General features: G+C 38.1%; 6 protein-coding genes and 6 long non-coding RNA genes across 31 annotated transcripts in view; 5 read left to right on the top strand and 7 right to left on the bottom strand.

Moving 5' to 3' along the window:
* Positions 1-33,379: 33,379 nt before the first annotated feature.
* Positions 33,380-40,884, top strand: LOC136242171 (uncharacterized). Of its 3 annotated transcripts, none has more exons than XM_066033590.1 (7): positions 33,380-33,497; positions 37,443-37,889; positions 38,032-38,684; positions 39,018-39,073; positions 39,544-39,651; positions 39,700-40,040; positions 40,122-40,884. In XM_066033590.1, exons 2-7 carry the CDS (start codon positions 37,449-37,451, stop codon positions 40,545-40,547), a joined length of 2,025 nt encoding a protein of 674 aa, XP_065889662.1. In that variant the 5' UTR covers positions 33,380-33,497; positions 37,443-37,448; the 3' UTR covers positions 40,548-40,884. The 3 variants fall into 3 exon arrangements, with proteins under 3 accessions (XP_065889662.1, XP_065889663.1, XP_065889661.1); XM_066033591.1 differs by lacking the exon at positions 33,380-33,497 and adding an exon at positions 35,546-35,600; XM_066033589.1 differs by lacking the exon at positions 33,380-33,497 and adding an exon at positions 36,097-36,620.
* On the bottom strand, positions 38,919-51,057 carry LOC136242172 (uncharacterized). Its single transcript, XR_010694496.1, has 3 exons — positions 50,901-51,057; positions 48,622-48,671; positions 38,919-39,071 (listed from the first exon to the last, which is right to left on the bottom strand). It is a non-coding gene; the product is annotated as an uncharacterized lncRNA (long non-coding RNA).
* Positions 51,058-51,563: 506 nt separating this feature from the next.
* LOC136242347 (uncharacterized) lies at positions 51,564-54,506 on the top strand. Its single transcript, XR_010694518.1, has 3 exons — positions 51,564-51,684; positions 53,934-53,983; positions 54,039-54,506. It is a non-coding gene; the product is annotated as an uncharacterized lncRNA (long non-coding RNA).
* LOC136242350 (uncharacterized) lies at positions 53,989-57,544 on the bottom strand. The gene is made up of 3 exons (XR_010694527.1): positions 57,419-57,544; positions 56,892-56,998; positions 53,989-54,250 (listed from the first exon to the last, which is right to left on the bottom strand). It is a non-coding gene; the product is annotated as an uncharacterized lncRNA (long non-coding RNA).
* Positions 57,545-57,669: 125 nt separating this feature from the next.
* LOC136242348 (uncharacterized) lies at positions 57,670-60,887 on the top strand. 8 transcript variants are annotated; one of them, XR_010694525.1, is made up of 8 exons: positions 57,672-57,880; positions 58,438-58,516; positions 58,564-58,780; positions 58,833-59,025; positions 59,076-59,461; positions 59,539-59,582; positions 60,662-60,709; positions 60,757-60,887. It is a non-coding gene; the product is annotated as an uncharacterized lncRNA (long non-coding RNA). The 8 variants fall into 8 exon arrangements; XR_010694524.1 differs by lacking the exon at positions 59,539-59,582 and having other exon boundaries at positions 57,675-57,880; XR_010694520.1 differs by having other exon boundaries at positions 57,675-57,880; positions 60,662-60,887.
* A 355-nt stretch (positions 60,888-61,242) lies between these two features.
* On the bottom strand, positions 61,243-63,032 carry LOC136242352 (uncharacterized). Its single transcript, XR_010694529.1, has 3 exons — positions 62,886-63,032; positions 61,557-61,657; positions 61,243-61,510 (listed from the first exon to the last, which is right to left on the bottom strand). It is a non-coding gene; the product is annotated as an uncharacterized lncRNA (long non-coding RNA).
* Positions 63,033-63,949: 917 nt separating this feature from the next.
* LOC136242351 (uncharacterized) lies at positions 63,950-70,951 on the bottom strand. The gene is made up of 3 exons (XR_010694528.1): positions 70,705-70,951; positions 66,167-66,364; positions 63,950-64,524 (listed from the first exon to the last, which is right to left on the bottom strand). It is a non-coding gene; the product is annotated as an uncharacterized lncRNA (long non-coding RNA).
* A 91-nt stretch (positions 70,952-71,042) lies between these two features.
* LOC136242676 (uncharacterized) lies at positions 71,043-78,316 on the top strand. Of its 2 annotated transcripts, XM_066034120.1 has the most exons (8): positions 71,043-71,283; positions 73,008-73,510; positions 74,803-75,314; positions 75,804-75,859; positions 76,114-76,215; positions 76,552-76,892; positions 77,735-77,968; positions 78,059-78,316. In XM_066034120.1, the coding sequence occupies exons 2-8, from the start codon at positions 73,013-73,015 to the stop codon at positions 78,146-78,148; spliced, it is 1,833 nt and encodes a 610-aa protein (XP_065890192.1). In that variant the 5' UTR covers positions 71,043-71,283; positions 73,008-73,012; the 3' UTR covers positions 78,149-78,316. The 2 variants fall into 2 exon arrangements, with proteins under 2 accessions (XP_065890192.1, XP_065890191.1); XM_066034119.1 differs by having other exon boundaries at positions 71,047-71,283; positions 77,735-78,316.
* Positions 78,317-80,666: 2,350 nt separating this feature from the next.
* On the bottom strand, positions 80,667-96,842 carry LOC136243566 (uncharacterized). 3 transcript variants are annotated; one of them, XM_066035088.1, is made up of 7 exons: positions 96,541-96,837; positions 87,989-88,601; positions 84,264-84,766; positions 84,158-84,213; positions 83,985-84,101; positions 83,583-83,920; positions 80,667-81,172 (listed from the first exon to the last, which is right to left on the bottom strand). In XM_066035088.1, exons 2-7 carry the CDS (start codon positions 88,580-88,582, stop codon positions 80,783-80,785), a joined length of 1,998 nt encoding a protein of 665 aa, XP_065891160.1. In that variant the 5' UTR covers positions 88,583-88,601; positions 96,541-96,837; the 3' UTR covers positions 80,667-80,782. The 3 variants fall into 3 exon arrangements, with proteins under 3 accessions (XP_065891160.1, XP_065891159.1, XP_065891161.1); XM_066035087.1 differs by having other exon boundaries at positions 87,989-88,587; positions 96,541-96,836; XM_066035089.1 differs by lacking the exon at positions 80,667-81,172 and having other exon boundaries at positions 83,591-83,842; positions 83,893-83,920; positions 87,989-88,587; positions 96,541-96,842.
* A 13,853-nt stretch (positions 96,843-110,695) lies between these two features.
* LOC136243380 (uncharacterized) lies at positions 110,696-118,805 on the top strand. The gene is made up of 7 exons (XM_066034897.1): positions 110,696-110,858; positions 114,044-114,579; positions 115,094-115,606; positions 116,124-116,178; positions 116,426-116,527; positions 116,875-117,215; positions 118,034-118,805. Exons 2-7 carry the CDS (start codon positions 114,049-114,051, stop codon positions 118,157-118,159), a joined length of 1,668 nt encoding a protein of 555 aa, XP_065890969.1. The 5' UTR covers positions 110,696-110,858; positions 114,044-114,048; the 3' UTR covers positions 118,160-118,805.
* A 2,232-nt stretch (positions 118,806-121,037) lies between these two features.
* LOC136243564 (uncharacterized) lies at positions 121,038-131,221 on the bottom strand. Of its 5 annotated transcripts, none has more exons than XM_066035082.1 (7): positions 130,681-131,195; positions 126,151-126,722; positions 122,913-123,421; positions 122,807-122,862; positions 122,452-122,749; positions 122,231-122,405; positions 121,038-121,627 (listed from the first exon to the last, which is right to left on the bottom strand). In XM_066035082.1, the coding sequence occupies exons 1-7, from the start codon at positions 130,727-130,729 to the stop codon at positions 121,238-121,240; spliced, it is 2,049 nt and encodes a 682-aa protein (XP_065891154.1). In that variant the 5' UTR covers positions 130,730-131,195; the 3' UTR covers positions 121,038-121,237. The 5 variants fall into 5 exon arrangements, with proteins under 5 accessions (XP_065891154.1, XP_065891157.1, XP_065891156.1 ...); XM_066035085.1 differs by lacking the exon at positions 130,681-131,195 and adding an exon at positions 130,159-130,630 and having other exon boundaries at positions 121,039-121,627; XM_066035084.1 differs by lacking the exon at positions 130,681-131,195 and adding an exon at positions 130,164-130,630 and having other exon boundaries at positions 121,039-121,627.
* A 381-nt stretch (positions 131,222-131,602) lies between these two features.
* The window catches only part of LOC136243561 (uncharacterized), a 25,921-nt gene continuing 20,854 nt past the window's right edge, over positions 131,603-136,669 (bottom strand). For all 4 annotated transcript variants that reach the window (XM_066035076.1, XM_066035078.1, XM_066035077.1 and 1 more), the window contains exons 6-7: positions 136,664-136,669; positions 131,603-132,113 (exon numbers count right to left, since the gene is read on the bottom strand). The exon at positions 136,664-136,669 is cut by the window's right edge and continues 332 nt beyond it. In XM_066035076.1, coding sequence (XP_065891148.1) covers positions 131,724-132,113; positions 136,664-136,669 — 396 coding nt within the window. In that variant the 3' untranslated portion in view covers positions 131,603-131,723. The remainder of the gene's footprint in view (positions 132,114-136,663) is intronic.

Genomic DNA, 136,669 nt, shown 5'->3' with positions numbered 1-136,669 from the left:
ATATAAGATCATAAAGTGCCAGGTTGATATAAATGCTGACAATCTCCTTATTCCTAACCCTGAAATCTATCACACCAGAGGACACAATAAAAGATTTATGATACCAATGACAAGGATTGACTCTTACAAATTTTCTTTTTTTTCCGTCCACTATTAAAATTTGAAATTCCTTACCCCAACACGTGATCAACTCAACAAAGGTTGAACAATTCAAGCACAACCTAGCTGGTCTAGAGACTATTTAATTAAATTATGTATGATTGTAATTGTACTATTGTTTCTTTTGTGCACCACACTCTTCTTGAGGTCTGCACAATACTACAAATAATAATATATAATAATAAAGAACTAACTGAAATATGCCATTCTCTTCTTATTAGCTAACTGTGTTACTATTTTTCCACTGATCTACAGGAAAATCTGTTCACCTTTTGGGATAAAAACCGCATAGTATTCCTTCCTCTATGCCCATGACCTATATATGTATATGCACGAATTGCAATGATAACATCCAGGTTGAGTTGGTTCTTGTAGGTTCACTTTGCCTTTGAGTAGTCATTGATTGGTCTGAGTAGCAAAGCAATAGTTGTGGCAATGAAACCGAGCCTTAATTATAGCGAACCCCACCATATGAGAATAGCTGTGATGGATGCAGTATGTTCGTGGAATGTAGAATGGAATGGAATGGTGATATGCTCCTTTGTTAAAAGATTTTGACCAATAAATTGGCTGTCTGCCTAAACATATTCATAAGGTCTATAGAAGGATTATCTGTTTTTAAAAGTTGTCTTCATTCACTAAATTGACTATATAACAGGTGACAGTGCACTCTAGAATCTGTGCAAAGGACTCTGAACAACTATATTCATCATATGAGAGTGTTATCAGCTACCTATATAAGGGGAAGGGGCAACTGGAGCAATTTTCCCCATCCCAGCGGCTGGGATAGGGCTCCAACAGACTGGGACCCAGCCTGTTGGACCCCAGTAAAAATGCATTTGGTGTGCTTCTCCATACTGTAAGGACTCCACTTATCACAGGCAGGGGGGCCATGGCCCTCCATTACCAAGTTTGGATGTACATAAGGTTACGGTAAAAAAGGAATAAATAATGTATTAGCTACAAACATATGGGAATGCAAATTTAAGGCAACATAGTACAGCAGTGAAAAGACTGCTGCTGTTAGGTAACATCAAAAGTTATCAACTATTTATTACTATATGATTTAGTATCAGAAAACCAGGAAAATATTGGTGTTAACATCTGGTAATTTCACTATTTTATAATATTGCATTTTCTAATACATTTGTACGTATTTAAAAATGCAATGTTTGTAAAATACTGCAATTGCCAGGTGATAACACCAATATTTTCCTGGTTTTCTTGTTAAATCATATAGTAGTAGATAGTTGATAACTTTTGACGTAACCTATAGTATGTACGCGTTGAGCTGAATCCTCAAAAAATTTAATACGTAACTATGGATGCAATTACACACGATCTTGAAATTTGGCTCATTTGTAGTACTGCTTGACCTGCTAAAAATATTTCTAAATCTTTTTGTTCAAATGTCTGACATGAAAATTTACAGCCAATCAAAATTTTCACAATACATTTTCTATGGGGAAGTCATATAAATACAGTGTCCATTACAGCCTTTTCCCAAACTTGTAATGAAGCCAAACCGTACGTGTCTGTTGTTGACACCTTTGCTGAAATATTAACTTTGTGGAGAAAATTTTTTTTTAAACTTTTTTTTGAGAAAAAATTCTCTTTTAATTTTTAGCTGTTTTTCAGGATTCAGCTCAACTATGTTGCCTTAAATTTTATTATTATTATTATTATTGAAAACATTACATCATGTACATACATGAGGGGGGTAAATAGTTATCTGAATCTATACCATAGTTCAGATTATTGATGGTACTCTGTCAAAAATCTTCGAGTAATATGGCAGGAACTTAAAATAACACTCTTCTGTAACTTCAGTATTAGTCCTTTGTAATGAATGTTCAAGGTTTTCAAATGTTTCTCCAGGCACAAAGGGACTGATCCGAGAGCACCCAGGACAAGTGGGAGAATGACAACCCGCATGTACAACCTGCATGTTCCACATTTTCTGGGGTTCAATCTTCAAATCTGTGTTACTGTGTACCATTGGTGTTTCTCTACAACTTTCTCTGTAACTCTAGTGTCACCTGGAATAGCCACATCAATTAAATAAATTATCTTGGTTAGGTAATCTACACATACAACATCTGGTCGATTGTGTGGTCAGTATATGTCTATCACATTGGATTGTGAAACCCCATAGTAGTTTCATGGAGGTATTCTCCATCACAGGAAGTGGTTGGTGAGTCCACCACTTATCATCAATGGCAAATCCTCCTTGTTTGGAAAGTTCCCAGTGTATGATTCTTGCTACCTTATCATTATTATTATTTCAATACACACAGAAGTAAAACAAATACATAATTCTGGTACATAATTACAACATCGAAACCTAACAAAGGTTTAAAGATGAATTTTTATTATTATTTAATATTGTTATTAATTGTATGGATATACATACAGTACAAACAAATTATGTAGAGTTAGGCTGTCAGCCTTTGTTCATATCCATATCCTGAACTAGACCAATAGTTGCCTTAAATTTACATTCCCACATGTCCGTAATTTTTTTTCTTTTTTTATCATAACCCTATGTCCATCCAAAGTACAGACAAAGTTGGTAATACCCACTTTTATGGAACAATGTTTGTAAGAAAAGATCGAGATACTCTAATAGAACAGTCAGGATCTAGATACTCTAATAGAGCAGTCACAATATTCTGAGAAACATGCAGTGTGGCAAGCTACTTTGCTACATGTGTGTAGTTATAAATAAGGAGATATAGTTGGTGGACAGCAGCTACTGTCAGCAAGTAGTTACTGCCTTTTTTGGTGGGGGGGAGGGGGTCTTCAGCTTACAACTGGCCTGGCCCCTCACTCTTTGGCCTGCTCCACTGCCTCTGCCATTTATATTATAATAGAAGAAATGATCTGATAAAATAAATATGCCTAGTTGACTCCCACCTTATACAGTAGCACAAACCACACTGGCAAAAAGTAGGGCCCTTACAGTATGGGAAAGTACACCAAAATTCATTTTTACCAAGGCCCCAAACAGGCTGGGACAAGAAAAATGCTCCAGTTTTCCACCCCCTTTTTAGGTGACCCTACACACTGGTAGCACTCTCATATGGTGAGTAGTTGTTCAAAGCAAACGCGCATAGCAGGTGTTCTTTTCCCAGATTCTAGAGTGCATTGTCGCTTGCATAGTAGCCCAAGGACACAAAGTACATAGTCAATTTAGTGACTGGACACTTTTAAGAACAGATAGTCCTTCTATAGACCTTATATATGATTAAGCCGACAGCCAATTATTAGTCAAAATCTTTTATAAAAGGAACATACTACCATTCCATTTCATATTCCATACCATCCATATGCATGTTTTAAGAAATCCCAGGATAAAGGCTCCTTTATAAGGGCTATCAACATGTAGACCAAACATTTCAACCAATAACCCTCCTAAGTGCAATATTTATTTGGCTCTCACAACCACTAAACTATCTAATTATAAGTGCTAACCATGTACATACAAACCATGTACATACAAACCATAATACTGCTAGTGCTAATACCTAGTGCTAATACCTATGCACTGTACATGTAACTCTGGCCTGCCAACCTTGATTTTGTGAGATACTGGCTAGTATGCAACATTTTATTTACTAGTATTATTATTATTTATTAGTTTTACAACCACACCGTACATGTACAAATATGGTTAATTACAAGACTGACAATGATGATTGGTGATTAGAATAGGATGGCCGATAGCTAAAAGTACAAACTTCCAGGAGCTAATTACAAATAATAACCAACTAATTAAAATATACTTAGTTATACATATAGAGTAAAAAGGGGTGGTGTGTGTTGTTTGTACAGAAAGAACAGGGACAGCAAAAATGAGACATACAAGTATTATTGGAGTTAAAATTGTTTAAAAAGTGATGCCATAAATTTGGGTGAGTTGCTTTTTTATTGTAACATAAGGTAGATTCAGGTCAATCGAGGGTAGAGAGTTCTATAATCTTGGTAGCCGGCAAAAATAAAAATGACGGTTCGAATTGGTTGTGGAAATATGATGGGCTAACTTGCCTGATGATGATGATCTTGTGGATACTGATGCTTTCATTGATATGTAGTTGATAATGTCGAAGTGGGGGTAGGGAGCTTTGTAGAATTTTATGAAAAAGTAAATCACTTGGTTTGTATGGTACATTAAAGGGAGTACATCGAGTTGTATTAGTCTAGTTTTGTAGGGTGAGTGGTAGTCATTTAATATTTGCTTCATTGTAGCCCCCTTTGAACTCTTTCCAGGATAGAGATGTCTTTTAGTAAGTAAGATCTCCATAATTGGCTACTTGTCTATTATTCAAACTTCAGCCAGTACTGGGTTAGGTAATCTGGCCAAAGGCTGTAGCACAAGTTGCTGTCAGACCTCACTGTAAAGTAATACAGCGTGCTCTTGTGTGTTGATATACATTTGATATACCCAAAATCTGTCACTAGCTATGCATGTGATCAGCTCTTTAATTATATATTATTCCTATTTAATGCCCTTTGACATACAATGGCAGTACTAAATAAGTCATCACTATAATTAATATACACATCACTAGCGAATATTTAATCCCTAATTCAATCATAATATTGACTGAAGCAGGGATTAAATGTCCACTAGTATGTATATCTGCAGGCGTAGGCGACCTCCCTTGTTTCCCTACTTTTTTCTTGCAGCAAACTACAGGGTGGATCCAAGGTTTGACACCATGACCAGGGTAGTAGATAGGTAGCTATACAAAGCAGGGAGTCTGGGAACAAAGCCCCTAGAAACTATAGGTATTTTACATTTTTGAGGACTAATTTTTTTATATGTAGCTAGTGTAGTTTTTTGTACAAAATACAGTATCTAAATCATACTTATAAACCATACTTTTCTAAGTGGTCTACATTGATTAAGGGCATGCAGTGACAGTCATGAGTTCAGCCAGCTATGAGCCTAAAGTAAGCTGTCAAAATACAGTATGACATACAAAAGGACCAATTTGCAAAACATTCCTGGCAGGCTACATAGCTAAGTGTACCCACAGGTTGGTGCTGCAGATGCATGTTTTCATACTCAGTGGAGCCGCGGAGGGGAAACATTTAATTGAGAAGGTGCAAAGGTGTGCTATACTAAATTTATACTCTCAGATTATTCTTCAGACTACAGGACTAGCAATTCCGTATGTTGCCATTAATAAAATAGCTGACATCCTGTTTTTCATCAAATCCCTTAAAACTCCAACAGATAAGTTTAACATCTTAAATCGTGCCATCTTCACTACTGGTTCTACTAGATCTTCTGACACTAAACTACACCACAAGACAGCCCATACCAATGCAGCTATATACTCCTATTTTTTCACCTACCTAGAGTATAGAACTCTCTGCCAATAATCGATCATACACAATCACTAGCTGTAATAAAACAGAGACTGAAGAATTTTTATGGAATCATTTCTTAGCAAACTTTGACAATTCTCCTTGTTGTTTTCATTACCTTTGTCCCTGTTCCCGTTGTTCCAAGAATCCTGCATCTAACAATTTTAGCTAGTTAGTAGTGTACTTATTATTTTATGTATGTTAGGCTATCAGTGTAGGTCACTGGTAGACCCTCAGAATTATACTTCTGTAAAGCATTTTATTATTAAATTCTTAATAGTGTTACATACAGTGACTGCTCTATTAGAGCATTTGACTGACTGCTCTATTAGTGTATCTCGATCTTGAGTAGAGAGATTTTTGGGGGAGGAGCGCATGCCCCCTCTGGATCCGCCACTATACTATATGCCTATAATTTACAGATCAAAGCTGTAAACTGCAATGTACAGTAGCTCAATTGCAAAGAAACAACACACCAATTATAGACTATATAGTGTTAAGTTTGGTATTAAACTTTGCTTGAGTGAATAATGATGATGATTATTTGATTACTGAAAAGCTAGCTACATGCAACTTGATGATGGACAAGTTTATTACTTTGTAACATCAGGCTTCAGGCACCTTTGTTTTGTAATCATTGTCATGTTGTACACAATTTCCCATGCATATTTATCCATAAATTAATGGATTCAAAAACGATAGCACTTGTAAAGCGCAGATACTCTCCCACAATTTGTAGTCTAGTGTAGCATGTATGAAAAGTGAGTCTGAAGTAGGAATGCGCCAATTGAGCTGGTATAAATTTTATGATACGTGGGTAAAAGAATGAGTAAAATGCTAGCACAATAGGTGGCAAAATGCATAACAACTTGCACTAAACCAGTTTCTTGTATAGTAAGTGCAACTAACTATAGGGTCAAGATTCTTTTATTGGAACTGCATGTCAGTGTGTTATGAAATATTTCAACAGAATAGTCACTGTATTATGAAAATTATTATGCTAGTTAACAAATAGATGTGAGCTTGAGACTCTACTATTATATTTAATAATGCTCAACAATAGCACTTGCATGTACTATGGCTTTATAGGTATGTGTTGTGCCCTTAACCAAGTTGAGATATGTGACTCATTGTTTACTTATTATGACACGGAAACAGAAACTGTTGTTTCCGACTATTAATCCTGTGGTTAATGTTTCACACTCCCAAAAGCAGAAAGGCACTGCTAATTGTGGTTTGTTTACTATTGCAAATGCCACTGCTATAGTGTATAGTAAAAACCCCAGCAAGTTACAGTTTAAGCAAGAAGTTATGAGAGCACATTTAATTTTAACCACAAACAGATGTCTTGTAAATTTTTAAATTTAAAAGACATCTTTTAAATTTCAATGTAACATATTCTCATCAATTGGGTTAACAACGAAAAATTATTAAAGTGTAACTAGCAAAAGTTCGAGCAGAACCCAGTGAATGATGTCAAGTGGAAAGCTGAATTATTATGGATGCTCACATAAAGAGATGGCAGCTTCGTCTGTACCACAACTTAAAATGCTAGCAGGTCTGTATGTTGAATCCGTGATTTGACATTGTAAAGCAATAGCTACTGGTTTGCTAGCTGAACCCAAGCTGATGATACAAAGCTAGTTACTGTGCTGAAGAATTGTAATGAAACTAACTGTTACAGTAATGTCGTGCATGTCTTATTCAAATAAATCACCTTTTGGGTGGCACAATACAAGGTGATTTATTTGCATGGGACATGCGCAACATTACTGTAACAGTTAGCCTGTAAACCACCAGTCCTGTTGTCAGTGGAATTGTGATGTACATAATACAAAAGATTTAAGTTGAATAACATAATGATGCAGACAGAAGGAATCCTGCCTTATTCACTCTTCCAAACTCAAGCTGTTCCTTCACTACCTGAAGAACTTTACAGACATGAGGATCACAGCAATTTATGTCAGCATCACTGCTGTACAATTCCATTTCCTGCCTAGCCATAAGCACTCAACGTCTACACAGCATTTAATGCGTAAGACTGTTGCAACAACATAAGACAGCAACAAACTACAACTGCTGTTGTGCATAAAAAGACAAACCAGACACAGTAATTCTAGCTAAATATTCTGGCTTATACAGTCACTTAGCCAACAATTCTGAATAGATAAACTTTGCATTACAACATTCTTTGTAATGGCACAACTCCAAAACATTCTTCTCCATAGAAAAGCACTAGCTAAAGTGTGACTGAGTAACATTTCAGCAGTTAAATGCAAAAGAGTATTAGATACACTACTTTAACAACTTCACTCATGTCTTTAGGCATTTTCTGAAATTATTTGAAGGGATTCAACCTGAGCCTCCATGCATTATAATCGGGGAATACCTTAATGCATTAAATGCATTAATAAATTAACAACTCAACATAGGATAACCATGTAATCACATTTGTAAACTGAAACTGTGTAAACTGAAACAGAACCACATCGATTGAATTTCAGCATATGCATGTGGTTTCACTATACAACAACAAAAGCCATTAAATCATAACAATGTATCTATATAACTTCATTATTTATATTACTGGTATATTATTTGATTAGCAGAGCCCACCTGGGGCATAATGCTAATTTACAAGTACAAATATAATTACACTAGAGGAATAAACAATTGAAAAAGTCACGAAACAAGAAGGGATCGCTCACTGTTGTGGTAATGTAACCTATTTTGACTCTCTGTCATTACATTTGCGGTTTATATTATCACCCCAGCAATCCCTTCATGTTTCATGGCTTTTTTCAGCGATTCCTATTTCCCTTTTAAAATTTTCAATTTTTTATTCATCTAGTTTATGTACTTTTTATTAATCCAGTAATGGATTTCTTTTATTGATAATGATGACTGTTGTAGATAGAGCAATTTACATTAGTGTCTTTAATAGCTGTCAAGTTCAGTGCAGACACACTTCACTGCATTAATAGAGTATTTACGGCTCTTGGCTGTACACGAGACTATATATTACACATTCCTAATATTGAGCAGCTGTTGTCATACTACATGTGTAGTTGTAGTCTCAAGACTCTTAGTTATTGTTGTCACATTAGCATCCTCATGCAGTGCTCACGGTATGCCAAAAGGCACCTGTCAGGCTGAGAACAGTGATGAAATGAAGGACATAGTCTTTGCCATTATCTAGTTATGCTTGTCTGAAGGCATCAGTCAGGCAGTCAGGCAGTCATGATCAGTAGAAAATTCCACTAAATTTTTAAAAAATTGTATCAACTTTTTGAAGGTCATATTACTGTAGGCACTTTTGGCTAGGTGATACCTAGCCAATACTGCCAAGGCGCCATGAAGGTATTGTGAGGCTGATTATAAGGTTATATTTTTGGTCAGAAAAGCCCACACCTTCATGATCTCACCTTCCCAAAAAAGCCCACACCTCACACACCTTCCCTGTCCACACCTGCCCACACCTCACACACACTTCCCAGAAAAAGCCCACACCTCACCTTCCCACAAAAAGCCCACAGTCAGAATAGCCCACACCTTCCCACAAACAATATGTAGCACACACAAATAAATTATTTCACACACCACATCATAATACAGCTACAGACTGTAGAGTAGCTAATCTTGCATGCACACACATCATTCACAGCAACAAAGTCAGATGCAATAGATCCTTATCCACAATTATGTCACATCACAAAAATGGCAACAAGAGTGGGGGTGCTGTGTATAGGGAGCCATTGGAAGGGATATAGCATTTCAAAATGTTTCTTGTGAAGAAAGTAGGAGAAAATTACTGTAAGACATATTAACTATCTCCTAATGTAGGGGCACGCATTTTCGTGATTTTCAAAAAGTCCTCGTCTGGTTTAGAAAACAATACCAGACTTAGGACTTTTCAAAAAGTGTGAAAACATGTGCCCCTACATAGGAAGATAGTTAATATGTCTCATTAGAGTTTTCTCGTGCTTTCCTCATGAGGAACATCTCAAAACACTATTCCTTCCAACGGCTCTCTGTGCTCCCACACTTGTCGTCATTTTTGCATTGTGATGTAGTTGCGGATAAGGCTCATTGGAATCCATGGAAGCCATGTTGTTTGTTTACAAAATGGTTTACAAAAACTATATTCATAACAATGAATAATCTCTAGTACCTGCACTATCACTTCGTTATGTCTCTGCGAGAGAGAATTTGGTCACTTGTAGCACGCACTTACAGGAAGTACTCACCATGCACCATGCAGAGATGCTATGTACGATCTTTTAAGTGTAAGAAGTGCTGCTACAGCCTTGAGTACCTTAACTAACACTATAACAAAGCCCAAAGGAACTCACACAATGGAATCCTGTAATTTTATTAACAGGTCATCCAATAGTGTAATAGTGAAGAGAACTTAGAAATTTATCAAGGTGTAGGGTGGTTAGCAATCTGTCGAATAAGGGTTTATTAATGGATCATAGACATGTGGAAGGACTCTGTAAGCATGGCTATATAGTTTTTAGCATGAAAAAGTGGATAACGTTTGTTGTGCATGAGTGAAACAAAATAATAATCATCTTCTATATAAAGTTGTCTGACTGTCTGTTACATTCCTTTGGTTTCCGACAATTATCCTGCTATACCACTGCACACATCAGTGTGGATTTTGCATCAAACAAAGTGCTCGTTCTCTAAGAATTGTCTCATTTTAAATGAAGCTTCTAACTGCCATCATTCATCACTTGTGTTAAATGCAAGGGCGTAGAGCAAAACTCGCTCAAATTCTTTCTATAAACCGCATGCAAACCACAAGTAAGCATTCACTTAAGCATGCCTTTATAAACAACTTTTAAAATGCTCTATATAACCACAAGTCACATTTAGTCCATGTGATAGAGCATGAAACTTGAAACCTCTATGGTGCGAGATTGAATCCCAGTTGTATTGCTGTCTTTTCATTTTTAGCCAAACCTTTTGGTTACAATTATTTTTTCTTTCAACGATCTTTTTTTTGTTACAACTTTTTTTCCATTTTGCAGCCTTTTGGTAACAGCTTTTTCTGTTATGTGTTCTTTTCATGCTATTTTTTCTCATTATATAACTTTCCATGCCGTACTTTCATTCTCTCACTTGGTACCTGTTTCAACATTGTTTTTTTTTTGTTTGTTGTTTTTTAAATGCATTTTTTCTTACCACATTATTAGCTCTTGGTAGTAATAACTTTACTGTACGAAGGTGATGACAATAGGTGGTAATAGTCACTTTACTGTATAAAGGTGATGAAAATAGGTATAGGTTGTAGTGTAGTAAAGGGAACAGGAGGGAGTGTAGTATTGTTAACATATAAAACTCAGCCTGCACCGTAGGCAGGTATTGCATGATGTTATACATCCTACATTATGTAGTACAATTTCATTTCTTTTTGTTGTCATGTAGAATCTATTACATGAATGGCCTACATGACAGGTACTATACTAACACCACATAATATAGTTTGCTCCTGTGTGGTAGACATATAGGTATGCAGAATGGTACAATATCACAGTTGTCTTTGCTTATGTAGCTACACACAACTCTGCTGTTAAAAATTACATGTACATGCTCACATCATTTCAGTGTACTTGCAGGATGGCAGCCTCGTGTTTTTTAAAAGTGACATTCATATACATAAATGCATGCAACATAGCGACACAAATTTTAATCCTTGGTTTCCATTACATTATGTAGAGATGGTCCTGCACATAGCGTTTAGTGCACAACATATATGGCAAGTTCTGCATTGTAGGGTAGGTACCAATACTACAGTATTAAAGTGCAAGTTATTGTCTTTTGTTGTCAATATAAGTTAAATGTTATCAAATAATGCTTATAGCCTGCATAATAGGACAGGTACTACTAGAACCATGCACATCGTTTACACGTGTGGTAAACATATAAGCATACACATTAATGCAGTTGTCTTGCCTTAGCTACTGCAATTCTGCAAGGTTCAGGAACACCTGCATGCTTCCAATATACTTTGCAGGATGTGGTATATACAAGGCTCATGCACTTTAAAAGTGATATCACCATGCATGCTGCAAGGCATGAATGGCACTGATGTTTAATGCTTGGTTGTAATTATAATGTGGTCCCTGCACATAGGGAAGGTACCAATGCTAGTATGAATACAAAATGGAAAATTTCAGTTTTGTCACTAATACACATACTGGTTCCTTTTCACTTGATACTTACCTGGATCAATAGTCATTACAAAAAACCACCAGAGAGTTGGAGGATGCTTTCCAAGATGATTGAGGCATACGTTCTATTAGAGTTTTTGCAAAATAGTTGGGCAATCCCCATTGTGATCCCACTATCACAGTTCATATTATAATATTTTGACAAACACATAGAGCTAACTCATCCCAAACTGACACAGAATACTGAGTTGTATAGTACAAAGAACCAAGAATTATACTAGAGTATTTATGAGTGTGGATCTGCACTCAGACAGATTCACAAGGTGAGTCTATCATTGATGGAACAAGTACACAGAAAAATTTGGAATTTTCAACTAGAGTAGGGACCATTAACACATCGATAAAAAGTACTGAAACAAGCTGAAATAGTGCACGATATTAATTCACAGTAAAACAATAAGAAGTGTTATATCCCTACTGTGCTCAAGATACCATTATGGAAATTCACAGTAGGGATATAACACTTCTTATTGTTTTACTGTGAATTAATATCGTGCACTATTCCAGCTTGTTTCAGTACTTTTTATCGATGTGTTAATGGTCCCTACTCTAGTTGAAAATTCCAAATTTTTCTGTGTACTTGTTTGTTAACTTTTTTTGTAAATAATAATTATGATGGGCGAACCCACACATACCACATCTGAAATGGTGCCGCGTGCCCCAATTATCATCTGAAAAGTGAAGTATCCATTACGCTTCATTGTCAGTTATGTTCAACCCATTACGCAGCATTTCGAATCAAAAACTGTTCGAAAAGCACCTCTGCAATACATGCATACTGAAAGAAAGAAATGGTGCCGCACACCCCAGTTATATCAATTATCATCTGAAAAGTGAAGTATCCATTACGCTTCATTGTCGGCTATGTTCAACCCATTACACAGCAGTATGAATCAAGAACTGTTTGAAAAGTACCTCTGATATCAAAATAGCCACTATGACAAATATGGACAATTTCCGTTATGAAGGGAAGCCATCACATGCTATTGTCAAATCGATACTTTTCGCTGTCAGCAAAGATGAATAGGACACAAAGGAGGACACTGGTAAGTCCATGAAGAATGCATTGTACGTACTGCGGTATGCCAAAAGGCACCTCTCGGGCCGAAGCGACGTCAAACAGTGAAAAAATCAAGCCCATAGCCTTAGCTTTTATCGAGTTACGCTTGTCTGAAGGCATCAGTCAGTTACTTACTTACTTACTCAGTCAGTAGAAAATTCCGTTAAATAATTTTTTTAAATTCCGTAGCAACTTGTTGAAAGCGTTTCGGGTTGATCTGAAAGCTTTTTTTGGGCTTAGTTTCACCTAGCCAATACTGCCTGATCGTCGTTAGGAGAAATTGAGGCTGTCTTTTGAATGATATTATTTTGTGGACCACGCCTACTCCTTGGTGGTCCCTACTATACACTACTATCGTAGTGTATGATACTATCGTAGTGTATGATTATTATTGTCAACTAGTATAAAGACACCTCCACAAACGATGTTTCTGTCTTTTCGATAGACTTGGTAAGGCCACTCCAATTAGTAATTATGTTTCTGGTCCACCGCCCGCATCCTTTTTGGAGAATGTGAAATATGGGTAAAATGCCTGCATCAGCTTTTTGAAAAACCTGGATTTCAGAAACAAATATTGGGCTGCAACAGGTATGGTAAATCTAACTATATAAGTCTCATAATTTGTATTTTATCAGTGAAAACATGCAAGAAGTGGGCAGAGTACATTTTACAGATCAATATACTCTAATAGAACAGTCAGTAAATCACAAAAAGTATTCTAATTGATCAGTCACTTCAATGTTGCTTTGTTGCTGAATTCCGTCCGCCCGCACCTAAAACTGATTTTCAAAGGACCAGAAACATAATTACCTATTGGAGTGGCCTAATGACTACATAAAATATTTCAGAGTTTGATATTGAGTCATCTAGATGGCATTCTGTATACCTAATATGATGTTCATATTGTGTGTTGCCAGGAAGCTTGTAGTTCAGCTTACTAATTCTTAACACTACAAAAATTAGCTACTGAAAGGCAGAGGGACAAGGTCCATTGAGTTAAGGGGTTTATTGGGATAGGCTGCACTATTATGGTTGCTGGGGTACGATGCTTGTAAATTATTAGAATCTAGAATCAATGTGGGGTACTGGAGCAATATTCAGCTGTTGAGATTTATCATCAGGAAGACTGGATGGCATTACCAGCATCAGAATCTGGGGATCCTGTATTCTTACTAGAGCAGAGTTGTCTATAACTGTTACATTACCATTATGAATGACCAGACCAGTTTCACCTTTGGCGCATCTCTGTCGTAGTTCTTCAACTACTTTTTGGCATTTAGTATACTTGAGTTTTGCTCTATCTGGATTTTGCTACACTGGTTGTGGCACCATAAGAAGTGTGAGTGAGAAAGTAAATAAGTTTTGTAATCTTTGTCTTCAAAAATTAAAGAAGCAGTTTGTGCTTATTGGCATTCTTCAGACCTAGCTAGCGTTACAAATATTGGTATTAAGCTTAAAAACAGTGGTGCATAAAGCCTGGAAGCTTCAATACGATCTGCACTCTAGGAAATTCTATATGTTAAATTTTCAAGTGTGAAATCCCTTCCATGTATTTGACCTCACTATGACCAGCAGCTATGGACTGGACCCTTGGTTGCACATTCCCTGTATTTACAGTGTGTTGTCCACTTAACAGGTAGCTGCCATATTACACACCATTGGCAACAAGTCACCAAAATTTCCAGAGTCTCCCATGATAACTGTTGATCTCTAAATGAGTTACAATAGTTATAGTACATGGAGCACAGTTTTACATCATGATTAAGATGTTGCATTGAACTGGGATCATAGTATGGTCATGAAATTTTTAAATTCCATATTAATGTATCTTTTGTAGCATAGCATACTGAACACACATGTCAATGTGTGCTAAATATACATCTCATGAGTATAGGTATGCTATTATGAGAAGTCAAGTGATACTATGGACAGCTATGAAGACTCACATGAGGATCCTGGGAGTTGGTTGAGCAGAGAGTTACAAAAAGTTGCAGCTTGACTCAACCAGAAGTTTATAGCTGAACAGTTTACTTTTAGGATCGCAGATAAGAACTCGAATGCCTTTGATTTATATTGTTGAATAGTAAATCTTTCAATACACTCTGTGTGTTCTGGAGGTTCGCACAGCTCAACTGGGAACTTGGGCTTGGGTTCCTACAACTTTGGAGGTCCTACTGAGATCCTAAAGAAGTAGATTGGAGTGTGGAGAAGCTATGGGCATCTGTGTAACATACAAGAAGGAAGTTACAGACAAAGACAAGACCATGGCATGTGGCCTTTGCGACAAATGGGTACATGTAGGTTGTTTAAAGTGTAATGATAAAGTGAGTGATGAATTGTATGGCGCACTGGTTGGGTGTCGTTCTAAGGCTGTATTGTATGTGTGTTCAACTTGTCAAAAGAAGGGCACAATAGCAAGTCAGTTGCATGTTTCAGAGCTCAAACTTTCACATCAACAAGAAATGAGACACAAAGAGTGGCTGGCCAGCACGGTACATGTTGACAAGCTCAATGCAGTAGTACACTAGCTATGTGAAGAGAAGATATTACCAGACAGGGGCGAGATAAAGGCCCTCACTAAGCAATTGGTGTCACTACATGGAAATGTCAAGACACCTGCTGAGGTTACAGAGACAGGGTCAAGGTCAGTACAACAGACTGAAGGTACAAGTGTAGTACCATTGTCACAGACAAGGGATACCCACCATAATGATGGTAGTGGTTCTAGCAGTGATAACTATGCTATATAGTGATAGCAGTTCATCTCAACAGAGCGTTCAATTACCTGGTAGACAGAGCAGGAAGTGTGATCCTCTTCATCCTGGATTTCATTTTCATACTAGCAGAGTTGACAAATTTAGTGGCAAACGAGGCGATGATGACTTTGAGGTTTGGCTATTAGATTTACTGAAGTGATGATTGTGGGTGGAGTAACCAACAACGTGCTCGGTAGTTTTCATGGTTTCTAACCAGTCCTGTCAAAGCAACTTGGCAACATACATACTGTGAAGGAATTAGCACAGTGAAACCCTTGATTATTCGAACGTACACCAATTAACAGAACGCTCATGCAAAATTGACCACTTAATTAGAGTATTTTGTCAGCAATTGTACATGCTTTATTAGAGTGGTTGAGCAAAGTTCTGTATATAACACGTATGGATGTTCGGTTTTATGTACTGTTTGATTAAAAGCGCCCTTTCCCCCAGTTAGTTCAGATTATCGAGGTTCCACTATAGACTATAATTCCATTACAGATCATTTTAAAAACACTACAACTACTGTATACTAGTAAAGTGCTGTTTTTTTTAAGGTAATTAAACTAATATTAATAGCTTTATAGTACCACTACTAGAACTAAACTAAACTTTTAGTACTAGTGCATATCTTGTATCGTATTTCAATGGCGGATCCAGGATGGGGCATTTGGGGCAAATCCCCCCTTCAAGAAATTGCATACAAGATCGAGATACTCTAAGAGAGCAGTCAATTACTCTAATAAAGCAGTCACAATGTTCATGAGGCAGTGCAGCTTACTTATGAAGCTATAAATAGGATTTTATTTATGTGATATAATATATTTGGTAAAGGATAACTAGCTATTATTGTTGTGACCTCTTTTTTTTTTTTTTTTTGCTCTTCAACTTTTTTCAGCAAGGTGCCCCCCCTCTTTCCAGACTCTGGATCCGCCCCTGTATTTGGTGAGTGAATTAGTATGGATACAAAGACTGTTTACCTCTAGTATTAAGTTGAAAGCTTGTTGTAGGTCTGTGAGCTGAGGCATTTAAAATTATACAGATCACGTGATTTATGGTGAGAATTGCCTAACTGCAGTTAATTAAGGCATTTATTACTCACTAATGCAGGGGCGGATCCAGGAGTTGGCAAGGGGAGGGGCACAAACAGGCTAAGTTGTAGCTAAGTGGTTGGGGAGCAGGGGCGGATCCAGGGGGGGGGGGGGCTTTGGGGGCTGAAACCCCCCCCCCCTTCATATTTAGGCTTTACTTGATCAATATGCTGAGTATTATAATGAAATTTTGTTTTAGCATAATTATATGATCACTAATAATACAAATACTCTTAAAACTACCTTATAAACATCTTTTCAAGGTATCATCAGTAGATTTATGCTAAAGTTTATGCATCAAGGACCCGGATCAACAGTGGAGGTGTACAAGATCGAGATACTCTAATAGAGCAGTCAGCTAACTATTCTAATAGAACATTCACTGGAAACATGTAGTTGGTTCTGTTATGGAATTTTTCCAAATCTGCCTGTACTTATACATACAATGAAGTGCATTGGTCTGTTTAAAGGACTTCATTCATGCATCTACTTGTGTAGTTAATATGTATGGCAATACTTAATTCAGATACACAATTTCCATTTCAGATTCAATCTTGTATTGTTCAAATTTCAAAATTTTCCACTTTCAACATTCTTATTCTAACATGAACCTATTCAGTGTTTTGCTATTGTGAAAGGGGTGCATCATGTACTTGGTTGTCTGTACCTACCCAAACTTTTCCATTAGCAAAATGCTTCAGAGAGCCATACCTATAATCTAAAGGCAGTATATAACATATCTACAGGTATGAATTTTATGTGGAAATGTCTCCAAATTGCAGTATTTTAGCATCTATTTTTCAAAATTTTCCTGGGGGGGGGGGGGGGGGGGGGGGGCATGCCCCCCAGACCCCCTAGTTCCAGCATGCTTCGCACACCTCTACCTAAGAGATTAGTACCTTGAGTTAGCCCCCCCCCCTTTTATAAATCCTAGATCCGCCCCTGGGGAGAGCCAGATTCCGCTCTAGTTCAGTGCTGCATTTTTGAAGTAGCAAATAATCACCTCTTAGTAGTGTCTCACTGTTGATTTTTGCCATTTTGGCCTTTTCAGATGGTTGTAAAGTCTTAAAAGCTGTTTTAAAGGCCCTGAATGTCTTAAACAACTGCAACACGATAATTATTTTTAGAGGCGCTAAGCTAGTTTGACTTTGGTTCGCTTTTGTTTCAGGTGAATTTGTAATAAATGCTAGTAAAATGTACATATTTTCATGAGTTTCTTGGCCTGACAAAGTTTAGTAGCTATTTTAATCAAAAGTATGGCTAGCTCCTCCACAACGAGCTCCACAAGGTTAGGGAGGGGGGATTTTCCCCAAATGCCCCATCCTGGATCCGCCATTGTAATAGGTAGTGCTAAAAGCCGGAACGGAACGAGGCGCGCGCCAAATTAATAAATCGTTTTTGCAGATTGTACACCGTTTATTACCATTACATAGTGACTTGAATTGTGCTGAAGTTAGTTTTCTTCTACTTGTAGGCATACTAGAAATCGCTCGCTCGAAGTTTCTATTTAATGCCCACTGCACGAAAGCGTTTTGCAATTACCGTATATGACCGTATAGAAGCCCGGGCGTTTATTTCCTATAAACCATTTTTGACCCGGCGTTTAAACGAGACCGGCGTTAATTTGGACCCGGGCGTTTATTTCTTACTAGCCACTCGCTGAGAATGATAGGTGCCAGTACAAGTACCTACGAAATACGAAATCCATAGCCCATCACGTACATAAACCCATTTGGACTCCTCTGCTGGGTGAAACATTGGAAGTCGGGCGGAAAGATGACAATAACCACGATAAATACGCTATGGCCATCACCAGAAGAGAAGGCATAGTCGAACAAGACAAGACATCATAAGACTGGTGACGAGACATCACTGTATAGCTAGTTAGCAGCTGACACGAGTTTAGAACCCCTTTCAGTGCATATCATTAGCACCCCGGCGTTTAAATGAGTCCCGGCGTTTAGTATGACAGTCCACTAGCTGTACCCGGCGTATATTTGAGCCCCTGCGTGTATTTGAGCCCAGCTTTAATACGGTCATATACGGTACCTACGCTGAAAAACTATCATTTAACCTGCTAAACTATTATTTTGTAAGCAATGTAAGCATATGATTCACAGCCACTAACATACACTGGTTAACTCTAGTAAATCATTGCCCATGCTGGCAGACTTCAGAAAACCATCCTCGCTGTTACTAAAGAGTTGGACACGACTATAACATGAAAATACTACAGTAGTTTACCTTTAGAATGATAAGGAAGCAATTCTACATCAGGATTAAACAGAATTTGATGGATTGGTAAGAGTACAACATGCGGACATTAAATAGAAATTTCTAGAGCGCAATTTTTAGCTTGCATGCAAGTAGAAGGAACTGAACTCTAGCACAATTTTAGTAACTGTGTGGCAGTTGGAAACGATGCAAAATCCGTCTCAAACGATTCTTCTACTTGGCGCGCGCCCCAATTGGTTCCGTTCCAGCTTTTAGCACTACCCCTCACTAATTTTGTATATTAATTTTAGCTCAACTTTTGCCTCAAGGGAATGACTAATTACTTGTACTTACACCAATAAGGCTAATAAAATCTATGCATTTATTTTAATAGATTGAGTTTTCTAATTGTGTTAGTAGACTATAAATCATATATTGTTATACTTTTCTTTTGGTGGAGAGGTGACAACGGGGAAACGAAATCACCTGACTGTTATCTTACATAGGAACAAGAAGTATATTGGTAGTACCTTAGTATGTAGTACGCAGGAATTTTTAAAATCTTTGATTTGGTTAGAACTATTTTCTCATGATACTAGTGCACTTACAGTAGTTAGTAATCAATTCCAGTGCTATGTAAAAGCAATGAATAATTGCAACAAAGTATATTCTCAGCACCAGTACTATAACTGAATTAATTGCAGGTACTATAATATTTCTGAATACTAGAACTGATACAAACTATAATTCAAGGATACTAGAGTTAATACTAACTAATATTATTTCTGGCAACTGAACTAGAATTAGAACTGTACTAAAACAATATGTCTGGACTTGAAAAACACTAATATTGGTATTAATTATTGCAATGATAACATCCATTCTCAAGCAAATTTGCTTCTTGTAGGCTCACTTTGCCTAGTCTCGTGTGGCCAGACCCTACTCTCCATGCAGTGCTTATCAATATAAGCGCCTAGCTGAAGATTTACACCCTGAGCTTTCTCAGGGTGATAATGAAACACCTGGTTGACTTTCATCATGCCACATCATGTTGTGGGCAGTTAACGAATTCCTTTCTCTATTGACAGTAAGCCACCAACCTGCAATGACCTGTCATGATGAAATTTAACCAGGTGTTTCATTATCACCCTGAAAAAGCTCAGGGCATCAGAACAACTTTGATATTTGAATTATACCAGACCCTCTCGCAGCTAGGTGCTTATAATTTTTAATCAATAAGCACTACACAAAGAGTATGGTCTGATTATACGAGACTACACTTTGCCATTGGTCTGAAAAAGGAAAACCTTATTTGCTCCACAAGGAAACCCCTATGTGTTAATATATGTTAATAAGTGGTTCATTTAGAAACTTTATATAGTTACCTATATTATAACCACAGTATATTAAGTCTAGCAATGTTGTTACTGGCTACTTGACTTATTGTGATCACAGAGCTACACATGCATGAGTGCATATATACCAGAAGCCATACACACATACACATTGCTGACCACATGCAGTATGCCATACACTGCCTACAGTATAGTAGAAGACAAAGTACACTCAACAGCAAGGAAACAATACACTGGGGTTGTTAAATTTGGTTTGCACTAAATACTAAACTTAGTGATTAGCTTGATATATATAATACAAGTATAAGAGGGATTAAATCTCCACTAGTACTTTTTATTTCTGTGATCCCTAATCAAACTCTTCATTTTTCCTTATACTTGTTTGTTACTCATTATTATAACTTGTGAACCCACGCATATGTAATAGAATAGAAAGAATGGTACCAGGCTTACTATTTTTGCCTGAAAACGCACCCCAAATATCAATTATTAAAATAGCTCAGTGGCCATTACACTTTGTTTTCAGCTATATTCAGTCCGTTATGCAGTGTTACAAACAAAGAAACACTAGGAGAAGGACCTCTGCAGTCAATCAGTCACAACAGAAAAATTTGGACAATTCCGTCAAATGTAGGGAAGCCATCATGTGGCACTACCACAAATTGAAACCTTGCACTGTCAGCTAAGATAAATGGGACACAAAGGAGGACACATGAAGCATACATTGTAAGTACTGTGGTATTCCAAAAGGCACCAGTCAGCATCAAACAGAGAAAAAATCAAGCCCATGGCCTTAGCTGTTATCGAGTTACATTTGGCTGAAAGTCAGTCAATAGAAAATTCCACAAAATTTAAATTTCATAGCTACTTTTTGGAAGTGTTTCAGGTTATACTGAAGGCACTTTGGGCTTGGTTATACCTAACCAATACTGCCAAAATTTCATGAAGGTATTGTGAGGCTGGTTTTAGGGTGATATATTTGGCCAGAAAAGCCCAAACCTTCATGATCCCTAACATACAGTACTATCGTACTACATGATTATGTGAAACATCAAGCACTGCCAGCACTTATTGTTTTATATCATAATAACGTTATCCATAAATGGATTTATAAAAACTACACAAACTAGTGTAAGAATAATTAAAACCAGTATAAGAAAAAATTAGAAATTTCAAACTAGAGTAGGGATCAACTAGAATATAGTACACCAACAAAAAGTACTGAAACAAGCTTGAGTTGGTATATTATGATAGCAAATTACTGTAACACAAAAAGAAGTGAATATCCATACTGCGCTTTTCAACTCCACAGCACAGTATGGATATTCACTTCTTTCTGTGTTACAGTGATTTGCTGTCATAATATACCAACTCAAGCTTGTTTCAGTACTTTTTATTGGTGCACTATATTACTCTAGTTTAAAATTCCTATTTTTTTCTTTATACTTGTTTTGTTCTTTTTATAGAACTGGTGATCAATCTACGTATAACTATATAGTTTGTTTCATGAAGATGATTTGATGTAGCTATGGGAAGTCAATCAAAGAAGACTCCATAAATTTTTTTGTTGAACATAAACTGTAATTTTGCACATAGACTGGTGTATTGATGATATTCTACAACAATTGATTTAATTGATTGACTTATACATCTTATATGGTTTAAGACAAGTGTACATAAATAAATGACCTAGATGCAGGGTACCAAACTTTAAAGCAGCTGGAGCCCTGGCAAGGCAAACACACGCACACAGAAAAAACAAAGCACACACATACATCAGTTAAATTAATTAAATCTGACAGATCCCATAGATCTGAGGAGCAAGCACTGAAAATTCTGTCAGTATGAGCAAGATATTGCAATTCTGGCAGCTTGATCAAACAATGGCTTGCATGCATGAGATAGGTTGATCAGCGTCGCATGCGTTTCTCATTAACAAACTGCTTTGCTGCCCGTGTAAGTAGTACTAAGGTGTTCATTCTATGAACACTGGTAATTGTTTGTTTCTAGTGTGTTTGAGTTCAACTGACTGTTCCAGACGATGGGTGGATAATAACTCTTTCTTAGCAAAGTAGAACAGTAATGTGCTGATTAGTTTCATGTGTCTGAGTTCAACTATCTGTTCCAGACAATGCCAGGGTGGATAAAAACTTGTTCTTAGCAAAGTAGAACAGAGACGTGCTGATTAGTTGCACCGTTTCGTGCTGCTTTACTGCGCAAGTTCTTTGTCCTAAGCTATTTCATTCTATGAGCACTGATGTACTGGCCTGTATGCCCAGCTTGTTACAATTGAGATTGGTTGCTCAGGGCATACACCAGCAATTAAACTGTGCCAACGAATCAGCACGTACCTGTTCTACTTTGCTAAAAATGAGTTCTTATCCTCCACCCATCTGTGTAAGTTCTTTGTGCTAAGGTATTTCATTCTGTGAACACTGTTAATTGTTTGTTTCTCGTGTGTTTGTGTTCACTGCTACGGATGACAGCAAAGCAGTGCATTAAGAAACACAAGCAATTAAACCGTGCCAACTAATCAGCACGTGCTTGTTCTACTTAGCTAAGAGTGAGTTCTTATCCTCCACCCGTCGTCTGGAACAATCATTTGAACTTAAACACACGAGAAACAAACATACTGGCCAAGAAAGTCCAGCACTGCGTACTAAATAAATTATTAGCACTAATGCGCTATCGCAAATAAATGATCACTTTGCATTGTCAGCAAAAAGACCTAGGTACAAAGGAAAGTCCATGATGCATGCATTGTACATACTGTGGTTAGTGAAAAGGCACATCTCAGGACAAAGTGACATCAAACAGTGAAGAAATCAAGCCCGTAGCTATATCCATTGTTGAGTTATGCTTGGCTGAAGGCATCAGTTAGTTAGAATAGAACTGTGTTAAATAGAATTTTTTAAATTCCATAGAAACTTTTTGGAAGGGTTTGGGGTTAACCTGAAGACATTTTTGGGCTTGGCTGTGCCTAACCAATACCACCAAGTAGTCATGAAGGGAAATTGAGGGTGGTTTTAGGGTGATATTTTGGGCTGGAAAAGCCCAGTTCTGCACGATCCCTACTATACAGTACTACCATATTGTATGATATGGGGAATAGAGATCGCTGAAAAGGCAAAAGAAACTAGAGTCAAATAAGTCAGCATGTTAAGGAGTACAATGGAGCATGTCAGACACTTCAAAGCCTAACCCTTGAAATTGTCACACACACAGATCTCTATTCGGACTCAATGGATATGGTAGACACTAAGGGAAAAAAATAGTTTCCATATATCAGGAGCAGATAAGTAGCTACTGAAAATGTTTCTGTATGGCTACCATGAAATGTATATACCAATTGTAATTTTAGCAGCTAGCTAGCTACATGTATTATTCTTAACAAGAACATGCATGGAGTTGCGTAGCAGCAATTTCAGCATACTCTTCAAGCTTTTCCTATTATTTAATAATATATGTATCACTATCAATTATCAATGGTATCTACCATATCCATTGAGTCTGAATAGATTTGTGTGTGTGACAATTCCAAGGATTAGGCTTAAATTGTCTGACATCTTAGAGCAGTTTAATATGCTGACTTGTTTGACTCTAGCTTCTTTCGTTTTTCAGCAAACCCTATTACCCATGTTTTAATTTTTTTACACTAGCATATATTGAGTATACTTATCCATGAAAAAAGCTAAGCATTAAACTTCTACAAAAGTGCCTGTATAGCACTGAAATAATGAGCCTATATAAAGTGCTAATATATACTCCCAATACTACCCTACAACCTACAACTGTACCTATTCAGTTTGTTGATTGTAACTATTAAAGCACTGAGAAAATGTTGCTATTTAGGAAGATATATAGTAAAAGAAAAACTTATATAATAACATGAAAAATGTCAACATACATGGCTAACAGTAAAAAAAAGTTGCACCAAAAAGATTTAGAATATAAGGAAAAGTATATATGAACAATGAACAAGTACATAGAACAGAAAAAGTTATCACCAAAAATTACCAAAATGAAAAGAAAGTTTTATCATTGGGTAACGGAACCCATTACCTCACAAGCAAAAAGCATTCACTCTAATCATACATCACATCTGGCTGAGAGGTTAGTAAAAAGGCATGAATGAGTTGGAAAGCACAGGAATTTACTTGCAGCGGGAGTGAGTTGAATGGCACAGGTGCAGGGCTGCCGACAGGGGGGAGGGGGCAACTGGAGTATTTTGCCCTGGGCCCCACTTTGCAAGGGGCCCAAAGGGGACCTCCAGGGTCCTCATAGGTGCACAATAGCTATATCCACACATACAATAAAACTGAACAAAACACACAGCAGTGTAAATCTTCCTGTAGGCTCAAACACACAGGAAGCCTCAGTAAAAGATACCTTCTATTAGCCAGCAAGTTCAATAAGATCCATAGCAATGGGAATTTCCAGGGGCAGCAAACCATTACTCGTAATATATCTTATAAGGTGCCTATATAGAGCACTGTGACACTATGACTTTTTTTTCATCAATATCAAGATACTCTAATAAAACCGTCACCCAAATACCAGCAGTCAAGAAAATATTCAGTTTCAGTAGCTACTCTAACAAACTGTAAAATCAGTCTCACATTATTTCAGAGGGTACACTGTTAAAATTTCTTAGGTGGTATGTATTTGGCAGAAAGCTTACTATAAAATTCAAGCTCAAAATACCCTAATAGAGCAGTCACGCTAGCTAATACAACAGTTAAATAAACATTAATAACTATACTGCAATAAACTACTGAAATCACCCTCATATTTAATCTCAGAGGGTCTAATTTTCAAAAAATGCATTGCATACTAAAGGTTTTACCTAGCTAGCTAGCTGTATCGGTTTAGGGGGCCCCACATTCTAAATTTGCCCTGGGCCCCTGCATAGGTGTATGTTTACTTGCAGTTGCATGTGGTTTACAGAAAGAATTCCAGTAAGATTTTCTCTACACCTTTGCATTCAAATGCACTGTAAAGGACAAGCAACAACAGACAGAAAATTCTTTAACTGCTGCTTTACTCTTAGATGATAAGCGCTTTGTTTGGCACCAATACGTTCAACATGGTCGCTTTGACACATTCAGTAGCTAGTGAAAAGAATGCATGAACTCAAATGGAATGTAGACAGACAGACAGATTGTATTTAGGTATTGTATACATATACAGATTACCTGAACCCCTGGTGACTACCTATAGCTAGTGCTATAGCTTGGGTTTATATAAATGAAATCAGGTGCAGCGTAACAGACCAAAGAGCCCACTTTGACAGTGAAAGTGGTACAAATGCCATCTAGGGGGCATTCCCAAGAAAACTTTCGGATTTTGGAAGTTCTAAGACAGCACTTTAGCCATTTTAACTGTAAAAATTAAGATATGACTGTTCTCCAAAACTACGTCACTGCTTAGCAACACCTTTCCGACATTTTGATTGGGGCCATTATCAATAATCACGATTACGCTACATAGAAATACGGTGGTGCAAACAGCTCGAGCAGAGAAGTATTGTTGAAGGACAGGCCACGGAAGTCTTTGAGGTTGCAAATTAGTGTTCTGGTTAGAGGCAGGTGGTTATCAGAGCTGAACAAGGTGCGAAACATCGACAACACTAATTTTCTTGTCTGCCCCGGCGTACAAGAAGCTGTTAAATAGCGTGTTGGAGGTCAGCCGCTGTTACAGCCACCATCTTTAATACAGTAATAATGATCACCCAGACTAAAATGCTATATAGTAGCTTCTTGTACGGGCAGGCAAGGAAATTGGTGTTGTCGATGTTTCGCACCTTGTTCAGCTCTGATAACCACCTGCCTCTAACCAGAACACTAATTTGCAACCTCGAAAACTTCCGTGGCTTATCCTTCAACAATACTTCTCTGCTCGAGCTGTTTTCACCACCGTATTTCTGTATAGCGGCGCAATCGTGATTATAGCCCAATCAAAATGTCGGAAAGGTGTTGCTAAGCAGTGACGTATTTTTGGAAAGTCTATTACAGTGAATGACTGAGTATCTCTCGATATTTGGTAATAAATATTGACCAATGAAAGTTGGGAGCCATGATGCCCTAGCCAGCTTCCCTGTTTCCACCAATCAAGTTTTTGAGTTTGACTGTAAACTAAATGACAGTGTAATCTATTCACCACCTCTATAAAACAATAAACTGCTCTTATAGAGCAATCACTTTGCCAGATAGAACTGGTATTTTATGTGATGCTTTACTTGACTAGCTATTTGTGACACTGCAAAAATCCGCCTAGTTCTCACAACTTCCAAATTTCTTTTACTTTATCAGCATTATCTTCATTGTCCAAGGAATGGATCACCAAAGTTTGTGGTGAGTAGTGTTGGAATTATAGTGCTAGACAGTAGGAAATTGATTAATCGATTTGTACAGCCACTTTGACTATGCTGAAAATAAAGTACATTTGCAGCTTTGAATTAGTCTATAGCATTGGGATTTGGCATAACATGTTCACCATACATGGATCAGCAAACCAACAAAGGTATGGTTTTAACCTGCATTCACTTGCACATATACGTATGAAGGCAGTTTGAAGAAATGATGACAATTTTGTTTACATCCACCACATCATAAACAAACGCACATGACACGCATATGATTAGGGCTATAGAAAGATTTTTGAACTCTCCATGAGTAGGCGAATACAATGGTGTATAGGTTTAATTGATTTGAGACTGGCTTCCCTGAGATAGTGACTCAGTAAAACATGTGTAATTTTTCTTAATTTCACCAATATTTTTAAAACATATATGCTTGTGCAAACTGGGCAGGCTTTTGCTGAAACGGTCACATTTTAGACACGAGTCAGTAAGTTTCACAAACTCATAGGCCATACACACAGCAGCATAAGAGTAATTATTACACATACATTACTGAATTATTTGTATTAGTAAGGCAAAAGATACGCAAGATAAATAGTATTAATCTTTGCAGGCAACTGTTAGAGAGCCAGATAGGTAAACATGTTATTGAGTCTGGTCCTGCAGTAGATTACCTCCGATAGCAAATGAATGGATTTCAAATGTTATTTAGACTAGTACTAAGTAGTACTTTGGACACGTCACTTCACTTTTTGCATCAGCTCTACTGCATGCAACAAAAAATGACAAGCTAAATAATCAAGGTACAATGGTTATGAAATGTCTAACTTTTACAACCTAAGGCCTAGGGTTTCCACTCAAAATAGGAAGGTGCTTCATTTTGTTGTTTCTGGAGATTTTCACACAGATTTACCTTTAAGATAAAGTAAACAAGTGCTAATTTGTTATTGGATTGTTTGCAGCATTCGATATCAGCACAATTTTAACATAAGTAAATATCCAAAACGTGGTCACGTGACCAAAATCTCTTCATAAAATTATTGGATTTCCACTGCAAAATAAGATGATGCCTCAGCCTTTTTCATTGTTTCTGATGATTTTCATGCAGACTGACCTTAAAATAAAACAAACAAGTGGTAATATATTATTAAACTGTCTAGCTATTACTTTCAATATCAGTGCAGTTAACAGTAAATGCCCAAAAAGTGGTCACGTGCCCAACAAACTTATTGACAGCTAGCTATACAGGATGTGTATAGCACTGCAAGACGTAGAAGTTTTCACTCTATAAGGCAAGAAAATACACTAATTGTGACTTAGATCACCCTAAATACAATGGTTTTCGAATAAGCGGCCCAATTTAACTATTATGGTGTTTTTGATCACGTGACCACTTTTTGTATGTGTTTGTGTGTTAAACTTATGCTGATACCCAATGGTACAAGCAATCCAATAATAAATTAGCATTTGTTTGCTTTATCTTAAAGGTCAGTTCGTATGAAACACCAGAAACACCAAAAGGAAGTACCGGCCTTCCTATTTTGAGTTAGAAACCCTACCTAAGTAGTTAATAGTTTGCATGAATAGCTGTAATGAAGAAACAACATTCTTTGTAGTTAAATATGACCTCTGCCAGTCACGTGGTTAGCAGTTCTTTTAAATTTGTGTATAAAAGTATAGGGTTTCTCCTCGGGTTTCTCTTGGCCGGCTGGCAGAGCGCCTCGAACGAAATTTTTGCTATTCACCGACCCAACCGCAGAAAACCAGCCTCCAGGTTGACAGGTAAAGTTTTACTCACTTCTATGCATGGTTTGGTAGGCCAACAACACTTGAAATCTCACTCAAAATCTGGACGTCTCCTTTGGAGCGCACGAAATCCGTTTACGTGAGATATTAAAATCCGATAGTTGGGGATTTGCAGCTTCTTTTTTTCACCTTTGTGGTTGCAATTATAATAATATGGTATATCATCTATGATTGACTACCCTCAGGCTTCTGGCAGTCGGGCTCTGGGTAGCTAAATGACCAGACTGGGGTGACACTCTCACATGAGCAATAGGATTATTAGATAGCTAATCTTCTTTGGAAGGGCCAATCAGTGTAGACAATATGACCCAATAGAAATCTTTATTTAGTACATGACAATTAGCTAGAGATGTTGTCATGTGATGAACTTACCATGGAAAAACTACTGACTGAAATGCTGGACTGACACGGAATTGTAACTAGTACTAGTCAGTGTCAGGAGCTGTGAGATGAAAGGGCTTATGGGTAGAATGCGATTATGACAAAGACCGGCACCATGCATGTGATTGTGGTCATTTTTCATTACTCATTGAACTGAGCAACAGCAGGCAAACTATTGTCTAGGATCTAGAGCCTATTAGCTACAGTTACTGACTTTGTTGAGCAGCCAGCTGAGTAGCTAAGTGGCTGCAAACAATAGTTAGTAACCTTTTCAGCATCAAAATATATGCACACTAGCGCTACAGTGAATTTTGAGGAAGTGCATAGGGTGAAAAGTGTGGGAACTAGATAAAATAAATCAATTCTGAGATATATATTTACCATGCTTATGTATATATATATGATTCCAGAAAGAGTAAGAAGTATTAGGAAAATGAATTGGATACCGAGGAAGATTGATAACATTTTACAAGTTGTGCATTGGGAGGTTAGTTGGCTATTTCACCAATAATGTGCGAGTATACAAGCTTGTTTTCCCTAATTATTAAAAATAGCTACACTGTGATATTGTCCACAGCAAGCTAGGGTACACAAGAAAGGAAAAGCAAACAATTGAAATGAAGGGTCTACCATAGTAAAGTATGTGTTATAAGCGCTGAAACAAAATCTACTGAGATTTTGTAATGCCAGTAGATTTTAAAGATTGTGTAATTTCACTTGATTACAAAACCATTTCATCACACACACAACTCATGCAATATTGGTGACATGTTTGCTTGAGGTGTGCACTTTGTGTTTTCTTGGCCTCATGGGTCGGCCGTGGCCCACTACTTGATGTGCTCTACCTGACACAGCTAAGCTAGCAAACTTCAAGGGACTCAGGCCATAAGAACTATACAGTTTACACCATATCTCCCACTCCATCATGACCAACTATAGCAAGATGATGTTATATGTATAACTACATGCCATAGTTGGTGTATATAATATACCTACCAGTATACACATGTTAGTTGCATATTTACCAATTTTATATTGTTCAGCTATATATTTAAGTAAAATAACACATTTATTTTCTTTATTTATCATATAGTTACAGGCAGAAAACCAGAGCCTGTTATATTGTAATCATGGTCATCCAAATGAAGTCTCAGGCCCGTAGCCAGGGGGGGTTCTGAAGAACCGCCCTCTTGGAAAAAAGGTCCACAATTTCAGTAAAAAGGTCCACAATTTTAGTATACAAGTCCAAATTTTCAGGAGCAAAAGTCCATTAGTTACAGTTTACTAGATACCACTAATGCAAAATTAATTGCTTCGAGTAACTCATTCAGTGCTTGTATTAAATGCAATACAAGATAGAGATACTCTAATAATGCAGTCAATTACTCTAATAGAGCAATCACTCTAATAGAACAGTCACAATTACATTCTCTTCAAAAGCTACATGTAGATTGTCTAAACCGAACTTTCATTAAAATATAAAATTTTGGTGGACATGCCCCCTCCATGCAGAGTCCACGAACAGCATCCATGCTTCAACTCCATGCAATGTGTAAATTTCATTGTTTAGGACACCCTTTGTTCTGCTCCACTGCCCCTGTTGATCATGGCAGAGTGCTCAATCTTTCCCATTCTTATTCACTGTGACATTCCAATATATTATTATTTAGACACATGCATGTGCAAATGGTATATAATTACAGTAGCAGTAGAGATATTTTTCCAGATATCATCCATATAATTATATATACAGCTGGTCTTTAGCTTACCTAAAAAAATTGCTATTTTATTGACTGAAATGCCACTAAATTCAACGTTTTATTATATATTTCAAAAAATTTCCTGGGGAGCATGCCCCCAGACCCCTCTAGTTTCAGCATGCACACACACCATAATATAATCTGAATCACGTCATATAAAAGGTCCACTTTTCTTCTAAAAGAACCTACCCAGACAAAAGTCTGGCTACAGCCCTGAGTCTACACTATATTGCTTATCCTTATATGCGCATTATGTAGTATCTCAAGAGCACTGAGGTCACTGCATGGTGTTGTATGTTGAATAGATGGTATAGCTATACACCACAATTTAACCATGCACAGATGGTCTCTAATTGGGTGTGTAAAGCCAGCACATGTTATGCTTATATAGCACATGTTGTGCATGTTCATGCCTATTAGCCACTAATATTATTGGGTTACTATACCTTATCACTAATGTTGCACCTTACTGCATGTTGTGATGGCATCAGCCATGGAGCAAACACATGCCTGCCCAGAAAAAACTATTGCCTCCTTTATAAAATCAGAGTCCCTATGACATTGCTGTTATAGAAGTAGATCTATTCTGTGCCCATGTATAATTTACATACCACCCAAATAATGGTTCTCATGTGTCAATTTACCTATTTGGATACACATAGCCATCATAAACATGCTATAGCTATCGCATAGCCTTCATTACTGAACAGACACAAGCATCAGTAATATATTTTTCCCACTCCCTTTAATCTGTTTCAAAATTTGTAGTGGGCTGACATCAATTATTATTGATGATCTGTCTCTGATTAAAATGTATAGGTAGCTAGTATAGTATAGTTATAGCACAGTAGATTTTAAAGATTGTGATTGATTGTAATCACATAAAAAACTCACATGCAATATTGGTGGCATCTTTGCTTGAGGGTGTGTGCTTTGTGTTTTCTTGGCCTTGTGGGTCAGTCATGACCCACTACTGCATGTGAGTCCTGATTTGCTCTTATTTAGTGACCACAGCTTAGCTACAAGGGACTCATGCAGGCCATAAGAACAGCAAAGTCTTTACTTCACTACTTTTTATCTCTATGATCGATCACTAATTGAACTTATATTTCCTAATTTTTAAACCAGGCATGTGCCCACAGCCGGCTGAAGGCTGGCTGTGGGTGCGCATCTGGTTTACTGAAATTATTATTATTGTTTTCATAAAAACGTGTGTGTGTGTATCTACCTATCTATCTACCTATCTATTCATGGTTAAGTGGCTATAACACCATAGTTGGTTCTGTCCTTGTGAACAATATGCATACGGTGCTACGTAACTGTACATGTGTACCAGCAAAGGAGTTAAATATGTATTTACATGAAGCTAAAATTTTCTTTCAAGATAATTAAATCAAATGAGCTAACTTGGGGAAAGTATCAATAGACAATATGTCCCAACAGAAATTTAGTGGTGCAATTAAATTATTTGGTGGGATTTTGTAATGCCAGCAAAGTTTAAAGATATAGCGCATGTAATTTTCTAAGTGATCGAAAAATGATTCCATCACATAAACAACTCACATACAGTATTGGTGACATCTTTAGTTGAGGGGTGTGCACTTTTGTTTTCTTGGCCTTCTGGGTCGGTGGTGACCCACTACTGTGAGCCTTGATTTTCTCTTATTTAGTGACCACAGCTGAGTTAACAAACTTCAAGGGACTCAGACCATAGGAGCTGTGGAGTCTTTACACTATATACCCCACAGCAAGACATGCACTACACTCCATCATGGCTAACCATTGCAAAAAAAATTATATGTACAGCTAGCTATGGAACTACTTGATTCCATGCAATGTCACATGTATGCAATGGGCTAGCTTGCATACACTATGGCAAATATCACTTTGCTGTGCTATATAGTAGTTGTTTGAACATATCATATGTATGTGGTTGTGCTCTGTGTGTGTGTGCGTGCATGCGTCAGTGTGTGAGTGCCTGTACATGATGTTGTGTGCACGTGCATTTATGAAGTCTACGCGCCAATCTTAGTCACTTATTGAGCAAATTAATGTGATTATATTCAAAAGACAGGTCTTAATTGCACTAAAATACAATTAGGAATAATACAGCCCCAACCTGGAGACATTAATAAGTGGGAACTATACTGGTGTGTGTACCATGATAGCCTAAACATTTCAACAAGGAAAATGTAATAAGATTTGCAAACAATCCAGTATTGGTGAGATATTTTTGAAGAATAAATTCATCCCAAAGCCTTGACAATCAGCAAAACAAAATTCCCCTAGAAATATTCAAGGCTATATATGGTAGCCACAGGTGAAAGTCAGGTTCAATCAGTCAATGAAGGAAAGACAGGATAATTAGTCATCTGTAGGTACAAGGATATGTGGAATACATGTAGTCACATGTTCACAAGACTGATTCCCATGTAGCTATAGTTGGGCAATTGATGATATCAATTTCATGCAACGTTTGACATCACAGCCCGGCAAGCTTTCTAAAGATGATATTGAGCTAGCTAATAGGCTCAGATGTCATGTTTAGCCATACTGAACCATATACCAATACATTCTCAAATGACTAGCTGTTGTATATAACACAGGTGCCTTTACGTGGTAACCCTAAAGCTGCCAGCCAGCCTGGGTGAGTCACTGCACGTAAAGGCAATGTTTAACTGGCTGCTATCACTCTTGTCTTAATGAGTAACAATCAGTGCTGGTGTTTGTTTTCAGTTCAGTGTACTGATTCGTACGCGTTTACTAACAGTGTACAAACTAAGAAGCTCAAAAGCTAGGGATCCGTTTATTATCGTAATCTTAACAATTATGTAATGTACTTATTTCATTAAAAAACGCATATCATTAAAAAACGCATATCTAGGTGAAGAGAAAGTTAGTTTTGTCTGAAATCCTACCGAGTCTTCTTTGCTGAGAACGTGAGTGTATTATTTAAATGTTATGCTTTTTGTTCGTATTACAAGTATTAGTGTCTTTGTAGCGTACGTGATTTAAACTGATCACTGTAGTGTTAATTGTAATTTCCAATGGTCGTCAGATGTGTGTGAAATACTTCTCACCATCAGTGATAGGCTTGGTACGCTTAGTGACTGTTGTGTAACATTTATTTCGTTATGAAATACTGCTTGATCCAATTCGACTGTACAATTTGTCAGGACGAAAAGCCGACTGACTTGTGTACGTTGTTAATATATCCTCGGTGCCGAGTGAACTGGATCTTTTCATGCGATCTGGTGGACGTTCAAAGACGTAGGCAACGCTGGTATTCAGGCTATGCCGTATATTGTGTTTAATGGGCCTGTCACCTTCGACATGTAAGGTAAAGCTCTGCCCTAGTTGTTGTAGGATTGTCCAGTTTGCGGTAACGACTGCACGACGAATGGCTAGACATAGATACCACGCGTAGTGATGCGTTCTGCTTGTACAGTTATACAAACTATGAATTTTGTGTATGAGCGTGACTACACGTGTTCAATGCTAGGAATGTGGTATACAGGTGAGCTGTGTGATAAAAATTTTCATCCAGATTGTTTTTAATGGCCAGTCGATCAACTGATGGTTTGTAGTAGCACATATGGTGCGTGTGTGAAGATCATTTGATCAGGACCAAATTGTTAAAAGAGGTCTTACATCAAGATATAATAGCATGCACTTTTAAAAATGTTCACACGCAAAAATGTAGGTATATTTTTGATTATATTTCCATCCTGTTGAAAACTCTCCTCAATAGTTAACATTAACAGTGTAAATAGAGGTGATAGTAGGATTCAATTTACTCCTTCCAAGGTTTGTAGCCATACAAGGTGGATCAGTGGAAGGAGACACTCTCATTAAAGAGCAGCCATCCATGCTCACCACCTGTTTACTATTGGATGGTAGCTAGTAGTTGTAGTTGTTAGTAAATTTCAGGGCCTAGTGGATCAAAAGATGTTGAGTATGACATCAATAAGTGTGTTGTTTTGATGTGTTCTACCAAGTGTTGACCTCAGTGATGATGTTATTCCACATCACAAGTCGTCACTATAATAACTGTGTGGGTTTGATGGGTTACTTCCTGGTTTTGTGTGGTGCATATACAATAGTGTAGATATTATAACTTAAAGGAATTTCTACAATAATAGAAGATATGCATACAACAGTGAATGAATGTATTGTGGCTTATGGCGGATCGGTACTGCTCGTTCTATTATATGTACAGTAAATCAGTTACAAGTGATCCTTCCATGGTGACAGATACCTCAATCTGGTAAGCAGAGAGGTCTTAGCTTATCTACTGTAACGAGAGCCCTGCAAATAGCCGTAGTGGCAAGGAGCAGTCCTATTAGTATTTGCTTCCTGTTGTGTTGCATGGGATTAGCAGTAATCTTTCTAAACTAAGGATTTTTTTGTTCAATATAGTATAAGGGGGCATATTTAAGGAAGAAAATCCATCCCTCCTGGAGGAATACTGAGTGTGGCCCCGACTAGACATTGGGTGACCTGCAGTTCGAATCCTGGGGTTGGAGGGATTTTTTTCCTTACTTTGGCCCCTTTTCTGTTACACCTTATCAGTCAGTAAGTCAAGTCACTATGTCTAAGTCCTTGAATTTAGCGTTAATAATAATATTCTCTGCCATGTGTTCCTAATATGATTTACAATCTGTTATGTGTGTAGGCAGGATACCATACACAAAGCCTTATGTGTATTGTTTTCAAAATTTTGTCTTGGCCTGTTAAATGTTATAAACAAGTCCCACATTCCTTCTTAGCACTTTGGCTTTGTGCTTGTTAACACCATGGTATGTGAATGTGAGGATTGCTTCACACTTAGAAGTGTTTCTTCTCTCTCTTTCTCTCTCTCTCTCTCTCCTTGTGTGTTATAGTACTGTATAGTAGGGATTATAAAAGTGTTGCAGTTTCCTGTAGCGTTCCATTTTATTCAAGACCACTTATTTCTCGTTGACTATAGGTAAGTAATAAGTACCTCTATTTACTAAAGGAAAATTGATGACAGTGCCCAGTCTGTTTGATGATCCAATTAGGTGAAGTGCTGGAGTTGATATTGGTGTGGAGAGAATCATGTTCTCCTTTAGTCAGCACTGCTAAGTATAGCTGATGTAATTTTGGTTACATCATTTATTACATTAGTGAATCAGCAGCTGGTGTTGGAATATTATTACCTGCTTACCTCAGCTGTTTACCAACACTTGAAAATACAGTGAAGTTTGAGCTGACATAGGATTAATGACTGTTGCTATGGTGTCATTGCTTGTTGTTAACATGTCATTTGTATGTTACCTTGGTGTCATTTTACCACCTGGATAATATTATATCAGTTGATGATCTCAGGTTTCAGTAACTTCAACCATAGTCTTGTTTTACAATAAGAGTAGACATCACTTGCAGTATATGCTATTTATGATCTTATAGCACAAGTTTCATTCATAGCATTTTCGATACACACCCACCACACTGAAGGTAATTTGCTGCTTGGGTTTTCTTCCGAATTAGATTGCAGTAGTAATATTGGGTTAATAGAGTGTGTGGGTAGTAGTATGTTATGTACAAGGAAAGAAATCTTGTTATGTTAAAATGAAGGCAGAAGCGCAAACTAGTATAACATATTTTGTTCTATATCACCACTGTACATGTATGGTGGGTAGGAAGTATTTTATCTGCTTACAGTATGTCTTAGATCATAGATGGTATATTGGATGTGGTACCACTTAAAGTGTTTGTTGTTGTATATGATTCTGTTGCTACATGTAATTTATTTGCTGTATAGGAGTCTGTGAAAGATGTAGTAGGCTGATTAGTAGTGATTAAAGTTTGTTAATTTGTTCTGGTTGGATTTAAAGGCAGTATTGAGGTTTAATGAAGCGACCAGTCTGTGTTGATATGTGGTGTAGAGGGCACACATGTGGTTACTGTGTTTTGTTATGATGTCATACACTGTCTGCCTAAAGTGACCAGTGTCATGGCTAGTTTAACTTCCTTTGATGTTTGTTTTTGGTGGAATTGTGGTGGTGTTTGGTGTTAATGCTGACTCCACAGCTGACAGTGTAGGTGTAGCCATTGTGGGTACCATTGTGTGGTCTCAGTGTAACATTGTCTTGCTAGATAACTTGTTTGTTTTCAATTCATTGCCAGGCACACCAGAACAGAAAGCCCATCCCATTATTGCTGACAATGAATTTTTAAAATGTACTGTCTATCTTGAGCATTTGTTCACTGATGGCCTATTGCATTTTCAGATTCTATTCTTGTGAAGCTTGTCATATTGGGTATAACGGATCATATGACCTTGCATGTGATTTTATTGGCCTCTTAAGTTTTAATAGCTCTGTAATTACTTTATACACACATTACTTGATTAAGACTATTAGTTCAGACTAGAATGACTTGAGCTAGTCATGAAGAAACCAGTCAATGGTGCCTTGTTGACTAACAGTCAAAGTAGTGAAATTGAATGTAAAATATTATGTGAAGACATCCAAGATGCCTTGAAGCCTGGATCTAATATATTTTGAAGGTAGTGGTTTAAGTATTTACGCATGGAATTTTCTCATAATATTTATTTTCTTTGAAAGGAAGTAAACATAATTTATGTGCTACACAGTACATCACATGTCCTCTGTGAACACAAATACACCAGAACTACCTACACAGAATGTTTTCCGGTGCCTTTTGTTTCCTTGTGGGTAATTATTTATGGACTGGTGTATGTGATCAGTCTTAATGCATTTCTCTTCTTTTACGGTGCTAACTGGTCGTGTAAAGGATGTTTTGTTTACTAAATGGTACAACGATTTGGCTATATACATGTTACTTGTATGTGGTATGTGTGTTGTATTTGATACCTAATTGTGTACTTGCTATCCTAGGTTACAATGGTGGACAGTAGCCATAGCAATACTGAGCACGAGCTATCACTGGGTAGTAGTAGCAGTGTTGGTGTTACCATCGACGGTGAAAAGGTGGTATACACAGAAGAAGAGGTCGAGAAGAAACGATCCCTTGCTCGTGAGAAAGCAGAAAGGATTTCAGGAATTCACAACCCACTGACTACAACAGATGGTGGCGATGAAAAAGAAGAAAAATCAGAGAAGTCGGTAGAAAATGGAAAGGTTCCTAAAGATAAACAGAACTTCCGATTTGAAAACCTTGATGATAAACCTTTTGAGAAATATTTGAAATACTTCTACTTGGGAATAGCTATTGTCATGGTGATTGTCGTTTTTTTGCTTCCACTAATATTCTATTACACTGACCAGCCAGATGACTTCTCCATCATTGATATTCCAATAAACCTGGATACATGCAGTGCCTCTGTAAGTATGCAGTAATTGTTAAATATTAAACATTTTGCAAATTGCAAGCCAATATCTGTCACCTTGTAAAATTGTAGAAGTCTGCGTATATAATTCCTTGTACAGTTGTATGTTGTGTTTACATTGTTTTTGTTTTATTTAGTTTTCAACGCCGTCACCTACAGCGTGTGTTGATCGGCCTAATAGTGGCTGCAGTATCTATCCAGATTGTTATATTTGCAAACATTCTTTGTCTGAAAGAGCACTTGCAGCTAATGTCAGTGAAGTCCCTATTGTTCTTGACAATCCTATAGTGGATGGATTAAAGGATGGTTTGTTTCGTGAAACTGCAAAGTCCTTAAGGACCAGTCTGACATCAGATGAATGTAGAGACAAACTGATGTCATTTATGTGTGCATTTTTTAACACTCCTTGCAATGTGAACAGTTCCGAGGCAAGGTTGGTTAGTCCTACTGGTGACGAATGCAGGGAGGTCCGGGATGAGTTGTGTGTTCTTGAATGGCAGTTACTGGAACGATCTATTAGTCAAGTACCTGGCGCTGAGCAATTTAATATTAGACTACCAAATTGCAGTGAGTTTGATGGTGAAATAGAAAATGAGACAGCTATAGTACAGTGTGCAGACCAGTTCGGAAAATTTTGTGGCTTTTTTTGTCTACCATTGTGTGAAGAGTTTTCTCAGAACAGTGATGGAAGTATTCTACTGCAAGACATTCTGTTTATCTTTGCGGCCGTCAGCAGCTTAATCGGTGGAACAATTGTCATCATTATTTCAATATACAGAAGAACTAGCATGTAAGCCTCTTCTGACGTTACAACTGTTGCACAGACGCATATTCTGCTGTGTGGTAAACTGGTTAACACAACTAACATAACTTAATTGGTCATGATTTGTGATCTACATGTGTGTGTCTTGAGTTGTTTAGTACAGAGCAATCAAGCATAGCTATAATATTATTGAGAGTGGGTGTGTGTGTTTCTTGGGATGGACCTTGTACAATATAGAATAAGCCCTGACAAAAAAAATAGTAAGGGAAGTATTTTTCCAATGAGACACTAAAAGAAAACGGTAAATATTTTGGGTATGTTTACATTGAATGAGATTATTATTGTCTTTGTCTTATCTAGGCTCCATTTTCCATCCATTCTGATTGTCTACCAGACTGTCTGTGTGATGACCATCTGTAAGAAGACATATATGTGCTAATAAGGCAATTAGTAGTAGAGTAACATTGTGTAGGAGTTGTAAGGCTAGTAATTAGTGTTGTTTGGTGGGTCTCATCAATGTAACTGGCTTACCCTATTCCACACTTCATTGCTTTAGATGTCCTAGGTGGACTAACAGTTAATTTATTGGCATGCATAATGTTAGTAAGAGTATATTACCATGTATTAAGTGGCTAGCCATATGCTCTCATTTAGAAGCGTGCGATAATTTCCTTAAATGGTAAATAAGGAAGATATTTTACAATGTTACTGTGTTACCTTGCTTTCCATGTATGAGAAAATTATGATATCATTTGATAAGAACTTTGGTTTAAAATGCTTAAAAGTGTACAAATGGTATTAGTGTATGTTGTGTAACAGGATATATGTGTGTGATCTGTAGCCAATGTTAGTTAAGTAGTTTAATAGTTTGTTGTCTCTTTTATAGCATTTTTCCTCTTGCTCCCATTCCCTGCTGGTCGTGACAACCTGTTTTGTTCAGAGAGGTCTTTAATTGACGCATACAAGAGCCCTACTGCTTACTGCCAAGCGTCAGGTTTGTATCTGATGAAAATGCCATTAATTTTATTATTCTTTTTTTTAGGATTTGTTGTTCATGCTGCGGTGCTCTTGATGCATTTTTTCTGGATCATGCATTTACTTCACATGTTCACAAGACTAGCGTTTCCAATGAAGGCAAGAAATTTTGACCAGTCCAGTTACCGCCACTGGTTCCATATTGTTGAGGTTGGGGGTGCCATGCTAGTGGCCATTATTCCACCAATAGCTGTCGTTTCTGCATCAGAGTACAACGTTCCTTCATTCCCGGCAAACTATTGTGTCCCTGAGCCACGCGTGGCTTACTATACTGAACTATTACCCATTAATGTCATATTAGGAGCTGGTGTGTGTTTGATTGTTACAATCTTCTGGATGCTCCATCAGGTAAGCTCTCTTTTTCAATGTTACAATGTACTCACATATTTCTGCTAGATGTTTAACTATAAAGTGGTATTTATTTTGTAGCGTGATGGGATTTTTAAAGCGTCTACTGCTGACAGAAAAGGAAAGTGCAACATTTTAGAACTAACCACGCCAGAGTTCAAGTTGCTGTTGCTGTTTTCATATTATGTTTTATTTGGTGTCTTGTTTTTGACTACGTCTACTTTGATTGTACGAAACTACGACAGCATTTACAGAACCATGGAAGATTATGCTGTTTGTCAATCCAAGGGAGCAGATCCTAAATGTGACGACATACGTGACGAGTTGGACGGTCTGAATTATCCTGGATTACTCAATACCTGTTATATTCTGATGGCGGTTTTGAACGTCACCAACCTCATTTTTGTGTTACAATTTAGAGACATTAAGTATCAAGTAAAGAAACTGTCTGTAGTGGCCAGACGTTACACAATAGATAGGCTTGGCAGTACCAGTGTTAGTAATTAATGTACCATGACAAACTCTTTGACACAATTGGTGATGTTTGATTATGCATGTAAATATTTGATTGCACATGTAAACTTTTTCCTCTCACTTCTTTTAAATGTTATAATCACGTGTGGTCAGTGTTGTATTTACTTAATCTGAAAATGTGTACAGTGCACTTCGTATTCATGCAGTTCTCAACAGTAGTTTTTTTTCTGTGTGTGTGTGTAGTTAATTTTTTTTCTGTGTATGTGGCAGTTTAATACTGCTGTTACCAATTACCTTATAATTTACTTGACTGTATTATGGTATTTGTATCTAATACTTTTATGCAGTTATCAACTTGCAAAAAAATTCATATATTTTATGCTGAAAGTGGTATATCATATGTGTTATCGTGCAGAACGGAATTGGTTCCTAATGGATATTAAATACTCCAAAGCTTCAGTTCTATACTGGTAGTAACTGGTGTGATTTGTCTATTGAGAACTTCCGTTTTGGTGGCTTTAAGTAATCTGATAGTCTAGGCTTATTGTGTTAGACAACACCATTAGTAGAGTAAGTCTGCACCAAATAAAGTGGGTAAACAGGACGGCTGGTGCCTTATTAGACAGTTTGTGACATCAACTTGTGATCACCCAATGCCAGAATACATGCAGTTTATAGAAAATACATATACTCTCAAATGATTTCATGGGGACCAACACTTGGCTTTAATATCACTATAGTGGGATAAGAATTATGAAATGATGTAGTCAGGGACACAACTATAGGCTCCCATGCATTCGGTTTAGTTTTTGAGTGGATCTCGTATAATGTTATTTCAAGAAGTGGTGGAGTGATTCAGCTATCCTGTAAAAATATATGGGACCATCATTTTGGTACACTACCAGCTCCTATAATTGGTCAGTAATGATGGCCTGGCATGTTTGAAATGACACTTCATCATTATGATTCTAAAAACACAATAGTCTTGTATAACCATACAAACAATTAACAGTAAAAATTAATGTCTTAAAAGAAGAATTAATTAGTGTCCAAAGCATAAACTACATCAGATGGGAGAGCGTTCCAGTCATCAATACTATTGGTAAAAAAGTTCAGTCTAGTACTTGGAGTTAGCCAGCTCCTTGTATAGCTGTAATGGTAAAAAGATCTAGTGCTACACACACATTTCCTAAACCCCTGATAATTTTGTGAGTGGTTTTATCATGTCCATTCGTTTAGGGAGGGTAAGTTTAAAGGTTGCAATCTTTCCTCACAAGTCATCCTATAATTTGTAGTATATCTCTGCAGTGCTTTCAATAGGCTTATTGTCTATTTGGGCTTGATTAAAAAAATTATGGTGACAGCTATATTAACTTCATTTTTTAGTTATAAATTTTTTTCCATCTGCTAAAAGCGTCAGTTGGTTGGGTCCGTGAAACTACTAATCAAGTTGACATGACCTTAACAAACAAGGGTTAGCATTTTCACTTCCAACATCATATATTATATAGTCTAGACCTGTACCACCAGTAACAAGCTCTGAGCAAGAGCCTTCATTGTATTCTTTCCAGTATGTATACGTAATGCTATGGTTGCAAACAAACTATGGCATTTCATCAAGACCATGCATGCCCCCTTATTTGCTTTTTATTATTTCTGGACCCCTTTGCTAATACATGTTACTATTTTGCTGACCTACCTACCCTATGCTCTTAAGATTTCTGTCTGTGAAATACACAGAACTGATGTAGCTGTCTGACTGTACAGATCATACTCTGGTATTGATTGGACTGTCCCTGGAGTACATCAGGAGAAATTATATTAATTTAAGGTGTGCTCTCCCACTGAGTTCTTAGCTTGATCAAGTGCAATTTCATTTAAGCATATTGACAATTAAGAGTATATACTTATAAGGAGTATTAAATAAGTACGTATACGCTTAAATTGACGAAATACTCAAATAGGCTATATACTCTAATAGTACACTCAACTACTCTTAGAACATCCAAAATTCATTCTAGGAAAAAACTAGCTGCAAATTGAACCTCTTCATAGAACAATACTTTTGTGTAATAAACTGCCATATTGGATACTGAAAACAAATTGTTTTTGACTAAATAAATTCAGTGGCTGCAGAAGGTGGGGGCTAGCCCCCTCAACCTTCACATGAGAGGGGCAAAGCTCCTCCAATAATTACTTTGTGTGACATCATATGTAATTAAATATTGTTGTGGTTTCAAACTGGCATGATCATAAATAGCTAGGATTCATTGTACTTGAATGATAATAATTTTGCGGCAGATTCAATCTCATAGCACCTATTTTTCAAAAAATGTTCTGGGGGAGTATGCCCCCAGACCCGACCATGCTTTGCATACTGAATGTGCTTCGCACACTTTTATAATCACTGCAACCATGAACAAGCCTCCAGCTTCCATAAAGTGTCAGCTCAAATTTTTTCAACTTCCTCCACCTCTGAATAAAATATTATGATGGGCATTATTTTAGCTACAAATTTGATGCTTGAGTTGACTAATTTGTATAGTGAATTTAAAATTAATAGATAGGGTTTGTGTCCGCTACCCTAATATCTACACTCACTCACACACACACACGCACTCGCACACACACGCACACACACACACACACACACACACACACACACACACACACACACACACACACACTTGCACATTCCTACAAAAATACGACTGATGTACAATATTTACAACTTCAGTACTGAAGACCACCACCACTTTTCATGAGATTACACTTAGTTATTCAGTCTTTTGACACATATTCCTTTACTGTGCACATCCAATATACCAATGTTACAACACATTAAGCTCCAGTAAGTCTACTGGTTCCTTGAAAAGGCATTGCTGAAGTGCAAAAGGCCAGTTGATTGGGTAGAGGCTGAATTTGGTGACATTCATTTCAGTCATTAAAAGTGACAAAATTATTATTTATTATTTGTGGACCTATTTTCAAGAAGGGGTTAGTTCTTCTGGCCCCTTCCTCCCCCTGCCTATGGAACTGGCTGCCAAGTGCCTAAAAGAAATATTTGAAGGTGAGCTAACATATATGCCATTATTAAAAATTGGACATTTGGAAATTTTGCAACAGAGCTACCAGCAATTTACATTCAGTACAAAATAAGACACTGTGCACTGGAAACACATCTTCACCTGAAACAAGTTTTAAGATGAGCTATGTAAGTAACCTCTGGTAACTTGATGATGCTGCCTATGGACTCAGTTCATGGCACAAATAGGTATTAGATTCACAACCCTTCTGAGTGAAGCCGGATTGTATTTATTTATTTATTAAGGCTTTACAGCACAAATACCGAAGTGAAAGATTTAGGGTGGGTGAAGGGGGCTCTTGACTCCCACCTCCAAAATGTTTTAGTACATATGACAGTTGTGCTCTATATGTCATGAAAATCTCATCCAGTGAAGTTTTATCTTTCTATTTGTGACTCTTAGCTGCATAAATAACTGTCACCAGTCTCTACCATACTCCCAAGACTCCTAGCGGCCAACCTACATGCTAATCGAACCCAAAATTAAATATATTGAGTGTTGTATGAAAGTACACATACAGCCAGCTGTGCATTGATAAGTGGCATTGTAGCTATAATCAAATAAAATTTCTTTAACACAAACAATAACTTTCCTTTGATTGTTGTCCAACCAAATAGCTATATAGCTGCACACACCAAAATTTGTTAAATGTATAAACCTTTGGCAATACTCAGAGTTTGTCAGCATTTTCAAGGGAGCTGCATTGAGTGCATTCTAAAATTCTGTCTAGAGACTACTTGTACTGTGCAGAGCTGCTGTACAGGCTATACTAAAATAGTTCAGCAGGAGGGTAGCTGGAAACCCTGGCTCATCCACCATACTATCAGGATCGAGATACCCTAATAGAGCAGTCACCTCTAATACAACAGTCGAATAAAATTATCGTGACAAAACCATGCTGAAATCACTCTCAGATTCCATCTCAGAGGGTCTATGCCCCTTTATAGGTTGGCATGTTTCGCAGGTGTGCCTTCCCTGTAGTGTTATTTCATTTTCACCCCCAGTCTGGATCAGTCCGCCCCTGGAGTCTGTAGCTAGGATATCTGGTCCTACACTCCCTTTTAAAAGATGTTAGCTATAAATTAATATGTTTGAAAAGTCGCAGAAACATGAGGAGAAAAAAATCCATGACTGGACCTGGGCAGCCTTGATCCTGTAGCCATCTGATTTACACTGGAGGATCTGCTACGAAATTGGTGTAGGTGTGAAGGCATACAACATGTTAATTTTTACAAAAATTCAGTTTCCTGGGGAGGTGGGAGCACATAATGCAGCGTGCATGCTTGATGCCCTGATGTAAACCTTCATCACAATTCACAAAAAGTTCATTTTTTTCATCTAAAGAACCTACTACATATAACTGTTATGAATCGTACGCGTATTTTGCCCCATACACGTATGGGGCAGATCACTTGCCCCATACGCATATGGGGCGCCCATACAGTCGATTGCATGTGCATTTGAACACTGCGTATGGCATCCTGTGAAGTTCACTGGTGAAACAGAAGATTTATGGAACACTTTTTCTTTTTTCTTTTGGGCATTTGCACTACGCAATGTTCAAACGCACATGCGATCGACTGTACAGCGGATTTCTCTTGTGTTTGAATCTTCGTATTCCGTGTTGCGCATGTGCCTTCACTTTCAAAGCCTGGCAAGTGTACAATACGGGCTACGCAAAATTCTAATGCAAGAGAAATCCGCTGTATGCGTATGGGGCCCCCGTACACGTATGGGCAGCCAATACTGCGCGTATGGGACAGCTCTCCTCTCTATAGAGCGTATTCACGTGATGTCACAAATGCGGCATTTATTTAAGACACTTGCGGCATTTAATTGAGACGTGTGGATAAAGCCTCAATGGTGCAATAGAAAATAATTGCGTCTTCGTTCTTTCTAACACAAGGGGGTGACACACAGGCACTCACTGTAGGTAGATCTGTGACCGCAGTCAAAGTCTAAGTCAAAGGTCAAGGCCACCAAAATCGAAATTACACTCATATCCTTGTAGTACTTTTAGCCATGCAATGGAGAATACTTGACTTCATTTTGTTTCCAATACCTAAGTGGATCCTCCTCTTGTGCCACTTGCTATTATACTACTCAACTTCAAAGGGAAGGTAAATGCTGTTGAATCCATAAGTGTCAACATGCAAGCTATGCACAACTGATGTCACACTCTTAATGGTCAAATAGTCATTTGATTTTATAATCTTATTTCAATAAAAGTATTTGAAGTAATTGCAGGAATTAAGAAAGAACTTAAATCCATTTCCAAACTTTAATTCCTTTCATCAAACTAATGTGTAGGTTTAGCCTCTGATTATTCAAAAGAAAAGAAAACTGAGGTGCTACAGTGTACAAATGCTTAATTTCTGCAATGGGTTTGCTGATGCACACCTCTATTAAAACTAAGTCAGATTCAGGTACCTTCCCTCAGGTAATTGAAAGTTAAAGTACAATATGGTAACACATAAGGCATTATCCCCCACTTAGAATTGAAACTGGGGAGTTGCTATATATAAGCTGGTTGACTTATTCTTTGCGTGTCCACTTAGTACAATCTACCATCCTCTCAGATTTGATTTAATGTATGTACAAAATTTCTGTAGGAAAAAGAAAGCACAATGCAACCCTTAAAACAGCACAGGTGGGCTGTACATACAACTTTAGATAAAACTTAGGGGTATGTACACCATCTCACCAATACCATTAATTTTGGCACCACCATAAAGCACACCATGAATAATAAAAGCATATTTAAAGTATAATGAAGCAAACTCGCGTAGGCTTAGCTTAGAGCTATACTCAGTTCACCTTCTTTAAAAGTGACATCACCATGCATGCTACATAGTTACATGAATGGCACTGATGTTTAATGCTCGGTTCCCATTGCTTAGTTAATACAGAGATGGCTCTGCACATTTAGCACATAAAATACACAGCAAGGCAAGTACTGCACTGTGAAGCAGGTACTACAACAGTATGTACAAATTCATGTCTTTGTCATCAGCATTTTAAACATCATTAATGATTTTACATAAGCGTGCATAATAGGACAGGTACTACTACTAGCACCATTTGTACCTGTAGGGTAAACACTATAGGTAAACACAATACACTATAGTTTGATTCTGAACATTATTGGTGCAACATTTTCTGAATATGTGCCTTGAAGCATAATCATGTTAAACTAAGTTAAAGTATAGACAAGTGATGTTTTATACTTGGGTTTCCAATACTGTATAGGAATTTTTGTCACTAGACAGCTACAAGATTAAACTTAGTGTAAAGTGCATGACATTGCAAGCAGTCCTGCACCGTAGGGCAGGTACCAGTGCTAGTATGTGTATATGTGAATATATATAAAATACTTTGTTCAGTGTGTCCACATCATGTACATAGGATACACTGCACATACTGTACACACAGAGTAGTCACTCACACACACACACACGCACGCACGCACGCACGCACGCACGCACGCACGCACACACACACACACACACACACACACTGTGAGCTACTCAAATCTTCGTGGGCAGGACTAGTAACCTGTAGGAGACTATACCGTGTCTCACAGATTAAGGTGTGGACGCCTGAAGTCCCACACCCATTGTGCGAGACATGGACATTTGGCATTTGCTTCCCCTGTTTACATCAGGTCACCAGGTTCCTACTTAAACAGCTGGGTATACTGAAGCAATGTGAGTAAAACGTATTACTCAGCAACACCAATTTGGCATAACCTAGAATCAAAGCTGCAACCATTCCCAACACCCTAACCACTTGGCTATGCTGCCTCACATAACACACACACACACGCACGCGCACGCATGCACACAAATATCAGACATGGGTCCAAGTACATGTACATGAGTACTTATACTGAAGTCCACTTTAGTACATATTTGAAAGTACTTGAATTTTATTTAAACACTTGCTCAACTTTCCTAACGTACACCCCATGTTACATACTTGAGTAATTAAAGTATTTTAAGTACTTTTAAGTATCATGTATTCTTAATGTAAATACAGACTGTACTTTAACGAAATAAGATTAGTAATTTCTATTGAGGCTCTACACTACACACGAGAATGGTTTGATTTTGGGTTCTCCCATCAGGATCACACTGTAATAATGAAAATGCTACAGTAGCATGTTTAAGAAAATAAGTGCCTGCTGGTCAACAAAAATTATTCCGTAGGTTTCGAATGTGTTCAAGCATCACTTGAAGGTTCTAGTCAAGTATTTAACTTGATATTGTCAGAAAAGATTATAGATAGATACATAAGAATAGTGTAGAATATTTGAACAAGTAGCTAACCTCTTATTTACTATATGGTCCTATGAACTAAAACATAGATTTTTGTCTGCTTTTTACTAACAAATAACACTTAGGTACTGTAATATGTTGATACAGTAAAAAGTACTTGCACTTGACTTAAGTGCTAAGAGTGCTTTACCCTTGATTTCAACTAGAGCATACCTGTAATTGAAAAATACTTTACTTGGATAACTTTTTGGTCCCAGGTCACAGAATTCAAGTTCCACAACCCCAACACCACTAGTAAGACAAGGATACACATGCATGCACGCACGCACGCACACACACACACCCACACACGCACGCACGCACGCATGCACGCACACACACACACACACTTTTACATCTTGATATCATCATGTCTGCCCCTACCCTTCATGGAAAGTACATACGCTCAACCGGGGGATGCTAAATAACTCATTTACAACCCAGGTCAGGAGAGAGGACTCACCTAGTCAGGGGATGTTAATTAACCTATTTTGAAATTTACAACAGGTGAGAGGATGTGGATAGGCCATACACAATAGCGACCCGGGACAGAGACTTGGTCTACCTCGTACAAAACATGGTGTATGTATGATGCAAAGCCTTCCTCTTGTATGCGTGCACAAACCCATACTTAACTATTTAAATTCTAAATACTTTTTTGCTAATCACACATAATACACTTAGTGTCCAACATATATTTTTTACCTTGACAGTCACTCTGCATCTACAGTATGTGTGTAGGGTATTCCAACAGGCTGTAATTAAAAGACACACAGAATATAACTTGTACACTTATATATGCAATGAAAGCAAGCAATCATAATTTATGTGCACACATATGGTTTACATTGCATATAGACCGCAAGTGGGGGAGGGGGGTGGGGCTTGAAGGGACACTTTATTACATTGGTATGTCATCATTACGCTATTCATGCATCAGGTTCTACCAGCCATACAGTGTAGTATCTGACTTCAAATAATTACAAAATTGAAACTCTAACATAGCCTTAACAGAAGTCTACTAAGGACGCTACACATCAATGACATTTTGAATCGATTGATTAAATAGCTGCTACTGAATACCACTTTGGATAGAAGTACAGCACACATTCCTAAAACAATGATCTGCAAAATTGCAGTTAACTATTTTACTCGAGTACATATGTGCATACAATTGCACTTGCATTTTAGTTATCAACATGATTCAGAATCCTGTAAGCCCACTACGCAGCATTAGACATGTTATTCTAACAAAAACTCTACAGACAAGCAAACTCTGCAGCCAGCTTTGGGTATGCACCCCTAATTAAATGAGCTAGGTTGCTTTAATCCAGTCATTAACACCTTGGCACTAAAATATAGTCTTTCAATCATTGTGATCTATCTGTGGCCGAATGTGTAAAAACACAATAGTGTGCACGGACGCTGACCAATCAGAACAGTGAACACCTTCGCATATTACCAGGTATGTATATACTATGCAAAATAAAAGGTAGAGTTGTAATGGTGGGTGTTTGATGTACAGGGCCCAGTTAGAAACTTATATAGACAAATTTTTCATGGTACAAAATTACTGGGTGAATGAATACACAAAGGATTTAGTGCTACGTGCTTAAATCACATAAAAGGCTGCTTAGCTTGATCATGAAACAGCTAAGTCACTCCTCCTTGTATAATCATGACTGTTTGGTATTCATGTTTGTTAGAAAACCCTCAGACTTCATAGCCCATGAGCCAGGCCTAAAAAGTAGCTGATACAAAAAAAATCTTAAGTGAATTCTATTTCCCAAGCGGTTATTGTGGAGGGGAAAGAAGGGCCAAACTGACTCTGGATTACTTGATGAGGCCATTGTTATTGCTGCGGAGCAGAAAGTTTGACCAAATTTGGTTCCTTTGGTACTCCTAGCTGCTGACACCACTTAGACGGTGCAACTACTGTAACTACCTCACGTACTTTATATAGTGCAAAAGTTTAATGGGAAAATTTTGATGATTTCTACTACCTGCCTATTCCAGTCACCTCAAAATCGTGCTTGGTGTTCTAACTGGCATGTAGTCTTGATATGTGTACACTGATGCACTTGGGATTATGAAAAATTACTGTAACTTAATGCACCTATCAATGTATTGCCCCACTACCCCCCCTCGGGTATATATGGGGCTATAGTGGGGATTTGACACAGCCGAACGTCAAATGCCCCATAGTAGGGCAAACCTATCGTGTCAAATCCCCACTGTTGGCCCCAGTTGCAACGCGGGATTTACTCGGGATTTGACATAGCAAAGGAAGTTACAACGAAAAATATTTGGGCACTTACTGAACGATCGTCAAATGCCCCATAGTGGGGCAGCAGTTTTGTGTCAATTCCCCCACTTATGCCCGAGGGGGGGTGGTGGGGCAATGCATTGATAGGTGCATAAAGGTTACAAGGGGGTGGCACTCCAATATACCCGTACTCCGATCTTCGTCCTCGGTCAAAATAGAAAAATAAGCCTTGACTTACACTAAAATCCACACTTGATCTTCACCAAATTCTTGCAAAATTATAACTCTTAAAGTATCAATTGTGGTTATACACTTTACAAATGAAGCTTGTTTTTTGACTTACTGCACATATGTCTTGTTCGACTTTTGTTTTGACCGAGGACAAAGATCAGAGTACAGGATACACTGGAGTACCACCCCCTTGGATTATCAAAGTGTCCACATTTTAGGGTGTGCTTTTTGAGGGCTTCTTCTGTATATTTTTTTTTAGTGAGGCTTCAGTAGAATTTCTGCAGGTCCCTACTTAGTGGGATAAATAATTACGCAATTTGGTCCTATAGCTTGTCAAATCGCTCCTCGTCTCGCTCTTTCAGTAGGAGGGCGGGCACACACAAAAGGACAAGGCCTGATGCAGGAACGTGTTACCTTCCGGCCCTTGGTGTGCTTACAATAACCCCTATCACTTACAAAACCAAGTACACAACACGTAGCTACTCACACGAGAAGAAATCAGCCGGGCCCCCATATCTCTCGAGATCTAGGTAGACTGCAGGCTACGGTGCGCTGATAAACACAAGGCAAAGCTTAGTATACCGGTACCCAACTATTCCGTATCCCCCTACCGTACACTACCTAAGGTATTCTAGCGTTCGTATGGACCGTTAGTCCATACTAACGCAACATGTACCTTTGGACTATACATCCATATAGCTTAAGATAATAGGTTTCATAATCCATGGATTTTTAGTCTGAACATAGAAGTATGGTCTGAATCCCGATATGCGACGGGAAGCAGGCGCTTGTAACCATATGTATATAATTAAGTAACTTGTCGTATTTAAATTGTACATACTTATATAGTTAAGTAACTAATGGAAATTGTACACACATGTAATTGCACATCAGCATTATACCCCTGGAGGGTCCTGCTGATTAACAATAAATAAACCATGGTAACCATGCGATAAAGCAATGACGCGTACAAGAAGCCATAGCAAATAAACATGACGTAACATATCATATAGACTACTACGCAATTTGTGGTAAATCAGGCGGGGGCTAATTCGGCGCTACACCATAATAACCCTAAACGGGTTTCGTTACTTTCACATCGTTTGATGCCCTACGTAAAATTACGTAACAACACTGCGCTATAGGCGCTTTTATAAAATAATAATTATTAAGCACACTGACACGCTTTATTACCTCGATTCTGGGGAGAGGTGACAGCAGCCAGTGGCCTGTGATGACGTGCTACTAAGGGGTCTGCCAGGATAACAGAAGTGAGTTATGTATGCATGAGTATGTATCACATCACCACCAAGATCACCACTGTTTGCCCGGCACCCCATATAATGCTATGAACAGAATTCTTAACATAGACATGGTGATAATTCCTTTAGTCCAGATATATTTCAACTTGCCTTGGTCAATTATAGTAGAGGGGCAGAGGCTTACATGCAGTTGCAGTGGTGTTGATGGTTTTGCAGTGTTGGTAGTTGAACTAGACCTACAGAATCGCCCCCCCCCCCCCTTCCCCTTAGAATTTCTTGTGAGCATAACTACGTAGCTAATGGATAATACTATAGTACAATTTCTGAAACAATATTAACTGTAAATTTACAACAGGAAAATTTTTACAAAAGGAAAATTTGACAAATTGGTTAATTTGTCCAATAAACACCTCAAAAGTCAGTGTTTAGACCTGTTATTTTTGCTTTTCGTCAAAGCTGATTAATAATATTGTAAATTCTTCAAATTTTTCTTTCGTCAGTACTTCCTGTTGTATCTGTAAAACTTTGTTAAATATCTGCATACCTAATCATCCGTGCAGCACTGTCTGCCTTTCATTTGTGACAGTTAGCTATAGTGTGTGGGTCATGCCATTCTACAGGTGTATGTTATGTATTACTCCACCATTACTGAAGCTCAAAGCAGCCACTGAAATCAATTTATTGTCATGCACAGTGCTGTATAGGTTGAGTAGCTGTATTGCTTGATTAAACACCTTAAATTAATTTTTAATATTTCATTGAATTAGTTAATACAGAAATATTGGCATTAAATTACATTTGCAATCTTTGCTGATAGTACAGTCTCGTGCAAGGTTTTGTACCCTGCCCCATGTTGTGCGTGCAGATAACCTTTGCAATTAGGCACGAGCAGCTGTTACTTCATTAACATAAACACAATGGGCTGCTCATGTTGGGACTGGTGGGATACAGGGAATTTGGGGATTCACCCATTCACCATAGGGACCTGCAATATATTAGTACAGACTGTCCCAATATTAAGTAAACCCAAGAGGGTTATCATTTCTGCCATTTGTTATCCAGCGTGTGCAAATTCAACTCTTGCTCGTGATTAGATATAATTGAATCACTCCAGTCTAACAGTTAAATTTCAAGTACATGTACTGCAAAATGGTGTTACACTGCACACAATCAGTAGAGTCTGAGTTAAAAGACAAACCAAGTGAATCGCCTCAGTTGGTAGGCATCAAATCATCCTCCATAATCAGTAGCAAACAAATTAAGGTACAACAACATGTGTGTACCTTCAAATACCAACTATACTGTTACAGTATGTACTAAATTGAAAATGTTTACAATAACTTTGACTGTCATTGTAAGGCATACCCACAGAATGTGGACCATGTCAGCGTGTCCAAGTGTGAAGTAATTTATTTAGCTGGTCTGCACTATATTGAACAGCGACAATTCAGCACGTGCACTATTCTCTTTCCCTACATCAGGACCCTTTCCCCCTTCACTAAGGCTTGAAACATGCTATCACTATGTAAAGCTGCTCCTGTACAACTGTAACTACTCTATTTATTAGACTGAAATGTTGTTTAAAAATCCATTGCTTTCGTATCATGTACAGCACAGCGTGTTTTGCACTGATAGGGACATTAAGTACGTATAGGCTTCAGATGAAGTGATCCAATTCATGTATGGTAACCCAGGGGTTTAAATCAAAGGTAAAGTGCAGTTGTGATTCTGTGTACAGTGAATATGTATGGGGTTTGTTGGAGAGTCAACTACGGAAAGGTTGTGAATAATACTTAATGGTGAAATCGTACTTAGAACAAGTAATGTCCCCTCTGTTGGAGAAGCGACAAGTTCCTGGTGATAACAATCTGACTGAGTGTGCAAATGATAATTATGAAGTTGTAGATAATGACACTCTTGAACTGTCTAAACTTACATGAATATTATTGTTAGTGTCTCTATTGATTATGCATTCCCCCTCCCCCCACTGGATGCATCAATAATTACAGACTGTCCAGTATAATAAAGACATAATGGTTTGGTTCCAAATTCAGAAAAGAAGACCAAATGGTGTGTTTCCTAGTACATATAAAACAGTGAAATTGTCAGACCACATAGGACATTTGAAATAAAAGCTTCAGGGTGTTTTAGCAGGTCAAGCATTACTACGAATAAGCCACATTCCATTCATAAATTATTAGGGCTACCATCTGAATGTAATAGAGGTAACATACTGTACAATACATGTTCTGTTACAGAAAGAAGTTACGGTAATATTGGATCTACTATAAAGATGTGATAACAAAGGGTTAGTTATTTGTAAATAAAAAGATGTGATATTTAAACAACAATAATATGATCAGTTACAGCATGTACATAAAACTTGGAACAAAAAGTTATTGAGCGATGTACCACAGTGTAGCATCACACTATTGCAAATGCTGCAACTCTTCAGCAAAAAAAGTCACCCTTGATGATAGAGTTCTATGTACAATATGAGGAGATACTGGCCAATTTCACCTGCTGTGCGAGTAGTCATGACTGACCCACAATTAGACGATGACATCATTGCTACCTGCATTAACAAAAACAAACAAAACAATTACTATTGTATTTCATTTTACAGAGTATGTCTAAAAAAAACTTTGCAAAATGACATTTGTATTAGGAGAACGGCAGAATTCTACATGGAAAGTCACTACTGTCATCAAAATGAAGAAGTGAACACATACATAGCTACAGAAAGAAACTCAGTCATTACTGATGACATTACTGATGTGCGTAACATGCGTATGTGGGTAAAACCCAGTGGGTTTTTCCCTGAATCATCTTGGTGCTGGATGGTTCAAAATTTTTACGTTTTGATTTCTTGTTGCTAGCCCTCACTCTCCATTGTTGTATTTAGTCTTTCATTATATTCTATTCACTTATGAATGTAAGTTTTCAGGTAGTCGTGCTCCTGGACTTACATATGGTTATTGTCTTGTATCTATGGTTACTAAGTATGTTGTTGGTTGTTTGGTAGCAATGATAGATAGCCTACTACAGTTGCTAGTGGTGCAAAACCCAGATGTTATAGATTACAATGGGCAAACAGGGTGTGGGTTATTTGGAGTATGGTGGAGGGGGTTAGACTGTGACTTCAGAATCACCTGTTTAATTGTAGTGCTAGGCTTATAAAACAAAACACTAGGGGTATCACGTATCACTTACTAAGTCAATCTCAATCTGTGATTGTGGTCAAACTCACAGTCAACAGTCAAGACTACAAAATATCACTACAGTGGGAGATGGGAAGAAGTGTTAAAACTCAGAGTTACCTATAAATAAATATTAAAACTTACGAGATAGAAAAACTTAAAATGTTTCAAAGCTCTGTAACAATTTCACTGTGATTTCAATGATGTATCTTTAACATTTGTAGATCAGAGGGGTAAGACAAGATCACGTGCACTACAAAGCACTAACAAAAATATTTTATTAAACCATAGTCATACTACCTGTTGAAAGTAATGGATCGTACAACAACGATTGTATTGTAATCATTGATGCCTACTGTTACTGTTGACATGAAAGTCATGAGACAAAGTGGCAGTAAAGAGGGGTTTCTAGGGGTCTGGGCATACTCCCCAAGAATTTTGAAACATAAGTGTGCCATGATTGAACCTGGAAATGATTTTAGAGAATGAGTGAGATCTGGAAATAATTAGCAAGCTGAAGGGACAAAATAACTATGTATATAATTATGTGCGTGAAAGCATTGATTTGATGAATGTGTTGATTTTCAGTTTATAGTGAACTATAAGAAAGAAATTAAAACTAGTAAGGTAATTTTTAATCAGAGTAGTAGACCATGAAATAGAAAATTTTTGAAAATGGCTATCTCACGATGTATCTTTAGACTTTTAGTCAAATCCCTGTGGTAAATTGTAAAAGAGTTAAGAGGTACAATACGTAAGTATACTTTCCTGTAGTAAACCTGGCTATTTTGTCTAAATTTTAGAACTAGCCCAATCACCATTTGTAACTAGCCAAAAGTCATTTACAACTAGCTTTTTGGCCACAACTAGCCCCCCTTTTTAGCCCTTGCCATAACAGCAGCATCTTTCCAATCATGAATCACACCATTGCAAGCAACAAACTAAATAGAGCAAAATATGTATCAAGCCCCTTCCTCTACTTTTTGTACAGGGTCTATTCAGTTCACATGAAATACTTTAAGTACTTGTGCAACATTATTACGCATTCACGTGGTCTTGTGACTCTTGTCCTACTCCCCTGGTTATATAGATAGGATGAATTAAAAAATTTTAAAGCACAGGACTATAGTACGTTCACGTTGAGCTGAATCCTCAAAAATATTTAATAACTCACGAATGCAATTACACACGATCTTGAAATTTGGCTCATTTGTAGTACTGCTTGATCCGCTAAAAATATTTCAAAATCTTTTTGTTCAAATGTTTAACATAATATTTATGGCCAATCAAAATTTTCACAATACATTTCCTTTGGGGAAGCCATATAAGTGCAGTGTCCATTACAGCCCTTTCCTGAACTTGTAATGGAGCTAAACCGTACGTGTCTGTTGCTGACACCTTTGCTGTTACCAATAATCATCTGGTTAGCTGAAATGTTGACTCTGTTGAGAAAAAATCCACTTTTAATTTTTAGCTGTTTTTCAGGATTCAGCTCAACGTGAACATACTATAGTGTGTTTGGTAAATGGATATAATAAACCTAAATAGTTTCAACACTTCAAGTAACAATGAAGGTGTACGGATTTATATCTAGCTGGCTCACATGGCCCAGACAGCAGCTTTCTTGGTTTACTATAGCTAGTTATACTAACTTTTAAAAATGCTAAATGTCCACATTAGATGTGGCCAGGGATGAAAACCTAACAATTAAGCCTAAAACAGCAGACAAAATTTCAGGAAGATGCATTCAAGTCAGGTCAAAAGCTGTAAGTCAAAGGCTAAAGTAAATTTTGTCTTTGACGCAGATCATCCAATAGTGAGTGATTGTGTGACACCCCAGTGAAACAAACGTACACTAGGTTCCTATTAAAAGATGGTCACCAGTAGGTTGAAATATCCCTGAAGTAAATTATCACCATGCTTGAGCTAAAAATTCTGTTCATAGCATTTTTAAAACAGTACACTCAAGGATAATGGAAGGTAACAGAGGTGATGTGATACATAATGCATACATACCTCTGTTATCCTGGCAGACCAATTAGTCGCACATCATCTTCAGTCATCACAAGACTGGCTGCTGTCACCTATTGAGTTTGACGTGTCTCAGTGCTTTATCAATGTGCCTATAATGTAGTGTTGTTACATAATGGTATGTAGAGGTGCATCAAACAATGTGAAAGTAACAAAAACTGTTTCAGAAATTGTAAGATTATGTGAGTTTCAGACCCTTGGGAAAGAGGCTACAGTATTATCCATTAGCTACAGTTATGCTATTCCTCTAGTAAAGAATACTTCAACTACGAACACTGCTGCAAAACCATCAACACCACTGCAACTGCATGGGACAATCTGAGCCTCTGCCCTTACTATAATTGACCAAGGCAAGTTGAAATATATCTGGAGTGAAGGAAATTGTTACCATGTCTGTGTTAAGAGTTCTGTTCATAGCATTAATAGCGGTATTGCAGCATAAAACATTACAACCAGCATATTAAAGTGATCTTGGTGGTGGTGTGATACACACTGCTGCATACATTACTTACCTCTGTTATTCTGGCAGACCCCTTAGTCACAGAACACTAGCTGGCTGCTGTTACCTCTCCCCATTAGATTCTATGTATCTGGTTTGATAAAGCGTGTCTCAGTCAGTGCTTAATAATTATTTTATTAAAGCGCCTCTAACGCAATGTTGTTACGTAATTTTACGTGGGGCATCAAACGATGTGAAAGTAACGAAACCCCATAAGAAACCAATCTCGTTATGTACAGACTTGCTCAACCACAAAATTGCGTAATACCGGAAACAAAATAATATCACGTGACGATGGTTGTAACACCGGTAATGCGAGAGACCTTTTATCGATAAGGCGATTCTAATGGATTCAGGAGTCATAAAGGAGTTCACCCTCAGGTTACCGTTTCTTCGTGTTCCAGCATATGTGTTGTACTGTGGCTGCTACTGAAGGTTGCCACCCGTGGTGCTGATGACCGGTGAGCTCTTGAAGGTACAACTAGTGTTCTGTGTTCAAATAGTCTTTATACCCTTTTCACCTGTTCAGCCTATCATGTTAAAATTGCACCCAGAAATAGTGCTATGTTATGGGTGTAACATGACCAAATTTCAGCTTATTCACAAGTCAAGTTAGGCCAGGCAAAAACTTAATTGTTTTGCATCCCCTCCTGCATCCCTTTTACCCACTGCCTCTAATTTCATTATTGCTGTTATCAATCACAAGCAACACTGTTTCCTCTTCTATAACCAGTTGCAATTACACCAGGTGTGTGTACATACTTCAAGTAAGCTGGGCTAATAATGAGCAAAGACAAGTGTGAATTCAACAAGTCAGAAATTAAATTTCTAGGCCAACCAGTTAATCACGTACATCCTGATCCTGACAAAATACACGTTATCAGAGATACAAAAGCAAGCACCAACTAATATTTGTCAGTTTTTAGGTATGATCAATCAATTGATCAAATTTTCATACGTACGTCTGTGTATATAATGTGTGTAGGTCTGTACTGCCTGTATAATATTGCACATTTATGAATTACCATTCAGAGTTTGGCTGGAGATGCTACAGAAGAACCTCAAAGGCTGCAAGAAGGAGATTAAGAGTCTCTCATTGATTGAGAATGCTGTTAGTAACTGTGATGCTACTTGTTACTTAGTTACCTGATCACCTAGGTGACACATGTAGCCTTCCTCAAGGCCAACTACAAGTACTCTATTGTAAAAGTGTCAAGCTGTTAACCTCAGCTCCAAAGCCACCATCACTAGCTGACGCTGGTCGCTTCAACAATCTTGGTTGTCTACACAATCGCATGGGCAAGTACAGTTTGGCATCTTACTACTTCAGCTCTATGATGCCCTCAATGACTTCCCACCATATCATTGGAGAAAGGTAGGTGAGTGGGTGGGTGTGTCCTGTGTTGTCATGTGATCTGTGGTTGTAGCAGCACTGTCAGGTCGTCCATTGCCAGTACTGGGGGTAAATGGTCGTCGAGTGTTGTTATATAATATTGGACTGCAACAACTATATGCTGGTCAACCAACTGTTGCATTCATTTCTTTGTTGGAAGCTACAAGTGTTTCAATCCACACTTGTGGCTTCAGCTGGCTGAGACTTCAATAGTGGATTACAATAAGGTTGTTATGGTGACTGTTACCATGGTACGTAATTGTTATAATACTCGCAGGCACAGATGGTCTATGCAAAGCAGCAGTATTACCATAGTCAAACTGTAGTTGGAGCTGGTTTCCATCAAGTTTTGTTGTCATGCCGATGGAGGTAGGTCACTTATCACATGACGGATCATCATCAGCCATATATGCCAACCCCATCACTTTACTTTGCTAACATCTGTCTGTGTAATGCTCTCTACTTGCTACCTCCACTGCCACAGCAACCAATGAGACTACGTTATATCTGAGTTGCCATGTCCACCACTCCATGGTGATGCTATGATGCCATAAGGGCGTCCATTCTGGCAAACAGTTCTTATATTTTGTTATGTCAAGGTGACCCGGTGTCTTACTACAGTAAACAACTTCTGACCATTCCTTCACTGTCATTTCCACTAATGTAAGTGTCATATTGACAAGAAAGCTATGGGCTATGTAGTTAGTGTTGTTACATGTACGTAACTTTTAACCTCACAGTTGTGAATGTAGCTTAGACAACCACTTCAGTCAACTCACCAATGGTAATGAATATAGATATGAATGTTTCATAAATTTGTTGAACCATGTTGTCTTGAGTTATGGCCCAGGTCTGTTTAACTTTAAGCGGCTTTTCACCCCGGCCAGTAAACAAGTCCAGTGACTATACAAGATTATCATTTCTATACAAGTTCAACATTCTCATATTTCTTTTAATAACTTCAGTGTTTTACTCTAGTCTCCTTGATGTGTTCCTCCGTGTAAGGTAGTTTACTGTATGAAATATTCTTTTACTTCATCCTTCAAGATGCTACACAGAATTGTTAGAAATTATAACTACACACTAAATGTTCAGTTGAGACCTGATATTTATTCAAACTTCTTTTTATACCCTACTTACTAAGAAGGCTGGCTATCATTTTACAGCACAGCAAATGGCACTTGGACGGTGGCAAAACATAAGTACTAGTTCTTAAAAGGCTTTTATTTGGCTAACCTTTATAGTAATAGATAGCTTGATTTGGAGTATTTCATGACCTCCTGCTCACATAGAAATCCAAATTTTTGTAGATGAGAAACAAGTAATCAAGTTTGCCTTACCTGTACAGTTCTTGTTAAATTGCTACCATGATTTTCATACATTAGCGTTTTACCCTTAATGGGTTTTGCTAATCAATCAATTAATAAGAGTGGGTGCCAGGTACATGTAATTGAAAATGTTGTAAGACACCCTTTTGCAGATCCAGTCACATATAACGTCAGGGTTGAATATTTAGTAGCATATCCATCACTTAAGGCAAAGAAATAATTCTTACCCTATGACTTATAAATCCCGGATTTAGAGGGCAGTGAAAACTCACTGGAAATATTCTTTGTAAGACTTCACCACTATTTAGAATATTAACTTACATTGTTTTAAGCTGTTACATACATTGTATCATTTACTACAACATTTTAAAAAAACCTTCTGTTAATATCTTGGGTGATGTATTACATGCTTGACCCTGTCCATCATCAGGTGTCCCCTATTCAAAGTTTCCATTAGTGCATCACTTGTGGCATCCTAATGCAGGGTTAGACTAGCAATTGATGTTATTATGAAGTATGTTCCTCTCCAAATTAGGTGTTTACAGCAAGCAGGTACTCTTCCACTGGAGTCTATACTACTGAGGTAATAATCCTGTTAGTATAATGGCATCATCTGTTTGGAACGAAAAGGTACACGTACTGGACTGGGCTACTGGAATGGACTACAGGACTGGACTACTGGACTGGGATTTTTTGCTCCATGATTCATTTTTCAACACTGTTTGTTAAGCACATTGGCTATTACACCTTCTCCAATACAACTGCCCACTTGTTTTCATTGGCATGTCCCAAAACTGTGGTGTATGGTATGGGCAATATATTTCTTAGAAATGCCAAATGTGCAAACATGCAATGATGCTAAGCCAATTAATGCATACATAAACACAGTAGTTGACTAGTGGCTGTAGTAGTGGTACATCACACAGTACACATTATTACAACTTGCTAGTATACTGCACAATGCAGCAGCTACCATGTACGGATATAATTAGATTATAATACATAGCTAGATCATTTCATCCCAAGCTCCTGAAAATATTTATCTTTGTGTAAATGCAGTTAATCTAGATTATCTAATTTTTGTATGGTTTACACTAGGGAAAGGCATTAAAATATTTTTCGTGGTTTTGGGGGTTATCAGCGAAATTTTCAACCTTGAAATATTTAGACCTCCATATAGTCCAATACATTTGGGAAGTGTTTGCAAATCCGCAAAATTTTTAGTTTTAGCAACATTGCTCAACCTCGAAATATTTGTCCCTCAAAATATTTAGGCTATACATGTACAGTACTTGACATGGTCACTATAATGAGGTGTTCTTATTACTGAGCTCATAAAATACATCTACACTATGTGTGATATGTATTTAACATGGCTGGAGTCCTAAATGGCCACGTATAGTTAAGGGTTCAACTTTCCAAGGTTTTACCTTCTAATCATCTAATTCTTGCTCATTCTTTCCATTCAGCGTATCATCCATGAGCTCCACATCTTAGCACCCACCCTGGCAAACCTTTACTATAATCCTCACTGCAACAAAGGAACAAGCAACTGATCCTAACGTTTTGACTAACCAACATTAACAATAATCAGTTCTACTCTATGTAATATAATGAATACCACATTGGATGATTTACTGTCTGTCCTAGACTTCATGCTCCACATATTGGTCAGTCTAATAGTTACGTACATGCCCACACACTGTATATACAATCTACTTTAAGATCTGCAAGCATTAACCAAACTGGTGCCAGCAATTAAAATGCTCTGTTGACAGTCAGCTTGGATACTACGAGCAGCCCTTGATGAGTTGTGGTACAGTTATCTACCATTGACATCACTGCGGAGATTGAGGCAAACGGCACAAGACTATGACACAGCACAAAAGTGCTCCACCTTACAATCAACTGCTAGCATCTCCCACCAGGCCTACACATGCCAGTAATAATCTCAACAATGTCACCATTGGCCTTCACAAGGGCCCCTGGTACACAACACCACTGTAATGTGACTGGTACACTTCACAAGTCCACTGATATACAATCAAAATAGAAAGTCCTTCTTATGAAGAAATAAATTATTTCTAAATGAAAAGTGGCTTATAAGGCCACAAACTTTCTCATCCTCCTGTACTCAAAATAGCAATGCAGGAGGGTAGATTTTTATTGTATTTTTTACTAACTAGATAGTTTACTTAGCTAGCTAAAATGACTCAAAATGTAAATTTCTTAGACTTCTCTAGCAAGGTACAAACTATAAAAGGTGCTAATTGGCATCCCTTAGCCACCAGTGGTACAAAAAATCCTTGATAAGGTAAGTAAAACGGCAATGCAGGTGGGGATGATAATCTAATATGTGGCCTAATGAATCAATGTTTGAACATCCGGCCACTACACTGACCACACAATCCATTTGTGTGAGTGTGGCAGATGGGTGACATCAGTTTATGCCTATCACTGATTACAGAGCTATACTAGAAGCTTGAAATTATAATCCTATTGGTATACATACCTGTCATTAGGAATAATTCCCATCATATGACTCTGCACTTAGAATATTTTTTAAGTTACATACTGAACACCCGGATAAGTGCATAAAAGATTAGCTGGTTAAACTGTTCCAGTGATCATGCCTAAGTGTAATGATAAAGGTGTGCATATACAATGTTAATGTTATTATCTGCTTTACCAGTTAAGCACTGAACACACTGGTAGAATACTGAGTCTCCTACTTCCTCAGTTGTTGTAGAATAGCTTACCGGTCATCAGCACCACGTGTGCCAACCTTCCACAGTACAACACATATGCTGGAACACGAAGAAACGGTAAGCTTGAGCCTGAGGGTGAAGTGAACTCCTTTATGACTCAGTCCTGAATCCATTAGAATCGCCTTATCGATAAAGTCCGCTCTCGCATTACGGGGGTGTTACAATCATCACGTGATATTATTGTTTCCGGTATTACGTAATTTTGTGGTTGAGCAAGTCTGTACATAACGAGATTGATAATAAACGGGTAACGCTATATTCACCCAACTTGATGTGGCGCCTCAAAATAATAACGCACTTTGTAAGCGCTTAGTCATTAGAGTGCTCCTTTAATACACTACGCTGCAGCGTTGGATGTCAGGGGGTGTATTATCTATGATGCCAGCATAGACTACTTCGGACTTCGCTAGAGATGGTAAGCAGGGTATACCAACAATGGCAACATATATGACAGTAGTTTCGTGAGTTGCTAGATACACTACACTGTAAACCAGAAAGTAAAATACGAATGGGAGGGGGGGAGAAGGAATGCAAGGTGCTGACCCGTAGTAATATGGTAGATCTGTAGCTGCAGCCAAAGGCTAAGGCTGCTAAGTTTGTGCTACAGTCAAGGATGAAGTCTGAAACCCACAATTGAAAAGTGCTTACTTGAAGTTCCACATTGGAGAAAATTTTGACTGGACAATAGTCTGATGGCAGTTGCAGATATTCCTGTGTCTATGTGACACCCCTATTAGGAAATGTTCATAGCTTTTCAGAGTGAATTGATTGACTCAACTGATTAGAGCAAGGAAATGTTCATAGATGATCAGAGTGAATTGATTGACTCAACTGATTAGAGCAAGGAATTCACTGGTTGACAAGTTTCACCATGTACTTTAAAATATAACTACATATTGATATCATAGCTGAAATATTTTGCAAATCGTCAACCTCAAAAATTTTGAGGGGGGAAATTTTTGCTTCTGTAGGATGCAGTAATGTTATTTTGTGAAGTTCGAGGAGGGAAATTTTCGTGGATAGGCAGGATAGCTGCCGATCCACAAATTCATAAAAATTTTCCCCCTCAGAAAAACACTATATGGTATTTTCTAAAATCCATATTTACCAGATCGAGTTATGGCATGTAAGTACTGGAACCTTTACTTCTAAGTGCTTGAGTTCATCACTAAATAGTCTTTGTGGCAACTAAAACTGAATAATAACCAATTGCTACACATCGGGTTGGGTTGTATACCCAATACAGAGAAACCTCATTAGTAGTGTAATCTGTAGGACACAAAATAAGCTCCTTATTGAGATTTATGGACAAACCAACAGCTATGTATGTGATCAAAATTTGGTCATGTTGGTGCATTTATACATTCAGACTGTTAAAAAATATAGCAACTTAAATTTCAGTTCATTGTACGTACGCATGTATATAGGACTTTACAGTCTTGAGGTAGCAGTACGCAGTGGCTAGTAGAGTACAGATTTACTGACGTATGTAGCAGTCCCTGTAGCATGACTTCTTATGTTGTCTCTTAATGAGTGGAGTACAAAGTAGCAGTGTACGTAACACCAGTTCTCAAAGTTCTCCTTAATTATCAGCTATTGATTCAACTCCATCAAGCTCATAACATCTTTGCTGTGATAAAAAAGTAAAGAATTACAGTAAAAATTCACCCACAGTTTGACATACGTAGCGATGTAAACTGAGTAAAAATAAAACGGTTATGTTGTACATTCAATACATGATGACATTGACATACCATATATGTAGCGCTAATATTTGACAATGGAAAGTTTGACATATTGGATGATCAAGCATGTTGAACAAAAATAATCAAAGTAGTCAAAATTTCGAATGTTAAACTTTCACACTATAGGGCAGATTGCATAATGAATTTAGCTGTATGACACTGGAAATAAAAATGCCTCAGTATGGAGTACAAAAACATGAAGTATTTATACCCTCATAGGGTTATTGAAGTATTTGCTGAAATGCAAATAAGCACAAAAAATTATCAGGCCTAAGTTCAATACTTCTTGTGATTTTGTATGAACTGTGGTCGTGTATATATGCACGTGAGATATTATTGTAATGAAATAGCCTATGCTTTCATCCCTGCATGCTGTGAAGACAATCTTGTGTGCAGTTTGAGGCATGAATTGGGTAATCACCAGTGTCCAGATAAACCATACATGCAGGTATACACAACCACACTACACATTTCATACAAAATTGTATGGGGTTAAATAAATTACAATGAAACCTGTTTAATTGTTATTGACAAATATGTGTCATTTGTGTACAAAGATACCATGACTGTATCCCCTCTCCCAGAGTGCTGTTCTTCACTCCTGACATGAGTAGTCAGGCCTTCATTTAGAAAATGACTTAAGGGAGGGAAAAATACAGTTTTGTCAGAATAAGGGGGGGAAGGGATAGAAATATAGGGGGGCTAAGCTCCCCCATATCTCATAATACAGATGCATTATGAACAGCAAAAGTGACATTACAACGAATAAAATTATAGCTGAACTTATGTTTAAACTATGCCTAATCCAAGACACATTGACTTGCTCGACCAAAACTTCTATAATCAAGTGCCCTTCGCATCATGTGACGTCATAGTTTAGTACCTGCTCCACAGATGGCATGGCGAAAAGGCAAACGTCTTTCACAGAGTATGGATGGGTAAAAGATGGAATATCAAAGACAGCTAGAGTAAGTGAAAACTTGCCACCAAATTCAATCTCAGAGTACTAATTTCTCAAAATTTCCTGGGAGGGCATGCCCCCAGACCCCCCTAGATAGCTCGTGCTTTGCACTTCGCCAAGTGTGCTCTGCACACTGTGAAGTCATTTCTACCAGTGTCCCCCCCCCTAGCAAAATCCTATAGATCCACCTCTATAGCTGTCTCTGCCCCTGGGGAGGGCAATACTGTAAACATCTGTGTGCATACTTTTATGGGCATGGCAGCTAGGAGCAGGAAAAATATTTGCATTTTAGACTCTTATATGTACACTGCTACTGAGGTACTTGTGAAGTTACACTACTCACCTTGCACATCAATATAAGCATAATGGACGTTGATGCCATTCACAGCACAGCAGTATGATCCACCAAAGAGTATTACAGTAGGATACATTACAAGGGGGCATAGGTGTTATACTAAACTGTCACTTTTCTTAACTATATCTGTATTGCTGTATGATAAATGTCGTTCTCCAGACAAGACTACGTAACTTTAAGACCCTTGGAATGATTTCGTTACACTACTCACCTTGCACATCAATATGAGCACAATGGACAATGATACCATTCACAACACAGCAGTATGATCCAGTAGCACAGACCCTTAGAGTGTTCCAGTCTTACTGAGTACTGTCCCATCTCTGGTCCACTGTAGTGTGATGAATTGTGGGGACTCCATATTGAGTACGTTACCATCTGTGACAACTTGGTCACCAAAGAAATTATTCTATAAGAAAATAAATTTGTACATATACATAGATGCACACACAAAAAGCAAAGTCTTCGGCAGCCGTACTAACACAGCTATTGCCGCCCAGTGAGCCAGCACTGGGATGCCTGTGCACCTCAGACACTTGAGCCTTGTGCAGGCAAATCCTCCTGGGACAGGGCTAGTAACCCACAGGAGGACTGTCCAGGTCTCACACAGAGAGGTCGTGGAATCCAAAGTTCCACAACGACCTCAAAACCGCTAAGCACACACACACACACACACACACACACACACACACACACACACACACACACACACACACACACACACACACACACACACACACACACACACACACAAATTATAATGACCATGCTGGTTCCAAACATACTGTAGCTAAGGTGTACTTCATGACCACAATAAGACCACCTCACATAGTCATACTTTGCTTCTTTTAATATACGGTAAGTGACTTACGTAATGCAAGAGTTTATAACATAATTATTGAGGAGTAGTGTCCTACTCTCATATACCTCTGTAGAAGAGCATATTTTAAAGTGATGATGTAACGACTACAGTAAGTGTGGTTTGTGACATACAAGAACCCATAAAGTACTGTGTCGCTCAAGACAGCTGTGAATGGTCAAGCAACAAATGCCTATATATAAGCAATTGTCTAAACCCATGACAAGAAGGTACACCTGTAGTTTGGTGAGAAACACTGAGGAGCTTGAGTTAGTTTAGTTGCTAGTGACATTGCTGGCAATCAATTAATTACAAAAAGACACAGTACCATCGTGATATGTCTTTCTACAGGTGTATACGAGAGTAGAATACTCTCCTCAGTATAATTATATTACGAACCCTTGCTTAATTTGATGTAAGGAAATTGTAGTGTACTACACTTTACTTGCATTTGCAACGCTCCACATATAATGCATGTTGTATGAAGAAGGTAGTTGCACAGTTCGTTGTATGGCTAAAATAAATAAATGGGTACTAATTAAGGATATTAGAATTCGGATAGTAAAATTGGTATTGGAGTACTCGTTGAGATCATGTGATCCAATATTAATGAGCTCACATGATGCATTTGTTATCTGGCAGTGACGGTGTGGAGTTTGATTGAAGCATTTTGGTTGTCAGGAACATTTACTGGGTACTTTAATATAGCGTATTTATCATCGCTGTTACTTAAAAGCTTTAAATGTGCATCTTAGCTACCTTCTGGACCTACAGTGCAATCACTACAATGTGATGGTCTTATTAATGAGGTCATGAAGTATATGCCTCAGTTTGGTCACTGCTTCCCATACAAAGACCACATTGTAATAGTGAGTTAGTAGTTACGCTCCATTGTATAAGCAAGGTTGCATTCTAGCATACACACTTTATAAAGCTATGAACATTTCCTAACAGGGGTGTCACATAGACACAGGAATATCTGCAACTGCCATCAGACTACTGTCCAGTCAAAATTTTCTCCAATGTGGAACTTCAAGTAAGCACTTTTCAATTGTGGGTTTCAGACTTCATCCTTGACTGTAGCACAAACTTAGCAGCCTTAGCCTTTGGCTGCAGCTACAGATCTACCATATTACTACGGGTCAGCACCTTGCATTCCTTCTCCCCCCCTCCCACTCGTATTTTACTTTCTGGTTTACAGTGTAGTGTATCTAGCAACTCACGAAACTACTGTCATAAATGTTGCCATTGTTGGTATACCCTGCTTACCATCTCTAGCGAAGTCCGAAGTAGTCTATGCTGGCATCATAGATAATACACCCCCTGACATCCAACGCTGCAGCGTAGTGTATTAAAGGAGCACTCTAATGACTAAGCGCTTACAAAGTGCGTTATTATTTTGAGGCGCCACATCAAGTTGGGTGAATATAGCGTTACCCAGTACGCGCTTCAATTAGTACGCAGTACGCAATGTTCAAACGGACAGAAAATCCACAGTATGGGTATCCCATACGTACAGTCAATTGCAGAATTCTTTTTTTTTATTTTTATGGGTTTTTTTTTTTGAAATTGACAATAACTTATTACAATTACAAACAACTACATAAACTACAGCTAGCTACAGGGGGAAAACTATTACTAGGGGAAGAGGGGATTGTCATCTCATCCGAGCCCTGAAGGGCCAAGTACCTCAAGATCATCTTAGCATTGTTAGACCACAGTTGCAGACAGTTGTTGTAGCAAGTTCTTTCTAGCAACTTTCCGAGGGACACCGCTGCGAGGAGTGGTACGGTCAGCTATATTCTGTAAAGTTTTTAGAGCAAAAGGTGTCCAAACTCCAAATGTTTCCACAACTAATGGAATGAAATCTGATCCCACCTTCTCCACAGCTGCCAAATGCTTCTCATCCTTGGCAACCTCTCCAGCAGCAGCAGCCACCCCAGCACATGAAGCACAGGAGGAGATAAAAGCAGGCTGAGTGGTGCAGCGTATGGAGACATCGAAGTAAGCTGGACGACCATGCTGGAAGTCAGGATGAAAAACATCGCCAGGGCGCAACCCATCATCATAAGAAGCTCTCTGTTCCTTAAGAACCCCCAGGGTGATCGTGTGAAAGGGCATTATAAATGATGTTTACCAGAGCATCATGTCGACGTATTCTCATTGGGCCTTGAGAGCAACCTAACAGATGGTCACCATAGTTATCGATGGTAGTAAACAAAGGAGAGAGCGGAAACAAAGAAACACCCAACCATATATGTAATCCAATAACAAATTCAGGCCCAGGGATAGCCAAACCCAGACTGACTCGAGGAATAGCTTTGAGCCAGCCACTACTTGTGCCAGAAGGGTGTGACAAAGCAGTCAAATGAGCTTGATCACGAATGCCAAAGGATGCAAATAAGTTATCAAATAAATGTTTGTCTAATGTAGCTTGCAGGTCCTTCTGAGAGGCTGAGAAAAGCAAATGACCACTGGAAATACCCAATTCAGAAAGTAAGGTAGCAGCATCCTCCTCATTAGGGAAACTGAGCTGATTAATATCAACAGAAAGAAGGGTGGAGGCTAATTCACGAACACTATTACATGAACCCAAAAATGCAGGTGAAGCAGAAAAAGCAGATTCACATAACCCCAGGCCTCCTAATCGAAAAGGCAAAGATGCCTGTCTCCAAGAAGTGTCGAAAAGACTGCACTGTATAATTCTACCAAGGCAGGAACGAGGATTATGATCAAATTGAAGAAAGGGTTTCAGTATGGTGAAAGGCACAGTGCGAAGGAGGTGAATAATTTTACAACTACTGAGGCAACTACGTAAAAGATGGAGCTCTACCTGAGGGTCATCTAACAGAGAAAGTTTCTCCTGAGTTAATGCTACTTTGTCCATTCGAGAAGAAAATCATTAAAGAAAATATCATCACCCCAAAGAGGAGAACCCAGCAGTTCCAAACTTGTGACTCGCTTGATGTCAGTTGGGAGATTGGGAAAGAAGTCTCCAGAAGGCCAAAATAATTCACACTTGGTCAGATTCAAATGTAGTCCAAACTCAGGACCTCGAGTGACAAAAGAGATGATAAAGAAGACTGCTTCCCAACTAACGTGCCATCATCAAGGTACCAAAGATTTAACTCTACAAAGTCACGGAGATTTACAGCATCAATAAACTGTAAAATTACAAGTGAAAAAAGCAAAGGGCCCAGAGGGTCACCCGGTTGCACCCCGGAAGAAGCCAAAAGCCTTCTATTGCCAAAGTGAAGCTCGGCCGGTTGGGAATAGCACCACTTCACCCAGGCAGAAATCTCAGGAAAATCTTCAGAATTCTTGAAAAAAGTATGCCGTACCCATTAACAAATTAGAATCTGTTCAAAGGAGAGCTGCTAGATATGTGATGTCTGATTTTAACAGATACAGCAGTGTTGGTGAAATGTTATCAACTTTACAGTGGGACAGTTTGAAGAAAAGACGAGATATTCAGTCTCTATGCGTCCTTTATAAAATCTTAAATGGTTTAATAGATGTTTCACTCCCAGAATGTATGATTAAAAAAACTCTCTTATCACTAGAGGTCACAACAAAAGATTTGTTACAATATCTTCAACAGTTAATAGCTATAAGTACAGTTTTTTTCCACGAGTAGTCCCTCAGTGGAATGCTTTACCAAGTGTCACTGTCAATGCACCAACTCTACAACAATTCTCTACACTTGTACACTAGTGATCTCTTCAATTACTTAATTACTTATCCTTAATTAATTTACTTACTTAATTACTTATACTTAATTAATTTACTTACTTATTTACTTACATTCTAATTTAATTTGTAACTAATCATTGTACTATGCTCATGCATATGAGTCTTACAATTATAAAATATAATAATAATAATAGTACCGTGAGTGCTTCCGTAAGGCTCCTTGTGAGTAAATGTTATTGTCCTTGCCACGGATTCAACAGCATGAACTGAACCACACTAATCTTTTTCCTCAATCCGGGTGATCCGGCGTCACTACAAATAGTTTTCCAGCCCACGGAATGTTTACGACACGGTAAGAGAAATTTCAACAATTCTGCAATCGACTGACAAATACGCGTTGGGTCACAACCTAACCAAAGTCTCCATAGCGATCACATGCGCGTTACTATAGTGTCCCGGCAAAGCGAGGTACTCCGTTTCATATCCCGGATAAGTTAATAAATAATTAATATATGGGCGGAGCATAGATTCTATTATCTATGGGCGGAGCATGTTCGCAGATGGACTACCGGTGTGGTGCGTGACGACATAGATAACCGGTAGTCTATGTGATGACTTTATTTATGTCTATGTAGCTAGATCATTTTACATTTACTTAAAACATAGTACGTCTTTGGCAGTGGTTGACCGCGTCGGAGACAAAACTCGCAGGTGTTCTAACTTGATCCCATAATCCTTCGATGCTCGTGTGTGAGTGTGTGTGATACGTTTAATCGGTAAGTGCGCCAGTAGTAATGTGGTTTTTGTTATTGACTTAAACGTTTAGAATTGTGTGGTAATGAAATTAATGGTGTTGATATCTTAAAATGGGTGTGTGTGCATTTATTTCCTTGGTGTGCTGACCACCATAATCAGTGAAGAATTTTAATTAGATTCCCTAGGATAATTTTGCTTGAAAGTGTGTATATCTTGGCTTGTAGTCGTGTCCACTGCCAGTTTTGAAGGGTGTATCCCTTCAGCAATGAGCAATGCGCAGTGGCTACTTATACTCAGGCCTTCTTCTAGAGATCCTTGTTTGACCTGTTAGTATCAATCCTAGTACGCTCCTAAACCAGAAAACCATGTACCCTGAACCCTAAGGATGATAAGGTGTCACTCCAATAGCCACTGTGCTATGGTTGGTGAACAAGGCCGATTTACAGCTAACATGTAATACTTCCATTTCAGGTGAATAACTCATTCCAGGGGAATAATCACCTGTATAACCACTGGATTTATTTATATGCATGCCTGAAATATTCGATTATGGATAGGCAGCACGTAGCATTATTGTTGTAATGAATGGGCGAGTAGGATATCATGGGAAATGTTGAGTTGGAAAAATCTCAGGAAATTTGCAAGTAGTTTAATGCTATCGTATTGCTTAAAGACTAATTACAACATAATTTTATACTGAAGCTTTGTTATAAAGTGGTTAACTGTGTTATCTGTAATGTGGGTGTGGTCCATATTTGAAAACGTGCCAAAATGCTTGTGAGACTAGTTTCACCTTTACCTAATGTTTCCTGACTCGTAGAATGGCAAGGATACTTCATCTGAATGCTTCAGACTCCAGTAGTCACGTAAGCATTAATAATATTTATTCCCATAATTGATTTCAGTCTGAGCCTTTATTAAACAAACAGGGTGGTACCACTATACCTCATCCACATCAAGGCTATGCTTGATTTGATGAAGTGACTTGCTCATTTGAAGTGCAACCACTTTCCTGGGATACATCTCACCAAGAGTTAATAATAGTGGAGGGAGAGTGTCTAACACTGCATAGGCCTGTAAAAAATGATCCTGAGAAATTCAAAGGGATTCCTTCAGATGTGTAAAATGTTCACACAGGCAGAACAAGGTAATGTGATGATTGCACACTGAGAGAACAAAGAAATGTGATGATTGAAACAATCTTCACCTATGGAGAATACTACAAATTACAGAGTTTTACAGAAAGAATCCCTTTGAATTTCTCAGGATCATTTTTTACAGGCCTATGCAGTGTTAGACAACTATTATTAACTCTTGGTCAGATTTACAGCTGTTTGTTCAAATATACAAAATGTCATGTGCATGAAAGCAGTCAATGAAACTTTCATCCTTGAAAGTGCAAGACCAGTGTTACTGATGTTTTTCATTGGCTACTTCAAGCATACAATTTTTTGTGTATTTGATTTTCTTGATCTACCAACTGGAAATCAATGAAGCACCTAGCCCTCTGATGATAAGCAGTGACAGTGTTGAAGGCTATTCTGATGAACTCATTTACACCTGTGCATTCATAGTGGTTCCCATTGAAAACTGATTGCATATTGTCTCATGTGCTTGCTAAGTGTACACATGTCATGCTGCTAAATTTAGAATGCATCATTTCCATTCCATAAACCTGTTACTAAATATAGAACCACTACAGTTATACATAGACAACGGTTTTTACAATCTTTCTCTTGCTCAGCAAATATGTCTGAAGATTCAGCAATTTCTTCAGCACCTGATGACATACATCCACAACTTGAAAATGAAGAAGATATAGTGAATTATACAACAGAGCCTTCCAACATTAGCACGGACAAAGGAACAGAGCCATCCAATATTAGCATCGACAGAGTAACAGAGCCATCCAGTATTAGTGTGGACACAGTGCAAGTGAGCAAAATGGAGTTGGTATCTGTTGAACGAGACCTAACACTGTCAAGAAATATGGAAAGTCGTAATAGCAGTCATAGTGCTAGTAGAATTTTAAAAGCAAGCAGTAAATCAAATATGGACATGGATGATGGAAATATAGAGGTTGCCACAACATGCTTCAGACTATGTGTACGTCAGAATATTTGTTTGGTTGTTATGATCTCCGTTGTAATTGGATTATTTTTGATTCCAATCATTCTGTATTACACTGGCCGTGGAGGCTTGGATAATGTATTTGATGACTTGTCTGTTCTCAACTGTCGTGATTTGGTAGGTCACAATTGTCATGTATGTGTGTTGATGAAGTATGTCACATGTGTATAGAGACATTAATGCAAATCCTGGTTACGGTTACTGCCACAAGGCTTTGTAGAAAAGTATATACTTTTAGCTGGTTATAACCTTGTACATAGATTAAAGTAGTGCTTGAGCGGGTTCATGTCATCTTATTTGGTAAAAGTTTGTCAGTTTATCTATCAAAGAAATTTCTTGTACAGGCTAACAATTATGTAGCCACCAGTAATTGTCTGTGTAAACTGTCTCAACAAGGAGATTCTACATGGTGTCACATGATGCCAGACTTGCTGTAGACTATATAGTACATATATAATGCTGTATATATACATAGTTGCTAATTACATAACAATTTCTCTTAACTATGGTATATCACCATCTAAAATACCACATAAATATAATGTTCAGCATTGTAAGTGGGTCAGTACTGTTGACCCGCTTGACTCACTGGTCCGAATAATAATCTGGATGGGACCTGGACTGACCCGCATGTGACCCAGTTTGAGGTGTACCTCTAGCTAGATTAAAAGTCCTTAAGTTCTATTACTTAGCCCTGCATTTTTTTACACTATAGAAAGGATTCTGCAAGAAGTGAGTAGCTACGTGTTATCAAGTGGGTGTGGCTCCACATACATATTATTAAGTGGGTGTGGCTCCACATGTGTATTATCAAGTGGGTGTGGCTCCAAGTAAGTCTACATGACAATTAAGAATTTCCTGAAGTACATTTCAAGTAGCAACATGGATCTGGTGATGCCATGCATGCCCACAGAGAACAGCTGATACAATTCCGATAAGTGGGTGTGGCTCTAAATATCCCACACAGACAGATAAGCAATGGTGGGTGTGGCTCCACGTAAGTTTCTTGAGTGTTTACAATAGCATTTCTACCAATACAATTAAGGTTGTTAACTTATAGTTACACGTGATCTCATCAGGCAGATATTCAGTGAAGTGGATAAGACCCACTTGACCCAGACAAAATGTGACCCAAATGACCCAGATAATCCGAATGACCCCCACTTACAATGCTGATAATGTTAGCCAAATTTCTTTGTACAGTCAGAAACTAGTTGAATGTTTTGCTAGTTATAGTCTGTTTTCTTATGCATTTTCTCTAGAGAAAGCCTCAACAAGGCATGGTCTTAATTTTCATTCATGTAAATATAGGACATGCCCTCTTTCAACTCGAAGGGGTACTTAAATTGCATACATAAATATCGTGTACCTTTTCCTAGCTTTTTTTTTGTGATATTTTCTTGCTGCAGGCAAATGCTTCAGGAGATTGTGAAGAACACATTAGTTCAGTGTGTGATGGTTTAATGGGAAATAGCAAACTGTCAGTTTTTGATGATTCAATCACAGCTGAAGACACTTTGGCCACTATTGTTAGCATCACTTCAGACAACCAATCCTGTGCTGAAGGTGCCAAAGCTTTCTTTTGTAATGCAACGTATCGCTCATGTGACAATGGTGTCACATTTGTCCCTTCAGTTGAAGAATGTCATCACCTTCAAAGCAACGTGTGTAGCAATGAATGGAGCCAGTTGCGAAGTGTTTCTCCTAATCTGACCAACTGTAACATGTATGACTTTACGTGTCCAGATCAGTTTGGCAAGTTCTGTGGTGATAAGTGCTTACCACTGTGCACTGAATTTTCTCAGAATTCAGAAGGAGTGACAGTTCTTCTAACTGTTGTGATTGGAATTATCAGTAACATTGGTAATATTCTAGGTGGAATTGCAGTGTTTGCAGTGGCATTCTCTAAGGGAAAAACTGTGTAAGTTTTTGTATGACCTAATAATATTTTTAATTGACATAATTATTTTAGTAATTTCATGAAGTGTGTAGATGTATGTGTGGGTTGGTAGGTGGGTGATGGGGTAGACTTCCTCCTCATAGTAAGTTTTCTACCAGGAAATCTAGGAAATTGGTTGCTGGGTTTCATGAACTGTTCTCAGCACTACACTGTATGTATGATCACACAACAGCTTGATAGTTGAATCCCACCATCTCACATACAGCATAGATTGTGTGCTAGTACAGTTACATAATACTGTCAGATGACCACAATTGATTGTTAGTTTAGTTTTTTATATTTGTTACACGTAGCTATCAAGCTGTTTGAAAACTTTTTAGACCATTCTGGTGCTGATATCAGTTCCACCGACATATTGTGATTTAGGGAAAAGGACTGCTAATATAATAATGTATCTACTGCAGAAGAGTGTGCTCCTGTGTTTTCTTTACATGTGTGCCTTATTTTTAGGACTCGTTTTCCACAAGTTCTGATACTATACAGCACAACAACAGTGTTCATTACCGGTGAGTGTGTACATGATTATGGTTTCATTCTGTTAGGAGTTGTGTCTTACATTTTGGCCTTGCTTGACTAGACTGAACCACATCTTCTTAATCTGAGTAGTGTTGATGTAAGCCTTATGAAAAGTTTTGTATAAACTACTTCCAGTACACCACAGACTCAGTCCAGTATGGTCTGGTCACTCATAGGAACACTTAGCATATTTTCCATATGACAAATGTACACATTTTTAGTAATAACTTTTCTCTTTCTTTAGTGATAATTATCACAGTGCCAAGCTTTAGTCGTTCAGTGTTTTGTTCACATGATGATCTTTTCTCAACTGTTGCAGAGCCATCTGCTTTCTGTGAAGTATATGGTAAGTGATTTATTATTATATTTTGGTTAATAGAGTTTAGCTTTCCAGGTCCCTAGTGATTCCCTCTTTGGCTCGTAGTTATATTTTATTCAATGCCAAAGGATTTTCCTCCAATAGTGGTTATGTGTTGTGTAGTTTAGTTTCATGCCTTGTGGTTATGGTCAGGATGGCAAACATGCAGTCTTTCTGTTTCTGTGGGTGGATTGATGTAACTCTTCCATGAAAACGCTTTCCATTGTGTAAAAATATGTCCATTACAATTTTTAATGGCAACAAGGTTGCCATTTTATTTAGGGTAGATGTTGATCACGTTATTATTGATTTATCTATTCTCAGGTTTTACCTACCAAGGAGGAATCTTGATTTTCTCTGGGTTTTGGCTTCTATTTATTATCCATTTGTTCTTAAAGCTGGTGTTTCCAATTCGTGCACGTAATCTGGACCACCACCCTCATCGTGGCAAAATACATGCTGCTGAGATAATTTTAATAGTCCTTGTCGGACTCCTTGTCCCATCTATAATTGTGGGAACATCCAAGTACAACATTGCCAACTTTCCTCCAACACAGTGTGCAGGTGATGCTGATGTTTCCTTTTACACACTTATTCTCCCTACAATTATTGTGATGGCCACAGGAGTGATCTTGATTTTGTTGACATTTACATCAATACAAAGGGTGAGTGGTTACTGGTAAGGTCAAGAGTTGAGAAATTTAGTGATGCCATGGTCAGTATGTAATGTAAGACACCATAGCAGCTCTTTTTTCACACATTATAACATCACAGATTCACTATTGCGTTTTCACAGATTTACAATGTGATATTATAATTTCCAGTTTAATTTTCTCACAAGTAAAATATTTATTGAAGTTGTGAACATAAAAGTCTTGTGGAAAATAAAGTATGCAGCACCAACAGTATCTTTCCGGTGGATGTCCTGTTGGCAAGTTTTTAAGAGCTACATTTGTCTGTTTTTTAAAACTAGGTGTAAACTAGCTGTGGGTGCACACTTGGTTTACTGTAATTGTTTTCGTAAAACATGTATGTACCTATATATGTATCCATCTACCTATGTTTTTCTGTACATGCCCATGTGAACAAATCCATTTAACAGTAAAAGCAGCCATTGTGTGAGAATTACAACACTAAATGAAGCCTGCATTATACTTCAGCACAGCTATACTCACACTCACGCATGCGCCCACTCACTCACACACACAACACACACACACACACACAAATCACTTATCCAAGGCCAGGGCATAAATACACAAGATCACAAAGCTATCTAGGAGGGCAAAATGTAGGAAGGAGATCATTTGTTTTGTTATGAGGAGAGCATAATCCTGTTTTAACAGAACACACACCTGCTGACAATACTCCAATCTCGAAATCATTTTAGTGTTGTAATAACTAGTATTTGTCACTTATATAATTCTCCACTGTATACAGTTACATCATCAGAATTAGTGTGTAATATCACCGTGCACTTACAAGTTTGTTGCTATTTCTCCTTTAGAGGAAAGGAATCTTCAAAAGAGAAGGAAAAAACAAACTGTCATTTCTAAAATTCAGTACACCAGAAGTGAAGTTACTTATAGTATTTTTCTACTTCACTATTGTTCAATTTATATTCTGGACTGACTTCAGTGTTCAAATACGGAACAGAAACAGGTTGTTCACAGCTATAAATGAGTACTCCAGTTGTGTAAGGGATGGAGACAAACCAGAGTGTGATCAGGATTTGGATGATGTAAGAAGCGCATCTTTTCCTGTACTAAATGCTTTATCATTAATCATGACGGGTTTAGTGAGCTTGACCAATGTACTGTTTGTGTTGCAGTTCCGTGAAGTAAAGAGAACAATTCGTACATTGACAAGACGCTTTACATCATCCAAGGAATTTGAACCTCCTAAGACTACACAACTTTAACACAAATATAAGGACATAAGGACAATATATTTGTAAACTTTTCATATAGTGGTATATAATATTTTTGTAATCAAGCACCACTTCTTTGTTATGTAATCGTTATCGTGATACGTAATTCTCATGCATGCTATGCAGTTCTACCTTATATGAATTGATATACTAAGCCTAGTATTCAGTATCTGATTACATACTTCATATCTGTTAGTTTGGTCCCAGTTTTGTTTTACTATTCAGTATGTTTGCTAGAATCCTTATGTTTCTACTTAACCGCAGGTAAAAAAAGGTTTAATTGAGAGGTTGTAGCTGTTGCTATGTTGCTAGGGTATTGTGTACATTGGGTTTTAGTATGTGTTTAAAGCACAGTGCTACTTCAGGGGAAGGAAGGCAGCAGCCTTTTGAATAGTGTCCTCTGTCAAGCCCCCTCCTCTTGCTCAGGTTCAGGGTAAACCACTCTAATAGAACACCCATTATTAGAACTCATTCTTTAAACTGAAGACCATCTTCTAATAGACACTTCAAACTCTGTAGCATTTATGCTGTGCATGCCCTTTATATGAAAGCTACTAGAAAATAATGATCTCACCAGGCTTATTCAACAAGGTTCAGTCAATATTATTGCCAAATTTGATGCCCTAGATAAAGCATGTTCCTCATGCTGAGTATGCTTATCACGCTGCAGTGCTAGCTGTATCAACCAGTCACCATGTTTTCTAGCCCTACTATAGATGCCCCTAGCTTAACCCCTCCCTACCTTGGGAAATATCCTAGATCCACCTCTGCTCCGGAATGATATGTAACACAGAATGGCAGCTCCTGCATGATATACATTGAGCAAAACTTTTGTTACATAATCAACTCATTCAGCTGGCCCAAGGGGTAGTACTAGCTAGCCAATGGAATCATTCATCTAAACTAGCCTGAAATGTAAAAAGTTTAAGAGGTGGGGGTGTTGGGGAAATCAACAATCTGCTACAAGTCAGCACTGATATTTGTTTAAGAGAAGTTGCACAAGTCTGGCCGTTTGACCTTTGCTGGGCTATGCAATAGTAGAGTGCTGCAATATCAGAGTTCTGAGCAATACTAGAGATGGATAGGTAACCCAAGGGAGGTTATGTAAGTACTAACAGCTGCAGCCCCCACTCCACCCCCTCCTAAATCAGCCCTTTCTGGAGTTATTTAACACTTTACAGTGACCAGCGCTGAAGGTCTGACAGCAGTTACCGGGTGCCATGCAGTGTATTGACTACTTTGTACTTTCTGACTTTGATCTCTATTTGGCTGTGGGCAATTTTGGTAGGTGGTGGTGTGTACAGCTTTTGGTAGCATGCATTCAGCTTTGATATTCTAAAACTTGTGAATACAATAAGTTGGGTGGGCAGTGGCACTGTTCTGCTGTCATGGCATAATTATACTGTGGCTATAGGTAAGGATCCATAGAACACTAGTGGGCTTGTGTTATATGATTGGTTAACTAAGTATGTAGGTGGACTTTATTATTTTGTTACGGATTCTAGCTAATTTTGTTGCAAGGACCCTGAGGACCTGGTCTGCATGTATATATCTACCCTGTGACATGCCTTCTTGTTTTTTACATGAATTACACCTATACATATACAATACTGGAACTATATCATGCCAGTACTAAGACTCCTTCCACCCGTTCCCATGCAAGTGTAAATACCTTTATTAAATATTAAGCCTTTGAATGTGGCCATTTTGAATGGTGCGATATTTGGTGAATATCAGGATATATCAAGTGGATGAGGAATGGACGTGCATGTACTACCCTATAAATGCACAGAGAAGAGCATTAACTAGTAGAATGCTATTTGCCTCGCATGCCAGTTGGAAGGTGCTATTTTCAGCAAGAAATAACTAATATTTGTTGTGTGTGCATGGTAACATATGTTTGTTTAGTCTTATGCTGAAACTGACTTTGTGAAATTATTGCAGTTGCCAGAAGTTCTATGTTATACTAGTAGTGGGGTATTCTAACAAAGTTGTATATACCAGCAAGAGTCAACCATTGTGTGTTGTCTTTCCTCAACCCAGTATGAGTCAACATTAGAGTTGTACAGTTTGGTGCAAGCAATAGTTGTCAAGGGCACTTGCGCCAGTAAATTTTAGAGCCATGAATATATATTTGTGTCAACAAAAGCATTTCTGCCAGCAAATGTTGTATACAAAGTGGTTTTAAAAATCTATCTCCATTCCTGATATATAGTGATAACGTGGAGTCCTATCTAGGACTAGATTAAAAATCTATAACTTGCCATTATCACCCAAGTCAAGAATGATGAACTTCATGGTATGGTGTTATGTACTGCATTGTGTGGAATGTACTTAAAAGCTTTAAAAGGCACAAGACATAAGTTGCCCAGACTCCATGCACCTACCAAACTCTACTGTAATCAGATGATTAAATGACACAGGATTCAATGAACATTAGAACACATCAAGTGAACGAGAAATGAACCACCAAGCCAAGGATGGTTTATTGTAAGCAATTAACATTAAATTAACATTCATAAAAAAGACAATTTTTAAAATAAGACATGCTGACAGTCAACATACAATGAACTATGTATTAGTGTGTTTGGTCAAGGGATAATACAAAAGTGTAGTGCATGAGTTTTACAAGTTTTCAGTTGAATTGATGAAGTTCTGGGTGACCTTTTTAGCAAGTACCTTGACATCCTTGGTCTGTACAATGAACAGTAAGACCATGATATTCAGAAACATCACAAGTGTATTAAACACAATATTTAAAGCAGCAAGTGGCATGGACATTCTTTGATAATCATCCCTAAAATGGTCACATTCACTGCTGTCCCCAAACACTCTTACACACGCCACATAGTTTAGGATTGATTCAAAAATGCCTTGGTTATGAGAGCCAACTGTGAACACAATCCATGTAAATGCTAGAATTACTGTCAGGTATACTGAAATCATCATTAGTTTAATCTCAGGAATGGACAACTGAAAACTTCTTTTCTTTGTTTTTTTGAATAATCCAGTTGTCTAAATAATGCAAAAATTAAGTTAAATTAACATGACTGGAAAGATATAGTGTACAAAATATACAACACAGATGAGTTACTGCTACCATAGATAATAGAGTACTTAATACTCTATTATCTATGCTGCTACAAACGGAGGACTAAAGGAGGTGTACGTGAACAATATTTAGCTAAGTGTAGTTGTCTTAAAGTCTCCTATTTCTGTCTGTTAGGTTAAGTAATCCAAAGCATGGTGCCTGCACATATGTATGTTACTATATTAGTAAACATGTAGTTGGTTGTATGTGACCCAGGCCTACTAATAATTTGGTGTTTTTCTGTAACACATAACACAATTATGACTGGTTAATCTGTATGTACTCATCAAAGGATAAAATAGTGCCAATAAAACAAAACAAAATTTTGCATCTGGATGCATGTCCCAATTATTACATGCTCTGAAATCAGAAGTGGTGATTTTGTTTTTCAGCTATGTTTCGCCTGTTGCAAATGAAGAACAACATGAAAAACACCTCTACAGACACTTATTAAGGACAGTTTCTGCTATAAACATGATAATTAGTTGTACGTGCTACCAGAAAATCACCAGCTACAAGGTAGCAGAGAAAGAAATGCGACACAAAGGTAAATGATGCATCCATTGTAGATGCTGTGATAGGCTAGTGGCCATTGTACTTTTGTTTTCAATTATGTTCAGCCCATTACAGTGTTACAAACAAACAAAAAAAAAAAAAAAAAAAAAAAACAGTACAAGGAGTGTCTCCAGTCACTACGGAAAATTTGGACGATTCCAACTACAAACGTAGGGAAACCATCACGTGCTACTGTGAGCTTTCCACTGTTAGCAAAGAGCACAAAGTTGGACAAAGGTAAGTCCATGATGAGTGTATTGTACATATTGCAGTATGCAAAAAGGTACCTGTCAGTCTGAAGTGACATCTAGCAATGAAAAATCAAGAGTGGAGCCTTAGCCATTATTAAGTTATACTTATCTAAAGACATTAAGTATGTCAGTCGGTGGGTCAGTCAGTCAAGCATCAGAAAATTCCACTGAAAAAATAAATTCACAGCAAACTATTGGAAGCCTTCTTTGAGTTGTATAATATACTGAAGGCTTGATTATACCTAACCAATACTGCTACTGCACCATGAAGGTATTGCGAGGTTGATTTCTGGTCAATATTCTACGAACAAGTTCCATTACAAATGTAGACTACTAGGGAAACGACATTGCTCACTACTGCGAATTGATAGTTCAGCTACAAACAAGTCACCATGTAGAGAGTTCAACTGCAAACAAGTCAGCCTGCAGAGATTTCAGCCATGTAAAAATCACCCTGGAAAGACAAGTAAAGCAATTACAAAAGAAGTGATATCTATCAAAAACAGCCAAGCTGTGAAAAAAGGGTGCAGCTCCCAAAAAAGCCAGGAAGAAAAAAGATAGTGAAATCAAAAGTGGCTGCCAAAATATGGCTGTAATAATTTTAATGTTACAATCAATTTTAATGACACACACCACATCATTAAAATTGATGTGGCGTGTTATAATCATATGGTATGGTAGTACTGTATATTAGGAATTGTGTGGGGTTTGCACTTTATTTTCCGTAATGACTGGATTGATTGCAGAGGCCTCTCATAATGATGCTGTGTAAATGGGCTGAACATAGCTGAATACATAGTGCATTGGCCACTTCACTTTTTCAGTAATTGATAGTTGGGTCACATGTTGAGATGTAAACGTTAAGTCTTTCTTTTGATGTTTCTTTCTTTTGATGCAGTATGCTCTGGTTCACAAGACATAATTATTAAATAAACAGGTACCAGAATTTCAGGGATAATAGGCATACAAGTAATAAACAAGCAAAATTGCCTCAAATAAGACACCATGTAGTAAGCCTATCGGGTTGAAGTGATGTCTAACAATGAAAAACAATATGCCAGTAACTGTAGCAACTTATTGGAAGCATTTTTGATCACTCTGAGGACACTTTTGGCCTTGACTCCAATACTTCCAAGGCACAATGATGGTATCATGAAGCTGGTTTCTGGTTGATATTTTTGGTGAGAAATGCAAACCTCCATATAATCCCTATTATCGTACTGTACGACACTTATTATAGAGGTTGCAACATGAAAACAATACCCATGAGATTTTTATTGAATAAAATTGCAATGAGAGAGGTTGTATAATCCAGGGATAATATTGTGAAACCATCCTTACATGACTATAGTGGCAGCAGTAGTACATTTTATTGACTCAACCAAGTGCTACATGTACTAGTAACCCTTTTTGCTAGCTGTGGCCTTAAAATCACATTTTCTTTTCTCAAGTTGTTATACCCAGTGTGGCACACCAGCTTTATTGGTCTACATGACTCACTACAGTGTGTCTTGATACAACAACTTACTCTATGGACAGCTAAGACAGTGATTAATATCAATGATATTCCCACAATAGTGATCAACATTCCTGGTAGGATAACACCATGAAACTGTATTGAAGCATTAGAGAAGCACTGGATTGGAGGAAAACTGGCTATAAAGAATCCACCTTTAGCAATGGTGACAATAGGTGTTATTAAGCTGACGACCAATGTCAGCAATACTTCTGCTATATAGAGCTTTGTACCATGATTTTTGAACAAATTTTGGCTTGCTATCGGAAACACTATTTTTAAGAACAAGTGGAAAATAAATAGCAACCAGATCACAACAAACCCCATCAGTGTTGCTTGAATAGCAAATCCTGTAAACAAATAAACAATGCATAAAGTAACTTGCAGCACAACCAACACACTCTATAACTTTACCATATATTTGACAGAATGCTGTTGATTCAACAAAAGATACTACGACACTTGAGTGTGAGCAAAAGAAATAATCTATAGCATCGTTGCCTCCCAGTATTGGAATGAGCTGTGTGGTTGCTACAAACAATATGCAGTCAGTACATAGAAACAAGCTACTTATGTGCTGCACTTACAATAAACTATAGAAATCCCAGTAATGTATAGAATTATCACATTAGGAAATTGAAACCTACATATGAATAAAAATTATTTTGATAAAAGATTTTATGCATTACTTACATGCTTTTACGTTTCAAAGCAGCTACTACAAACACAATGATGCCAGAGATAATCAAAAAGAATGAAGTGATGCCAAATGAAGCAATAACAAGGGTAGTCAGTGTTGCAGTATTTTGTGAAAATTCACTGCAGAGTGGAAGACAAACATCACCACAAAATATCCCAAATTGATCTGGGCAAGTTAAACTCCTATACAAAGTACAATTAGCCAAAACTGGAGACATTCTTTGAATCTCATCCCACTCATCTGTACACACATTTTCTAGTTCCACGCATTCTTCTTCTGATGGCACAAACACCGATTCCATGTCACAGGGTCGATACGATGCATTGCAGAAAAAATCCGCTACACTGTCTAAACATACTTGATTACCAGATGCTATACTAAATATACTGGATAAATTAGACTCAGTTGCGTTTGAATCATTCATCATTAAAGGTGATAGCTGACTAAATCTCATGTCAATACCACAGGCTTCACTGGTATGATTGGCACAAGATGCCTGTATACAACAACAACAACAATAAAGGCATGAGCACATATTATTAAACAATGTATACTGGAGATGAGCAAAAGGCTGGTTGATATGCATACTTCTATGTTGGTGAGAAAAAAGTGTTAATTTTTTAAAATTCCTTTATGCACGCACTATATTAGAACAAATAATTCTTGTACTGTACAATCCTGATTCTATGAAGTGTGCTGGGTATTCTCCAGTCAATTTGTTACATTGTTCTGCGATGGTATTCTAAATAGAGCAGACACAACAAATTTTTGGCTACCATGTGTTTTCAGACGCAATTAGCAATAGAACTCAATCACTTGTTGTACTATTATGAACTATACATGAACAAAATATGAAAATATTTGGTATATTGTGTGGCTGCAGTGACAAAAATATCAATTATATTTCAGAAGGCTCAGTCTCACATATCAATGGTGTTTGGCCTAATTCCAAATATCTACAGCTTGTTGGTTCTACATAATGTGCATCGGAAACAGCTTGCACATGCGTAGAAACTGCCCTATAAATAACCAACCACATGGTCACACTTCGACCTTTTTTCAAGCTCACGAAGTTTGTTGGTTGAGTTTCTATTATCTTCAATGGAAGCTACTGTTAGTGAAATTATGTCACAGCTGAAGTTGTTGTTGGATGGAGTGGCGTTGATATGCCAAAACGTAGACGGGCTGAAACATGCGAGCTCGTTTCAGCCCAACAACTTTGAGGAGCCAGTCGACACAGGGACCACGGATGAAAATGCAGATGATTCTGTCCTGCCCCCTAACCAGCTACTCACTAGCAGCAACAGTAACCTGGTGACCCAAAACACCAGCCCTGCCAGTAGCCAGAGCTCCTCGTGGGCCGAGGAAATGGACAACTGGGACCCTTTGCTACATGACGATGATCCAGAGGCAGGAACTAGACCAATCAACATCATCCCAGTGACTGAGCGGACTAATACGTTTCTAACCGAGGCCTTCACCCATAAGATGGAACCAGTGCTGAGAGACGCGAGTTGCGTAGCCACTATACACTCTATCCAAGAACGAGCTGACAAGAGCCCCCTTTCTCGATGCTATGATAGCTTCGGAGCGCTCGAGTAAAGTAAAGTCAACTGATCGTTCCCTGTTCACCCTACAAGGACTGATCCTGGAGACCATCGGTCCACTCAATCAGCTTCTAAAAGCAGTGAATGACCCGGAACCAAATGTATCAATGGATCAAATAGGTGACGCCATCGAGACAGCAATCACCCTCCTAGCCAACGCAGCTAACAAGACCTCGCTAATGAGGAGATCTAGGATCCTGGAGGAGTATAACAGGGAATTGGTACCTTTCACCACAGCTCAGGAGAGAGATTGGGCCAGTGCAGCCCCTCAACTCTTTGGTCCGAATTTTCTAAAGGAAGCAGCAGACTACCTACAGCAGCTACAGCTGATTAGGAAAGTGAAGTCCAAGCCGACCCAGGTTTTTCGGCAGGCCCCCTCACCAAGCCGCACATACTTTCTGCACATGCGCAAGCCGTTTCTGGTGCACATTATGTAGAACTGAACTACCAACAAGCTGTAGATGTTTGGAATTAGGACAAACACTATTGATATGCTCGACTTCACCTTCTTCATATAATTCCAAATGGCATGTAATCATTGTATGATCCGAGCCACTTGGAAATTCTCGACTTCATACACAAGTGGATGCCATGAGCTATTATTTGTAATTAATTTGGAATTTTTTAGCATAGCACTAGGTTTGAAAGCAGCAAATAAAAAAGGTTTTCTTTATCAATTCAAGGTAGAAAAAGTAGCTACATTAAAGCTGCAATACAGTAAGTTTATACTTAACTATATAGGATTATTCAAATTTAACATTTTAAGTTTATTTGAGATGGGTGGGGTCAATAAAGCACAACAGTGTACAAAAGATCACCAACACTTAATCATCTAAGTGACTGTCCTATTAGAATATACTAATTTCTTTACAGATTTTTGTGCAGAAGCACTTGTATGGGATAGGCCATATAAGCAAACAAATGCCAAAATATTATAATGTGGTAAAGCATGATTAGCTTGCTGAACAATAGCATGTAAAGCACATTACTGTATACTCTATCATTATCAATCCTACACATGAGTGGGATTAATATGTCACACATGCAGAATTAGAATTAATTTTATTAATAATCAGTCATGTATTGACCTGATGATACAGTGATAAACCAGCACACACAGCAGCACTAATTTCTAATTAAACTGAAAATTCTTATATTTTTTGCAATAGTTTGTTTAACATAAATAAGACTGGTGAACCTGCACATGCTGCATCAAAAGAAAGAATGATGTCACACCCTGACAAACAATTACTGAAAAGTGCCAAGTGGCCATTATGTTCTGTTTTCAGCTATGACAATGTTCAGCCCATTACACAGCATTAAAGAAGAGCCACTGCAATAAATGCAGAAAATGCAGACAATTACCATCACAAATGTAGGGAAGTCATCACTCACTACAATATGTCAGCACCTTGAGCTGTCAGCAAATAGAAACGGGACACAAAGGAGGACAAAGGTATAAGTCTATGTTTAGCACATTGTACATACCGCGGTGCACCTGTTGGGCTGCAGCGATGTCTGGCAGTAAAATAATCAAGTCCATAACCTTAGCCAATATTGCTTGTCTGAAAGCATTAGTAAGTCAGTCTGTCAGGCAATAGAAAATTCCACTAAACAATTTCATGGCCACCTATTGGAAGCATTTCGAGTTGTACTGAAGAAATTTTTGGGCTTGGTTATACTTAACTAATACTGCTAAGCCACCATGAAGGTACTGTGAGGCTGGATTCTGGTCAATGTTGTTTGTGAGAAAGCGCAAACCTTCATGATCCCAAATATACAGTACTGCCATACTGTGTGTAGTGTATGATAGCACTTCATAACAGTACAATAAGTGATTGAGTTCCATTACTCTTATCACATCCAAAAACACACAGTGGTCAAACATTCATTGTCTGCTCTATAAAGTTTAAACGTCGTCTATAGCTACCTGTTTAACTTAATATGGTACACTAGTGGAGCACCCCATTAATGCATTCAATTTTAATTAAACAGGGTCACATCTATGACAGAGTACTATCCTGGTCAGTGGGTCATCCGAGTCAGCAGTACTGATCTGGTTTCAACCCTGATTGTATTTGTTCATATAAACATGTACTAGACTAACTTACAAGGTGAAGATGACAATATTTGATAGAGTCACTCAAAGGAGTAAACTCCTCTGGGTTTGGAGGTATAGGTGCTGTATAGTGGAGTGGTACTGGGGATAAACAAGCTGCAGCAACCATTAGTATGCCTATGATAAGCAGAGTATACTCCTTCACATTGCGGTTGGTCCTATAACAGGATGAGCCATCATCAGCTGGGTACTCAGGCACGTTAGTATCAACACCGTTAATCGACTTCAAGATGCACTGGATCCTCCTCTTTCTTTCAGCTCCTTTGCTATTGCCACCAAAAACTTTAGTTTTGAAGAAGTTTCTAAAGCAGATATTTTGCTGAGCAGAATTTTCCTCATCCTTGATCTCATTTGGTTCATGATCTAATCCATTTGATTTATAATCAATGCCATTCAATTTATGATCAATGCTATTCACTACCGGTTTAAGTTCAACATCATTAAATGGTAAATCATTTGAACTCTCAGACTGAAGAGTGGTGCACTCAGACTGAAGAGTGCTGGACCTTGGCAAACCATCGCTACTATCATAATCCTGAGATTTCACACTCTCACTTGTACTATCTGCCAAGGATGATAATTCCATCGTATCTATAAAGACAAATCTGTAAACGAAATGACACAATAGGTACCACTGTAACTGTTTATAAGCTAAATACCAAATGGCAGGATGAAGAAAGAATACAATTTCGATTGATCTAATGTCAACAACATAATACCAAACTAGCTAAACAACATGACATACAGTGTAAAGTGATAGCAGTTTTAGAGTAGCATTTCTGTCTGCTAACATGAACACTTATATATTCAAACTATTTGAACTATAACTACATGACAAGGATTCACTTCGCTGAATCAGTGCTATGTACCATGGAAACAAACATTCATGGCTTGTTCACATGTAAGGGTTTAAGTCTGCACACTCTTTACACACAAAACATAAAAATTAATGTTTGGGTAGATCATTCAAGCACAGCTGTGGGAGGAACCAACTGATATTCATACTAAACACTTTACCATTACAATTAATTGAGTGTCTCTTGTTTTAAATGTGACACTATTAGCTTATCCTGGTTTTAAGGACAACAAACTTGATTCATACAAGCAAAATAATTGTATAGCATATGGAGGGAGATTCGTTAGAAAATTTACAATCTATTGAGCATATATCCTCAATGTTACAGGCGATTAACCTATACATTGTTTGTTCCTATAGTAGCTCCTTCTATTCCTAAAGACCACAAATACGCACTCAATAGTAGGAGGGTTAACTGGAAGTTAATGGTGCAGTTTGGGAAAGCCTGCATGATCATCATTTTAAGAGGAATCGTTCTATCAATAAGTGCTATCCCACCAGGTAATTGTGAGAAAGCCATTAATACATTGATAACAATTTCAGTAAGGGAACAAAACACTTTGGGAACTGTATAGGACAGATACCATGTTTATAAATAAAATTGTGTAAGTGTTTGTAGAAGACACTGTCTACGCATGGCAATTAATTATGAACAGTACCAAGTATAGGACATAACTGGTAGATAAAGTGACACCATCATGTATCCACCTATCCGTTTATTAAATTGATGCTGTCTATTACATTTGATATTGTGTTTAGTATTGTATAACTTCGAATTATCTACTCATTGAATCAGGGATTTTGTTGCTAAAAAACTATGTTGCCACAGTAATTTAGCATTAGAGATCGCTGCTTATTGAGAATGGATTGTAATCTAAAAGTAACTTAGTACTTGGTATTTTGGTGTTAAATGAATTCACACTGCTCTCAGCAAACCACACACACACACACACACTTTAGTGCTTAGTGCTTTTATCACTTAAATTTTATCACTTAAATTATTGATATGAACAAGTACTACTTAACACCACATAGTTTGCACCTGTGTGGTAAACACATCATATGTCTGTACAATTATACTCACAATTGCCTTAGCTTTTTAGATATATGCAGTTCTGCGCACTCACATCATTCCAGTGTACCAGCAGGATAACATAAGATTTGTTTAGCTACTTTAAAACTCATCACTGTACATGCTGCATACGTACATGAATGGCACTGATGTTTCAAGTGAATAGTTTAGTTTGATTACATTAGTATAGAACTTTAGTTAATTACTATGGAGATGGTCCTAGATGTAGGGTATAGTACCATAGTACCATTAACTTCCCATAAATCACATTCAAGAGCACTCCTGGGGGTTCCAAGAAGGTTTCGCATACATCTTTGATTTGAGACAACTTGGATTCACAGAAGTATCTGGCAATTTGTTTATAGAGGTTAGAGTGAATAGATTGATGATAACAAGTCACATACGTGCATGGTCAATTCTGATCTATCCCTCACTATTTTTCAGTGGAACCTGGTTGCCTTTGTGCCAGAAAGTTTTAGTATATATAAAGGTGGAGAGCATAGGGTGGCCAGCAGAATTTTAGTGTCTATAACTGTTATAAATAGGTTATTATATACAAGGCTCTCATAATTCCATTTTGATTATGGGAAAGGTGAAACTGTATATACCTTATACAATTACAATTGATCAGTGGGCATGGCACCACAAAAGCCTGCAGACAGCAATAGACATGGATTCATGCATTCTACAGACTGCAGTATACCTATTGATAAATGGACGAGGTTCCATGTATGCCATTAACACAAAAGACACAAAAGATGGCAGGACTAGACTCTAGTATACGCATGTTGAACCATACATCTCCTATGGAAAAGGCATAGTCTGTCCCAAACTAGTAATGGGGTCAACCTGCACACGTCTACTCTTGACACCTCCGCTGTCGCCAATAATCTGGTTGGCTGAAATGCTAAGAAAAATCTGCTTTTCTTTTTAAGCTGTTCTCTCAGGCTCAGCTCATGTACACGTGATCCGATCCAGCAGATATCCTATAAACCAGTTCAGACCCAAATGACCCAGACCCAGTTAAACCAGTTAACCCAAGTACCTGACCTGATTAGCACAGCCTAACTTCCCAATCTGCTTAGTAACAAATAAAATACCTTCATCCTACACTGCAGTATATCAGATTAGCCATGCATTTCTGCCATCACACTACTTTGTTGTCACCATGACATCAATCTGACTACCTTAATTTGTCATAACCTATTACCTCAAATGATGTAACAACAGTACAGTAAATATCCACAGAAGCTCATAAGTGCCACAAGGGTGTGCAGGACAGAGAAAAAGTAACTCTAAAACAGCAGAATTTCTTTAGTACCACATAAAAGTATTATATAAAAATATCTGGTAGGAAAAAAACTATACAGGATCTAACAGATAGCTACACGTTTGTATGAAAAAAAAATTAATGGCAGTACACTCTACATACAGACAGTTGTTATAAGGTTTAATTCCACTAACTGTTAAATTTTCTCCCACCACAGTTTTCCTGAGCTAAGATGGTTTCATAGTACACAGGATCATAGCAAATTGAAACCTTTCAAAAGTGGCAAAAAACCAATGGTGTAATGCTCTTCCTTTCCAACTTGTGAATTTTCCATTTTATTCACAGGTTTTTTAGCCTTGTCACAAGTCCCTTATGGAATGACACTTATGACACTTGATGCATTTCCTTATCATCAATGAATTGACAATAGCTTAGCCAACTTGTCTACTGTGTTTACATAATGCATCCTAGTATAATGTTTCCTGATCAATGTGTTCTGTAAGTAAATTAATATATTGGGGAACCCTTGCTAATATGTTCGGTAGTGTAAACTTCCCACACTTTTCACATACACTTCACACTTATAATGCCACTCAAACTTTATACACAAATCAAACACATTTCACAACTTTTCACACATTTGATTAGACATTTAACTTCTTTGCATGATTTAACACCTTTGATAATTCAATTATGCATATTATGTGGTAAGTGTTAGTAAATACATATGGAGCCGTAAGTTGATACCACCCATAACAGCAACTTCAGCAATGTGGAAATTACAAAGAGTCACTATAAAGAAACATGCATATGTAGCTACAGAACACTGCATGGATTTATAGATGTATAACCTAAATTATTAATACGTAGCTATAACTAGCTATATTGACTTGAATTGTAGGGTGGGAATTTCTTTTAAGTAGCATATTTCCTCGCGAAAAAGCACAGGCTTTAAATGTCTTCTCAGCATTTTTGACCTGGCCTGTAAACAAATAAAGCTTTTATTTGAGACTGGGAATTAATTTTGACAGTGTGTTGACTACATAAACAAGTGTAATCAAAGCCAAAAATGATTGGAAAACAGTTGCATGATACGTCCTTATCTGCATGCATGCAGACCACTCACATGGTTACTCCATTCCTCAATTGGCTCTAAGCTTAATTAATGTTAATAAATTAGCGCTTCTGTTAGTCACATTGCAGGCTTCAGTTGATGTAAAGTTTTGTCTATAAATTATGAATACTTGAATCTGGCATTTATTGTGGTTATGATGTTTTCTACCCCCACTAAATGAAACCAGGTATTATACAAGACTGGCCATAACTTGATGCATTGTGTTTTATATGTACAATACAACTTTTAATGTACACAGTATAGGTCTATGGGTATGGAAGTAAAAATGATTTGACAATAAACTATAGTGAAAATCAGCACCAGAGGCATAGTAGGCACCTGTCTATGACTCCATTTGTTTCTTCGCATAATCAAGCAATAAGCATTATACTCTATAGACAGAAAAATTTTGACAGAGTATAGAAATGTGCAAAATAACAATTTTTGTATTTTTTTTTCATTTACAAAATCCCAGGAACAATCAATGGCACTACATGTACTATAACCTACAGTTGTATTTTCATGAAACTGTCAACATCATGAAAGACACAAAAATTTGTCCCTCAAAATTTCCATCTATAGAGTAACTCCTGGAATACATTAGTAGCTGCGCATGATATTATTATTCATTGCACTTAATACCAAGATGTAGCCATACACATTAGGAATTTATATACTGTCATTAGCTTTCAGACAATAATGACCACCAGTCAGCAAATCACAAGACTGTGTTGATTTTAAATAAATCACACAACGGAGTTCAGCTCACTGACAGTCACTCACTTTCAGTCACATAACCATGGAGATGGAGGATTCTACACACATGTAAGTTCACTTACACGTACTAAATTTCTGGAGTCTCAGAAAAATGATGACAATCGATTACAGCTCCCACGATGGATACTTTTATGAGTATTCTGTTTGAACCAGTGATGGTTGACTTGGAGACTTGTTAAAGGATCCGCTAAAAATCTAAGAGTAGCTGGAATGTACCTGGTCGGGCTACTCCATGCATGCAGGCTAAGTGGTTTGCTGACTGCTCCAAGTTATGACAAGACTCCAGTCTAACCCAGGATCTGGTTCCACGTATGTAACAGCAGAATTGCAAAGCCTTACAACATTACTTATAACATCACATATTTTGTAAATGTTTCGCATGCCATCTCATATTGTGACAATGGAACACTTCTTGATGTTACAATACTACGGTAAAGAAACATGATTGTTGGCCAGTATGCAGACAAAAAGTGAATCCCAGTTGTGTGAAAGAAAAATAATAACATCAGAGGCATTAATTGGTGACATCAGTTGTTTTTTTCAGGTACAACCAAGCATTCCTCACCAGATGCCTATCAAGACTGCAAAGATTGAATATGATCATCATAGTACAACAAAGTATAATTATAAGCAATGTCCCTAGTGGGGCAGCACTCACAGAACACAACACAACAGAATGATTTAACACAACTACACGTAATAGCAGAGATAAAGAATTGCAGAAACAGCACTATGCAAACACGTAGTTAACTATAGTAATTATTAGTATCAAATGTCACCATGCAGTCCATGCATACTGTAGGATATTCTTTGCACAACAAGTATATGTGTTCACAGTCTCCAAGGCCAGCCCTATACTAGGCTTGTTGAAAATAAAATAAAATTGAAATTGTGCTATCCTATACAAGGTACGTTACTATTTGGTGATTTTTTTTCAATTGCCATGCTTATACTGAAGCTACCCAGTGAACAAAAAAAATGTTTATTTCATTGTCAGATTGTCTGCAGTGAGCCCTCCAACATTGTAAACAATTACGGAATTCCTCAAACAAGAACAACTAGGTGTGTCATATTAAGTGCTGCCATGTTTGTCAGTAGCAACTGTATATTGGAAATGGACCAGAATCTTGTGAAAATTGGACATGGTCTAGGATTGCGATGGATAATGGTAGCTAATGGCCTGCACTCTACATACTGAAGAATCAACAAACACAGTTACCTAATAAAATTATCTACTGTATGATGTAGCATGGGTGTGTATAATTAGCGTTAATTGTGCACAGGCTTTAGCCTTCTCACAGGTCCCTAGTGGGACAGCATTTAATAAAATAATGTACCACTCTGCGTGGGCAGTTCAAAGGCACCGCCAGTGCCATAATTTGTATATTGCACTGCTGCAGACCACAGCGAGTGCATTATAACTTATAACGCACTGGTTGCAGTTTTGTAGACCACAACGAGTGCATTATAAGTTATAATGCACCGACCGCAGTGAAATATACAGATATTGCACTGGCTACGGTTTTGTGCAGCATAGCACAAGTGCCGGTGGCGAAGACCACTACGACACCTCACCTAATAGGTGGAAAGACACTTCACAGATCACTCGAATTCTTTTATAGCCTGACATGTAAAGGTCGATTGTGGGCCATAACGTCACCAATACGTATAATGTTTACAAACAGCCAATGGCGATCGAAAAAGCCAACGCGGGTGGCCACAACTCTAGTCTACATATATATAAACGTACTTATACACCTTACTAGTCTGGTGCCATCTTAGCTCAGATTAAACTGTAGTCCACTTCGACAATGACTCAATAAAACAAATATATTCTAAATAATACTAACCTTTACATTCGATTGTGGTAACCAGTTTTGTCATGCCACCAGATTCGAGTTTAGCCAGTGTGAATAGTAAGAATTAGACTAGTATCGTTTATTAGTTAGGTTTTGTTTACTTACACCGTCTATTTAGCTGCTTTTTTTCGCTCGAGAGAATCACTATGGCGATTAGTCTGGTGCTTAATCTATATGGCACGCTGGCATGCTGAGCACTACATGATGAGAGTCGAACAGCGAATGCAGGTTAGTGATATAACCCATAGCGTACTAGCTTTCAATATCTCAGGTGGCTGCAGTACTGCAGGGGAACGTCATCGCAACGTCCGGCTTGGTTACCCACAATCGATGTTAGAAACCTGGCCTTTATAAGTGTTACAGCTGTCTTGTGAGACTCTCCCCACCTATTAGGTGAGTGGTACATAACAGTTATACAACGTGCACTCGTGCTCTGCCTGTATAAGCGCACTTGCCTTCGGGCCTAACGGCCCTCAGGCTCGTGCGTTTATATCAGCATAGATAATAGAGTAAAGGGATAGGAAACGCAATAACGTGACGTCACAAAATACGTACATTTCTATTGGAATTCCGTGTAGTACGTCACGAACATACTCGTTACGCTTGCTGCGCTTGTATCAAAGAGAAACAAATTGTTGTAACGACAGAATTTTGTAACCAACGACTGTGAAACTTCGCTACAGTGAACTCAAGTAAGTAATCGAGGGAAATAGGATGGTACCGACCCTCAAGGAAGTTATACGCAAAATTAAAGGAGATTGAAAGTGAAAAAAACGGCCCAAAAATTACTTTAAACCACTTTACTTTCTTCGTAAATATATTCTATCCTTTTAACTGTGATTAACCTATTCCTTACCATTTAACAGAGGGAACCAGAGGAAATATCGGAGCAACACAGGAACTGTTGCTTGAAGAAACGACTAAGTATCTTCCATTTTTAACCAAAAGTTTTAACCACCTTGCAGTACAACGCAACGCTAAAAGACTGTGTTGGTGACACGCCTAGCTTACCACAAGATTCGAAAGTGGAACCGGCTATAAAAGAAGCGGTATGGACGAGGCATGTAGGTACGATGAGCGAAAGTGTGACAGCGTGTAACAATCAAGGTTAATGCGATACGCTTTGTTACAAAATCTACGGTCTGAATTCTCTTGCCAAAATCTCTCACATAGGCCTAAATACTTACTGTAGTCTGTTGGATTACTATTTACGCTGCTTAGAACACTAATTCTCTCTCTCTTGTCCTTTCAAGTCACGCGTAACGGAAATCAAACCGGAAATCGCTTGCGTTTCCTATCCTTTACTCTATTATCTATGATATATCAGGCAGAGCACTCGTGGCCGTTGTATAACTATATATATAAAACCTCCTCTCAAATTTTTCTTGTGTTGACTTACAATCAATCAACACAACACTGTGGATTACACTTTATTTCCTCGTTGCTAACTATAAACAGTATGCACTAGATCTCTAGTCGTTTACTGAAGATCAGTGTATTAGCTATATTATCGCTTATTTAATTTACAATCAAGTGGTTTTAACAAACCGCCGTGACACCCTATTAAACACGTTACAAGTAACAGATAAACGATACCTTTGGTATGTTTTTAGTGTTGAGTATTGACAAACGATAGCCGGTTGCTGGGAATCGAATCCGAATAATGGGTGCCAGACTGGGAGGTTGGGCGGTACTCAGTATGATCAGATCTAGAGGTCACGTACTATCGACGCGAATATACAGCAGGAACAATCGTCAAGTACTTGACGTATCCAAGGTGTACATGTAGCTGGCACAACCACACAGTTTCTTCGATACAAGCGGTCTTACTTTGTCTGAGTGCCAATGTGACTATTTTAATCACCGGCTGCCGGCTTCGCCCGCCCCTTCCTGCATAAAGTAGATTTTGCGGATGCGGTAGAAATGATATTGTGTGCTACCACAACAATGAGTAATGTGTATGGTTTTTTACATAAATTTAATTTTTGTGTTGATCAGATTTGTGGTCACGTCCGAGGATTCACATTTAAAAAATATATGTATAATTAAGTATAGCTGTTTATATGTATTTTATTCCCCCGGCTAGATGGAATGCCACCCCCATCAAGTCCTGGACAGCTGGATTCACATAGCATTATGTTGCTACCTACCCTCATGTACTTTCGTCATGATCATCCCAATGGTATTACCCACCGGTAGGGGGAGGGGGGACATTCTTGAACTACAGCTATATGGGCATTAATCACTCTGGAGTGGGTGTAACTAATCACTGGACTGGACTACTGGACTGGAACACTGGACTGGACTAGAACACTGGACTGGACTACTGGACTGACATACTTTTGGTTTTTACACATTCTGAGATTGGTTTTATTGAGTCTAGCTATCCAAGGGTCTTCAAAAAACTTGCAGCCTGCTACAGGAGTAAGCAAAAACTGACTTCTCACTACTTGTTGTGTTCTACAGCATTTATACACTTCTTAGTATTGTGTTTTGGAGATTGTAATACCTAGCAGTAGCTAACCAAAAATCATTTTACTATATTTGTGCTCCCTATCTTACACTGTATCCTTGAACTAAATAGCTCAGACCCCTGGGACACAACCTATCCTTCCTAAGATAATCTATTGTAGCTAAATTTGTTCCTACATGTAATATACAAACTCATTACACAACTGTAGAGTTTTTTCTGCTATCATGATTAGTTCTTACATGTGCTGGTTGGCGTACTATAATATGTGACCAAATTTATTAGCATTGTACAAGCTTGCTACTATCTCCAATTGGTTAACTATAACTAGCATATTCCCTGTAGCATACTGATAAGTAGTATAGGTGTATGTACTGTAGAAGAACATAATAAATAGAAGTGAAATCACTAGAAGTCAGTTTTTGCTTACTCCCACTCCTCATACTCATCATTTTAGTAACAGACTGCAAGTTTTCTGAAGGCCCTTTGTTAGAAGGAATCAATAAAACCAACCTCAGAATGTGTAAAAACCCAAAATATGTCAGTCCAGTAGTCCAGTCCAATGTTCCAGTCCAGTAATCCAGTCCAGTGATTAGTTACACCCCTCTGGAGTGATTTGTGCAGGAGCTACAGTTATACTGTATAAAATGATCAGTTGGTTACTCTATGCAAGCCCAGATAGCTACCTGTGCTGAGCAATTTGCTAAGATGTAAAATATAGTATCCGGCAAAGTGTCGTGAAACAGACTAGTTGAAATTACAGGATAAACAATGAAAAAAGGAGGGCCATCTGAAGCTATCGTACCATGTAGTGCATGTAGGAACTGGTCCCAGATTAATTTAGTAGAGCATGCAGTCCGATATAGGATCGATTTTAATAGAATAGTCAAGTAAAGTATCATCAGTACTCTATAAAAGAGCAGCCACAAGTTTTATTGCCTGATGCCATATTTGGTAATCTAAGGGCTAAATAAACAGTAGCTGTAGCTCTTGAAATTAATTTGGGCTTAACATGTTGACCACACTACATGCACCTAAAGAATAATTTTAAAGAAATTAATTGAATGGCAACTTGTAAGTAAGTTTAAGATCATACTGATGGGAGAATGTACTCTTTATGCAGTCTTTATGCTGAGAAGCTGCTACCTTTCAACAGGAAAATTAATATTGATTAAAGAAAAATAGACAAACCCACACGTCATCAGCTTTGACAAATTAATTCTTTCATCGATATTTCCTGTTGTATGGTCATGTACATAATTGTACAACTCAAGCACTGATGTAACTATACCATGTTCTCACTAATTATATGTACTCACTTTACAAAGAGCTGTACATGGCAGTACAAATCATATAATGGAATGGAAAGCCATACATGTACCCAACAGTGTCAATAGGAATCAAAATAAGCTCAATGAATTGTATACTTATTGGATAAGGCATGTATTCTACTTCACAACACCAACTACACAATATGTCATGCTTACCACCCTTCTACCACATCTAGCTCTATAACGTTACACTGAGAACAGACCTTGACTGACCACAGACATATGCAAAACGTAATGAACAGACAAGGGAACACAAATTTTGGGGAAGATTTGGTGGTTATAAATCTATTAAGAGGCTCCCACCAACCACAATATTATCCATTAAAGTTAACATTAGGAAATGTAATAATTGCATGTGAAATAGTGCCATATGTCAATCGTGGTGCTTGTCCGATCACGGTGTCAGATTGTTGGCTGAACAAACCACTCAATGCTTGTTCTTTAGCAGTGATTGTAGAGGTGGATCTAGGAGATTCCACGGAGCCCCACTCCCCCCACCCCTTGACTGACTGACTGACTTGTTAATGCAAGTAATAAAAGTGACAGTAGCTATTCCTGAATCTAGAGCACTGAAATCCTACAAATGACACCTCAAGTCCACACACCACACTGAAATAATACCGTTGTACGTAGTAGGAATATAGAAATCAAAATCTGCTATGAGCAACAAAGTATCCCAAAACATCACCAACCCCTACAGAAAAGGAAAAAAATAGTAGCTAACAGTAACACTGTTATGATTAGTTATGTTCCCAATGGTACTCTTAATATATAGCCATGTCCAACCAACAATATGCAGTATCTCATGTATATAGTTCACAACAAGAAGATTAACAATTCATAATCAACTGTAAACAATCACGCAACTACAGCAAACGGCTAGGATGGAATGACACTTACAACCCATGCACATGCACTTACAATCATTTAAATATAATGTAGCCATGGTTGCAAACAAACTATGGCATTTCATCAAGACCATGCCCCCTTATTTACTTTAGTTTCTGGACCCCTTTGCTAATACATGTTACTATTTTGGTGACCTACCTACCCTATGCTCTTATGATTTCTGTCTGTGAAACAACTAATCAAGTTGAAATACACAGAACTGATATAGCTGTCTGACTGCACAGATCATACTCTGGTATTGATTGGACAGTCCCTGGAGTACATTAGGAGAAATTAATTTAAGGGGTGCTCCCCCACTGAATTTTTAGCTCAAGATTTCATTTAAGCATATTGACAATTAAGAGTATATACTTACTTATAAGGAGTATTAAATAAGTACGTATAGGCTTAGATTGACAAAATGCTCAAAATTAATAGGCAAAATACTCTAATAGCACACTCAACTACTCTAATAGAACATCCAAAATTTCATTCTAGGAAAAACCCAGTGTACTAGCTGCAAATTGAACCTCTTCATAGAACACTACTTTTGTGTAATAAACTGCCATATTGGAGACTACTAAAAACAAATTCTTTTTGACTAAATAAATTCAGTGGCTGCAGAAGGTGGGGGCTAGAGAGGCTGGAGCCCCCAACCTTCATATGAGAGGGCAGAGCTCCTCCAATGATTACTTTGTGTCACATCATGCGTGATTACATATTGTCGTGGTTTCAAACTGGCATGATCATAAATAGCTAGGATTCATTGTACCTGATAGATTGTAATTGATAATATTTTTGCGGCAGATTCAATCTCATAGCACCTATTTTTCAAAAATGTTCTAGGAGAACATGCCCCAGACCCCCCTAAAAGGATCATGCTTTGCATACTGAGTGTGCTTTGCACACTTTTGTAATCACTGCAACCATGAAGAAGCCTCCAGCTTCCATAAAAGTGTCAGCTCAAATACTCCCCAATTTTTTCAACTTCATCTGCCTATGAATAAAATATTATGGTGGGCATTATTTTAGCTACAAATTTGATGCTTGGGTTGACTAATTCGTATAGTGAATTTAAAATTGATACAGGTTGTGCCCGCTACCCTAATTTCTGTACTTTACACTTTACACTTTACACACACACACACGTCACACATATATATTCCTACAAAAATATGACTGATTTACAATATTTACAAGTATAGGTAAGACATGCAGTGCTAGGAGTCTTCAGTGGATAAACAACCTGAAGGAATGATTATTACATCATTCCTGAGGGGTGTTTATCCACTGAAGAATCCTAGCAATGCATGTCTTAGTAATTTAGACAATGGCCTGTGGTGACTGGAATTTTGTTATGAACCCACAAAGTATGCAATTTGTTTGTAGAAGTTTGTGGCTAGGTGTCTTACTAGGTTCCACCTGTTTACAGGTGTCTTACTAGAATAAAAACCCTGCATACTTTGCAAATATCAAAGCATTCTTGACATGCCATTGTCTAACTTCAGTAAGACCACCACCATGCACTTTTTATGAGATTACACTTAGTTATTTAATCTTTTTACACATATTCCTTGACTGTGCACATCCAATGTACCAATGCTACAACACATTAAGCTCCAGTAAGTCTACTGGTACCTTGAGAAAGCATTACTGAAGTGGCAAAAGGCCGGTTGATTGGGTAGAGGCTGAAATTGGTGACATTCATTTCAGTCACTAAAAGTGACAAAATTATTTTTTTTAGCAATTGTGGATCTTTTTTCAAGAAGGGGTCAGTTCTTCTGGCCCCTTCCTCCCCCTATACCTATGGGCCTGGCTGCCCCAAGTGCCTAAAAGAAATATTTGAAGGTGAGCTAACATAATTATATGCCATTATTAAAAATTGGACATTTGGCAATTTTGCAACCGAGCTACCATGGATTTACATTCAGTACCAAATAAGACACTATACACTGGAAACACACCTTCACCTCAAACAAGTTTTAAGATGAGCTAAGTAATATAACCTCTGGCAACTTAATGATGCTGCCTATGGACTCAGTTCATGGCACAAATAGGTAGTAGATTTACAACTGTCGTGAGTGAAGTAGGATTGTATTTATTTATTTATTTATTAAGGCTTTACAGCACAAATGCTGAAGTGACGGATTTAGGGGTAGGTGAAGGGGCTCTTGACCCCCTCCAAAAACTTTTAGTATATACGTATGACAGTTGTGCTCTATATGTCATGAAAATCTCATCCAGTGATGTTTATCTTTCCATTTGTGACTTTTAGCTGCTAAATAGCTACCACTAGTCTCTATCATATAATACCATACTCCTAAGACTCCCAGTGGCCAGCCTACATGCTAATTAAAACCCACAATTAAATATATTTGAGTGTTGTATGAAAGTACACATGCATCGATAAGTGGCATTGTATAATCAAACAAAATTTCTTTAACACAAACAGTTAATTTTTGTCCAAATAGCTATATAGCTGTACACACCAAAATTTGTTAAAAGTATAAACCATTCAATACTCAGAGTTTGTCAGCATTTTCAAGGGAGCTGCATTGAATACATTCAAAGATTCTGTCTAGAGACTACTTGTACTGTGCAGAGCTGTTGTGCAGGCTATAGCTACTAAAATAGTTCAGCAGGAGGGTAGCTGGAAACCCTGGATCATCCACCATACTAGATAAACATCAAAATCGAGGTATATATCAGGATCAAGATACCCTAATAGAGCAGTCACCTCTAGTACAACAGTCGAATAAAAATTGTGATAAACCCATGCTGAAATTTCCATCTCAGATGGTCTATGCCCCCTGACCCCCCCCCCCACTTATAGGTTGGCATGTTTGCAGGCATGCCTTCCCTGTAGTGTCATTTCATTTTGATCCCCAGTCTGGATCAGTCCGCCCCCTGGAGTCTGTAGGATACCTGGTCCTAACGGCACTCCCTTTTAGAGTTAATGGTGTAGGTGAGAAGGCATACGACATCATGTTCATTTTTACAAAAATTCCGTTTCCTGGGGAGGTGGGAGCACATAATGCACCGTGCATCTGATGCCCTGATGTAAGCCATCATCACAACTCATAAAAGGTTCGTGTTTTCATCTAAAGAACCTATTGAGTCTCCATAATGATCACATGCACGTTACTATAGTTAAGCGCATCACTGTCCAAAGCGAGCACTGCTTGAAGGTTCTTAGTTTACTAATTTGTTAAGATGCCTTACTGTAGTTATACTGATAGTAAAGTGTCAGTAAACTTAAGTATATGGAACATAATTATTTTACTAAGTTTTAAACTCTCAGTAAAACATCAGTGAATGCGGGTTTACTGAAAAACTACTAAAATAACAAACAATTAACTGTTCCATATACTGGGGATATACCACTGTAGTAAACTAAGATACCTCAAGCAGTGGAGGTACTCCGTTTCCTGATATCCCGGATATATCGCAGGTAGATCACCAGTGTGGTGCGTGACCAGAGGAGAGTGGAAGCGCCTTAAACGCCGTTAAAATGAATTATGTAAACCCTTGTTTTTCAGCATCAGCTAAATCTGCAGACGATGTAACAAAGCTTGACATCATTGTTTTACTTACAATAAACATACCTGGTTAACTCCCTGCATGCTAACTCTTTGAGTGTATGGATGGTCACATGTGCTGTGTGACTTATTATTAAATTTGGCAGATGATCAGGGGATGCCGTGCTGGAAGCAACCCAGCTGACATGATAATTATGATTATGGTAGCCATGTAACTTATGGCTCCCAATTTACCATGTCAGGTGCTAGGAAGCTGATAGGCGAACGCTTTGCTTGCATGCCTCACATGATAGCTAGCATCACGTGCATCCCACTCATGAAGAAGGATATGTTACAAGGCATGTTTGCGTGGTTACAGGGTATAATAAGTTTTATGGTATATTTTGTGTCCAGATATATACATATGTGTATGTATATGTTGTAAGCCTAATTATACCCTTTCTAGGTCTGCCTAGTTTGATAACTGACTTGACTGTAGTTCCAGCAGTTCCGGCTGCCAAAGAGATTGCCCAAGGAACTGCTATATGTATTACTTTGTATGAGTATAGTCTTATGGTATATAGAAAGATATGAGTAGTCATCTGTAGATTGTTTAAAAATTTCTTTGTGAATAATTATAGTATGCATCCCCTTTTCTGCCAGTGAAATATAATATGTGTACATTGCTCTTAAAAACAATGCTGTAGTTAGCCTGCTACATACATGTTTCAGTTTTTTTTTTTGTTTTTTTTTTAAGGATTGATTTTATTGTTATAATACTGGGCAGAAAGTTCCAGCTGGTTGTGTCCAGCGGACAAGGTCTGTGCCAGACATGATCGACTGATTCATTAATCACCATCCCCTACAAAGGAGGCAACAAAGGCTTGGAGGGGAGGACAGCGAGGACCTGCCTGTGCAACTGCTGTCACAGTGTACAGCATAGGGTATTCAGTCTTTCCGGCTGTGCACAATGCTAGCTATTTATGTATTTCAAACTTGTATAACCCCGATAACACTGACGTGAACCAGCTGAAATTGTCAGCATTGACATTACTGCAGGTCTCATGAAACCTGCTCCCAGTGTTGAGGAGTTGCAAGATTAAAGTTGGTGCTGATCATCTGACAGGCAAGCTTTTGGATTGATCATTTGAACAAAGTTAGCTATATAGCTAGCTACAAAACTACGGGGGAAAAAAAACAAAAAAAAAAAACACTGTTTTGTTTGTTTTACTGATTCGTTTTAATCCAGTAGCTAGCTCCGAAGTTTCGTGAGAAAACTCGTCACCGTATTGATGATTGATGATTGATGAAAGCAGCACGAACACGATAACACGATTTTGGTAAAGTGTATCACTAAACACACTACGGGCGTGGTGAGTCTGAATGTTCAATCATCGATAGTATATTCTACGTACCAATATATACTATCTATATGGTTCAATTATCCGGGTCGGCGGCAGCCCACCCTAATTTCAGGTCGGTCAGCAACAAGGGAGCCTGATACCATGCATGTATACATTGGTAGTCCGACAAACGCAAGCCCCTACTCTGACTGAGACCCTAGGAGAATGACGCAGTTATATTAGGTGGTCACGTGAGACGTGTGGAGCGCCCCACTACCTCTGTTCAACTGCGCTTAGCTTGACTCATCTGTTTAATGTGTTCGTTCTTTGATTAGTTGGTCATAGGCCGCGACCGACGGAGCATTCCGAGTGGAAAAGGACTGCACGGTCTGCACTGTTCACTCAGTAGACCATGAATTTTTCTCTAGTGCAGGTGCTCGCAGTATTCAATACTGGGATAGAATGGGGTTATTGTCATCGGAAGCAAGAAACTATCAGTGGTGGGGGTAGAGCATAATGCTCGCATAATGGTGGCCCTGCTCTTCCGATCGAAAGCAGCCTTGTGCTGGGAATGCTTCTGCACAAATTGTCGTTACTCCCCTTACAGTACACCAGCTAGTTCGCCGCGAGGGTGGGTCATCTTCGAGACCATCTTCAGTAACTAGGCCGATGGACCCATGTTTACAAGCGCCTCCTGAAATAAATTATGCGTGATTCGTGCGCCAAAAAGTGGTGAGACCACGTGAGCCAGATGGTTTCAGGATGCTCTGGATGGCGAGCTGGATAGGCTGGAATTCCCTAGCCAGCCGGGGCTTGGCCACACTTCTTTTATAGTGCCCATATCCAGATTTCTTCCAGTACTCATCTCAGTAAGCGCTGCTTGATCGACAATTGCTTGAGTCTGCCTGAGGGCTTGCATTCGTTTATTTGAGTGAGACGAGGAGTGAGAAAGCCTGTGATCTACGAGCACGACATAGTAAATTTCCCCTTCCTCGTGTAATGGAAGTGACGAGACGTGCTGGATATCAAGTCCTCAACTGTTCAATATGAGCACTGGACCCACCTTACATGGATAACCATATCAAGAGATGGCGGTGCCACTACCATTGAATGTAATAATCTGACTCAATGAATTGCGAGGTGAAGTGATTTGAGGCATGATGAGTAGTGCACCACTGAACTTGTAGTCAGGAAGGTATTGGATGATCACTCGGGAATCTGCCTTGTCCATGGTGGCTCCAATGAAACAGATTTTTTTTTTTCTGGTTGGGGCTGTTATCTCCAAAGTGCTATTACCTGACGTCACATTTCTCCGTGTTTTTAGCAGTGGAGCAGTGTGTAGCAGCGGGCTGCACATTACATGACTGCAAGACAGGGGCATAGTATAGCCTGCTCTGAGCCCAGGATGATAAAGTAGGCAATGACACCAATGTCAAGACAGTACGTATGAATGTACGCCAAAGGCTGTAACAAAATGTATTTCACTATTGTGAGTGTAGCGGTTGGTAAGAAAGTATTAGGCACGAAATCATAGGCTGCAAGATTGCCACCCAATGATCTCCAGTCTTTCAGTGTATATGACTCTGCTGGCTTTATACAAAATATACCCTGGCCAAGAAGGCATTATCCTATCACACAGTCCTCATAATTTGCCCTGTAGATGCCGTTGGTGGCAAAAGATTATGGTAAACTGTCATGTATATGACCCAGTATAGACTCCATACAAACTTTCTTAAGCACCTTTCCTGTAGACTTATCAGGAAACTGGTCAATCATCTCCTGAACATTGAAAGTGTGTGTGATTATCTGCCTTTTCCTTAGCCTGAATTTGTGATAGTAGCAGCCAAAAAAAATAAAGAGGCAAGGTCACCATGTTGTAACATAACCTGTGTATATTATGTCATGTGACTGACTAGTAGTGCATGAGCGCTGGATTAATTGGTTAACTTCACAGGCCCACTTATGGCACATACTTGGAGACATGATAATACATCTGTGATTCGGTGCTCCTAAGCTGATCTTATTGTGTACTGATTCACTGCCAGCTACCGCGTTCCCATCACAAGAGGCTGGCTAGCCATCCAGTGTAATGTGGCCCCGAAGGCTATTTACACTGCCAACTATAGTGCTACATAGTTGATCCTAGCCCTAATTGAGACACAGATGTTATGAGCTAATTGGATGGTGTGTTCCACTGAAAGGTCCATGGGGAACTGTATTACTGTACTGCCCAATCATTTACACAGCCTAGAGTGGAGTACCCTAAGTTGTGCTTGCTGAAATTACATTCACCACATGAGATGTCCTTGGAATAAAGTAAGAACATATAACATCATGTTGAGAGACGAGGCTGACTGCCCCTGAGTTGTACATATAAGATAAGTTACTGTACAAACTATTAAGATGTGCCAGTGAGGGATCACAACGATAGGCATCTTGACTATATAGGATAAACCCCTTGATTGTGGATTTGGATTTGAGTACTAAGTACAATGACCAACACTGGATATGATGTATTCTAATTAAGAAACAGAATACTGAGAAAGGGTGACTAGAGTAGGTATCAGCCACATGTGTTCAATATAAAATTCCGTGTTTCTGAAAGTGAACTAGGGCATGGGTGTTATGATTACCAGCTCACCAAGATTATTGTTACACTCTGATAGATATGCATGTAATAACTGATGAGCCAACTCTTCAATGAGGTGTGCTAAAAAGTATATACAGTATTACTGAGTTGTCAGTGGTCCAGAACTCGCCGAGGATTAGTTGTATCTACATGTTGCTGATTGAGAATGAATTATGCATTATCAGGGTCACTGAGAATATGGGCACACTTCATTGTTGGTGTTCAATGAAAGCAAGTTGTGAGTACAGTTAGTAATATGGCACTTGGTTTGAATGAGCTAACTGAGAGCTGTTAGTGCTAATGTTATCACTGAGATGCTAGTCTCAGTACTGTGCCCTAGGATTGCAGTGCTCATAGGGAGTGAATTCTGATCGTTTAGCTGTGATTGCTATGGTAAGTTATCGGTACCACTAAATTAACATACATAGCTCCTTGGATGGGCACCACCAAATTACTAGTGTTTGAGTGATGGATACCAGTAAATTGTCAGTGATTACGTGCACTAGGGTGGCTAATGGGAACCCAAGTTATCAGGGCCTGTTGTGAGCAGATTGTCTCACTCAAGCATCAGTATTCCCTTTAGAGGTTTGGCCTTTGCCATGAGTAATACCATCGAGTTGACAGTGCTCTCTATAAAGAAGTGATAGACACCACTGAGGTGTGGTATTGGAAATGACTGACATAATTGAATTGACTGTGCTGCTCACTATGAGCGAGTGATAGGCACCACTGAGGTACTGGTATGCACACGGAGTGATATGATTAAGTTGACAATGCTTGGCATGTTGGACAACACTGAGGTGCTGGTATTCACATTGAGCGACACCATTGAGTTGACAGTACTCACTGTGAGCAAGTGTTGGGCACCACTGAGGTGCTTGCATTCACACTGAGTGATACCATTGAGTTGACAGTGCTCGCTATGAGCGAGTGTTGGATACTACTGATGTGCTGGTATTCACAATGAATGATACCATTGTGTTGGCAGTGCTCACTATAGGCAAGTGTTGGATACCACTGAGGTGCTGGTATTCACAATGAGTGATACCATTGAGTTGACTGCTCGCTATGAGCAAGTGTTGGACACCACTGAGGTGCTGGTATTGACACTGAGTGGTACCATTGAGTTGACTGCTCGCTATGAGCGAGTGTTGGACACCACTGAGGTGCTGGTATTCACAATGAGTGATACCATTGAGTTGACAGTGCTCGCTATGGGCACCACTGAGGTGCAGGCATTCACAATGAGTGATACCTATGAGTTGACAGTACTCGCCATGGGCGAGTAATGGGCACCACTGAGGTGCTGGCATTCAAAATGAGTGATACCGCAATTGAATTGGCAATGGTCACTATGAGCGAGTGTTGGACACCAGAGGTGCTGGTATTCACAATGAGTGATACCATTGAGTTGACAGTACTCGCTATGAGCGAGTGATGGGTACCACTGAGGTGCTGGCATTCACAGGTAAGTGATACCATTGAGTTGGCAGTACTTGCTATGGGCAAGTGATGGGCACCGCTGAGGTGCTAGCATTCAAAATGAGTGATACCATTGAGTTGGAAATGCTCGCTATGAGCGAGTGTTGGACACCACTGAGGTGCTGGCATTCACAATGAGTAATACCATTAAGTTGACAGTACTTGTTATGGGGGAGTGATGGGCACCACTGAGGTGCTGGTATTCACAATGTAAGGTATTAGGTACCACTGAGGTGCTTGTATTTGCTGTGAGCACATGATACCACCGAGGTGCCACTGACAATAGCTAGTTGCTTTTGGCAGTACCATTTAAGTTGGCAATATTGCTACATGGTATAAGCAAGTTTAGTGCATGGCCAGCTGGAACGCTACTAAGGTGCCCTCCTATATGGAGAAGGGAAGTGGGAGCCCAGTAAAGGGAAGACTTGTATGTACTTCAGACCTCACCTATATGAACTCTATAAGGCAACTATGGCTAACTTAGCCTACCAACAATTCAAATACTACCCATAATTTACATAGCTACAAAAAAAGGGGGGGGGGGGGGAGGGGATAACACTAGCCTAGTTAAATACTGTTACTCATAAGAAAGGGCCTAAACAGACAGAGAAAGAAAGAAGATAAATAATTTCACCCCGTGAGCGAACCGACGCTACACGGGGGAGACGTGGGGCATCCCTAGTCTCTCTCTCTCCCCAAACGGGTCTGGGGGGCGAGACTAGGGCATCCCGGCCTTAGAGCATATTGGTACGCCTGGAGGCGTATTTCGGCAGCTCGGCTGGCCATGATATTCCACTATACAACTGTCAAACCTGACCGGCGACTGGGGTGGCTGAGAGCAAATTGCTAAATAATTGTTTGCGTTTCTTCTTCCGGCTTTTGTTGTCAGCTGTCCTCGAGCGGCTGTCCTGGCGTGCCTTGACCTCAGAGACGACTCCGGTATGTGCCTTCGTAGCGTGCTGCTACTGGAGCCGGCTCGTACTCCAGCGTATCGTATCGTCTCCAAACGTGGTTCCACTTTGCGAAGGTATAGCATCACCAAAATACGTTAAAGTCACTGAACTGGGAACAGCCTAGTTTTGTGACCGTTGCTATGTGACTATGTCGTCATGGAGATTACCTGTGTATTTCCCTCCACCTGTGTGGGCTCACGTGCCCTGTTAATATTAAGCACTTATAGTTCTGGATTACTTCCGTACGCACTTGGGTGTTAACCACGTTTAACCTCTTAAACTACAATTAGTGCTAAACTAGCCACGCGCGAAATAGTGTTTCATCGATTTTGCCTAGAAAACTAAGCGCTTTTACGAAACTAATTACATCACGAATGATCTAAAAATCCCACTAAACCCCACCATTTGCTGGTTTTGTATTGAGACTATTGAGGTTCACGTGAGATTTTGAATAGACCTTATTCATTTAGAACAATAAACGCCCTCTGATGTCACGCGAAGCCATACAAGGCACCCTATTTGCCATGGTGATGGTCTTTCGGACGCCATTTTGAGTTCTAAAACTGGGCGAGCACAACGGTTGCTATCATGTTACCATAGTTATGGTACTGCAAATAGCGAATTTGGCGGAGAATTGTGATGTTACTATGGTTTTGGTACTGCAAATGGCGAATATTGGCGGACATCTCCTTCGCAACGAGTTATGAGCGCTATGAAATTAATTCAGTGAATAAGGTCTATAGAACTATGGTAATATTTTTTAAGCAGCGTCTAAAGTGCTTCCGCCCTTCTCTGGTGCGTGACGACATAGATACGGTATGTGATGACTTATATTTATGCCTATGTACCTAGATCATTTTGCATTTACTTAAAACCAAGAGTACATAATAATAGAAGAGGGAGGAGAGTGTCTAACTCTCAATATAATCCATACAAACACACTGCGCTCAAACTCTCCTACTTCAATCCTTAAAACTTTTAGTAATAAATCAATACCTTTAAGTGAACAGAAGACTGTTGATATTTCCTAATTGAAGCAGCAGAAGTGCTACAACCTCCTTCATAGAGCAAGCCATTTGTCACCTTTGGTGGCTATAGTTGATTGCGCAAGGTCTGAGCTCAGTGAGTTTGGTGAATCTACTGAAGTTAGACACTCTCCTCCCTACTCTATTATTATGTACTCTTGTTAAAACATAGTACGTCTTTGGCAGTGGTTGATCGCGTCGGAGGCTAGACAACTCGCAGGTGTTCTAACTTGATCCCATAACCCTTCGATGTTCGTGTGTGATACGTTTAATCGGTAGGTGCGCTAGTAGTAATGTGGTTTTTGTTAAACGTTTAGAATTGTGGTAATGAAATTAATGGTGTTGATATCTTAAAATGGGTGTGTGTGTGTACACTTATCTCCTTGGTGTGCTGACCACCATAATCAGTGAAGAATTGTAATTAGATTCCCTAGGATAATTTTGCTTGAAAGTGTGTATATCTTGGCTTGTAGTTATGTCCACTGCCATTTTGAAGGGTGTATCCCTTCAGCAGTGAACAATGTGCAGTGGCTACTCATACTCGGGCCTTCTTCCAGAGACTGTTTGAATACACTCCTAAACCTTGTACCTTGAACCCTAAGGATGATAAGGTGTCACTCCAATAGCCACTGTGCTATGGTCAGTGAACAAGGCCGATTTATAGCTAACATGTAACACTTCCATTTCAGGTGGATAGCTCGTCCTGGGTGAGTAATCACCTGTGCCAATACAAGTGTAACCACTGGATTCATTTTATGTGCATGTCTGAAATATTCGATTATGGATAGGCAGCACACAACATTATAGCTATATTTGTTGTAATGAATGGACAAGTAGGATATCATGGGAAATGTTGAGCTGGGCAAATCTCAGGAAGTTTGCAACAATGCTATCGCATTGCTTAAAGACTAATTACAACATATACTGTCTACCTGCGAACATGCTCCACCCATATATTATTGAAGGGGTAAAGCTTGGTTATAAAGTGGTTTACTGTGTTATCTGTAATGTGGGTGTGGTCCATATTTGAAAACGTGCCAAAATGCTTGTGAGACCAGTTTCACCTTTAACTAATATTTCCCATCTCATAGAATGGCAAGGATACTTCATCTGAATGCTTCTTGTGGCAAACTCCAATAGTCACGTAAGCATTAATTTATTCCCATAATTGATTTCAGTCTGAGCCTTTATAAAACAAACAGGGCGGTACCACTGTACCTCATCCACATCAAGACTATGCTTGATTTGATGTGAAGTGGCTTGCTCATTTGAAGTGCAACCACTTTCCTGGGATACATCTCATTAGTTGTCTTCCTATGAAGAAGTATACATGGCAAATGTATCCTCTGGAATTCCTTTGATCTGAGGTATAAAAGTGTACAATTTTATAGCAAATCGCCAAATATTAGTTTTGCCAATATTTGTTGTCATACGGTAGTTCAGTTGCAAGTAATATGTCACTAGTTATTTTTAAAAAGTAATTGCACCGACACTGTATATTGTACAATGGAGTCTAAATAATGGTGTATGTAACACTTTCACACCTCAGATCAAAGGAGCCGCCTGGGCTACATACAAAATGTAGCCCAGCTAGCCGAGCTACATACAAAATTTAGCCGGTCTACAACTGGGCAGTGATTATATAGAGATTGATGCTGAAATTGATTGTGGGGGTCAATTAATACTCACGTGATTAGGATGCACAACTTGGATTTCGCTATGAAAATCACTCAGACAGAGAGCGTTTTGTTATCCTCACCATCCTACGAGTTGAAAAACGTTGGGCTAAGGTGAAAACTAGTGTTATAGCTTATTCATTCAATTGTTTCCGCACGTTTTCAAATACGGACACACACCCAGGGCCGCCCACAGGGGGGGACAACTGGGGCATTTTGCCCCGGGCCCCAGCCTGAAAGGGGCCCCAGGAGGCCCCATGAAGGGCCCCCTGAATACCTGTTTAAAAGATCGATATACTCTAATAGAGCAGTCAGATCTAAATACTCTAATAGAGCAGTCACATGCAGTATTCTTCAGAGGAACAGTGTAGCAAGCTTATAGATAAGGAGATATGGTTGGTGATGGGTAGTTATTGTCATTGCCAGCAGGTTGTGACCTTTCTTTTTTTTTTTGGTCTTCACCTTACAACTTGGGTGAAGGACCCCACTTTAACTCTTTGCCCTGGGCCCCTTAATTTCTCTGGGCGGCCCTGCACACACCCATCATGAAGCTATCACTCTGCACGGAGTAACCACTCTACAAGCAAGCTTACCTGTCTAGGCCTGTAGTGAACTGCATAGTTTTCCCATAAAAGATTCAATAGTACTGATTAAAAAACATTAAATTCGCATAACGGAAATTCTTCATGATATCTCTAGGATATGTCCGTTTATCATAACCGAACGTAACCAGAATGTACTAGCTGCTGATCCATAATCAAAAATTTTAGGTGTGCATATATATTACATCCAGTGGCTGCATTCCTATTGGCTTGGGTGATTGATTGTCCTGCATAGGCTATCAGCCTAACAAGTGTTACATATTAGCTGTAACACGGGAATTTGGGCTTTGCCTGATGTGTATGCCCTCGGGCAGTCAGGAATACATATCAGGCAAAACCCTCATGCCCGTGTTACAACTATTACATGTTGTTTTTTTAAGGGAAATAAGTGACCTGTTTTTCTTCGAGAAGCATTATGTACCATTTAGCTTAACGAATACAAAAATTTGATTGTATAGCTGTCATTATCAAGCCATGATATGTCGATATATCACAGTACGCTACATGGAACATCTGCCTGTTGCCATCATGAGCAGTATGAGATAATTTTTAGGGCTGATTCTTATAGTGTCTTGATGGATTTGTTTGAGGGGTTCTTGGATATACAATTTGAATTAGCACATTAGAAATGCCCACTAGTAGAGTATTAACGTCTCACCTTGGTCATTCACAACATAGGATTCACCATATGTAACACCTATTAACAGTTCCTCCCTTATAAATTACTGGTATATAAATATGTATTTATCACCTATACAGTTCCCCATACAGTCAGATTTACAAAATGTCACATGCATGAAAGTAGTCAATGAAACTTTCATCCTGGAAAGTACAAGACCAGTTAGCTGTTTAAATTGAGTGTTACTGACTTATTCATTGGCCACTTCAAGCATACAATTTTTTGTGTATTTGATTTTCTTGATCTACCAACTGGAAATCACTGAAGCACCTAGCCCTCTGACAATAAACAGTGACAGTATTGCAGGCTATACTGATGAACTCATTTACACCTGTGCATTCATAGCGGTTCCCATTGAAAATTAATTGCATATTGTCTCGTGTGCTTGCTGAATGTACACATTTCATGCCGCTAAATTTAGGATGTATCATTTCTATCCCATAAATATGTTACTAAATATAGAACCACTGTAGTTATACAACCATTCTCTTTCTCTTGTTCAGCAAATATGTCTGAAGATTCATCAATTTCTTCAGCACCTAATGACATACATCCACAACTTGAAAATGAAGAAGATGTAGTGACTTATACAACAGAGCCTTCCAATATTAGCATGGACAAAAGAACGGAGCCATCCAATATTAGCGTAGACAGAGTAACAGAGTCATCCAATAGTAGCACAGACAGAGTAACAGAGCCATCCAGTATTAGCGTGGACACAGTACAAGTGAGCAAATTAGAGTTGATATCTGATGAACAAGACCTAACACTGTCAAGAAATATTGAAAGTCGTAATAGCAGTCATAGTGCTAGTAGAATTTTAAAAGCAAGCAGTAAATCAAATATGGACATGGATGATGGAAATAAAGAGGTTGTCGCAACATGTTCCACACTACATGTACGTCAGAATATTTGTTTGGTTGTTATCATCTCCATTGTAATTGGATTCTTTTTGATTCCAATTGTTCTGTATTACACTGGCCGTGGAGACTTGGATAATGTATTTGATGACTTGTCTGTTCTCAACTGTCGTGATTTGGTAGGTCACAATTGTCATGTATGTGTGTTGATGAAGTATGTCACATGTGTATAGAGACATTAATGCATATCCTAGTAACAGCTACTGCCACAAGACTTTGTAGTAAAGTATACATTTAGCTGGTTATAACCTTGTATACACGTATGTTAAAGTAATGCTTAAACAGATACACGTTATCTTATTTGGTAGTAGTTTGTCAGTTTATCTATCAAAGAAATTTCTTGTACAGGTTAACAATCATGTAGCCACCAGTAATTGTCTGTACAGACTATCTCAACAAGGAGATTCTACATGGTGTCACATGATGCCAGACTTGCTGTAGACTAGTACATATATGATGCTGTAGTTGCTAATTATGTAACAATTTCTCTAGAGAAAGCCTCGAGGCATGGTCTTCGTTTTCATTCATGTAAGCATAGGACATGCCCTCTTTCAACTCGAAGGGATACTTAAATTGCATACATAAATATTGTTTACCTATTCCTAGCTTTTTTGTGATACTTTCTTGCTGCAGGCAAATGCTTCAGGAGATTGTGAAGAACGCATTAGTTCGGTGTGTGATGGTTTAATGGGAAATAGTAAACGGTCAGTTTTTAATGATTCGGTCACAGCTGAAGACACTTTGGCCACTATTGTTGCCATCACTTCAGACAACCAGGCCTGTGCTGAAGGTGCCAAAGCTTTCTTTTGTAGTGCAACGTATCGCTCGTGTGACAATGGTGTCACGTTTGTCCCTTCATTTGAAGGATGTCATCACCTTCAAAGAAACGTGTGTAGGAATGAATGGAGTCAGTTGCAAAGTGTTTCTCCTAATCTGACCAACTGTAGCATGTATGAATTTACATGTCCAGATCAGTTTGGCAAGTTCTGTGGTGATATGTGCTTACCACTGTGTACTGAATTTTCTCAGAATTCAGAAGGAGTGACAATTCTTCTTACTGTTGTGATTGGAATTATCAGTAACATTGGGAATATTCTAGGTGGAATTGCAGTGTTTGCAGTGGCATTCTCTAAGGGCAAAACTGTGTAGGTGTTTTGTATGACCTTATAATATTTTTAAATGACGTTATTATTTTAGTGATTTCATGAAGTTGTATATGTATGTGTGTGGGTTGGTAGGTGGGTGGGTGGGTAGGTGGTGGGAAGACTTCCTGCTTGTAGTAAGTTTTCTAACTAGCACCAGGAAATCTAGGGAATCGGTTGCTGGGTTTCATGAACTGCTCTCAGCACTATGTATGATCACACAACAGCTTGATAATTGAATCACACCATCTCACATACAGCATAGATTGTGTGCTAGTTCGGCTACATAATACAGTCAGATGACTGCAACTGATTGTTAGTTTGGTTTTCTATATTAAATTTTGTTATACGTAGCTATCAAGCTGTTTGAAAACTTTTTTAGACCATTCTGGTGCTGATATCAGTTCCACCGACATATTGTGATTTAAGGGAAAAGGACTGCTAATACAATAATGTATCTACTGCAGAAAAGTGTGTTCACTATAGCTGTGTTTTCTTTACATGTGTGTTTTATTTTTAAGACTCATTTTCCACAAGTTCTAATACTATACAGCACAACAACAGTGTTCATTACCGGTGAGTGAGTACATGATTATGTTTTTGGAGTTGTATCTTATATTTTGGCCTTGCTTGGTACTAGACTGAACCATGTCTTCTTAATCTGAGTAGTGTTGATGTAAGCCTTGTGAATAGTTTTGTATAAACTACTACCAGTACACCACAGACTCAGTCCAGTATGGTCTGGTCACTCATAGGTACATTTAGCATATTTTCCATTTGATGAATGTACACATTTTTAGTAATAACTTTTCTCTTCCTTTAGTGATGATTATCACAGTGCCAAGCTTTAGTCGTTCAGTGTTTTGTTCACATGATGATCTTTTCTCAACTTTTGCAGAGCCGTCTGCTTTCTGTGAAGTATATGGTAAGTGATTTATTATTGTATTCTGATTAATAGGGTTTAGCCTTCCAGGTCCCTAGTGATTCCCTCTTTGGCTTGTACTTATAATTTATTCAATTCCAAAGGATATTCCTCCAGTAGTGGTTGTGTGTTGTGTAGTTTATAGTTTCTCGGCTTGTGGTTATGGTCAGGATGGCAAGCAGGCTGTCTTTCTGTTTCTGTGGATGCCTAAGCTGTATTGATGTAACTCTTCCATGAAAACGTTTTCCATTGTGTAAAAATATGTCCATTACAATTTTTAATGGCAATGAGGGTGCCATTTTATTTAGAGTAGATGTTGATCACGTTATTATTGATTTATCTATTCTCAGGTTTTGCCTACCAAGGAGGAGTCTTGATTTTCTCTGGGTTTTGGCTTCTATTTATTATCCATTTGTTCATAAAGCTGTTGTTTCCAATTCGTGCACGTAATCTGGACCATCACCCTCATCGTGGCAAAATACATGCTGCTGAGATAATTATAATAGTCTTTGTTGGACTCCTTGTTCCATCTATAATTGTGGGAACATCCAAGTTCAACATTACCAACTTTCCTCCAACACAGTGTGCAGCTGATGTCGATGTTTCCTTTTATACTCTTATTCTCCCTACAATTATTGTGATGGCCACAGGAGTGATCTTGATTTTGTTGTTGTTTGCATCAATACATAGGGTGAGTGGTTACTGGCATGGTCAAGAGTTATTGTATGTGGACAATTTTGTGATGTCATGGTCAGTATATAGTGTGAGACACCATAGCAGCTTTTTTTGTCACAGCACTAAAATATCCCAGATTCACTATTGTGTTCTTGCAGATTTATAATACTATGACTTCCAGTTTAATTCTCACAAGTAAAACATTTATTGAAGTTATGAACATAAATTTCCTGTGGAAAATAGAGTATGCAACACCATCAGTATCTTTCTGGTATATGTCTTGTTGGCAAGTTCTTAAGAACTACATTTGTCTGTTTTTTTAAACTACTGGTTGTGCATCCATAGCCAGCCACAGGCTAGCTGTGGGTGCACACTTGTAATTGTTTTCATAAAAACATGTATGTACCTGTCTATCTATGTATCCATCTACCTATGTTTTTCTGTGTGCTACCACATGAGCAAATCCATTTAACAGTAAAAGCAGCTATCGTGTGAGAATTAAACACTAAATGAAGCCTGTATTAAACTTCAGCACAGCTACACACGCACGCACGCACGTGCACACACACAACACACACACGTCGCTTATCAAAGGGCATAGGTACACAAGATCACAAAGCTATCTAGGAAGGCAAAATGAATGAAGGAGATCATTTGTTTTGTTATGAAGTGAGCATAATCCTGTTTTAACAGAACACACACATGCTGACAAATACTCCAATCTCGAAATCATTTTAGTGTTTCGATAACTAGTATTTTGTCACGTATATAATTCTCCACTGTATACAGTTACATCACCGTGCACTTACAAGTTTGTTGCTTTTTCTCCTTTAGAGGAAAGGAATCTTCAAAAGAGAAGGAAAAAAACAAACTGTCATTTCTAAAATTCAGTACACCAGAAGTAAAGTTGCTTATAGTATTTTTCTACTTCACCATTACTCAATTTATATTCTGGTCTGACTTCAGTGTTCAATTACGGAACAGAAACAAGTTGTTCACAGCTATAAATGATTACTCCCGTTGTGTAAAGTACGGAGACAAACCAGAGTGCGATCAGTATTTGGATAATATAAGAAGTGCATCTTTTCCTGTACTGAATGCCTTATCATTATTCATGACGGGTTTAGTGAACTTGACCAATGTACTGTTTGTGTTGCAGTTCCGTGAAGTAAAGAGAACAATTCGTACATTGACAAGACGCTTTACATCTTCCAAGGAATTTGAACCTAAGACTACACAACTTTAACACAAATGAAGTATACAAGGACATAACATAAGTACAATATATTTGTAAAAATTTTATATAGTGGTATATAGTATTTTTGTACAGAGTTTTAATCAAGCACCACTTCTTTCTTATGTAATTGTTATCGTGATACGTAATTTCTCATGCACACTATGCAGTTCTACCTTATATGAATTGATACTAAGCCTAGTATTCAGGATACCAATTATCTGCTAGTTTGGTCCCACTTTTGTTTTACTACTCAGTATGTTTGCTAGAATCCTTATGTTTCTACTTAACCGCAGGTAAAAAGGTTTAATTGAGAGGTTGTAGCTGTTGCTATGGTATTGTGTACATTGGGCTTTAGTATGTGTTTAAAGCACAGTGCTATATACTTCAGTGGAATGAAGGCAGCAGCCTTTTGAATAGTAAAAGTGTGACCTCTGTCAAGCCTTCAGTGCAGTCCCTCCTCAGGGTCAGGGTACAGTGACTTCATTATGTTAATGGAATTCATGTGTTACTGATTACCTATTCACAATCCCCTCCCTATGTGCTGGCTAGAAAGTAGAAGCTACAGTACAGGTGCAGTTGCATCTAAAGCTGAGCAGAGTAAATCTTTTCTATATAGGAACAACAGGAGGTAAAAAAGCTGCTAAACATCGAAATACGGTGAACCACTCTACTAGAACATCCATCATTAAAATTCATTCTTTAAACTATAAAAAATGAAGGCCAGCTCATATACAGACACTTTGAACTCTATAGCATTTATGCTGTGCCCTTTGTATGAAAGCTACTAGAAAATAATGATTTCACTTGGCTTTTTCAATAAGGTTCAGTTGCCAAATTTGATGCCCTAGATACTGTACGTGTCTGAGTGTGCTTCTCACACTGAAGCACTAGCTAGTGTATCAACCAGCCGCCACATTTTTTAGCCCCACTACAGATACCCCTAGCTTAACACACCCCTCCCCTTGGGAATCCTAGATCCACCTCTGCTCCTGTAGTGCTCCAGTTTGACTAGAATGCTGTAACACAGAATGGCAACTCCTGCATGATATACATGTGTAATAATAATTATGAACAAACAACTTTCGTTACATAATCAACTCATTCTGGCCCAAGAGGTAGTACTAGCCAGCCAACGGAATGAGTCATCTAAAATGTAAAAAGTTTAAGAGGTGGAGGTGTTGGGGGAAATCAACAAGCTGCCACTAGTGCCACAAGTCAGTACTGTGATACTTCAGAACTCTGCTACTGCAGCACTATATATTTGTAGCCCAGCAAAGGTCAAACCAGACTTGTACAGCTTCTCTTAAGCAACACTAGAGATGGATAGTTAACTCTTTGGTAAGCACTAACAGCTGCAGCCCTCATCATGCACCCCCACCTAAATCAGGAGTTACCAGGTGCCATGCAGTCTACTGACTACATACTTCGTACTTTCCAACTTCGGTCTATATTTAATTTGGCTGTGGGAAATTTTGGCAGGTGGTGGTGTGTACAGCTTTTGGTAGCATGCATTCAGCTCTGATATTCTAATACTTGTGAATACAATAAGTTGGGTGGGCAGTGGCCTGTTCTTCTGACATGGCATAATTATACTGTGGCTAAGATATAGGTAAGAATCCATAGTACACTGTTTGGGCTTGTGTATTATGGTTGGTTAACTAGGTAGGTGGATTTTATTTTGTTACAAGGATTGTTGTAAGGATCCTGAGGACCTGACCTGCATGTATATATCTACCCTGTGATATGCCTTCTTGTTTTTTACATGAATTACACTTATACATATACAATACTGGATTAATAGAACCATATCATGTCACTACTAAGACTCCTTCCACCCGCTCCTAAGCATGTGTAAATACCTTGTTAAATATTTAGCCATTGAATGTAACCATTTTGAGTGGTGCAGTATTTGTTGAATATCAGAATACATCAAGTAGATGAGGAATGGACGTGCATGTGCCACCCTATAAATGCAGAGAGAAGACCTTGCATGCTAGTTGGAAGGTGCTATTTTCAGCAAGCAATACCTAACATTTGTTGTGTGTGTATGGTAGCATGATTATGTTTTGTTAAGTCTTACACTGAAACTGAAGTTGTGAAATTATTGCAGTTGCCAGCAAGTTCTATGTTATACTAGCAGTGAGGTATTCTAACAAAGTTGTGTATACCACCAAGAGTCAACCATTATGTGTCTGTTATCTTTCTTCAAGCCAGTATGAGTCAGCATGAGAGTTGTACAGTTTGGTGCAAGCAATAGTTGTCAAGGGTACTTGCACCAGTAAATTTTAGAACCACGGAATATTTGTGCCAACAAAAGCATTTGTGCCAGCAAATGTTGTATACACAGTGGTTTTAAAAATCTATCTCCATTCCTGATATATAGCAAGGAATATGATAGCATGGAGTCCTATCTAGGACTCCTCCATTCTAGATTAAAAATCTATAACTTGCCATTATCACCCAAGTCAAGAATGATGAACTTCATGGAATAGTGTTGATGTGCTGTATTGTGTGGGATGTACTTAAAAGCTTAAAAAGGCACAAGACATGGGTTAATCATGGTGACAAGACTCCATGCACCTACCAAACCCTACTATAATCAGAGGATTGAATGACACAAGATTCAATGAACATTAGAGCACATCAAGTGGACAAGAAATGAACCACCAAGCCAAGGATGGCTTATTGTACATTCATAAAAGACACTTTTTAAATTAAGATATGCTGACAGTCAACATACAATGAACTACGTATTATGTGTGATTGGTCAAGGGATAATACAAAAGTGTAGTGCATGAGTTTTACAAGTTATCTACTGAATTGGTGAAGTTCTGGGTGACCTTTTTAGCAAGTACCTTGATATCCTTGGTCTGTACAATGAACAGTAAGACCATGATATTCAGAAACATCACAAGCATATTAAACACAACATTTAAAACAGCAAGTGGTATGGACATTCTTTGATAATCATCCCTATAATGGTCACAGTCACTGCTGTCCCCAAACTCTGTTACACACTCCACATAGGTTAAGATTGAATCAAAGATTCCTTGGTTATGAGAGCCAACTGTGAACACGATCCATGTAAATGCTAGAATCACTGTCAGGTATACTGATGTCATCATTAGTTTAATCTCAGGAATAAACAGCTTAAAACTTCTTTTCCTTGTTTTTTTAAATAATCCAGTTGTCTAAGGAATACAAATTTTAATAGGACTGGAAAGATATAGTGTACAAAAATATAATACAGATAGGGTGAGACATGCAGTTACTGCCACAAATGGAGAACTAGAGGAGGTATACAACACACATGAACAATATTTAGCTCCAAGTGTATATAGTTGTCTTAAAGTCTCCAATTTCTGTCTGTTAGGTTAAGTACACGGTGACTTGTTGTGTAGCTATGGCTACATAGCTGAATTCTCTAGTTTCTGGTCAATATTTTTTTTGTGAGAAATGCAAACCTCCATAATCCTTATTATAAAGTACTATCGTACTGTATGACACTTACTATAGAGGTTGCAACAAGAAAACAATACCCAAAGATTTTTTATTGAATAAAATACTAACAAGAGAGGTTGTGTAATCCAAGGCTAATATTGAAAAACTGTCTCTACATGACTGTAGTACATTTTATCAACTCAACCAAGTGCTACATATACTAGCAACCCCCCTTTTGCTAACTGTGGCCTTAAAATCACATTTTCTTTTCTCCTGTCATTATACCCAGTGTGGCACACCAGCTTTCTTGGTCCACATGACTCACTACAGTGTGTCTTGATACAACAACTTACCCTATGGACAGCTAAGCAAGTGATTAATATCAATGATATTCCCACAATAGTGATCAAAATTGCTGGTAGGATAACACCGTGAAACTGTATTGAAGCATCAGAGAAGCACTGGATTGGAGGAAAACTGGCTATGAAGAATCCATCTGTAGCAATGGTGACAGTAGGCGTTATTAAGCTGGTGAACAATGTTAGCAATACTTCTACTATATAGAGCTTTGTACCATGATTTTTGAACAAATTTTGGCTTGCTATCGGAAACACAACTTTTAAGAACAAGTGGAAAATAAACAGCAACCAGACCACAACAAATCCCATCAGCGTCGCTTGAATAGCAAATCCTGCAAACAAATAAACAATGCATAAAGTAACTTACAGCACAACCAACACGCTCTATAACTTTACCATATATTTGACAGAACGCTGTTGACTCAACAAAAGATACTACAACACTTCGGTGTGAGCAAAAGAAATAGTCTATAGCCTCATTGCCTCCCAGTATTGGAATGAGTTGTGTTGTTGCTACAAACAATACGCAGTCAGTACACAGAAACAAGCTACATATATTGCTGCACTTACAATAAACTATAGTAATCCCAGTGATGTATAGAATTATCACGTTAGGAAAGTGGAACCTGTATTTGAACAAAATTATTTTGGTAAAAGATTTTTATGCATCACTTACATGCTTTTATGCTTTAAAGCAGCTACTACAAACACAACGATGCCAGAGATAATCAAAAAGAATGAAGTGATGCCAAATGAAGCAATAACAAGGGCAGTCATTGCTGTAGTGTTTTGTGAAAATTTACTGCAGAGTGGAAGACAGACACCACCACAAAATATCCCAAATTGATCTGGGCAAGTTAAATTCCTTGGAGCATACAAAGTACAGTTAACCAAAACTGGAGACACTCTTTGAATCTGATCCCACTCATCTGTACACACATTTTCTAGTCCTTTACATTCTTCTACTGATGGCACGAACACTGATTTGATGTCGCAGGGTCGATATGATGCATTGCAGAAGAAATCATTTATACTATCCAAACACGCTTGATTACCAGATGCAATACTAAATATACTGGTTAAATTAGACTCAGTCGCATTTGAATCATTCATCATTAAAGGTGACAGCTGACTAAATCTCACATCAATACCACAGGCTTCACTGGTATGATTGGCACAAGATGCCTGTAAACAACAGCAGCAGCAACAATAAAGGCATCCACACATAGTAATAAACAATGTATACTGGAGATGAGTAAAAAGCTGGTTGATATGCTTACTTCTATGTCAATGTAAAAGATGTGCTAATTTTACAATTATTTTATGTACACACTCTATATTAGAACAAATAATTCTACGATCCTGATTCTATGAAGTGTGTTGTATATTCTTCAGTCAATTTTTTACACATTGCTCTGAGATGGCACTCTAAATAGAGCAGACACAACAAATTTTCGGCTACCATATGTTTTCAGACACAATTTTTCCTAGAAGAGCAACAGAATTCAATCACTTGTTGTACTATTATAAAATTCCATGAACAAAACGTGAAAATATTTGGTATATTGTGTGGCTGCAATGACCTTCAAAAGTCACTGTCCAAAAATATCAATTCTCGGGCAACTTCATACACAAGTGGATGATGCCACGAGGAAAGAAGTAGCTCTGTCAAAGCTGCAGTACAGTTGGCTTATACATAGAGTTATATTTTGAGATGGGTGAGGTCAATAAACCACAAAAGTGTACAAAAGGTCACAACCACTTAATCATCTCAGTGACTGTTCTATTAGAGTATATTAATTTCTTTTACGGGTTTTCATGCAGAAGCACTTGTATCATACAGTACGATAGTATTGTATAGTAGGGACCACAAAGAAGTAGGCGTGGCCCACAAAATAATATCATCCAAAAAGCAGCTTCAATTTCCCCTGACAACGATGAGGCAGTATTGGTTAGGTGAAAGTAAGCCCAAACAAGCTTTCAGATCGACCCAAAACGCTTTCAACAAGTTGCTACGGAATTTTAAAATAATTTATGCAATGGAATTTTCTAGTGACTGACTGACTGAGTAATTGACTGAATGATGCTTTCAAACAAGCGTAACTTGATAATGGCTAAGGCTGCAGACCTGATTTTTTCACTGTTTGACATCGCTTCGGCCCGACAGGTGCCTTTTAGCATACCGTAGTATGTACAATGCATTCTTCATGGACTTACTAGTGTCCTCCTTTGTGTTCCATTCATCTTTGCTGCAGCAAAAAGTGTCGATTTGGTGATAGCACGTGATGGCATGGCTTCCCTTCGCATTAAGGAAATCATCCGTATTTGTCATAGTGGCTATGTTGATAGTAGAGGTGCTTTTCAAACAGTTTTTGATTTGTACTGCTGTGTAACGGGTTGAACATAGCCAACAACAAAGTGTAATGAATACTTCACTTTTCAGACAATAATTGATATAACTGGGGCACACGACACCATTTATTTCAGTATGCATCTCGTGGATTGCCAAGGTTCTTTTCGAACAGTTCTTGATTGGGAAATACTGTGTAACGGGTTGAACATAGCTGACAACGAAATGTAATGGATACTTTACTTTTCAGACGATAATTGGAGCACACGGTGTCTTTTTTGATGCGGTACTTACTGTGATTTAATATCATCCACTACCCAGCTTGTTTCAGTACTTTTTATCGATGTACTATGGTCCCTACTCTAGTTGAAAACTCCAAAATTTTCTGTGTACTTGTAGTACAAATAAACAAACAAATGCCAAAATATTATAATGTGGTAAACTCATGTCACACAAGCAGAATTAAAATTTTATACTAATCGGTCATGTGTTGATCTGATGATATAGTGATAAACCAGCACACACAGCAGCACCAATTTCTAATTAAACTGAAACTTCTTATATTTTTTGCAATGGTTTGTTTAACATAATTAAAACTGGTGAATCTGCACAATACCACATCAGAAGAAAGAATGATATTACACCCCAAAAATTTACTGAAAAGTGCCAAGTGGACATTACACTTTGTTTTCAGCTACGACAATGTCATTACATAGCATTACAAATGAAGAACAGTACAAGAAGTGCCAGTCCAGAAAATACAGACAATTCCCATCATAAATGTAGGGGAAGTCATCACCTGCTACCACAAATTGGCACATTGAGCTGTCAGTGAAGAGAAATGGGACACAAAGGAGTATTAAGTCTATGTTTTGTACATTGTACATACTGCAAAAGGCACTTGTTTGGCTGAAGTGATGTCTAGCAGAGAAAAGTCAAGCAGCCGTTATTAAATTATGCTTGTCTGAAGGCATTAGTATAAGTCAGTCAGTCAGTCAGTCAGTCAGTCAGTCAGGCAGTAGAAAATTCCACTAAATAAACAAAAATCATGGAAAAGCATTTTGGGTTGTACTGAAAACACTTTTGGGCTTGGTTACACTTAACCAATATATTTCCAAGGCATCATGAAGGTACTGTGAGGCTGGATTCTGGTCAATATTGTTTGTGAGAAAGTACACACCTCATGATCCCAAATATACAGTACTACCATACTGCATGCACTGTATGATCATCCTTCATAACAGTGCAATAATAAGTGATTAAGTTCCATTGCTATTCTAGAAAATATTGCATCCAAAAACATATGGTGGTCAAACATTCATTGTCTACTCTATAAAACTAACTTGTCATCTTAATACAACTACCCGATTATGGTACACTAGTGGAGCACTCAATTGCAGCTCTTAGTGCATGCCTTGATTATACAGGGTCACACCTATGGGTTTGACCCAGAGTACTGTCCTGGTCAGTGGGTCATCCAGGTCAGCAATACTGACCTAGTTGCAACCCTGATTGTAACAAAACCCTGATTTGTTCATACTAAACATGTACTAGACTAACTTACAAGGTGAAGATGACAATTTTTGATAGAGTCACTAAAATCACCAAAGTCATCTGGGTGTGGAGGTATGGGTGCTGCATAGTGGAGTGGTACTGGGGATAAACAAGCTGCAGCAACCATTAGTATGCCTATGATAAGCAGAATATACTCCTTCACATTGTGGTTGATCCTACAACAGGATGAGCCATCATCAGCTGGGTACTCAGGCACATTAGTATTAACACTGTTAATTGACTTCATGATGCACTGGATCCTCTTCTTTCTTTCAGCCCCTTTGCTATTACCACCAAAAAGTTTAGTCCTGAAGAAGTTTCTAAAGCAGATATTTTGCTGAGCAGAATTTTTCTCATCTTTCTGGTGAAAGATCTCATTTGGTTCATGATCTAATCCATTTGATTTATGATCGATGTTATTTACTACTGGTTTAAGTTCAACATCATTAAATGATAAATCATTTGAACCCTCAGACTGAAGAGTGCTGTACTTTAACAAACCATCGCTACTATCATAATCCTTTGAGGTGGCAGATTTCACACTCTCACTTGTACTATCCAAGAATGATAATTTCATCGTACCTATAAAGACAAAATCTGTAAGCAAAAGGTACCACTGTAACCGTTTATGAACTAAATACCAAAGTAATCATGTATCAACTGAACTCAAAATGAAAGAAGAAAGAGTACAACTCTAATATTATTGTCAACAACATAATACCAAACTAGCTAGACAACACGACATACAGTACAAAGTGATAGCAGTTATAGAGTAGCATTTCTGTCTGCTTTTATGCAACATAAACCCTATATATTCAACTATTTGAACTATACCTACATGACAATGATTCACTTCACTGCATCACTGCTATGTACAATGAAAACAATCATTTGTGGCTTGCTAACATGTAAAGATTTATGTCTGCATACCGATGCTGCTATAATGCACACCCTTTACACACAAAAACACAGGATAGATCAGTCAAGCACAGCTGTGGAAAGAACTGACTGATATTCATACTAAAAACTTCACTAGTAAAATTAATTGTGTGTCTCTTGTTTTACATGTGACACTATTAGCTTACCCAGGTATTGAGGACAACAAACTTGATCCGCACAAAAACAACCAAGCTGTGAAAAAAGGTGTGGCCTTAAAATACCTGGGTGAAAAAAGTTGTGATATCAAAGGTGGCGGCCAATAAAATGGCTGCAATGATGTTAATGCTAATAAATTTTAACAATGCACCTGAGTGAAAAAAGTTGTGTACCAAAGGTGGCGACCAACAAATGGCTGCAATGATGTTAATGCTATATAATGCACATAGCCATTATTAAAATTTATTAGCATTAAAATCTTTGCAGCCATTTGTTGGCTGCCACCTTTGATATAACAACTTTTTTCACTCAGGTGCTTTGTTAAAATTTTTAGCATTAACATCACCACAGCCATTTTATTGGCCACAACCTTTGATATCACAACTTTTTCACCCAGGTTTTTTAAGGCTGCACATTTTTTCACAGCTTGGCTGTTTTGTGTGGATATCACTTGTTTTTGTAATTGCAAGTTCCAACGCCAGCCTATATGGTTGGCCTTGATAACTCCTTTTAATCTTTTTCCCCTTTTACTATACAGGAATCATCAAAGACTACGTGGCAAATGAAGAACTGAAATAAGATGAATTTTTGAAGGCACATATATCTCTTTTTTTGTTATTATTTATTTATTTATTTTCTTTTATTCCTATTGTTATATACCAGCACCCTTTGCCACCACCCCTAGCACTAAAGATGTTAGAAGTGCTAGAAAAATGCTAAGATCAAATTTCAATCAATGAGCTGGAGCCACCTGATCCTGAGCCGTCAACCGGTGCTCCTAGTGAAAGTGGCGGACAGCCCTGATGTGTAATCTAGCTCTTCTCAAACACATATAGCGCAGAGTAACAAAGAATAATTAATCCTGCAACACAGCCATAACATCACAGGACTCCTTCTGAAGAGACAAGGAAAGCAAGTCTTCTGTAAAATACAGCAGCAGCATGAGCACTATGATGGTTACTCCATGTACAGACCGATTTTCAAGTCATTCTTTCAAGTGGTTTACCCTGTGGCTGTGATAAAAAATTGCTATCAAATTTTTTGAATATCACATATAACTTCTTGGTTTTTGTCCGATGTGTATGAAAGTTGGACCGCAAATGTGCTGCATTACGTTCTTACTGCCCTCCAAATTTGAAGAAAATTGACTAAAGCATGTGTGAGTTATAGCAATTTTTCTAAGTGTTGCAAGAAGAAAAATATGAAGAAACTAAGACAAACTTTGAAGTTTCATATCTCAGTGATGGCTTGGCGAATTAAGCTCACATTTGAAATGGGAGGTGCCCCACCCCGAGGGAGTTTTCACAGCAAAAATGGTTAATTTTCAGCCAGGCACTATCGAGCTATGAATGCATGAAGACATCATTTTCTTGGCTACTGTAAATTACACACTTGTCTGTCGCGCACCCGCACTGGCTGTTGCATATTTGTGGTCTTTAGAAATAGAATCATGTTTTGGAGCTACTATATAGGAACAAACAATGTATAGTTTAATCGCCTGTATATATGCTCAATAGATTGTAATTTTCTAATGAATCTCCCTCCATATACTATACAATTATTTTGCTTGTATGAATTAAGACACACGATAGTGTGTCATATGGCCAAGTCTCAATAGCAGGACGGTTAAATGGAAATTAATGGTGCAGTTTGGGAAAGCGAATCATTCCATTGATAAGTGCTATCCCACCAGATAATTGTGAGAAAACCATTAATACCTTGATAAAAATTTCAGTAAGGGAACAAAACACTTTGGGAACTGTATAGGACAGATACAATGTTTATAAACTATATTGTGTAAGTGTTAAGTAGAAGACATTGTCTACGCATGGCAGTTAACTATGAGGAATACCAAGTATAGGACATAACTGGTAGATAAAGTTACACCATCATGTATCCACCTATCTGATTATTGATACTGTCTATTACATTTGATATCATGTTTAGTAGTACATAGTTTTGAATTATCTACTCAATGAATCAGGGATTTTGTTGACTAAACTATGTTGCCACAGTAATAATTTACCATTAGACATCACCACTTAATGAGAATGGATTGTAAGATGATATCTCTAAAAGTAACTTAGTACTTGATATTTTGGTGTTAAATGAATTCACACTGCTCTCAGTAAACACCATACACACAACACACACACAAACATTTGTATCTACGCACCTCAATTGATAACATGTGAAGAATAGGGTTGTGTGATAATATTAAAACCTATTATTTCAATAATGATGTTATATCATAGAACTGTTTGTAAATAGAGTTTTACATATTTGTCGATATAAGTCAAGTAGTGTTTGTTAAGTCACAACACTTCCCGTCTAACTAGTTTGACAAGGTTTTATGGTTTGATTATAAAGACTATCTGTACTCACAGGCTTTAAGCCTCTCACAGGTCCCTAGTGAAGGGTATGGTGATATCAATAAGCAAATTTGTTTTCTTATTCAAGATAGGTGATTTAGGTATCTAGATAATTATCTAAATTATCTCCCAGCTCTAGTGAAAAAATCAGTAAAGCTCAGATGGCTTCTGCTTTTCGGCAAAATCTTTGATGCTAAGAGATTATTAGGATGGTATTAAAAGGATGCCATTACATTCACAGTAGTTAATCTAGCATAGGATTCTTGGAACAGCACTTTCCTTTGTAATAATATAGCTATTGAAACCTTACTAATGGTGACACAGAAACAACAATATGATAGAACTATTATTTATCTGGTATAAAAATGACAGATACATTTCTCAGAAACTACACCATCCATTTAATTAATAAGCAACCCATACCGGAAGGAATGTCTAAGGTTTCATATAGGCAGACATGTAATGGCGGTTACGGTATACCGGAAGTCATTTAAAACCCAATATTAGCTAAACACACAAACTACAGTTCTAGCACACACGAGCACACAGACCTTACTTGTTACACACCGATGCCGTTTGATTGCAATTGAAAGATGAAGGTATCCTCTACTATCAGCTATAAATTCAGATAAGCGAGCTCTTTATTTGCTGAGTTACATCGCAAGTTACCTGGCCTCGAAGTAACTAGTTGGCGTCAACTTACAATAAACAGAGTAAGTCAGTATTAAGCCACTATTGCAATACTGGACGTTAGTACAGGCTACTAGTTAGTGACCAATAGCACAGAAGATCGGCTAGGTAGTTACCGCCGCAACAGAGCTATTAACTATAAATTTCTTGTCATCCGCAGAGGACGATATCCGCAATGACGTTTTCTGACATCACAAAACAAAATGGCCGTGCTAGTGTGGGGACTTTGTACAGGGAGGTACTGGGCGAGATAGTGTTTCCTACCGATAGCGTTTATAAATTCGATACAAATAAGCCTAGTTGTGTCTGAATTTAAAATTTTCGGTCTGTTTTCCTTGTTTGAGCGCGTTTTGCATCGTCATGGTACGTGTACTACTTCTTACCTTTATTATCTCGTGGTTCCAAGTGTAGAAAACTACAGACAGCATTCATTTCGAATACTGCGTGCGAGTTATACCTACAAGAAAACCATCCTATAGAAAGTTCAGCTATCTTGCAATTCTTCAAGTTCTGTAGAGTTTAGTTAGGCTATAAGTTACTCTGTGGTGAGTTCAATTATAAATCATTCACCATGTCATCTAAGGATACAGCTACAGTACGAGTCTCCCTGTAGAAATTTCAGCTACAAACAATTCAGCCTGTATTAACTTAATTAATGATTAATAAACACAAATAATTACTAAAATTTTAATAATATTGTTAAGTGTGCACGTACAGCCAAACAATTTAACATAAAAAATTTCTTCTTAGTGATCCTCTCATTCCTATAGAAAAGAAAAAGACAAGTTAAAGAAATACCCAAAGCTAGCCACAGGCTGGCTTTAGGTATGAAATTACAAAAAGAATTGATATCGAATCAAAAACAGCCAAGCTGTAAAAAAGGGTGCGGCCTCCAAAAAAGCCAATATGAAATCAAAGGTGGCAGCCAAGAAATGGCCGTGATGGTAGGTTAATGGCAACAATTTTAATAACAACAATTCAGGTGAATTTGGTGCCGAATCCTAGTGAAACTTGGAGGCAGCACAAATTCACCCAAATTGTCATTATTAAAATTTTGCCATTAACCTACCATCACAGCCATTTCTTGGCCACCACCTTTGATTTCACATCTTTTTCCACACTGGCTTTTTTGGAGGCTGCACCCTTACCTCTATAAATCCTTCCCTGAGAGATGAATGCAAGCTTTATCAATTGTTGTGCTGTGCCATTACACTATATCACTCACTCATTTTACACTAAATGGTGTGTTAGGGTCCTACTTGCAGAAGCATAAATTTTGAACCACCAATGGTTTATTGTAAGCAATTAACATTAATTGACATTCATAAAAAAGACACTTTAAAATAAGACATGACAGTCAACATACAATGAACTATGTATTAGTGTGTTTGGTCAAGGGATAATACAAAAGTGTAGTGCATGAGTTTTACAAGTTATCTACTGAATTGGTGAAGTTCTGGGTGACCTTTTTAGCAAGTACCTTGATATCCTTGGTCTGTACAATGAACAGTAAGACCATGATATTCAGAAACATCACAAGTATATTTAACACAATATTTAAAACAGCAAGTGGTATGGACATTCTTTGGTAATCATCCCTATGATGGTCACAGTCACCGATGCCCCCAGGCACTGCTACACACAGCACATAGGCTATGATCGACTTAAAAATGTCTTGGTTATGAGAGCCAACTGTGAACACAATCCATGTAAATGCTAGAATTATTGTCAGGTATACTGAAATCATCATTAGTTTAATCTCAGGAACGGACAGCTTAAAACTTCTTTTCTTTGTTTTTTTGAATAATCCAATTGTCTAAAGAATGCAAAAAATTAAGTTAAATAACATGATTGGAAAGATATATGATAGTGTACAAAAATACAACACAGATGGGGTGAGACAGTTACTGCCACAAATGGAGGACTAGAGGAGGTACCGCATACCCGGAAAGTTTTCACAGTATGTAATTTTCATGGTTTTCACGGTTAGTAAAGCTACCGTGAAATTTTATCACATGAAAATTTATGTGTGTCCTACAAACTTCAACTCACCTTACTAATAAATTAGTGTGGCTCCTGGTATGTGATAGTATTGTAGGCATAGGTGGACTCCTCACATATGCTTACAAACAGTATCACACATTCCCAATTTAAAGTGGATGTGGCTCGCGAACGAAGCCGGTCTACTGTAAGACTATAGACTACTGGTACCTATGCCTCATAGAGAGATTGCTGCCACTGGGTTACTTTGTTCAGACATGCTTTAGCAATCTGTACAATGATTGAAGTAAATATCAATGCAGTAGCTGTGTGGTTGAGAACAAAAATTTTCGAATCGAGCAACAGCAATCCGTGAAATTTAAAATGCAGGGCAAAGAGGCATTCATGAATTTAAAACATGAAAATCCTGACTAAAGACATAACCATGAAATATACATACCGTGAAAATTTCCGGGTATACAGTATACAACACATGTGAACATTATTTAACTAAGTTGTCTTAAGTCTCCTCTTTCTGTCCGTTGGGCTGTTAGGTTAAGTAATCCAGTGGCTGCATATATGTATGTCATTACATTAGTATACATGTACTTGGTTGTATGTGACCCAGGCCTAATAATAATTTGGTGTTTTTCTATAAATAACACAATTATGACTGGTGAGCTGTATGTACTCATTAAAGGATAAAATGATGCTAATAAAACAAAACAAAATTTTGCATCTGGATGCATGTCCCAATCATACAGTATGATAGTATTGTATGGTAGGGACCACAAAGGAGTGGGCGTAGCCCACGACATAACATCACCCAAAAACCAGCCTCAATTTATTCTGATGACAGTATTGGTTAGGTAAAACTAAGCCCAAACAAGCTTTCAGATCAACCTGGAAACGCTTTCAACAAGTTGCTACGGAATTTTAAAAATAATTTATTTAACGGAATTTTCTACTGACCGACTGACTGACTGATGCCTTCAGACAAGCATAACTCAATAATGGCTAAGGCTACAGGCTTGATTTTTTCACTGTTCGATGTCACTTTATCCCGAGAGGTGCCTTTTGGCATACTGCAGTATGCACAATGCATTCTTCATGGACTTACCAGTGTCCTCCTTTGTGTCCCATTCATCTTTGCTGACAGTGAAGTGTCAATTTGGTGATAACACATGATGGCTTCCTTTTGTAACAGAAATCATCCACATTTCTAATAGTGGCTGTTTTGATTGCAGTGATGTTTTTCGAACAGTTCTTGATTTGTAACAGGTTAAACATAGCCAACAACGAAATGTAACGAATGCTTCACTTTTTATACGATAATTGATATAACTGGGGCACGCAGCACCATTTCTTTCTTTTAATATGCGTGGATTGTAGAGGTGCTTTTCAAGCAGTTCTTGATTCAAAATGCTGTGTAACAGGTTGAATATAGCTGACAACGAAGCGTAATGGATACTTCACTTTTCAGATGATAACTGATAAATCTGGGGGGCGCAGCGTCATTTCAGATGTGGTATGCATGGGTTCACCAGTCATAATAATATTTTCAAAACAAGTTAGCAAACAAGTGCACAGAAAAAATTGTGATTTTCAACTAGAGTAGGGACCATAGCACATCGATAAAAAGTACTGAACAAGCTGGAGTAGTGCACAATATTAAATCACAGAAAAACAATAATAAGTGCTATCCACTGTGCTCAATGGAAATGCACAGTAGGGATATAACACTTCTTATTGTTTTACTGTGATTTAATATTGTGCACTACTCCAGCTTGTTTCAGTACTTTTTATCGATGTGCTATAGTCCCTACTCTAGTTGAAAATTTCAAATTTTTCTGTGAACTTGTTATTACACTCTCTGAAAGCAGAAGTGGCGATTTTGATTTGTTTTCAGCTATGTTTCGCCTGTTGCAAATGAAGAACAATACAAAAAACACCTCTACAGACACTTATTAAGGACAGTTTCTGCTATAAACATGATAGTTAGTTGTACGTGCTACCAGCAAATCACCAGCTATAAGGTAGTAGAGAAAGAAATGTGACACAAAGGTAAATGATGCATCCACTGTAGTTGTAGATGCTGTGATAGGCTAGTGACCATTGCACTTTTGTTTTCAATTATGTTCAACCCCATTACAATGTTACAAACAAACAAACAAACAAACAAACAAACAAACAAACAAACAAACAAAAACAGTACGAGAAGTGTCTCCAGTCACTATGGAAAATATGGACAATTCTCACTACAAACGTAGGAAGCCATCACATGCTACCGTGTCCTTTCACTACCTCGATCTTTTGTTCTTTTAAAGAGCATCCTGTTGGCAACTACAAGCAGCCTTCACAAAACTGTGTGTGTCAGCAAAGAGCACAAAGGTCAAGTCCATGATAAGTGCATTGTACATTGTACATACTGCAGTATGTGAAAAGGCACCTGTCAAGCTGAAGTGACATCTAGCAGTGAAAAATCAAGACTGGAGCTTTAGCCACTATTGAGTTACACTTGTCTGAAGATATTAGTAAGTATGTCAGTTGGTTGGTCAATCAGTCAAGCAGTAGAAAATTCCACTGAATCAATAATTCATAGCAAACTATTGGAAGCCTTTTTTGAGGTTGTATATACCGAAGGCCTGATAATACCTAACCAATACTGTCACTGCAGCATGAAGATATTGTGAGGTTGATTTCTGGTCAATATTCTAAAGTGCAAACTCCTATAATCCCTAATATACAGTACTACCATATTATATGATAATAACACACCACATCAATTTTAATGATGTGGCATATGTCCATATTAAAATTGATTGTAACATTAAAATTATTACAGCCATATTTTGGCAGCCACTTTTGATTTCACTATCTTTTTTTCTTCCTGGCTGTTTTTGGGAGCTGCACCCTTTTTTCACAGCTTGGCTGTTTTTGATAGTATCACTTCTTTTGTAATTGCTTACTTGTCTTTCCAGGGTGATTTTTACATGGCTGAAGTCTCTGCAGGGTGACTTGTTCGCAGTTGAACTCTCTACATGGTGACTTGTTTGTAGCTGAACTATCAATTCACAGTAGCAAGCAATGGCTCCCTAGTAGTCTATACATTTGTGATGGAACTTGTCCATATTTTCCGTAATGACTGGATTGATTGCAAAGGCCTCTCATAATGACACTGTGTAATGGGCTGAACATAGCTCAAAACATAGCACATTGGCCACTTCACTTTTCAGTAATTGATAGTTGGGTCACACGTTGAGATGTAAACGTTAAGTCTTTCAGTATGCTCTGGTTCATAAGTCATAATTATTAAATAACAGGTACCAGAATTTCAAGGAATCATAGGCATAAAAGCAATAAAACAAGGAAGATTGCCTCAATAAGTCACCATGCAGTAAGCCTATTGGGTTGAAGTAATGTCTAACAATGAAAAAAATATGCCAGTAGCTGTAGCAACTTTTTGGAAGCATTTTGGTCACTCTGAAGATACTTTTGGCCTTGACTCCAATACTGCCAAGGCACAATGAAGGTATTGTGAAGTTGATTTCTGGTCGATATTTTTTGTGAGAAATGCAAACCTCCATATAATCCCTATTATAAAATACTATTGTACTGTATGACACTTATTATAGAGATTGCAACAAGAAAACGATACCCAAAGATTTTTTATTGAATAAAATCCTAATGAGAGAGGTTGTGTAATCCAGGGATAATATAGTGAAACCATCCCTACATGACTATAGCGGCAGCAGTAGTACATTTTATTGACTCAACTAAGTGCTACATATACTAGTAACCCCTTTTTGCCAGCTGTGACCTTAAAATCACATTTTCTTTAGGGTTCCACCGATACAGAAAAATACCTACCGATCCGATATCTAGCTGTAAATTTTCACTGATACAGACACCGATACTGATAATTGCCATACAATTTACGCACATCTCAAGTTAACTTGTGTGACTGCTCTATTAGAATATTTTATTGTGTAGTGACTGTTCTATTAGAGTATTTTGATCTTTTTCATGCAAACATAGTAAGTAGCAGTGGCTCAATGTTTAACAAAGCAATTCCTGCACCTTTCCTGCTAGAATAATGCTCAACACTATTTCCAGCCTGTTATACTTCACGTTTTGCTAGGATAGCATTTATGATGATAGTTATGATGATGACGATTGGCGCAAGTGGCTATTAATCGGTATCGGATTACCTAAATAACCAACACCGATCGATCCCAAAATCCCAATATCGGCTCCGATACAAGATGCCGATCCGATTATCGGTGGAACACTAATTTTCTTTTCTCCTGTTGTTATACCCAGTATGGCACACAACTTTATTGGTCCACATGACTCACTACAGTGTGTCTTGATATAACAACTTACCCTATG

The sequence above is a fragment of the Dysidea avara genome, chromosome 13, assembly GCF_963678975.1.
Source record: "Dysidea avara chromosome 13, odDysAvar1.4, whole genome shotgun sequence".
Taxonomy (NCBI): domain Eukaryota; kingdom Metazoa; phylum Porifera; class Demospongiae; order Dictyoceratida; family Dysideidae; genus Dysidea; species Dysidea avara.
This window is presented reverse-complemented; position numbering and strand designations above follow the sequence as displayed.

Excerpts from the sequence above, each read along its gene's own strand:
- LOC136242171 (XM_066033589.1), top strand. The coding sequence starts at position 36,558 with ATGTTTGTTTTTGGTGGAATTGTGGTGGTGTTTGGTGTTAATGCTGAC. Across the intron at positions 36,621-37,442 it reads CTGACTCCACAGCTGACAGT|GTTACAATGGTGGACAGTAG; the intron begins GTAGGTGTAGCC and ends TTGCTATCCTAG. Across the intron at positions 39,652-39,699 it reads TGCTTACTGCCAAGCGTCAG|GATTTGTTGTTCATGCTGCG; the intron begins GTTTGTATCTGA and ends TCTTTTTTTTAG.
- LOC136242676 (XM_066034119.1), top strand. The coding sequence starts at position 73,013 with ATGTCTGAAGATTCAGCAATTTCTTCAGCACCTGATGACATACATCCA. Across the intron at positions 75,860-76,113 it reads AACAACAGTGTTCATTACCG|TGATAATTATCACAGTGCCA; the intron begins GTGAGTGTGTAC and ends CTCTTTCTTTAG. Across the intron at positions 76,893-77,734 it reads CATTTACATCAATACAAAGG|AGGAAAGGAATCTTCAAAAG; the intron begins GTGAGTGGTTAC and ends TTTCTCCTTTAG.
- LOC136243566 (XM_066035088.1), bottom strand. The coding sequence starts at position 88,582 with ATGGAATTATCATCCTTGGCAGATAGTACAAGTGAGAGTGTGAAATCT. Across the intron at positions 84,214-84,263 it reads GCTTTGAAACGTAAAAGCAT|GTTTCAATTTCCTAATGTGA; the intron begins GTAAGTAATGCA and ends ATTCATATGTAG. Across the intron at positions 84,102-84,157 it reads TGGGATTTCTATAGTTTATT|CAACCACACAGCTCATTCCA; the intron begins GTAAGTGCAGCA and ends TATTGTTTGTAG.
- LOC136243380 (XM_066034897.1), top strand. The coding sequence starts at position 114,049 with ATGTCTGAAGATTCATCAATTTCTTCAGCACCTAATGACATACATCCA. Across the intron at positions 114,580-115,093 it reads TTCTCAACTGTCGTGATTTG|GCAAATGCTTCAGGAGATTG; the intron begins GTAGGTCACAAT and ends TTCTTGCTGCAG. Across the intron at positions 117,216-118,033 it reads TGTTTGCATCAATACATAGG|AGGAAAGGAATCTTCAAAAG; the intron begins GTGAGTGGTTAC and ends TTTCTCCTTTAG.
- LOC136243564 (XM_066035082.1), bottom strand. The coding sequence starts at position 130,729 with ATGAATGCTGTCTGTAGTTTTCTACACTTGGAACCACGAGATAATAAA. Across the intron at positions 123,422-126,150 it reads AAAATTGTCATCTTCACCTT|GCATCTTGTGCCAATCATAC; the intron begins GTAAGTTAGTCT and ends TGTTGTTTACAG. Across the intron at positions 122,750-122,806 it reads TGGGATTACTATAGTTTATT|CAACAACACAACTCATTCCA; the intron begins GTAAGTGCAGCA and ends TATTGTTTGTAG.